The 144,179-nt window shown below is 39.7% G+C and overlaps 4 protein-coding genes across 16 annotated transcripts; 3 read left to right on the forward strand and 1 right to left on the reverse strand.

Annotated features, from left to right (window-relative positions):
• Positions 1 to 6,320: 6,320 nt before the first annotated feature.
• impg1b (interphotoreceptor matrix proteoglycan 1b) lies at positions 6,321 to 34,147 on the forward strand. 6 transcript variants are annotated; one of them, XM_004540874.3, is made up of 19 exons: positions 6,321 to 7,258; positions 12,019 to 12,234; positions 14,462 to 14,628; positions 14,744 to 14,766; positions 15,072 to 15,106; positions 15,329 to 15,375; positions 15,472 to 15,624; positions 17,028 to 17,086; positions 17,935 to 18,125; positions 18,208 to 18,630; positions 20,923 to 21,548; positions 22,064 to 22,153; positions 27,593 to 27,812; positions 28,900 to 29,110; positions 30,617 to 30,802; positions 30,916 to 31,099; positions 31,778 to 31,861; positions 32,012 to 32,031; positions 32,321 to 34,147. In XM_004540874.3, the coding sequence occupies exons 1-19, from the start codon at positions 7,192 to 7,194 to the stop codon at positions 32,361 to 32,363; spliced, it is 3,045 nt and encodes a 1,014-aa protein (XP_004540931.1). In that variant the 5' UTR covers positions 6,321 to 7,191; the 3' UTR covers positions 32,364 to 34,147. The 6 variants fall into 6 exon arrangements, 5 of the variants coding, with proteins under 5 accessions (XP_004540931.1, XP_076733377.1, XP_012776754.1 ...); XM_076877262.1 differs by lacking the exon at positions 32,012 to 32,031 and having other exon boundaries at positions 18,208 to 18,597; XR_001167715.2 differs by lacking the exon at positions 30,916 to 31,099 and having other exon boundaries at positions 6,322 to 7,258; positions 32,321 to 32,388.
• Positions 34,148 to 34,153: 6 nt separating this feature from the next.
• myo6b (myosin VIb) lies at positions 34,154 to 76,231 on the reverse strand. Of its 2 annotated transcripts, XM_004540484.3 has the most exons (33): positions 76,054 to 76,231; positions 72,702 to 72,850; positions 70,446 to 70,515; positions 70,291 to 70,364; positions 69,745 to 69,874; positions 69,389 to 69,494; positions 68,950 to 69,005; positions 68,759 to 68,856; positions 68,490 to 68,654; positions 67,789 to 67,869; positions 65,843 to 66,023; positions 63,599 to 63,743; positions 62,209 to 62,366; positions 61,978 to 62,069; positions 61,386 to 61,458; positions 59,939 to 60,066; positions 59,161 to 59,256; positions 57,546 to 57,716; positions 56,356 to 56,394; positions 56,094 to 56,187; positions 55,145 to 55,275; positions 54,831 to 54,908; positions 54,588 to 54,717; positions 51,873 to 51,963; positions 51,041 to 51,191; positions 49,553 to 49,761; positions 48,909 to 48,987; positions 45,237 to 45,397; positions 45,058 to 45,108; positions 42,644 to 42,747; positions 41,441 to 41,575; positions 40,135 to 40,353; positions 34,154 to 35,563 (listed from the first exon to the last, which is right to left on the reverse strand). In XM_004540484.3, the coding sequence occupies exons 2-33, from the start codon at positions 72,816 to 72,818 to the stop codon at positions 35,364 to 35,366; spliced, it is 3,813 nt and encodes a 1,270-aa protein (XP_004540541.2). In that variant the 5' UTR covers positions 72,819 to 72,850; positions 76,054 to 76,231; the 3' UTR covers positions 34,154 to 35,363. The 2 variants fall into 2 exon arrangements, with proteins under 2 accessions (XP_004540541.2, XP_004540542.2); XM_004540485.3 differs by lacking the exon at positions 45,058 to 45,108.
• A 2,149-nt stretch (positions 76,232 to 78,380) lies between these two features.
• colec11 (collectin sub-family member 11) lies at positions 78,381 to 80,896 on the forward strand. Of its 2 annotated transcripts, none has more exons than XM_004540486.4 (7): positions 78,381 to 78,495; positions 78,771 to 78,936; positions 79,041 to 79,112; positions 79,634 to 79,705; positions 79,813 to 79,866; positions 79,986 to 80,081; positions 80,231 to 80,896. In XM_004540486.4, the coding sequence occupies exons 2-7, from the start codon at positions 78,801 to 78,803 to the stop codon at positions 80,638 to 80,640; spliced, it is 840 nt and encodes a 279-aa protein (XP_004540543.1). In that variant the 5' UTR covers positions 78,381 to 78,495; positions 78,771 to 78,800; the 3' UTR covers positions 80,641 to 80,896. The 2 variants fall into 2 exon arrangements, with proteins under 2 accessions (XP_004540543.1, XP_004540544.1); XM_004540487.4 differs by having other exon boundaries at positions 80,249 to 80,896.
• Positions 80,897 to 83,549: 2,653 nt separating this feature from the next.
• Positions 83,550 to 123,907, forward strand: dcdc2c (doublecortin domain containing 2C). Of its 6 annotated transcripts, none has more exons than XM_076877750.1 (12): positions 83,550 to 84,049; positions 84,409 to 84,457; positions 84,668 to 84,744; positions 84,882 to 85,013; positions 85,316 to 85,471; positions 85,596 to 85,644; positions 89,208 to 89,331; positions 90,878 to 90,978; positions 91,563 to 91,691; positions 94,504 to 94,573; positions 96,617 to 96,674; positions 122,042 to 123,905. In XM_076877750.1, exons 1-11 carry the CDS (start codon positions 83,766 to 83,768, stop codon positions 96,640 to 96,642), a joined length of 1,197 nt encoding a protein of 398 aa, XP_076733865.1. In that variant the 5' UTR covers positions 83,550 to 83,765; the 3' UTR covers positions 96,643 to 96,674; positions 122,042 to 123,905. The 6 variants fall into 6 exon arrangements, with proteins under 6 accessions (XP_076733865.1, XP_004540545.2, XP_076733868.1 ...); XM_004540488.3 differs by lacking the exon at positions 122,042 to 123,905 and adding an exon at positions 97,737 to 97,861; XM_076877753.1 differs by lacking the exon at positions 94,504 to 94,573 and having other exon boundaries at positions 122,042 to 123,907.
• Positions 123,908 to 144,179: the final 20,272 nt, after the last annotated feature.

Below are 144,179 nucleotides of genomic sequence, written 5' to 3' on the forward strand. Positions count from 1 at the left end.
CATCCATCTTCATCCGCTTTATCCGGGGCCGGGTCGCGGGGGCAGCAGCATAAGCAGAGAAGCCCAGACCTCCCTCTCCCCAGCCACCTCCTCCAGCTTATCCGGGGGAATACCAAGGCGTTCCCAGGCCAGCCGAGAGATATAATCTCTCCAGCGTGTCCTGGGTCTGCCCCGGGGCCTCCTCCTGGTGGGACATGCCCGGAACACCTCACCCAGGAGGTGCCCAGGAGGCATCCTTGTCAGATGCCCGAACCACCTCAGCTGGCTCCTTTCGATGTGGAGGAGCAGCAGCTCTACTCTGAGCCCCTCCCGGATGGCCGGATTTCTCACCCTATCTCTAAGGGAGAGGCCAGCCACCCTTCGGAGGAAGCTCATTTCTGCCGCTTGTATCCGCGATCTCGTTCTTTCGGTCACTACCCACAGCTCGTGGCCATAGGTGAGGGTAGGGACGTAGATCGACCGGTAAATTGAGAGCTTCGCTTTTACACTCAGCTCCCTCTTCACCACGACGGACCGGTGCAGCGTCTGCATCACTGCAGCTGCCGCACCAATCCGTCTGTCGATCTCTGGCTCCCTTCTCCCATCACTCGCAAACAAGACCCCGAGATACTTGAACTCCTCCACTTGGGGCAGGAACTCATCCCCGACCCGGAGTGGGCACTTCACCCTTTTCCGGCTGAGAACCATGGCCTCAGATTTGGAGGTGCTGATCCTCATTCCCGCTGCTTCACACTCGGCTGCGAACTGTTCCAGTGTGAGCTGGAGGCCCTCACCTGATGAAGCCAACAGAACCACATCATCCGCGAAAAGCAGAGATGAGATTCTGAGGCCACCAAAGTGAAAGCCCTCCGCCACTTGGCTGTGCCTAGAAATCTTGTCCATAAAAATTATGAACAGAATCAGTGACAAAGGGCAGCCCTGGCGGAGCCCATCACCCACCGGGAACGAGTCCGAACCAAGCTCTTGCAACGGTTGTATAGGAATCGAATGGCCCCCATTTCGATTTTGTTTTTAGTGTTATTGAGCAGTAAGCATACAGCGCAGCACGTCATGATGCTAAGAAGAACATAAACTAAATGTGTGTTTTCCATTTCATGGCATTAGCTGTTTTGATGTTTTAAATGTGAACCATAAATATCATTTAGGATCATGAATTCCTTCTTATTTCAGAGCAGCTGGCATAAGTGATGGATGGAGGGAATTTTACTATACTGCTACTATCTTAAATCTTAAATAAAGCAGGAGGAAGGTTTCCCAGGATCACTCTCCAGTATTCTCCTCATGTATTCTTTGTTTTTCCAGTTATTCACTGTGTATTATTTTTTTCTTGTCCAATTCTTTTTTCTTTTTTTTTTACCTGAATCGTGCTGGATTTCTTTTCCTTTCCCCTTTTGCCTCTCTGTGTGTGACCTGTGTCTGTCTGGATTAAGTATTTGGAGTTTTGACTGCCTAATGGTGCAATGCATTTTGGCCCTCCTAGGAACTGTTGCTAACATGATCAGACTGAATAAGTAAATTCCTTTGAGCCCATGAGGCCGTCAGAACAGAAGCATATTTGGTAGTCCTGGCAACCTTGCAGCTTTAACCCTGTAACACTAAGTGTGCCATATTTGATACATGAGGGTCTTTTTGAGTCTTTGTGACTTCTACATCATCATTGTGATACCTTTCCCTTCAAAAACCCAAATAAATTGCACAATACATTTATTTTAAAAAAAATGTAGTAAATATTATACAAATTAAAAATCCTGTATGCAAATTAATCTCTGATTTTATCTGTATTTTGTCAGGAGGTCAGAAGGTTGCTAGAAATGTTAATGTTTTAGCAATTATTTCATTAATAATTTAGGCTTTACAGGGTTAAGGGACTTTCCATGTCCCAGCCACATGTTTACAACCTCTCGCCTCATATTCTGTTATCTTGCAATTGCATATATTGCATACGTGCATGCATGCAAAGGGGTATCTTGCAAACTGTCTGTATACCTGTATACTGTAGAAAGAAATGCTTAAATGCATTGCTGCAGGTTCCTAATCATTTTAGTATCTTCTTTCAGCATGTTTGTCCAATCTTCAAATAATACTTCTTTCTTTCTTTCTTTCTTTCTTTCTTTCTTTCTTTCTTTCTTTCTTTCTTTCTTTCTTTCTTTCTTTCTTTCTTTCTTTCTTTCTTTCTTTCTTTCTTTCTTTCTTTCTTTCTTTCTTTCTTTGGGAGTATATGTCTGTGATTTTTCCACATTGTTTTCTAAAATATTTCCTACTTTAAGTGCTTATAAAGTGGGTCATGCGTTTTTTGGTAAAAGTAGCTTGGACAATAAGAGGTTTATTTCTGAATGAATTATTTTTGTATCTGCAGAGCCTGAACACTTTTTCTTTTCATTGGCTTTAAATAGTTCAGGTTTTGAATCCTGACTGGATTGCTTAGCATAACGCCCTCTGTTGGCGGTTCAGCAATTTTGGCCACGATGGTGCACAATAACAGGAAGGGAAGAAAACTGTAGGGTACAGATTGCTTCTTTTAGTAGATATTACTGCAGACATGTATCAAAGCCCCTAAACCACAAAATATTTATTATATTAATAGATACAAGTTTATTTATATTCGTCTTTTTCTATTCTCATTTTTATACTTGACATAATTATCTATCTATCTATCTATCTATCTATCTATCTATCTATCTATCTATCTATCTATCTATCTATCTATCTATCTATCTATCTATCTATCTATCTATCTATCTATCTATCTATCTATCTATCTATAATTAAATAAATAAAACATGCACTATATAGTAAATTTGACTGCTAGATCAGTTGTCTGAGTATTAATTTGTCTTACTTATTTAACTAATTAGTGTATAATTTAGTTTGTGTAATTAATAAGTTCCCTCAAGGCTGGCAAAGCCCCCACAATTCTCAGAGAAGGCAGGATTGCCTCCACATGAGGAATTAAGTACACGATTAATGTGTCAAAAAACACTTTCATATTAAAGTGTCCATTAAAGTTTCCTCTGCTTAATCTCGACCTTAGAGAGCAGAGTACAACTTTGTAGACAAACATTACTTTAATTCCCATAATTCTACTGTAAAATGCAATATAGTAAAAAGTGTCTCAAATATGTAACAACCTGTGCTGCTACTGAATACTGTGGTGGTTATCCATGAACACAACCTGACCTTTACCATTCACAGTTCTTAATATGTGTCTACATGTGTTAACAGCCTCGAAAGAAATTCACAAGTTCAGTAGAAACTACACTTACAAACCTATCTTCATAAAAGATTATTAAAGAACGTCCTCGCTTATGAACTCCAGTAGCGATTCACAGAGCTGATGATGGCACTAGCTACGATGGCACGTTCACCGCTGCCGGTCTACTAGAGTGGATCACACTGATAATCAGCCCAGAGTGGATTTTCTCAAAGAGGAATGTTACGACAAACATGACTCTAATATTAGACTGCCAGCCCCGGGGCACTCATCTTCTCTGCTCTCCAAGGGAAGGTTAAAAGCTGGAACCTCAGTTGAAGCAGATCACACAAGTTTTTAGATGATGTGTTGTAATCTTTTGGTTACTCTTGTGCAGAGAATCGTAACTGCAAACAGTTAAATCGGATAAAAATCTCTTAGATGTTTTTTCGTTTTATGTCTGTTTAGGGTCATTACTGGCAGTGAATGCAAGACCTAAATGTATAAAAGTACTGCATTAGGGAATTGTACTTTACTGAGGGGGAAATTTTCATTTTCAAAAATGAAAAAGGACACAAATTAATTACAGTACAGAATAGGTTAGATATTTGTAGCTCCATACTGTTGAGGTTAACATCTTGTGTCAGGAGAGCAGCCGAAGGTACTTTTTATTTCGTTTAGAGATTTAAAAACAGTAAAGTGTCTTTACTTTCATAGCCTTCCCCTGCCATCCAAGATTTTATGTAATACATGGAGCATCTTGGAGTTGCAACAGATTTGTCAGCTGCACATCCATGATGTAAATCTTGGGAATATTATTGGGATCTGTTGACCATGGAGGTCATCTGACTTCAGTAATTTGCTATTATGTTCAAGAAATCACTACCATCACCAGTCTGAACTGTTGTTACAAGCAGAACAGATCCTTGGTTTCATGTTGATTATGTCAAATTCCAACAGGGTTGACTGAATCTAACGAAAAAAATAGCCTTTATTATAGCCAATGAAACATATTTAAATAAATGATAACATAAAGTGAACAAGAACTAACAAAACCAAAACTGGGAAAAACCAAAACATGAAACCTGAAAATCCTGACGCCATGAACCATGGAGACGTGAGGAGGTAAACAGAAAGCTCGACAATGGCTAATAATGGAAGTGAAAACACAGCTGACACGATACCAGAGGGGAAGCAAAACTAAACACACTAAACACGGAACACAAGACTGTCAAAATAAAACAGGAATCATACTGAGACGTAGACTGTGAAAACACACGCTTGACAATAGGACATGGAACACATGACAGATTAGGGAGCTGGAATAGAACACAAGGAGGGGAACACGGGGACAGGTAAGGGGGACGAGGCACGGGCATACACAGAGGTTGTGCAAGAAAATCCCAGCAAATCAGCAGTATCTATGTCTAATTTTATGTTGTAATGGCTAATTTATCATCAAGATTTATTTGTGAAATACCTCTTTGGCTGTTTATCCAATCAGTGTGTGGAGGATATCAACAGCAAAAGCAAAAGTAGTGTCGATGTAGTGCCAGTGTAGCAAAGCATGTGCACAGAGTCTAAGACACATAGTTGATTTAAGGTGTAAGGAGCACTTCTGCCATTTACAATAATCATGGAACAGCTACAAACACATGCAAACAGCCCCTCCATTGCAGATTTTCTGGCATTTTGTTTCTCGACAGAGAACAAACTCTATATCTTAGCCAGTGTTTTAAAGTATAGACTAATCATTTTGTGTCTCCAACACTGTGAGTTTTTCAGTGTGCACCCATAGCCTAAGCACACTTTCAAGCTCGGTACTCCGGCTGCTAGGCAGTCTGGGTATCCACATCAGTGCAGTTGTCTAGTACCCATTAACAAATACTGACCAAGGATGAAGTCAAATTCTCAGCCTGAAATCTTCTTTCAGTCTCCCTCTGGACAAATGATGAATTTAACGGCAGGTGTCTTTCCTGCTGTGCCAGACTGTGGCAGTCAGCAATACCCAGGCTCTGTCCCTAATGAAATAACCCCTTCTGACAGATGGCATGTACCACTTTCCCTCTGCTGCATAATTTAAACTGACCTCTCTAATTGGACAATGATTCAAGTCATCAGCCAGTGGGAGAAGGTCAAGCCTGTCTGAATCAAATCTTAGTTGAGATGGACAAAGCTTTGTTTATCTTGGGAACAATATCAAAGTAACTCATGAAAACAGAGCTGAAATACATTATTAATGTGCAAGTCTCAGCTCCAAGATTAGCTGCTTTTATGCATAAACAATGCTTCAGTTTGACAGTGTTTTGCTTTATTTTCAGTTTATTCTAATCTCATCTCAGATGTTAAAAACAATTCTTCTTAATCGTCACCTTGAACCTTGAATCTCTGACTTTACCTTTTGTGTTATCATGAAGGATTCAGGTCAGCGTCACAAACTGGAGAGACATCCTGGAACAGTCAGATTTAACAACACAATTTCTCTTTTATTTACCTTTTTGAAATAGTCTTACAGAAAAAGAAGATCAAGACATTTGATCTTCTACCTTCTATTGCATGCACATTGATGCCCTGCCTGTTAGTAGCTCTGCAAAGCCCGTGACTGCTCTCTCACCAAGCTGTTGTTGGTGGTTGGTTGGACCGCAATCATTTCACAGATAGCCATGTGTAGTGACAGTAGCTGGGAAAAAATGATGGGGAAGAAGTCGGGCTACAAACTGGATTCTTGTTCGACAGGTTTTTGGAAACATCTCTATCACGTCTGATGGATGTGAAATTGTTTTTGGACACAAGGGTCTAGGTTCTATTTTTGCCTAGAACAAGCAAAAATAAATGATTACTTTTGTTTTGAAAGGTTCAGAAAAAGTCATTGTTCAGATTAGTATGTATAAAAAAGTGCCTGGATGGATTATGAATATAATGAACAGGCTTATTTATTGCAAAAGAAAGAAGGAAAGAAAAAAAATTCAGCCAACAACAGCAGTTAATCCTATTCACTAAAATATGTGGGTGGGGGTGGAGACTAACAACACAGAGCCTTTCCACCCTGGCACACCAAACCAGGAAAGCCTACTCACTTCAGTGCAGTCATCACATGTCAAGGATGCTGCTTATTTCATAGCTGTTAGTGTCGCAGCATCATGGGATTGGACGCAAGAAGAACTAGTCACAGATAGCAACCAAAGAACAAAAGCACACCATAGGAAAGTGCTCTCAAGTAAATTACCGAACTGGTAATGGGAAGGAAGGTCAGTAATGTTCTTCTTCAGGACCTAGAGGAAAGAGTCTTAGAGGCTCAACATGCCTGTGCAGCGAGAACAACAACAAAGCACATTGTTTGTCTGGTAGCTTGGTGTGTAGGACAGAAACAAACTGCTGACCTCTCTTGACATCTATAGGACGAAGAAGAGTTGGGCAGCTTTACAGTTGCACATAGAGGCAGACAAAAACACAAAGAGGCTGGTCGTGAGTGATCAAGCCCTAGCAATTGCGGGCAGTAGTTATCTGGTCTCAGCTGGTTGGCAGATCCCCACTTTTGTTCAGCTGACAGACGAGGGTCCAGAAGGTGACTAACAGGATGAGGCCAGGGAGCCACGTGGCCCCCTCGAGGATTACAAGCAGCAAGAAGAAGGTAAAGAGATTACGCTCAAAGCAGAGCCTGCTTTTTTAACCTTGTAACTGTTGTTACACTGACAGCATGGAAGGAAACTCCTGAGCCAAAATATCATCTATTCCCAGATTCTCTTCCTTTGCCTCTCCTTCCTCCCTTGCTCCCACTGCTCGTCCATTCATGCAATCACCTCTGCAGTGTACTGGGATCCCACAGCATCCAGAAACTAACGATTGCAGAAGCTGAGTTTTGGTGCCTGCCAAGAACTCCTATGCACCGATGAGGAGACTTTTATACATTCTGCTAAAGGACTCGAGATAAGGAGATTCTGGATTTTATTGCTTTTTGCCACAGTCACTTTACAAATGATAACTTTACACTTTAGCCCATCATGCTTTTGAAGTCGGGACTATGCTTAACTTTGTGTCTGTTTACCCTCCAAGCAAGTCAAATCAAAGGTAAGAATCATCTTGAAGAATGAAGAAACTTTCTTTAAGATGCATCTGATTGATAGCTTACTAAAATTTAGAAAATAAAAGTGACTGTTCGCATTCCTTTAAGTTTGGCCAGTGACAAATTATCCTTTAATGCAAAGATCTACCTGCAAGTTTGTTTTTGTTTTTTTTAGCAAATTTAGTGGTGAAATTTAGAGGAACAACAGGGTATTTCTGTTTTATGTGCATGAGACTCTGTTACCTAAATTACTCTCCCGGCAGGCTACAAAATGCCAGTTCACCCTCGGAAAGATCTTTGATTTTTAGATGTCAAGCAAATGTCAAGCAGATAGCGAACCACTCTTAAGGTCATGAATATTCAGTGTGAATTAAACTGGTCGTGACATCTAATAGGTGTTCACTGAGAAAGATAGCGAAATTTCAACAGGGATAACATTTTCATCGGCACTGGTTGTCTTGTTCAGTGTGATGTGCCCGGGTGAGCTCATTATCCTGAAGGAAACAAAAGCCATTCTGTTCCCAGTGTCGCAGGACACTAATCTTTTCTGGCTTGTAATTCTGCTGTGGGGCCTTTTTGCGGATGCACTGGGCATTAAGGCCCGTGCCAACACTCCCTCCTTTTGCCTAGGCCCTCGTGTCTGTGCATGTGCAAATGAGGCTTCAAGCAAAACCAATTCAAATGTTATGCTATGAATCTTAGGAAAAAAATGATTTGGCAGCTTAACTTGCTGAAATGTTTGGAAACTATTTTGTTCAATCAGTCTGCCTGACAGTCTCTAAACTGGAGGCTACGTTCCTCATAAAGCTACAGGTTACAATGCTAAGCATTCATTGCATTTTCTTGGTCTTATGCTACATTTGGATTAAAGAGTACTGCTTATTTCAAAGGGTTTTATTTATGTAGTGGAGTTACACATGCAACATATTGACAAATGCAAAGTAATGAACATCTGTCTAAATAAGGCTTCTTTATAACTTCCAAGTTTTTACATAGAAATAACATCAAGCATAATGAGGTTTCTCATGTGATGTCATGTGCACAGTGCTCAAGCGCTGTTTAGCATATTGCACGTGATACAACCACTTCTTACTGTGGAAATGTGTTCTTGGAGGTTTCTGACACTCACCAGGAGAAATGGGTTCCAAAGAAGATGCAGCATCAAAACACTCATAGTGGTTGCTTTAGTTGCTAGAAGACTGGTACGGTTTTGTGTAGTTGCTCTTTCATGCTCTGTAACGACTAGCCTTCAACGTAAAAATGGCACCCTTTGAAACATGTTGGCTATAGCAGCGGTCCCCAACCCCCGGGCCTCGGACCGGTACCCGTCCGTGAGTCGTTTGGTACCGGGCCGCGAGAGTTGAGGCTCAGGTGTGAAATGTATGGTTTTCAGGGTTTTTATCGGTTTTCAGCATTAGTTTGTTATCATTTTTATCATTAACTCGGTTTTCCTGGGTCTTTTCATGTGTGTTATGAATAAATCTTCTTTTTTTCGGTACCGGTACTAGTTTTATTTTGTTGTATTTATCTGCGACACCTAAAGTGAAAATATTGTCGGGCATAAACCGGTCTGTGGCGCAAAAAAGGTTGGGGACCGATGGGCTATAGCACTAAGCCACAACTTTTACTTTGAAGGCTAGTTGTTAGCAAGAATTTGCAGACGAAGATACAGTCATTTGTGGCAATATACAAGAAACCAAAGCATCACCTTTTCTGGTTTGTGTTGCACTTCTCACTGCAGCCCAAAGACCACCCAGACAGTGTTTGCAATGTCTGTCGCTTACACTCAAACTGCGACCGCAGCAATAAGCTAGTAACCAGTCACAAGGAGGTTTATATCAGCTGGTTTGGGGAATTTTTCCCTAGTGACAGATTGTTGCCAGGCAGTCACCGATTGGTCTCTACATCTGTGTGACTGGAACAGTGACCGTCCAGCAACCAGTCAGTGATTAATCATTTTCCCCTCATGACTGATGGTTGTGGACTGGTCCCTAGGTCACTCGATCCTACAGTGATTGTCACGTGTCCCAAACGGCGGTCAAGTTAATGCCACCTGATTAGCGGTCACATGTGTGCAAAACCTAAATAGGAGACCCTATGGAAACAATCGCCACCAACATACTGTATGACTTCCAAAAAGATTATGAGACTGAAACTAGGACTCAGTCTGGGACTATGTTATAAAAGATGGACACAGCCACAGTGATGTCACCTGGATTTCCACCTTCAACTGAAGCATTGGCCTGTCACTGTCTGAGTTATTTCAAAGAAGACATGATAAGTGAGGAATTGATGAGACAGTAGAAATGTATTTTTATAAGGTGGCAGAACTAAGATGCAGATAGTGACACTGCATCCATCTTTTATGTACAGTCTAAGGTATTAATTAAACGAAGCTAACATAAATTAACACGGTGGACAAAGATCGAGTGTACACAAGCATTGCCAGCTGCTTGATTGCAACACATATTCTATCAATGTAACAGCTTTGCAATAAAAATCATTTATAATATTGCACAATAACAGTAATTCAAGTACACTGTCCACTCACTGCAAATGTTTAAACTCACTTCTTGAAACTGTCACGTATGACAATGTTTGTGATTCACAATGCACTGGTGCAACATGCAAAACAGCTCCGTGTGCTTTTATAGATATGCAAAATTTAAGTACTGAGATAGCCCACTCTCTGTATCTCCCCAGAAATATACCAGCTTCAGCTAAAAGCTCTGAGTCGAATACAATTGCAACAGTAATTACACACTCCCTATTTCTATTTGTCCGTATTCTTCATTCTCTATCCTAATCCTGAAAAGGCACAGTTTTCTGTTTGGGCTCAATGACCTCCAGACTCTGTTTTGGGGCTCATAAATCCCAGCTTATTCTCTTAAGAAGTCCTCAAAGGTTTGCCACCTGGCACGACAATGATTGCTTTCTTCTAAAATAGCTTTATTCAATGGGGTAACTGTGTTGGAGAGACTGACTGGCACACTAGCTTTTGTAATGGCGCACAATTACCTTCCTGTAATTCACCAGTGTCACTGAAGCTCGTAAAGATTATTTAATTAAACTGATCAGAAAATTAGAGCAGCTCTCATCCTCTGTGCAGCATCTCAGCGGTATAATTCATGGAAACAGGGGAATCTGTGTCATTTCTTCAATGCCTTCATTTGCAGAATTGTTCTTTTCTAACCACTGTAGCTAAATTCAATCTCTTTAAGGTTTGCTATAGATGCACACCCTTATTCGACAGTAATCCACACGCACGCATTTCTGCTCATTCATACTTGGACGTGGCCCAGCACGATCTCATCGCTTACTCTTTTAGCCACTCACCAGTCTCAGTGACGTAACGTGGGTTAAGCTGCACAAGGTCAATTCAACTTAGAAAGTCTTTCTCCATATGTCTCTGCATTTTTCCAGTCACAAACAAGCACCTCTAAGATTTAGTCTCTGGATGTCTTCATATTGAAGTAAACTTACAAGCTTGAATCAGTGTCTGCGCCTTTAAAAAATAATTAAATCACACACAGAGGCTGTCTTTGGATTAGACAGTCCTAAAATACATGTACTCTATGTGTGATTTCCTTTTCACTACAAATGCTCTTTAAAAGCAGCGGTAAAGCAAGCAGCAGTTAACATACCGTAGCACAACTAAACAGATGGCACCTTGCTGGATAAAATACCTGTCAAATTAAATTCTCTCTGGTGATAGTAAGTGCTGGCTGCCCATTTTCTGATATGACAAGATTAATAAGGGTTATTTGAAAGGGCATGACAGCATTTTAGGATTGCGTTTCCTTAAATCTGGATGGATTTTTTTGTGAGCCACCTTTTAAAATGTGGAATTCTTCATGTGAAATATATTTTGGCTGTCTCGGTCTTATTTGTAATTTTTTTAAACCCGGATGAGGCGATATTTGGGTGAGATGATATAAAGCTGGAGCATTATCAACATAGACGGTATAAAAAAATCCCATGAAGTCACATCATGAAGCCTCAGCGTTTTTGCCATTGCTGCTGCGACTGTGAAGCTGCATACTCATTGGCTACTGACATGTGATGGACAAGCTGTTAGTCACTAAACATATCCTGAATAATCCACTTATCTGACTCTTGATCACATGATGATGATAATTGAATAAAACTGATAATTGATAAATGATCATAATTTACAAGATGAGCCTAATGTTCAATTCAATATGACCTGAGCACTGAGGTCATGACTTCTATGGAACCAGAAGTCTTTTGAAGGCATTTGTGCTTTGACTTCACTTTTTAGAAGCAGAAAATATTTAAATTTTATCCTGTAACACTAGTGAAGACTGACAAACCTGTTTAGCAAGGTCTGTAATTCATTGTGATATTAAACAGGAAATTGATGGCTAATTCAAAAAACAATAATACGCTTATGCCAGATTAGTTGGATTCCCATCAGCAAGAAATAATGAACCTGTTAAAAATGCAAATAACAAAGAAACACGTTGCTGTTTAATGCAAACCATTCAGCCCAATTTATGCACAATATGTGACTCACTTTGGAGCATTTAGTACATGGAGTGCAATTTTACCTTTGTTTTGTCACCCATCAGTTGTTAATTATCCCAGCCATCCACACAAACACTTGTACTGCTGCGGGAGAAATCTCACACCAACCTGACAGTCAACAGAATTACATCCACTTATCATGAAGTGTTTGATTATTCATGTTGCGAGTAAAAACATTCTGCCTGACTTAATAACTTCTTCTTTGTGACTCTTGCAGACCTTCACGACCACAGTTTTTCTGGACTCAGGGATGTAAAGTACCGACACTTTCTGGAAGCTTCCAGGCCAATCCCACATGCAACCAATGTCAGAGCAGAGCAGGGTGGACATCGGGGAAAGAGGTCAACGATCTTCACTACGGGTGTCAAAGTGTGTCCCCAGGAGAGTGTGAAAGCAGTCATCGGCAGCCACCGGGCCTATTACAAACTCAGAGGTGAGATGAAATGAGCAGTGTTAGACTTTAGTGTAAGCTTATACTGTACATGGAGTCTTTAAACATTTACTTTGTGCCTAATCACAGCAGAGTGTATTAGTATAACAAGCCTGTCCTGAAATATTTAGTCTATTAGAATAAGGGGCAAACAGAGATGTCCTAGCAGTTGAATGAACAGCTACCAAATTGGATGTTTTATCCAATCAAAACATTTTGTAAAGACAAGGTTTAGTCAGCTAGGTCCATAGGATTTTAAACCAGTGGATTTTAGAGCAATCGATATGTGACTGACATGTAATTCAGGAGTTTTAACAAAAGCAAATTACCTCAATTTTTAAACATAGTCCCACACATTCACCTGATACTTCTACAAGGATTCACATCATCAATAAATGTTAGTGACCTGGTTCCACTGGAAGCTGTAGATGCCTGTGCCACCATCTCTGATGGATAGTCGATGAAGTATATTTATATTTAGTCTGTCTAAAGAGTTTTTTTTCCAGGACTATGAAAGGCTAATCTGGCTTTCCTGTTCTTAAGTGTAACCAGTGGTTTGCATGTTGTTATAAATCCTCTGTATTCATGAAGGAGTCTCTTGACTGTTGATTTTGACAGTCTTGTTGAGAGTTTCTTGACTTAGTTAGATGTTGTGAAATAGTTTTTCTTAACCAAGAGAAGACTTTGGGGATCATCTACTTTAGCTATCTTCTGTGTCCAGAGCAGGCCAGCGAATTCAGTCTTTTTAAGAATATAGCAGATTTTTTTAGCCATCAGAATTGTTGTCTGAAGGCCAAGAAAGATGCCAAGCAGATTGACTTTACCAAGTGGATCATCATGGCCTTGCCATATTGGTCCATTTGATTGACCTTTATTATAATTATGTATTTATTTGATTTGATTTTCGGTTGTTACAGACGGGACAGACATGACTGGGGGATAGGACAGGGAGAGAGAATGAAAGAAAGAGAGGAAGAGAAAGAAAAATAGATGGGAGAAGAGATGGTGAGACAGGGGGAAGACAAAAAAAGAAAAACAACAATGTAACAGATTGTTGATTGAACCACTGGTAAAGTTTTTGCAATCTCTCTGAAGAGTTTATTTTGTTTTCTCGTTGTAATGAGGGCCCCTTCACTTGCATCAACACTCTTTGGACCTCATATTTAGAGTTCCAGTGAACATTTAACAAATACAAGTTCAATATTTGAAATAAACTAATGATTTTTCAGTGTCTATTTGTTATAGAACAACAAGAAGACAGGCCGTATCAGGCCAATTTACCTTGGAGCCTCTCCCCTTATTTTAAAGCTGAAAGTCTGCACTTCAATCACATCAAATTGTTTTTTTTATTTGCAAAAGAGTTTGTTCTAAGTTCCGTCATTGCTTTGGTCGCAGACCACATTGCCACAATAGATTTAATGGTGCTATGTCTCTAAATCTTAATGAATCTCACTGAATACTCCCTCATCCATGGTATGATTTTGATATTTAAAAAAAAATCGTTAGAGTCTAGCTACACTGCAAAAATCCCTCGTCTAAGAAAGATGGGTTATCAGTGATTTAATAAGCTAAAATTGCCGCCTTTGTCTTTGCAATCGGTTATTTAAGTGTCCCAAAACAGCTGCAGTGGCGTATGATTTTAAAATGAGGCAGATTAATTTGTTGTATGGGAGATGCTCAAATCATTACAGAAATGATTTTATAAGAGAACAAATTTCCCATGGGCATCAAGTTATTGAACAATATGGTGCTTGTTTCAGCCGCAGATGCGGATAAAAAATAATGTCGCTTCGGGACAGCTTTCTGTTTATAATTTTAATTTTTGCAGAAATGTCACAGGCACAGAATGACTTTTGAATATACACTTTGACATTTATGAAACAACAGCTATAATACTGTTTGTTGCGGTCTCTGTTATTTCACATTAAATCTGTTTTGTGATTGAATACATCTATAAGGTACTGTTGTATGTGTGCTCATATGTAAAGCTCCATTGAAATTCCTCCCCAAAGGTCATAATAAGCCAACTGTAACCTGTAAATCATGACTAGCTCTGTATACTAACCGATGGCAGGATTAATATCAACAACCCTCTTTAGCCTGAGTTATGTAATTGTTTTCTAGCAGGAATTCACCTCCTGTCTATTTATTTTTTCTGTCCTTTTGATTTAAATCAGATCAGATGGTGTCTTTTTTGGTAGTACTTTAAAAAATTGTGATTTATCTTCAGTTTGTCAGGAAGCAATTTGGGAAGCTTTTCAGATCTTCTTGGACAGAGTGCCAAACTCAGAAGAGTACAGGGCCTGGGTTTACACCTGCCAGCATGAAAACCTCTGCATGGACGACTTGGCTCACAATTTCAGCAGCTCTCAGGAGCACCTGGACATGGTCGCCAGAGTGAGTGTGGAAGTCCACTTTCCATAACAGTACATTTGTACTCTGTGCTTGCTTGGTGTAATAGTAATGTAATAGCTGATATCATTTCGTGTGTGTGTTTGTTTTTAATTTCCAGAGAGTAGCTGAGGAAAATGAAGGGTAGGTAAACTTCCCTCTGAAATGTGAAAGTGTTTTCTGTGCGTGGAGTCATTTTTTTAAGAATCAGCTACACTCCAGAAAGGAGAGGCTTTTCTTTTCTTTTCTTTTCTTTACTTTTCTGTAACTGTGTAAAGTGCCTAGTAATTGCCAAAAGACTGACAGTTTTTTAATATATGTTGTTTTTGCAACAGCAAATATTTTTACACTCAATTACAAACAGAAGAATGTTGCAGATTTTTTTTAAAAAAATGGTGAAGGTGAAGATCCCTGAAGTTTTTTAAATAGTATTTTTCTTCCATTTTCAGAATTGAATCTGGGACTGCAGAGCCAGGAAGTGAATGTGAGTTTGACAGATAAACACCATTAAGGTTGAACCAAAACAGACTTGACTTAAGCCACAACCACACGCCGAGAGATTGGTTGGCAATCCATTGGCAACCAACAGTCGCTAGGGAAAATATGCATTTCCCGACTGGTTGGCGAGTAGTTGTGTCGTTTTGGGCGTCATAAAACATTCATAAAGATATCATGATTTAACTTATATGTTGCTTTATTGTGTCAGGCACCTGGACTCCACCTGTGATTCTCCTTCCAACTGAGGCTGATGTGGTAGGTCAACTATAACAGTTAGAACATTAACTCATTGTCAAGTTTCAGATTTTTAATTAGTAGTAAAAAAATGCCATGTGGATTTTGGTTTGCTAGGTAAAAGAGATAAACCCCAGCATGATGAAAGAAAACTATGAAGAGTATATTGTTGAGTTCAGGATCACCATCGTGGATCCGACATACAGCGAACTGCTCAGTAACCCCGAGACTGCACAGTACAATGACATCGCCCGAGACCTCAAACAAAGGGTGAGTTTAAGCATCAAGTCCCCCTCTGTATCTTACTCCTGTGATCGTCTTATTCTGTCATTAAAAACAAAAGCCCTTCTTAATGGCGGTGTTATGTAACAAGGTATTCGTGATTGCCAGCTTGTATTACATTGCAGCGTTAGGTCTAACACACACCCTGATTGATTTAACAGCTTTAAGGGTAACTGCAGGACTTAAGACTTCTAAATGAGCGTGAGCCTGGAATAGTAAGTTCTAATTATCTCTGACTAAGAAGGCCGGGATAGATTCTCACCACAGTTCAAACAGCCACTAACGCAGAATTTCGTTAAAGAAATAGGTGTAACAGTCAGCGAAAAAATAACGTTTTATTTGGGCAGGTCTGTGAAAAACTAAAGACACTCTTACGGCTTCTACAGGAATTACGAGTGCAAGTAGAAGCTAACAGATTGCACATCTGAAACATTCAGGTGTGTGTTAGCACTGTACAATATTTTTTTGCTCGTGGAAATTGCAAAAAACAAAGCAAAAAAACACCAAAAGCTTCATCTCCATGAGATATGTGGAGATATATTTATCGCAATCTGCAGCATCACGTTCGATGAGAAACAAACACAGCATATTCTAATGTTAAATGTGAGCTTATCTCTCCAAAAGCTAAAGCTAGGCTAAAACTGGGTCATGCAACAGGAGAGTGATTCTAAGCACAGCAGTAAAACATCAACAGAATGACTGAAAAAGAAAAGAATCAAGGTGTTGTAATGGCCTCATCGAAGTTCAGATCTCAATACAATTTAAGAGAGCTGAGGATCTACGAATGCCCACAAACTTACTTAAAGTCATTACTGCTAAAGGTGGTTATTGCAGCTATTGAGTCATGAGGTAATTCAGTAGCTTGCATGAGGTACTTAGTTTTTTACAGGACTCCACAGAGTCCTAAGCTATCCTGTCAGTACCATACATGCTCTTTATCAGCTTTTTCCAACAGGTTGAAGCTGTATGAGTGTATGAAAGTCCCATTCCATTAAATAAAAATGCTGCAGATGTGTTTTGCATCATTCTAAATATGCATTTTTCTGCATGGGGCTGCAAAGAGTGTGGACAGATTTTCGAGTAAGTGTAGTGTCAGGGAGCTGTTTACCTAGTTCATGTAGCTTTCAGGGCCTAAGATCTTGGAATAATGTTAAATCTGGTGAATTGAGAAAATTGCATTAATGCTGACTTTAGTTCACTGTGGGCATTACAAAACTTCCATATATGCCTCATGATTGCAATAGTTATGCACTCCATAATGTCCAAGCTGGATTCAAAAACTCCAAGTTAAAAATTGCTCTAATTTTTTTTTAACAGTAACAACAGAAAATTCTAGGATTTCTTTCACATTTGTTTTAATTATTTTAATGCTCTTTTCATTTTTTCTGCAGATGCTTCATGTGTTTGAAAAAGTTCCAGGATTCAAAGAGATACGTGTTCTGGGATTTCGGTGAGTTAAAAGAGGATTAATTAGTGTTGGAGCTATTTGTTCTTTATTTTTTATTTTTGTTCTTATTTTTGAAATTAGTTAAAGTTTGTTCGTTTACTTATATTTTGGGGTTTATTTGTCGGTTAATATTTTGTTTTAAATGATTTGTTTGTTTGTTGTTATTTTGTTAAATTAGTTAGTAAGAGCTGTAGGGCCATTTTTTCTATAAATAAAGAGACTGGTTTAGGACCAGCATGCATTGGGGTGGGCCTATGGTTTTTTACCAGAGCAGGAGAAGCAGCAGGAAGGATCTTGTTATTGCTTGCCAAGATGGATAAATAAACCAAAACTCTCAACAAAAATGTTTGGACAATGGACTTCTTTTGCCTGCGTACGAAATATTACCTCAATGCAGCAGTGGCTTGTGGACTTTAAGTTGTGGGACGTTTGATCTTTCAAAAGTAAAGGAATTGCCACTACAATTAGGTTTATCGTAAAAAAAAGAAAAGAAAAAAAAAGAACATAGAAATGGAAACATTGATTACGGTAAAAACACATCCTTCTTTAGTTTTCCCTTAAAATAGATTTTATTGAAACATTTCATTGCTTATGTCTCGAGAGAAGCTATCCCTTCTCTGTTTCATCTTATCTTTTGGCTTATGCCTGAGTGAACAACTATTACCACTGTCAAAGGAGCTTGCAAAGAAAAGCGTCTGGACTTCTTTAAGTTGCTTGAAGACGTTTCACCTCTCATCCGAGAAGCTTCTTCAGTTCAGTTTCAGAACTGAAGAAGCTTCTCGGATTACCACTATTACCACTGGAGTCTGTGTGTTGTGAGGCTTTCTGACATGATTTATCTTGTTGCCCAGACTGGAGGATGTGTCTGTACGGTATGCTGTGGTCTTTAATGGAGAAACAGAGCTGAATGAGGAACCTGAGGGTTATGTCACAAACACAGGGGAAGACGTAAATGCTCCTAAACTAAAGCACATCATTGTAAAAGCGTTAAAGCAGGAGACATCACTACCACTGGACATACAGACACTAAGCTTTGAGGCTGGTAAGCAAAATATCACACATTTACCTGAATTAGATATTAAGTTTGTGTTCAACATTGAAGTATTTTAACACTTCCTTCTCAGTAACCACAGTTTATCCAGTTGCTGAGCTCAACTTGAATCCTGTTGAGACTGTAATATCCGAGGACGACACCACAGAGGCACCAACAGAGGACAACGCTCTCACCCAAAGTTTCTTCCCCACCTTGGGAGTGATTGAAACCGCATTCGAAGCTTCTACTGTCAAACCAGAAACACACACGTTTGTGCCTTTCATCCCCAACATCCTCCCAGAAGTCACTTCTGCCTTCACAGTGGAGAATCCTTTATCGGCAGCTGTAGAAGAGGAGTCCACAAACGATGCTGCAGAGGAGGCCGTTACACAAGGAGCAAAAGTGGAGACTCTCACAGAGCAGGTGGAGGAAGCGGAGACAGAGGTGGAGGAAATACCATCAGCTGAACATGAAGAAGGAGGTGAGGGTGAATCAGAGGAGGAGGTAACAAAAGGTAAGGCTTCCTCAGGTTAAATGTTTATAAAGCGGGATGTTTCAAGAAGTGAAAGCTCTATTGATTAACCCACCAGTCTGCGTAGTGGGGATTCCATTAAGAGGTATTGACAGATAACAGGAAGAACTCAACAACGTGGCCATCATTATTGGTTTTCTATATCTTGTTTCTCTTAATGGTGGTAAAGCTGTTGAAGGATGACCTGCTGTTAAGGGCTGGGCAGCTCAGATACATAAACAACATTAGTGAGGATCGAAAAACAAAAGACACCCAGGCAAGAAAAGTAGGGAAAAGGAGCTTACAGTAAATTTTCAAAATTAACAGAAAAAGGCAGGGAAACAAGAATACAGATAGTAATATATGACAAAGTTGTTCCCGGTTGTTTGTACAGAACATTCATACTTCAGAGGAAATAGGAATGTCAGTACAATTAGATGTGGTGGTTCAGTTGTGCAGATGGAGATTTTTCATGCTGAGAGGATACATTATATTAGAACCCATTACTAAGTAACAACTTGCCGGTGGTCAAGTCATTACATTCTCATGCTGTGCAGGCCAACTTAAACCAGCAACAACTTGATTTTTGAATTCCAGACGAGTTTCCAAAGAGACTCAATATATCATGTCCTCGGGCATTGAGAGAAATGTGTATATAAAATGATGCACGACACATGTGCTGTATTATTATTTAGAGGAATGAGTAGGAAAACTTACAATGCCACTTAAGTTCACTGATGTTTAAAACCCTGCCACAGCAATACAGTCAGGTTAAGTTGTGGACCTTGAGCCACTGTAAAATTTGTATTCTTTTCATTGAAGACATTGTGTTGTAGATTTGCTGCAGTGCTTCAGAACATTTTCCTGTTGCATGACACAGTTTCAGCCAAACTTTGGATGTCAGACAGATGGCCTCAGATTTGATTCCAGATTATTTTGGTAAATAAAATCCTAGTTGATATTATTTCACAATAATGTGATTTGTTCACATGCATCTTTCCAAAGCTCTTCATAACCCTTCCTAAGGATCCGTATCTGTTCAGTCTTTTTCTAATTGCGCTTTCATGTATTTTAACATTTAACATGCTAATTGAGGGCTGTGGAGTCTGAAAGACAGTTTTTAGGGGTTGTTTTTAATTTCACTGAGCATTGCATGCTCTGACTTTGGGATTAATTTGCCAGCAGCTCTTTTGAATATTTTCTACTCGGGAATAATCTTTTTCGCTTTAGAATAGTGAATTTCAAATTGTTTGAAGATTACCTTACGACACTTCCCTTATTAATGGGCAGCAACTTTTGCTTCTCTAAGATCATTGTTAATGTCTTTCCTCCTTGGCATTATCTGAAAACACACCTGAATGCACCAGACCAGCAAACATCTGGTCTACAGAGGTTGTGAAAGTTGCTGATGAACAACTAACAAAGTGCATTTGATTATCAGCACCTGGCTGCTACTTACAGCCTAATTCCTATGGAAGATGTAAGAGTGTAAGAGTGATGTGCAAACTTTCTTTTTCACATGAGTGGAGAAATTTGGTGAGATTTTGGCATTATAGTTTGTCTTTTTAGTCTCTCTACTTACAGTTAGGCTAAGCAAGGATAACAGTTTCTTTACTCTTGTTCTAAAAGATGAAATAAATATAATAATTATACGAAGAAACAACAATAAAAGAAAAGAGAGAGCTGTAAGTAACTATGGTTTAATGAAATGGAACATGGAGTGAATATTAAAATGACTGAAGTGACTTGGCTAACAGCAACAGCAGCAGATCAGGGTATTAAATAAATGTGACTGGCATGGCCTCAGACATACAGTCAAATGATCAAAGCAGGGAGATAACAAGATCTGGCTCAAACAGCATCCTATGATTCATAAGTCGCCTGCAAGTGGTGCAGCTAGACAGCTAGTTATTTTTGTCTTCTGTGCAACAAATTTATGTGGAAGTACACCACAAAAAATTATACATAATATGCTTTTTGGGGTAAACTTCAGATACTCAAAAAAAAAAAAATATATAAGCACTGTTGCTAAAGTGTTTTTTGCATAAGATATTTAAGATGATAAGATATCCACATGGGAATAACTGCTGTAGATGAATGGGTCCACATAAAAGCTCTCCTAGAAAATTATAGTTACTAATGTAACTCAAATTCTATGATTGCTCATGCTGATCACTCCTTGTATCATCCTGGCTCTGCCTGTATTGCAGTTATGGTCATACATAACAATAAGTGTACAAGTACATTTAAATGCAAAATATCTTCTTCCTTTTCTTGCTGTATTTTACGTTCAAGAACCCAGACAAGCTGATGGGGGGAATGAGCATCCAGATCAAAAGGATGAGGACCTTTCTGTAACAACTCCAAATCTCCAGCCTAAGGAAGTTATGACTGATGCTGAGGTTTTGACTGACCTATCACTGCCTACTTACCCTATCCCAATTTTGGAGATGTCTATCACAGAAACAGCAGCACCAGTTTCCACACCATCACCACTTGAGGGCAAAGTCCAAGGCATTGAACCAGAAACAGATGTGAAGTCTTCGCCATCCCCTGAGGATGCCAATGAGTCAAGTGGAGGGCACAGTGGAGTAGCCCCGGTCTCAGTGGACCTTATTGCTGAGAGTTCAAACAGTCAAAAGAAAGGAGGACAGAGTCAGAATGGTACAGAGTTGGTGTCCAAGCCCCATGAAGTGGAAAGTGGTAGTGGAGTCGCCTCAGAGTCTGAAGAACGCCCATATGAGTCCACTGCTGCCCCAATCATTAGACAAGCCAGCACACCTCTGATGACAGCAGTGGATAAGAGCAAAGAGTTAGTGGTTTTCTTTAGCTTGAGGGTCACTAACATGATGTTTTCTGATGACCTGTTCAACAAGAGCTCTCCTGAGTATAAGACACTGGAGAATACGTTTCTTGAACTGGTAGGTACACAAGCATTTGTGCTTGATATTGTGCTTCTCCATGTTTCATTCTCATACTTGCTTTTGTAGCCCAGAGATGAAAACTCTCAGTTTCAGAAAGTGCAACCATCTTTCCAAAAAAACTGAAAGTCACTTTGTGTTAATAAAAGCACAACTGAATAATTTGCCAATCGATTAAACCCTACACGAAGAGAAATATCCAATGTTTAAATCAGGATTTGTTTTTAAAAAATGTGTTTACTTTTTATATAAAACACCTTAAAAGGGTTATTGTTCCAACTTTTTGGGAATGGGGTTTGGGAATTTCTTATTCTCTGTTTTGTTGTTCTATATTAGTGAGGAAGCACAGTGCAATAAGCCTTATCCTCACACCAGCTTTTAATCCCAAGAAGTTATTGTAATGAATTATAAAAAGTTATATTTTTCATTATTAAATGTTGTTTTCATTATTTTTGTAAAGTGAGGTAAAGCTTTAAACAATCGCCAAGGTGGTAAAATGATTCTGTTTCACTCAGACACAACACTCTGGGTCCAGAAATTCGCCAAACCCTGGAGCTTCCAGTAAATCTGGGCCTAGGAGACAGACGACTTTAGCCTCCATACCGGTATTTTTTTCCATATTGGAACTGCAATATAATTCTAATGCCTCAGAGAAAGTTAACTAACCTTTTCCAAATGCAGTAACTAAAAAATCACGACATCTCTTAACATTTCTAACAGTTCTCAATTATTCAGCTTTAAACTTAAGCTTTACTTTCAACCTTGTAGTAAATTATAGACTCTCCTGCTAGCCTGCTACAATGCATAGTTTTTATCTGTAAGTCTGATTCTGTTTAGGGGGTTTGACTTTGTGTGTTTCGCCTTAATGTTTGACTGCAGTTTTGCGTTTACTGCAAGATGTACTATGACGCAAAGTTGTTTTGCTAGTGCTTTGCTTAATGAATCATCAAATCCCAAATTTTAAATGTAGAATATGTAAAATTCAAAACCAGGCATGAGAAATTTTGTGCCGCCATGCAGACGGCTCAACAGGTTTTCTCTAAGTTGAGAATTGATACCAGTCACGGGGCATATCATGTTAAAAAGAAATAACCTTCTCATGTCTAGGTTATGTGTTCAGCATAGTTGACCATGGTGATGTTGCCAAGCTAAAAGAGAGTCACCATTGTGACACAAAAAACTCCTGTTGCATGGCCTCAGCTTACTTATCTTACCTATTAATCTTGCTTCCTGGTACAACTCTGAAGTCTAGACTCTCTTTGACTCATTGTCAGCATACTCCTGGTTTCTGCAAACAGAGGGGTGGCCATGGGTTTCTCAAAAGTTTCTCTATAAAAAACAGTAATGATTTTCTTTATTGCTCAATCTGTGTCAGGTTAGCTTAGCACAACATATCCCATTTGCCACTTGAGGTCACTGACCCCAACCAAGTAACAGAGCATCACATCACCGCTCATAAAATCAGTCTAGCTAGCTGTTTCCCCACATTTCAGCTCTTAAAGGTTGCCTGCAAACTTTAAGGATCCTACATTTTTGTGCTAAGTTAGCTAAATCAGAGAGAGTCATATAAATCTGTGCACCTATTTCTTTAAAGTACAACACTGAAAGCAAAACATCTATGTAGTTATCCGTGCTTACAAGCTTTGTGGGAAGTACTGCAAATGTGCTACTAGCTGACATTGCTTTGTTATTATTTGTGAGCCTGTGAGTTTAAATTTACGTGTAAAGTGTATACTTCTTCAGGTTTTATCTTTTAAACTGGGAAATGCAGTATGCAGTGAAAGTGTCCTGCAGTTAGCTATTCACCGCAGTCTCTGACATTTATTTTTGCATTGTCATTTATTTATTGGTATGTGTGATTTTTGCTTGTTTGGGGCCTTAAAGATTAACCCAGAGAGTGGCGGAGTAAATAGTAAATAAGTGGGCCAAGAAAATATAGTACAGATGTCACATAGCTTTGTGAATTTTGTATATGTTAAAAAGCAACCTAGCTCAGGGCAGTGTGAGTCATGGGACCTTGGTCTGCCTTAGTCATTGGTTGTGACCCGAGGTAAGAAGCTTTAATTCTAGTCAGTTCCAGCACCACACACATTATGCTATTAGTGGTTTCCATCTGCTTAGTGTGATGGCAGTAAAGTTTATATGGACATCTGCATGCATTTTGCATCATTTATTCTGAATGGGTACCTGTCCAAATATGCACACTGTATATATGTACTACTATTGGCCAAGAGAAAATGAAATAAAGCCAATCACAAGCTGGACAATGTTATGTTATTTTATTTGGATATTTGAGTGTATGACCTGCATATATTTTATTTTCCCCCCAAAAAAGAAGTGTACATTAGCTGCTGGCATGTATGTACATGAGGACGATGTCTCTTTAAACCTGCATTTGCTACAAGCATCAAAGAAAGAGGCATCACTTGACATCTCTGTTTAGTTTTGATGCTTGCCCCTAGGTATTTTTAGGCTCACTCAGAAGAGCCCTGCGTTCTGTGTTATGTAAAGACCTTCAAATCAAGAAGAAGCAGCAATACAAACTGGATTGTATGCATGCAGTCATGCCAGTGGGCATAGGGAACATGTGTATTTAAAAAATATATAAATATATATATTAAAAAAATATGCATAAAAATCCTGAAAGAATAACACAAACAACACTCCATCTCCAATCTTTAATGGTTGCCCAAACCCCAGTTTCTGCAATTCTCCTTGTTAATTAATGTATTTAGCCGTTTTCAGATGAGTGCACTGGTAAGTATTTACTATACTTAATATATTATTTTGTCAGCACCCATTAGGATTTTTCAGTCTTCCTTTAAATGGGCTTTTTAAATAAAGACAGGCCCCAGTGTATCCAGGCGGGGTTATAAATCACTAAAACAATAACGAAGAAATGTCAAATAATGCATATGATGCAGCCCATTTAAATGGATGCAGTGTTTTCTTTGTTTTGTTCAAATATACATGAACAATTAGCCTTCATACCTTTTACCACACTCCCCCATTACTCCTGTACCTACTGGTTTGTGAAGCAACCAATAAAACTGGATATGGAGGTTGGAGGGACTTAGTTTGATACAGCAAATCAAAAAAATTAAAAACTTATGGAAGCAAAATACTTCTTGGGACTTTTGACACAGATGCAGGGATATTTCATTTGGGTTTTCCAAAGCAAGAACCAGTAGATACATGTGTAACCTCAGAGAAGCAAATGTGATTGTGTCAGACTGATGAAATCATAGTTTGTGCCATGCATCCTGCAAAGGTTTAGTGTATATATATATATATATAACATGGCAATTTAAAGTATCTTTAGCGTCTCAGTACAGACTCTAGTGAGAATTCTTGTAAAGAAACAAGCTTTGACTTTGCATGAAAGTCAATATAGCTGGATTGGTCATCTAAAGTGGGCGATTATAACTCAACGATTTTCTGCATTGAGACAAATGGATGACCAAACAACAGTGTGAATGTGTATTTATATTGCAAGCTGTGGCCCATTTGTTCTGGATGGTGGACCCTCCAGTAGCTACACCTTCCTTAGCTAAGACTGTTAGCTATAGGGAGCTAGCTGAGAGTAAACTGCTTGTCAATGATAAGTGAAATAACCAGATCAGAGCAGAGCTCCTTAAGGCCTCTTATCTCCCTCTCAACAGCCAGGCCTGCTAAAACATTGTAATCTCTCTCCCGCACACTGTGGTGGTTTGATGTTTGCCTCATCTGTAGTGAACATGGAGTGGCTTGAAGGAGAGTGGTTCAGATCGATGGACATTGATGTAGGCCCATTACTTGAGCTGGTTGACTTCCTTCCTGCCTAAACAGCTCTGCAATCATTGGTTCGAAGTCCCAAAAGATTGGCTTCTCACTTATCTGGACTGCAAAGTCTGACAATGCGGGGATATTTTAAACATGTCTGCATGGGAAGTTAACTTTAACTTAAAGCTAAGACATGGCTGTGTAAATATAGAGTTCCAGACAGGTGCTGTGTTGTGTACTGCCTTTTAAAAGAAGAAGGCAGCACAGACGCAGTGAAGCCAATGTGTTTGTGCTTGTTGAGTTTTGTTGGCTATTTGGACCAATGAGTTACCTTATTGCATTTATTTGTAAATTAACACTTTTACCATCAACTTAACAAGTTTAACTGATATAAATCCCCCTAGTGTCAGGTGGCAAAGGAATAGCAGTTATCTGTGCTCCCAGAATCCTCTGTTCTCAGGGTGTGTATGTTCAATATTCTGGTGTTTGGGTCAGCATTATCATTTTACATGTGCTATACACTATAAGCAACTATAGATTATGCTTTTATGGTTCTCATGCGTTGTCCAAATACTGACATATAGCAAGATCCTTGGAACACTGGACCCTTTCCCATTACATGCCATACAATATAAGCCCGGGGACCACGGGACCCCGTGGAGCATATGCGGGTGGCTGTAGCTCAAGACTTCTAATTAAAGTGTAAAGCACTTTGAGTTGTTGATAATACCAAAATTGAAGTAAATAAACTCATCACATTTATGTAGAACTCGAGAGATCGTGACCCTTTTTTATATTTCTCATACTTCTTTGTCATGTTTCCATTATGTATCATGTAAATGTGGAGAACAACCTAACAACATAGCGTTGTTCCTGCATCACTATAATGTTTTTCTGAGACAATCAATCCAGCTGTTGACATTTTAGAGCTTTTTAATTAGAGAAAATATTACTCAGTGTAGAAGTTTGTCATCGGGTTTTTCTGCCTGGCTTTTTGTCGCATGGTTGCCATTGTGAAATATTCTATTTGAACCCAAACATTATTTTCCCCCTTAACCTTAAAGTAACCACTGTAATGAAACCATGAAGGAGAAAACCAAACAGAAATAAAATCAACAAATTAACAAAGTAAAATCTAATCAGTGTTGATGACAACTGTAGACCTACATGGACTTTATTTTTTTGATAGGATTTCTAAATGAGTTGGTGCTTGGGTTCCTCACCTCTTCTTCCTTAATTACCTTAATTAATGACAGCTCAACAACATGGTTGGTCAGTTAGGTAATGTAACATCTTAGGAAGAGAACCAGCATAGGAATGACCCTGCAGTTACTGCTAAATATGCTAAGCAGGCCTACTGTATGTAGTTTTTTCTTTCCTTTTTGTGTCATTGTAATTCGTTTCTAATTAGATGCTATGGCATTAAAAAAAAAAGCTAAAAGGAAAAAGTTGTAAAAAACAAGTAGGAACAGCAGCAAGGCCTCTTCCCAGCTAGCATGAAACAGATTATTAAAAAAATGGATATGATACGTCTCAAATCAGTCTTGACTATGCTTCTCCTGTGCTTTATGTTTGTGGGGCAGTGTTACCACAGTAAGGCTGTAGTGATGCACAGATACTGGATCCAATAAACATTTACTGTCTGCCTTTGTGTTACTTTAAGGCACTTTAGATAAAAGCTTTCACTAAACAGTACAGTATATATTATAGATAGACTTGAGTTAGCTTTGTTGTAAGTGTATCATTTTTTGTCCCTGTGTTTTCTGACTGTTTTGCGACTAGAGTTAGCATGATTTGTGTTCTTATACTAATGCCTATGAACATAACCCTAATTTTATTCTGGATCTAATTACACAGCCTGAGCAGTGATGCCAGGATTTCATGCTTGCATCAAAATTTAATTATGAACTATTCATAGCATTAACACTGCAAAAAGTGACCTGAATAGCAAATTAAAAAAGAAGAAGAAGAAAAAGCTGTTGTATCATAGTGGCAGAATTAAATACTTCTCCTCCCCCGGGACTTAATCTCAGGAGGGAACAGCTCTTTTTTGACATAGGGTGGCACGTGTCTGGCATAATTTAATTACACCCAAAAATCAAAGTGAAGAAGTCCCTTTCTCTTCTTGGATCAAGAAATACATTTGTGGGATTTTTTTTTTCCCCACAGATTACTAACTTTACTAATGCCTTTTAAATAAACATTGAAAGAGAACTGCTAAATCAAATACTGAAATAGGAGCTTCTCAGAAATGAATATGCTTTTCCTCTCATTCTCCACAGCTTTTGCCATATTTGCAGTCCAACTTGACGGGATTTAAGCAGCTGGAAATTCTTAACTTCAGGAATGGAAGTGTTGTGGTAAACAGCAGGATGAAACTGGACAAGCCCGTACCTTATAATGTCACAGAAGCAGTGCACTGCGTGCTTGAAGACTTCTGTAATGCAGCTTCCAAAAGGCTTGATATTGAAATTGACAGTCGCTCCTTGGAAATAGAACCAGGTGAGATGTTCTTGCTTGTCCACTGCTCTGATTTGGTTCTTCTTTGTATTTAATAGAAAATAAATAATAAGTATACACTGATTAGTGTGTAATTATGTGTTCTGACAAACTGATGTATTCCCATGACCTTGACCATGACAGAGGTCAAATTATATATGACCATTTAACATCTGTACATGTGTATTTCCATCCTCTTTCTCATTATGTGTTACTCCTCCAACTCTTTTCTCATTTCCACACCGTCCCCTTCCCATCCTCAAGTCTCACCTCCTGAACTTAAGTCAGAACTAAAACACATGAAAAATGCATAAACTTGTTTATTTATCTCTGACATTCTTGCTATTACCTTTTGTAATACAACCTTCCTGTCTCCAGACATCTGACATAAAGCTAGCTAAACAACAAGAGCTGGTTCTAAGCTAACGTTACGCTAGCTAATGTTAGGCTCAACTGTCCTAAAAATCACACTTTCCCAGTTTGATTACCTCTCATATCATATGAGAGGTTATTCACTAAATGTTTGAGTCCAACAATGTGACAACTGAGGTAAACAGCTAACTGACAGTCCAGAGTTGTTTGTCCTAGAGGGCCACCATAGATAGTATTATGCACTTGAATTGGAAGGCGTAAGAAAACAGAATTCAGCTGATTTCAATGTGAAATCTAATGATATCTAGTGGCAAGATTTTACACACTACTTTTAATTTTGTGTGTCTCCAAGCAAAAGCGAGATCACAGTTCATTCCCATGTTGTGTGAATAAAATATGCAGGCAAGGCATAGGGAACAAAAATCCTTAATCTGCACATGCAGTGAATTATGCTTGTCAATATCATAAGGTTCGTGTTTATCTGCTGTCTGTTCACAGACTGTAACAAAGGTGTTGTGTATTGTGAGTTCATGATCGCATGGAGCCATATTAAAAGCACACGAAACAGAAAGCAGACACCTCTTGTCATATCAGTCAGCATGCCTTCTTATTTCCCCTCTGAATCTGCAAACATGGAACGACTGCATTAATGCTAGTGAACACTCAGCCCTCTGTCTATATTTCTTTCACCTCTCTCTCCTGTTTCCGTTGGTTTTAGCTGACCAGGCAGACCCCTGCAAGTTCCTGGCCTGCAATGAGTTTTCACGCTGTGTGATAAACAGTTGGACCAACGAGGCAGAGTGTCTGTGTGATCCGGGCTACAGCACAGTGGACGGGTTGCCTTGTCAGAGCACTTGCACCCTGCAGCCAAACTACTGCCTGAACGGAGGCCTGTGTGAAATAATCCCAGGCCATGGAGCAACCTGCAGGTACACACAAGCTGATAAATGAAAGGAAGCACAAACAAAATGACCTTAAAGTTTATACTAGGTCCTTATTTTTTATTTATTTTTTTTTAGCTGTGTTTGGATTTGATCCCTGATGTCACTTTCAGAGCCTTGAAGTTGGAAATCCACCATGTTTGTTTTTATTTTTCATTTGTTTTTCTTTTCTTTTTATCTTTATCCTGAATTGTAAGGCTGATGTAAACGTGTTGCTTTGTGGTGTACTCAAGGACATCCATCTCCTGAGAGCTGCTTGCTGAAAAATGTTGAATTCTACAACTGTCTTTAACAAAATTTAAAGAGATGCATCTGGAGGCAGTGCAGTAAGGATGAAAATGTGTATTTATTAATAACAATTATTATTATAGTTAGGCATCCAACTCGTAAAGGCTTTTTTAATTGTTCACAAATTTATCTTCAAGGATCATTCAGTCATTTATCAAGAACGCTACATATCTTTTTAATAGAAAGAATTTTTAATGTTTATGCAAATTTATACATGGTTTGAAAAAATATACCGTTTTAAAGTTTTTGCAACTTTATAGACTGTATTGCAGACAATTACTGTCAGAATTCACAGTGCACTCGCACACACGCACGCACGCACGCACGCACGCACACACACACACGCACACACACACACGCACACAGTGTGTTTTAGGTCACTGTAATGTCAAGTTCCATGCAATGAACTATATTGCATTGGCAGAATCAGTAAAAAAACCCAGCTTTTTTTAGGTTCTCCTGTCGCTTCGTCACTAAACACTCAGTGACTAAGTCCCACTGGAACACATGGCCATGCATGTTCCACAGGTGCTGAACCTCATTAACCATTCTGGTCTGCTTCCGTGCTTTTTTCTTAGCATCATTCTGTTACACGTTGATCTGAATTCCATCTGTCTTCTAGGTTTTTTTTCGATGTTTTTGAAAGGCCATTCACTATGCAAAAATAGCCTTTCTATTCTTGAGGCTGATGAATGGTTTTCACTATGTGGCGAAGCTCTCATAAAGTCGTGCCTTTGTGGAAGAATGTTTAATGACATGCCCATCTGCTGGAGAGTGTTTTTGACTTGGGGTGAGGTTGTTAAGGGGTTTTCTTTACCAAGTGATCATCCAACACAGTTATCTTGCATGGCCTTCCAGGCCTTTTTAATTGGCCAAGCTCAACAGTGTGCTCTTTTTGTTCTCAGAACGTACCAAAGCATTGATTTGGACATTTTTATATTCCTGCCCACTCTCTTGTTTCTTGTACTTGTTTTGTTTTTTTGCAACCTATGCAAGGCATGTATCACTTGAATTGAAAGCTCTTTTAATCCCAATTTTGGGTTCGCAGTAACAGCTTCCAAGTGAAACGTCACAGATTTTTTTTTTGCTCAACTGATGATGAAATAAGAAAGGCCATATTTGGCCATAACTGTACCCAGTTATTATATATTAAGATTTTATTAAAATATTGTGCATAACTGCATGCATTTTTCTCATCTCTTTTAGATGCCCCGTGGGTAAATATTGGCACTACCATGGGGAACGCTGCAATGAGCTGGTGTCAGTGCCGGTAGACCCGTCACTAATTGTAACCTGCCTTGTGGGAAGTCTCTGCCTTGTTTGCGCCGTCCTTGGCATTATAATATTCATCAACAAGAAATGCATAAAAACCAGAAAGGCTGTAACTTTGGTGTAAGTATGAGCCCTATTTTGTGTAGTTTGTTTTTGTATACGTGACTATTTAGTCATTTTGTGTGGTATAGCCTACTGTTTCAAAAGCATTCATAATCTCCTTTACATTGTAGGCAGACTCTTGCCCCTTATGCCTTTGAGAATACTTTGAGGGAGAACCCAGTATTTGAGAATGACGATGGTGTCTTAACTCACGTGTCCACATTACCATGCCCGTCAACTTCTGCTTCCTCCCAGTCCCAACACTCTGAGCAAGAACATTTTGCCTCCATTGAAAATATACATCTGAGTATCGAGGTACACTGTGCTGCGTCGCACAGAAGACTAAACCAACTAAACTACTAACCTCAGCTCTTTGGCTACTAATAACTAAAATACTCCAACCAATTCTGTTCTAACAAATACGTTAGTATTATTTAACTTAGAGCAAACTTTGGGTTGATCTCCATCCTTCCATGCATTTAATCTAGGCTGACTTTTCATTTGTATTTAAAATTGCTCTGATGTATCTTCAAAATATCTGCCATAGACTGACAATCTGCTCAGGGTGCAGCCACCATGTCAATCCAAGACAGCTGGGATAGGCTCAGTGACCCTCAATTGGATGAGCAAAAGAAAATGGATTGATTGGTGGACGAATTACATTACAATGTGAAAAATATACTGCAGATTAAATCATTCACTGGGACTGAACATCCTCTGGTATATTCAGTAGACACTCAGAGGCTTTTATCGACAAAATGAAAGAGTTAACCGCATGATCCATAACAAAAACCCAACCGCTGTGTGTAGTTTTAACAGTGAACTGTGTGCTGATTGCTGTAGGTAGAGTCTCCTGGAGTAGACCCTTGAATAGTTAAGTGTTTGCTTTCATTTGCCTTTTATATGTTTATCCTGTTCAAATGCCTTTGTTTTAATAATACATTATTGAAGCGCACTGTAAATATGAAGCTTTTCTACTGCCTGCCTACACAGATCCCCAGACAACTCTACACAACAAGATCAGAAAGATTAGTCTCAGAAATGGTGGATTTTCATCACTGTATACCACACAATGAGGTAAGGAATATAAATGCACAATGTAAAATTGAGCTGTTATAAGATGTAGAATACATTTAAAGTTATATGCACTGATATTACAATTTAGGTGTTCAATAAGATTTAAAAAATAAGAAAATGTAATAACTTTAAACTGTAAATATTTTACAGCTATATGATGTTTGCAAAAGGTAAACCATCCGAACAAGCAACTGTTTGAATGATTTTTCTTTTTACTCACAAACCAAATCACTGTTGACATTTGTGCAATTATCGCATTAACGCCTTCAAAATAAATTCTAGACCTCTAATGAGTAGTTTCAAAATAAAATTGTGCCCATCAGCACTTCAGCAGCGTGCCTTTTATCATGTACCTTATGATTTAAGCAGTGCAAGCAAGTTGTAGATGCAGTTTCATTTTGTCATGTATAATTCCACCTGAAATGAGTCCGTTTTTATTTTTGCTCTTGTCTGTTCCAGACGTGGCGACTGTCAAATGAATACAGAACGTGTCATGTTTTAAGGGCATCGGATAATGAATGTTTCGAAGTTTCAGTTCTCTGATGACTCCTTGTTCGTTTGAAGATCCGTCAACGCACTAACACGGTGCGAAACAGGAGGGAGGAAAAAAGAACTAATGTTGCTGTCTAACTGTATATGGGTGCAGATACCGTAAAGCAGTGATCAAGTTTAATTGTTCATAGTGATGAAAGTCTCTTGTTAGACAGAGAGCTATGGATACTGCTGTGCACTTAGGTTGTGTTCAAGTGGAAGCTAATATTTATTTTATATAATGAATGGTAGGAACATTTCCTGTATACCCTTGACAAAGGTTTTTCTTTCCTCACAATGAGGTATTTATTATTTACATAAATACAAGGTGTTTACCACCACCTTGCTTACAAAAGGTGGTATCTTTTGTTTAGACTTTATGATATTGTTTACGGCAATGCCATCTTTAACATTACTGTGTTCCAAAAAGAGACTGAATGCATAAAGTATTTGGTCATACTGCATTATTCCTAAAAATACTGGCGTCTGTACCATTTACAATTTTTAACCACTAATCATGTGTCCATTAATACCAGGACATTTGTTTTTGCACATTCTATTTAAAACAAAAGAATAAAAAGTTTTTGAATTAACAAAAACATTTTTCTTTGTTTTGGCAGCTCAGAGTGTGTTAGGTCTGTGTAATTTGATCATATGTAAAGAACGAATAAAGAATGAGTTTAAAGCCTGACGTCAACGAACTTGGTTTTTGAAATAAAATCAAGATTATTGTGTTTATGAGTCCTAAAGCACCGTACAGTATACTCCTCTTACAGTCAATTCACATGTACTACTAAGTCTTTACGCAGTCTTGTAATTCTTCTTTTTTAGTAGTTTTCAGCAATTGTTCTCCAGCCTCTTTGTGCGTTGGCTGAACCCCTGTTGTGTCTACACATAACAGAAAACGTTTTTAAACCATTTAAAAAAAAAAAAAAAAAAGACACATTGCTAATAGCAACCTGTTGCAAAAACACAATTTTTTCCAGTTTCTGTAGTTGAAGCTATGAAAACGCCAAAGTAACGGCAGTAAGTGGTAAGAGGAGTTTTGGAGCGATGATTCCTAGTTTGGAATTTGCACTTTTTAAAATTGTAGTCAAAATGTACTGAGGAGGTCAGGAGCGAGGTGCCAAAGTGCGTTTCTACAGCCATCTGTAAAAGACGCTGGAGCCTCTGTCATGGTTAGGGGGAACAAAAGCCTGCTAGCATCCAAAGCAGAGCTTTAAACATCCTTCAAGAAACCTGGAGAACCATTCCTAAAGACTACTTAAAGAAGTTATGAGAAAGCTCCCTAAGAGATTTCTGGCTGTGTTAAAGAATAAAGGTAGTCATACCTAATATTCACTTTCAAGCTCATTAGAATTGTAAAAATGTTGCTTTTGCCTTGTAAACTGTATTTCTATATATGTTTGCACATGCTTTAATAAATCAGTGCACCTATTTCATATTTTTATAGCAAAATACAAAGAAATAAGGGGTGAGCCAAGGCTTCTGCAAAGTCTGTACATTGAAACAGCCTAAGATCCTTGAGTTTTAATCCTGTTGATCACGTAATTGGACTCACGAGCATCAGCTCGGTGACATCTGCAGTGTGTTAGCGTTTGTTGTTTAATTAACCTACATGCTAATCCTATTATCAGGAATTATCATCAGAATGTCAGATCCATTTACTGAGCACTGACCATTAACAGCTTGTTTGTGAATATTTGTGAATTAATTCGTGATTTTTCAGCTGTGTAAAATAACTTCAAAAGAAAAAGCAAATCCAGGAATATATTTATTTTCTACAATCTTCCAGTTTCAAGGCCAACATACAAGAGAAAACCAAAGAAAAAACACATAAGAGTGATTCAATAGTTACATTACTCTTGACTACTACATTTTAAACAAAGATTGACCCTTGAATAAGATGACTGAAACATTCCTGGCATAACCAACTGAGGAGTCAAGTAATCAACTTAAGAAAATACTACATAAACACAGCACACACACACGCACGCACACAAATGACTGGCTGTAAAACAACCCCAAACCCAGAAAACTGCAAACATGAAAACAATTCCCTCTCAGATAACAAATGAGCAACAGTACAAAAGAAGTTTTTTCATGAAATTCCGTTGAGTTGTCAGAGCTCGTTAATGAATAATTAAATCAACTTATTATTATTCTGCCAGAAAAATGTATCCTACTTCATTAGGCTGTGTTGTGAGCAGTTGTGAGTATGACTTATAACATTACAGTCTTCTATATTTCACCTGTGATATTTCACATTATTACATTAGATGCACATAATCTATACAAAGTGAATTTAATTTGACTCTTGGTTGTATGGCCTTGTATTCATGATTGTCACCTTTAAGTACTTTAATCTGACAAATAAATGTGGTGTTTTTCATTACTGTCATCTCATACGAGCAGCTAGTGCATGGGCAATTATTCATAGCCACATCGCAGCTATTTATAGACACTAAATGGCAATTATGGTTGTAATATTCAGAAAACTCATAAAGAATTAGAAGACAGTTATAACCCTTAAAAGTACGTCTGCTGAGGTTTTCATGATTTTGTCTAATATATTGTTGCTTTTGCAAACCATTAAGGTTTCGGGTTTATAGCTAAAAAGGCTATGCACCACTTAAGGCTTCTGTGATGTAATGTTATTGCAATATAAGGTCTCACGGTCGGATATTCTACAAACATCGATTGAGAAAACCCCCCACAAGTCGTTATGCTACATCACTGAGATGTTCTACTGCAAGCTGTAAAGAAATGTTGAAAATCTAAAAATAATAAAAATAAAGTAAATCATAAATTGTCTACAGAAAGAGTGTGTTTAGGGCACCTTTGTCTGTGATTACTGTGGGTGCAGTGTTCTGCAACCTGACTGTGCATCTTTTATATTTGTCTGTGTATAGTGTTGTGTTGTGTCTCAGGACGTAGACCAAGCTTTTGACTTTTCCCTTATCTTGTGTGTTCACTTGAGGAGGTTCTGAAGCATGGCGGTAGCGTATGTTGGGCGGGCCTGCTTGTTCTCAATGGCTTTCTTCAAGTACTGAATTCCATCACAGCGTTCCCAGATTTCTTCAAACTGCCTGGGCAGGATCTCTGCCCCTCTCTTCCGGGTCAAACCGGTCTCCTCCAGGCTCAGCTCACACATCTCCATGTCGTCTTTGCCTGAGCAGCCAAAGGGGAAGGATAAAGATTTACTACCAGTGCATTCACTTGGACACTTGACATCACACAGTTTTAGCCAGAGTCATCTATTTATTAGACTACCACATGCCCATGCTTGGCGTGCTTGCGCTGCTGGCAGTAAACTGAAAATGATACAGTGCTTTTATAAGGTGCTAAAGGTGCATAAAGCAAAAGAATGGGCCGTTTTAGCTCATTGTTAGGTGGTTGCTTGGCAACGTGATGACGTTATATCATATCATGTATAATTTAACTTTTGTGGAGATAAATGAGATGCTACTGTCGTAAAATAAAAGAATAGGATGCTTTCATATGGGGTTATAGGTGCATAAAGGCAAAAACAAGTAAATATAGCCTGATGGTAGATGGTTGCCATGCGAGCTAGCTTACAGTGTTATAATATATTATGTGTAACTGCTGTTCTTTGGCTATAAATTTGATGACACTGTGGTGACATAAAACAGATATGATGCTTTCATAAGGCGCCGTAGGTTCATAAATGCAAAAAACAGCCGGCTGCAAATCATTTCGTAGGCAAGATGACAATGTCTGACAGATAATGTAATAATATGTGATTATCAGGGACCTAACCAAATTTGGTTGCTAAACTCCTAATCATACATTAGTTGGCAGCCAAAGAAACAAACAAATAAAAACACAAACAGAGAGTTCATGACTTCCAGGAAGATCATGTAGAGCTAAAATAGTGATCTATATATCTCTATATCTCTATCTCTATATATATATATATATCTCTATATATATATATATATCTCTCTATATATATATATATATATATATCTCTCTCTATATATATATATATATATATATATATATATCTCTATATATCTCTCTCTATATATATATATATATATATATCTCTCTATATATCTCTCTATATATATATATATATATATATATATATATATATATCTCTCTATATATATCTCTCTATATATATATATATATATATATATATATATATATATCTCTCTATATATATATATATATATATATATATATATATATATATATATATATATATATATCTCTATATATATATATATATATATATATATATATATATATAGTCAGAACTGAGGGGATTGAACTACCAGAAGGCAACATTGCAGACATAGAGGACAATTACAAGTACTTGGGGATCCCGCAGGCGAATGGGAACCATGAAGAGGCCGCTAGAAAAGCTGCAACCACCAAGTACCTGCAGAGGGTCAGGCAAGTCCTGAGGAGTCAGCTGAATGGTAAGAACAAGATCCGGGCCATCAACACGTACGCCCTACCCGTGATCAGGTACCCTGCTGGGGTAATAGGCTGGCCAAAGGAGGAGATAGAAGCCACTGACATAAAGACAAGAAAGCTCCTTACCATGCATGGAGGGTTTCACCCCAAGTCCAGCACCCTGAGGCTGTACGCTAAGCGGAAGGAAGGGGGCCGGGGACTGGTGAGTGTCAGCACCACAGTCCAGGATGAGACAACGAACATCCAAGAATACATTGGGAAGATGGCCCCAACTGACCGAGTGCTCAGTGAATACCTCAGGCAGCAGAAACCCAAGAAAGAGGAGGGAGACGAGGAACCATCATGGAAGGACAGGCCCCTGCACGGTATGTACCACCGGCAGATAGAGGAGGTGGCTGATATCCAGAAATCCTACCAGTGGCTGGACAAAGCTGGACTGAAAGACAGCACAGAGGCACTAATCATGGCAGCACAAGAACAAGCTCTGAGCACAAGATCCATAGAGGCTGGGGTCTATCACACCAGGCAAGACCCCAGGTGCAGGCTGTGTAAAGATGCCCCAGAGACAATCCAGCACATAACAGCAGGGTGCAAGATGCTAGCAGGCAAGGCATACATGGAACGCCATAACCAAGTGGCCGGCATAGTGTACAGGAACATCTGTGCCGAGTATAACCTGGAAGTCCCGAGGTCAAAATGGGAGATGCCCCCAAGGGTGGTGGAGAATGACCGAGCTAAGATCCTGTGGGACTTCCAGATACAGACGGACAAAATGGTGGTGGCTAACCAACCGGACATAGTGGTGGTAGACAAACAGAAGAAGACGGCCGTAGTGATCGATGTAGCGGTTCCCAATGACAGCAATATCAGGAAGAAGGAACACGAGAAGCTGGAGAAATACCAAGGGCTCAGAGAAGAGCTCGAGAGGATGTGGAGGGTGAAGGTAACGGTGGTCCCCGTGGTAATCGGAGCACTAGGTGCGGTGACTCCCAAGCTAGGCGAGTGGCTCCAGCAGATCCCGGGAATAACATCGGAGATCTCTGTCCAGAAGAGCGCAGTCCTGGGAACAGCTAAGATACTGCACAGGACCCTCAAGCTCCCAGGCCTCTGGTAGAGGACCCGAGCTTGAAGGATAAACCGCCCGCAGGGGCGTGCTGGGTGTTTTTTTTTTTTTTTTATATCTCTATATATATCTCTCTCTATATATATATATATATATATATATATATATATATATATATTTATATATTAGGGGTGCAACGATACACAAAATTCACGGTTCGGTTCGATACTTTGGTGTCACGGTTCGATATTTTTTCGATACAAAAAAAAAATGTTCATGCCTTTTTAATTTGTCATTTATTAAAATTATAAATATATATTTTAACACAAAAGTACAGTTTTTAAATTTAACCCTAACCCTTGTGCGTGTTGTTTTTTAGCTCGTCATATTGCAGCCACAGAAATTCTTTTGTCCATGAAACCATAAAGCTGCACTTTCTTTTTGCCTTATAGTCTGATTTGTCATAACTTCTCCGTTTTGTGGTAAGCTTTTCTTTGGCTGTCACTTCTTCACCCTGACCTGTCTTATTTGGCTCAGCAGAACTAAAATATATATCTGTCTGTGAAGGTTCTCAATCATCCAGGTCATCGTAGTGAAATATATATCCTGCCGCACTCACATAAGCTCAGCGATTCTCTGCGCGTTCAACCTCTCACATGTTTAAGCTGCGGGAGATTTCACTTGTCATGTTTGCATAGTAAGCTAACAATTAATAAGACGATGTCAGAGGAATTGGTGCACAAATTATCATCACTCACAGATCAGTGCTGTCGCTCTCTATACACAGTTCGCGCGATTGCAAAGTGAAAGCAAAAAAACAAGCGCAAATTCAAACACGATTTCAATATGTCACATATTGACAGTGGCTCACCGATGCCAATGACATAATTACCCAGCTACATTTCTGAAAGAATGCAAAAGCATTGACATATATTTTTCCTTCCTACAATAGCCCGACAGGCAGGGGAGAGATAGCCCCGGGACGTCGGGCTAGCGATATTGCGAGCCCTGTATCTGATTGAGGAATCACTCATCTTTGGAAAAGAGAGTTTATTACAGAGAAATGTCTCTTTCCAAAATAAAAGCTATACTATCCGCTTCTTCTGGGCTATATTCTCAGCAGCATATTAAACATATCAGGTCTCCATAAGGAGAATCCTGTGCTAACAGCTGTCTAAATGACTCGGCTAAAGTTTGTAGCATGCATGCTTGTTGTTTTTGTCTTTGCACTAGGATGATGTCGGTGTAAATGTGCAGTCATATTCGTTGTGTTCCCACTAGTGCTTTCAGGTTAATCTCGTTGAAATAACCTTAACGCCACAACAAGGCAAATCTCCGTTAACGAGCTACCCTATACAGAGGGGCTAGACGGCCAACACGTTAACGAGCTAACTGCGCTAACACACTAGCTCCCACCCATGTAATTGAGCATTGCATGGCACATCCAACATACTGTTTTACTTTAGTCCATGACTCGCTTACCTTCAGGGTCATACGTCACATGAAAACCAAAATAATTCCAAACGCCAGATCTGAATGAGGGTGGGGAGGTCCACTTCTGTCTCGCTAGCTTGCCCTGCGCTCTTCCTTCCGACCATCCTGTCTGTGTTGAGTGCTCAGTGAATCTGCGTTCGACTACTCCGCCTAGGCTGCACTCTCGAGCCTAGGCGGAGTAGTCAAATGCAGATTCACTGAGCGCTCAACACAGACAGCATCGTCAGAAGGAAAGTTGATAAAATAAATTACAAATTTTGTATTGTTCTTTTTTTTTTCTCCCCTTTGGTTTTCTTTCTTTCTCTCCCCCTCTTTCTTTCATTCTTTCCCCCTGTCCTATCCCACAGTCATGTCTGTCCCGTTTGCAACTGAAAATAAAATAAATTCATAATTATAATAAAGGTCAATCAAATGGACCAATATGATGATCCACTTAAAATAAATCCTCTTGGCATCTTTCTTGGCCTCAAGACAACAATTCTGATGGCTATAGATCCAAACGGGACACAAAAAAAAAAAAAAAAAAAAAAAAAAATTGAAAAAAAAAAGAAAATTGAAAAAAATTGTACTGTTCGATACATATGCGTACCGAACCGAAAGCACTGTATCGAACGGTTCAATATCGATACGAATATCGTTGCACCCCTAATATATATATATATATATATATATATATATATATATATATATATATATATATATATATATATATATAAAAATAAAACTGTTGACTCACCTGCGACCAGCACGATGGGTTGTTTGTCTGGATGAAGCTCCATTTGTCTGGCTATCCAGGGCCCATCAAAGTGGGCATACCACCAGCCCTTCTTTTTATTCTGGGGATCCTTGTACTGGTCAGCGGGTCGGATAAAAGGAATGCGGAAATAACGCTGCTGCCGGTTCATGGCTACCTCTTGATGCTGGGTCGTCATCAGAGGAGCTGGGTTCTGTTCAGCTGTAGTGACACAGTGCAATCATTAGAAAAATTAGTAGTAGTAGAGGAGATGGTTTTGTACTTTCACGGCAACAGCTTTAAGTATTCACAACAAAGAACCTGTTATTTTGGCTTATATTAATGTAGCTTTGTACTAGCTTTGGTAAAAGACGAGAACATGCTGAGTGGGACAGGAAACAAAGAATACAGCTTTTAAAACATACAAGATCAAAAAGGAACAGGGATGCCCCATGTAAACACTACAGGGAAAGGCTGGGAAAGCAGCTTTTAGCCTTTTATGAAGTGGTCTCAAATACGACCCCTGCTACATCAGTACAGGCCAAAATCAGGATCCAAATATAAGGAAACAAAGTAAAGCTTTTAAGAGCCATCATATCAAAAGAGAAAGGCAAGAAAATATAGTAAAATAAGAAACAACATCTAATGTTCCCATTGTCCACAATCGAATATTTGTTTTTGAAATGAACAGGAAGACAAATGTAGTACGAGTGTGAGCTTTCAAGGAGCAGAGTAACACTTGTTTGTGTTTTGTGGCACAGAGTATGCTCGGTTGAATTGAGAAGGAAAGCAAGCTGTCATACTAGCAACATGGCTGGCAATTATTTGCTAATTAGAACACCCATTTTTGACAGAGTCGGACAGAAGGTGGCTGAATGTTTAGGCCTTGGCATTTCATCTGTTAACTGAGTGTTGGAAAACATAGGCAGGTTATCTGTGTGCAGGTCACACAGGCGGGTCTCTGCCAATAAAAGTGAAGGGCTGAGGTGGAGAAAATAACCTGCAGTAAGATTTGCATTAGTGACTGTTTATTACAGTACTCATATACAGCGTATGGGAGGGTGCAAATTTATGCTCATGTTTAAAGCAACTTTCAGCTGCTCCCTTATTGTCGAGGGGTCGCCACAACAGGTAGATCTGCATATTTGATTTGGAAGATTTTTATGCTAGATGTCCTTCTTGATGCACTCCAAACAGATTTGTGTCTCCTCTTGGGAACAAAATGGGAACCTTGTTACTCAAATGTGTAAACCACTACAGCACACTTAGTGGAATTATGAAGCAACAGAACACAATATCCTTTACTAACCATAGTCAGTGACACATTTAGGAGCCCTCAGATCGCTCCCGTCATCATTTTGTTTCTTGTTCTTGGATTTCCATGCATGATAGACCTTCAGACGACGGTGAAACTCCTCTCTGCAGGCTGCCAGCAGGTCAATGTCTGTCCCCACAACATAGCATCAGTAAGCATGCATGAAATCAAAACAATCACAAATTGGCAGAAGAATGAAAGAGAGAAGAATGAGCACCTATTTTTATTTAACACAGGCTGGTTTAATCTACATCTATCTTCTGTTTTTCAACATAAAATCCAAATCTGGAACAGATAAATCGCAAATTACCATTTTATATAGTTTAAGAACCAGTAAAGACATCCAGCAACTAGTTGGCTGCCAACAGTTTCATAATGCCAGGACTGAAAAATTGAACTGCTATTTCCAGAAAACATTGTGTGTGCATGTCTGTGTTTTAGGGTGCAGCATGCCATCTCAGTGAAGAAAACATTCAAAACCGACAGCGCCTTTAGTGAGCATCGGGCTATAATCAGTCAGTTTTAAAGCAGAGTTTTTTGTTGGTAACACCACCGATCCCATCAAAGCAAATGGGTTCCACAAATTAGCCAGATGTCCTTGGAATCCCATCGGGGATATCAGAGTGCCTAACACTGATCAGAGTACTGTATACAGTGACAGTTATAAAGACGTTGGCATAAAGGCATCTGCTTTTCATGCTGACTGAGAAGAAGGTTGGCTGGGAATGACTAGAAAGAGTAAAAGTCAGCCATCCTCCATAATGATGATAATTTCCTCTCTCTCTAACAGTAAAAAACAAGTCGATGAGCCATAGCAGCTGTGGGAACATCCTCACATTGGGTTTTTTTACGTTGCAGGGAAGACATCTTGTGTTCTCACTCTCTACAGCTGCAGTTTTAGCTTTTTAACAGCCACTTTGGCAACTCGAGGAATGACTGAGAGTGCAGATGAAAAGCGTGTGCAGAGAGAGATGGTACCCCATGGTTTTGTGTACCAGAATGGCCAAAACATGAGCTGATGCAGAATTATTTAATGTGGGGGCTGAAAACTGTAAATAATTTTGTGATGAAGCCTCCACTGAAAAAAGCGACCTTCAATCAGGGCTTTAATAACTAAATGTGCATTTGACGGTCGAGTCAATGTACAGACACTGTTTTTTGAGTGAGGTGAAACTGGGTAGGTTGAGGATTTCTCACCACAGGATGTGTTGATGACATCTCGCAACTCAGCATACTTCCACTTGCTAAGGTCGTACTTTTTCACACCAGCAGCAGCTTTGGTTGCCTGCACCTGAGGACCCCTATGGCAAGGAGCAGATGAGCGGGGGCGAGAGGGAGCAAAAAAGAAAAAGAAGGTGAGTGTGAAGACAGGTAAGTGTGACAAGGTGGGACTATCAAGGGATTGGGAGTTGTTACTTTCAAATATGATTCAGGTTTAACATTTTAGGGCTGTGTCAAAACAGAAAAAGCTACTTTTAACAATAAATCAGAAAATAATGAAAAAAAATTACATATGTACTTTAAAAAATATATAAAAATTACTAAGATCTAATGTTTAAATTGCAGAAAGAATGGGTGAACATTTGCAACCAGCAGATTTATTAAGGATACCAACCTTAGTGAAAAAATGAAACAATCACTTCACTTATAAACCTTCCTCATTGTCTCAGCTGTTAAAATTCACATTAGGAGCCAGACAGCAGGGGAGCTAAAGAGCACAGTTTGTCCACATCTCTGTGGCCTGTTTTTAAATTCCACGGAATTCCACTCCGTTGTGGAAGAGCTTTTGTACCAAATATTTCTTGTGGAACTTTGAGTGTATTTAAATTTATGTAAAAAAAAAGAGAGATGAATGAAAAACAAAGTGTAACTGTGCACTGCTTTAATAAACAACTACTAAGTCAACTAATGGCAATTGATGGTGTTTTAGCTACTTAACAGACTATTGCAGAGCTCTTATCTCATGTCTCCAGCTTCCCTGCTGAGTATAGGCAGCTAATTCAATAATACAAAGGATTTGTCTCCTCTATTTACAGTTGGCACAACTGTTACTGTCTCTGGGTAGAGGATTGCTGATCTATGAATCATTTACTAAATTACCATTACCATTTAAGATTCACACAGACTGCAAAGATTAAACTGATTTGGGATGATGACCAGTGCTGGCTGAGGCGCGTGCCAGTGTGTAATGGTGATAAACCAGAGGAAAAAAGGTTTTACTTCTGTTGCGGAGAGAAAAAAAAGCTGTGGAAAGGATGTGATGCCCGGGGTTTTGCTTCTGGCAGAACGTAAATGTGAAATGAATCCCATTCCCCATTCAGGAAAAGGAAGACAGAAGGAGGCTGTGATCTTTCCAATATTCTTTAGCTACTAAGTCGGCCATGCCAGCCAATGTGCTTACCTCTACTGCACAAAATCGGCCTAATCTCTGTGCTAGGCACATGCAAAACATGTGTCTCTCTTCCTCTAGTTGGTTGCCAGAGGTCACCTGACTTACAGGAATACTTAGAGTCTACAACATGGGCTCTGGAGCCAGCGCTGACATAAGAAGCTTTTCGATCCAATGTAATTTGTGCTCACTGAAAACTACAGGTAAAAGCGTGCATAGGCTATTGAATGCTTTCTCCTAACATTAAACACAATGTAGCTGCAGAAATACAGTGATGCATATTGTATCTGAAACACCCGAGCTTTATTTAGGACAAGGTTTAGAGGTATAAGGAGAGCAGAGATAGAACTGTTAAACTTTCAGCAGTTTATGTAAATGGATCTGTTTTTCACTTCCCTTTTTTACATGGGATGTGCAGTTGTTCCCGCAAATAACCTCAAAATGCAGTTTCCTGCATAGCTACACAAAGATACTAAGTGTCCTCATATAGAAAGAGTGAAAAGTGAATGAGAGCGTGATTTTGAATACAGCTTGTTTGAGTACTAAACATTTTATATTAGTATTAAACATTTTGGGAAGGATATATCATATTTTGGTTAAACTTCTCTAACTGAAAACACTCTCAAAACTAGAGAATTAATACAGTCCAATTTTTTTTACCATTGAAAACTTTGTTAAGAGCCGCTGACACCACCAGTTAGAATACAGAGCGACAGTGGAGTAAGTCATACTGCCACAAAATTATAAACTACTGTATGCATGCAAATCCGAACCCATCGCTGAGGACAGTATGTTCAGTCTGTGTGGTACACCAGCACTATGAAGGCTGCAGTCATGGTTTAACCCCTGCAGAAACAAAAAGATCCGATACTGCGCTCATCTGACACTGATGATTTAGTGTGCCATATTAATTTATGGGTAATTATGATTACATATAATGAATTATCTTCTGATTCGTGTTAAAATTTGCTTTTGTAAAAGAAAAAGCAATCATGCAGATCATCAAAAAATTAGACTGGAGCGTTTTTTTCAGAATAAGGATTACAGATTTGTGTGTTGTTTTTGCATCATTGGTATAATCTTGCAGATATTTTAAGCGACTTAGCGATTCAGGACTACGACAGCAATTAAGCGAGTAAGGGAGTTAGTGAGTGAATCACTACTGCTGGTGTTAGGTACACTTGGACACTGGCAGTTACGGAAAGCTGCGCTGATATCTTACATGGCTCTGGCTGAGGATGAAGAGATAGGAAGATCTGAAAAAAACTCATCACTGGGAGAAAACACAGCAACAGGAGAAAAGGCAGTTACACAAGCAAACTGACGTCAATAGTGCTTATTTACTGTGTACAGAATACATCTGTATGCAAATGTGGGCACTGTGCTTTACATATACATTACCTGCGCAGAGCTGCATCCATCTGGCTTTCATCAGTTATGAGCTCGGCCTCATTCTGAGCGATTCTCATGGCTAACTCCCTGTCTCTTCTCTCCTGCTCGAGTACGGCAGCACGTTGGGCCTGCTCCTCACGTTCCTGAGCCAATTGGATTTCAAGCTCGGCCTGTAAACGGACACATAAACACAAAAGTATCGTAACACAGTACTTAATTCATCTGCCTAATGTGTCGATAAACCTAGCTCCAGTCAAAATACTATAATACTAATTATATTATAATACTATTATATACCAGACAGCACAGAGATGTGTTTGCCCAATGTGCCCAAGCCTGATTAGACTTATTTATCCCCCTTTTGGGCTGCTAATAAAGCTTTAGTGGTTATTTGTCTAGACAGAACAAAGCAAACAACTGAGAAACATTCAAAAGTTGGGAGATTTTTATAGACTTGACCCAAATTCAAAGTCCAGGTTTTTATGTGTTCATTTTTTCATTTTAACTAGCTAAGAGAAAGCTGTAACATAAATCAACAAATCAATAAATGTTCATGTATATAGGCTGCATAGTGTGCATTCTTCTCCTGTGTCTTATTATAGAAAGCCTCTAATGAAGTCCTCATTGCATACTTTTCTCTGAGGAGCTTTAAATATGAATACCTCTCCAGGTGAGAATATACTGCATTATTCATATTGTAGGGTGGCAGCTGTGTTACATGACCAGAGTGAAGCACGAGGGCTGAAACTCGACTGGAGAACACCCGAAACAATACATACTCTTTGGCACTGTCCTCGGGATTTTGACAATGTTTCCTGAATATACCAAATTGAATGTATTGTTTGTAAAATGAGGCACTGACTGACACCCTCATTCATTTCACAAGAAACACCAAGTTAAAAAAAAAGAAAGACAGAAAAAGGAAAAGGAAATGGCTGCAGAAATTACCAAAGTTATTTGTGTTGAAAAATATTCATTATACAACAGCGAACTACAGGAACACCACATGGGAAGTTTTTGTCTGAGCGGTGTTCCTTCAAGAAAATAAGCTCTGCAGAATTGAAGTGAAGGATATTGTGCTAGGGTAAGCTTTGTCATGGCTGAAAATAGCAGAGAACATAAAGCCAAATTCTATGAAAGTCACAGCAGACACCCATGGAAAGTTTACTGTTGAAGTCTGAGCTGTGGATCAAACCAGTTTTCCAAACAGTGTTCTTGGACATGTGGCTTATGACAGCCTGGTCTCACTTCTAGGGAAAAAAGTGCATACAGATGTCCAACTGGACTGGGGTGAATAAAAATGGGAGGATGGGTCAGGGCGGCTTTAGACATGAAAAGTAAGGAAAGGTGAGATATAAAAATAGAACTGAAAAAGAAAAAAAATGGTGTAGCATCAAGGTCAGAGGAGAGAACGGATAAACAGTACTGAAACAAAAATCAGCAAACACATAGAGCTGGAAAAGGTGGCAAAGTGGAGATGAGATTAAGGGGCATGATAATAAAACACTGGACAGAACAAGGTGGGATTAACTAGTTTAGTTAACAGAAACCAGGCAGAAGTGGAGTCATCAGTCAAGACCCTGTGGGTAATCCACTGGGAGTCCAACCAATGTCATGACCCAGCTGTTGCTGTAGGACACCAAACAGCAAATAAATGTTACAGCTGTAGGCAGCATTTGCCAGCAAGGGGAAACATTAGAGCCATTTCAATGGCTTTGGAGCTACATTATTTGGAGGTACACCGCTTTAGGTGTGTAATTTGTCAATTTTAACACCTTTGCTCGAAATCAAATATTAAAAATAGGCTTTTAAGGTGAAGCCGATATATTGCTCTGTTTATTACACAGTTGTGTGAAAAAGAAGTTTTCACTCAGTGAAAAACTAAGTAACCATTACAGCTTCTATAGGAATTAAGAGCATAAGTAGCAGCCATGTGATACTAATCAAATGCATCTCATTAACTGATCATTAGGAATTGTGAGCACTTCTATGAAAGCAGCGATTTTAGCATTTTGCTTTGTCTTTGTCTGGAGCATTCAGGTGTGTGTTAACACAACAGCACAAACCTTCCAGGAGTGGACCTCCCACCAAATTTTATTTTGGAATAATTAAGTTTGAGCCAAATAATCTTATGTTTGCACATAATGAACAGCTCCATATTTGGCACAAAAACCCAGACATAGCATATCAGCATAAATACCTCATACCAACTCTCAAGCACATTGGTGGAGAGGAGACAATTAGGCTACGTACACACTGCAGGTCTTAATGCTCAATTTCGATTTTTTGATCAAATCCGACTTTTTTGTCTGCTTGTTCACACTACAAATAAAATGTGACAGCAAACGCGCTCTAGTGTGAACCCTCAAAGCGGCCCGCATGTGCAAAAGAAGACGTCACACACAATGCGCTCTGTTCAGACCCAGACCAAACAGTATTGTTTGACTGATGGCCCTTAAAATGAAGACTTGTTTCGGACTTTACGTTTCCCAATTTTACTTAAAGTTATAAGGTTATTTTGTTATTTACATATGGCCTAATAATGATCCTTATTGCTGTTTTAGAGAGGAGCGGTGCTTCAAAGGATAGCTGCAGATTTCTGTCAGAATCTGCAGATTATACAGTACAAATAAAATGTTCACGTTTCTCCAACGTTGTCTTCCTAACAGTTTCACTGACATCTACACTAAATGGCCAGAAAGCGTTCATGATGTCTTCTCTGGCGCTGATAATCGGCATCTGTCTTGTTTCAGTGACGTAAAAGACGGATTTAATGCGACATGACCATTCAAACAGCAGTCGCTTTCTAAAACATCAGATATGTATCGGATTCAGTACCACATAGGAAAGTGACCCAGATCGGATTTGAAAATATCGGATTTGTGCCGTTCACACTGTCATACAATGATCGGATATGGGTCGCATAGGGTCAAAAAAATCGGATTTGATGCGCTTTCGCCTGCAGTGTGAACGTAGCCTTAGAGCTTCTTTCATATCCACACCTTGCAGTCATTGAGTTGATCATGAAGTCCTTTCTATTTCAAAGTATTCTAGGGTAAAATCTGAAACCATCTACCTTACAGCTAAAGCATGGCCCAAACTAGATCATACACCAGGGATATAATTCTAAGCACAGCTGCAAATTTACAACAAAATGAAAAAGAAAAGAATCAAAGTGTTGCAATGGCCCAGAGCTCAATCTGATTGAAATGCCATGGCGGGACATTAAGTGATTTGTGCAAAAATGAATGCCTGTAAACTTCAATGAACTGAAGCAATGCTGTATAGATGAGTGGGCCAAAATTCCTCTACGGCGATGTGAGAGACAGACAAAAACATACTGAAAAGGGTTACTTCAAATTATTACACAAGCAACTGAATCACAGGCAGGACTTAATTTTTCATAGGACTGTGAAAATTGTCTTTTCACACGATTCTATGAGTGCAACCAGTAAAGCACTATTTTTTATTTTAATCCAAGGACTGAAATTGTCTGCCACTGCAGTGGAGTGCAGGTCATTTATAAGAAGCTTAAATAAAACTGCAAGGTTTTCATTAAATTCATTCAGTGGAGTTAAAGTAGAATTTTGAAGAAGTTAGTAGTTGTTAGTTTTCCAATTTTTACGTTTTTACTTTTCAACAGAAGAGCACAGAAGTATTCAATGGGGAAATTTTCCAAACCTGCATGGCCTTGTCCTCTTCCTCTCTCTTTTTTCTGTCCTCCTCATCTTGCTTTCTTTTCAGCTCCATCTCTGCTTTCCTAAAATGTTGAGACAAAAAGGAAAATCAGAATATTTACTAAAAACAACATTTCTGAAAGTGTCAAAAAATGTTTCCTCCCCAGGCTGATTGCTCTAGAGGCCAGTGTGCCACATCAGTGAAGCACAGACCCCACTTTTGTCTTTTATTGTCTTTTGAGTCACAGTTGTTTTACACTAAAACTGTGTTTAATAATCACATTTTGGTTGCTAAACGATTGAGTGGAGTTGAACATATTTATTTTACATCTAACCTTGCAGCGTTTTATCTGTGCTTCTCAGGAGAGCTATTAGAGCTCTGTGCAGGACTAGCTTCCCTGCAGCTTTTATTGCACTTATGCTTTTTTTGGCCAATTGAAACATTGTCTGCACTTTACCCAACTGTTCTTCTTTGTACTCCACTCTGTATGAAATGAGTGGACGTAAATTAGACTGTTAGTTTTTCTTCTTCTGGTTTCTTGGTGTGGAGTAGGGGATAAAAGTTTGTTTCTCCCAAGGCAATACTAGGAGAATCACTGTACATTATACACAAACACATATACTAGTAATTTTGCACTTAGCACTTACAGTCGTCTCTCTTCTTCCTCCTGTTTGCGTCGCTGCTCTTCCTGCTCCCTGCTCTTTCTCTCTTTCTCCATCTCGTCCTCGATGCATTTCAGCCTCTCGCTCTCTTCTTCCTCCTGCTTCTTCTTTTGCATGGAAGCAAGCAGCTGCTCTGAACGTTTCACCAGTCCTTGATACTCCGTGTCAATCTCCTTCCTGGTCATCAGTGTGGTCTAGTTGTTCAACAAAACAGCAAAGGATGATTGGAAAGGATAAAGTAGAAATACATGTCTTTATTCTGCTGTTCAACCATCAGATTTTGGGCCTCAGGTCTGAGTGGAGTTCAAACATGGCTCTCACAATGTATTTATCAGTATTAAAAACTGATCAAATGCCGATAGGATGTTAGCAGGCTAGCATGAGTGTGCTAGAATGAAAATATGCCCTGTGCTGATTTGAATTTGAATCATAAAGAAGAGTCACAAATGCCCAAACTTGCCACACTTTTCTGATTCCATAGCACAACCATCCCATGTGGCTACAAGTTAGACACTGACTGACATTGTGTGTACGTGTCACTTGAGTGCCACAGCCACAATGCTCACTTCTCCACGCACTTGTCAGACAATCAGCAGGGGGAGAAGAGGTCACCATATTGTGCACATTCATAAGAATGAGCCACTAACAGCATCACAGGGAGGGAAGATGACAAGGTCTTGTCCCTATTGTACAATGGTCTGATTGACAGGCACTGGCATCTCATGCATTATTCACAACGAGATGTCGTGCCATAAACAACTTCTACATACTTAGAACACCGTAAGTGTCAATAGCAGGGGTGTTAATAGGCTAACAAATCAACATTAGGAGGGCGGAGTGGCTTATTTGGATAGAGGGGGGAGAAAGAGCTAGGAGTCAATGGTTCTTTAGTGTGAGTCAGGATACTTCAAGGAACCTATGAGCTCTCTAACTTGTTAATTAGATACAGGCCACTACCAAAGAGAAAATCAAAACTACTGGAGAATACAGTGCCCAGATATCTGGATGATTTGCTGTACCTAGAGGGTCCAATAAGGTGGGTGTTTATTGCACAGGGAGGGCTGGGATTTCAATAGCCAAGTCCAATCATTTAGAAAAACAACCCCGCTAAATTAAATTATTGGAGAGAAGAAGAATCTTGCTCTACAAGCTCTTCTTTTTATCCTCAGGTGAGTGAAAATATTGATTCTGGAGGATAAAATGAGAATGGCCACTGCAAGACAGACTATAGTGTATAACTCCAGGATGAGGTCTTTGTCTAAAAGAAGACTGTCAGTGCCACAGAGCTAAAAGTCTGCATGCAGGTAGCAATATACAATAAATATGAGGCAGTAAGGCTTCAAACAATCTATCTGATCTGAAAAATCTTCCCTTAAAATACATAGTTCAAAAGAACAAAATATCCCACATACAGTACATACAGAGAAAACTCAGAGTGTATTATGCTTTGAACCAAAAATTAAAAGTCCTCACCTTTATCTTCGCTAACAGAGCATCTATGGCGGCAGCCAGCTCCTGAACTTGCTTGGCCATCTCCTGTTTTCCCTCCTTCAGCCCATTCACCACCTCATTGAACCTTTCCATGTGTTTCTTCAGGTTTCGAACCTTCACCATACCATCGATTCTGTGGGCCGTGATAAAAATGCAGACTTACAAATGAGTATATTACTAAGAAATGAAAGCATAAGAGTTTTATTCTAATGACCGCTAATAAAATAACCCTGTTAAAGACCTCATTTAGTCCAACTGAGGAAAATGCATTTTAGTTTTCATTGCATTCTCTCTTTTATTACATCCCTCATTTATGTGAAAAGAAAGTGATGCCTTTGCATTTTAGCACTTGAAAGGAATTAAAAGATCAATGAATGTTTCCTCATCTTTGGATTCATTTTATTTGCATATCAAACATGAACTCAATTCTCAGTTCTTTTGTGGAACTGATGATATAAATGTGTGAATGCCAGCATAAACGTTTCCTGTGCACAAACTGCCACTCACCCACTCTCAATCAAAATCTCATTGCAAGGAACTATCTGAAAACGCATGTACAGTGAGACACTTCCCATATAGTGACACTCCATTTCTCCACAGTCCACTGATGACTTTTTAGATTGATTTAAACTTGTACATGCTTGATACAGGAAAGCCATCAAAACCTACCAAGTGTGAACCAGTTTCAAGAAAAAGCAAACTGAGAGTGCCAAGTGAAAAAAAGACAGCAAATGGCACAGAAAAGCAGAAATGATGCTGCATGTGTTTGTGGGCTTGTATAAGTTCTGGGTCCCAGGAACAGGAGGAGACTCACCGTGGCTTATGCTTCTTCTTAGACAACCACATGCGGACAGTCTTTTGCATCTTGATGCAGGCCACAGCTCTGTAACTCATCTTGTTCTTAACTAAAAAGAAAGAAAATACTTTTTCACAAAGCATAGAATCAAACCTACTTTCAATGACTGCATACCTTAAATCCTATATAATTTTTATACATCTTTGTACTTGGTGGCATAACAATCCTGCTCTAGTAATAGGTTATGCAAGGACAAGGTTTTGAAGAATCAAATAAAATATGAAATGCAGTAGTAAAAACAATACTTTAAAAGATAAACACCAGAAAACCTTGAGAGTGAGCACTTGTAATAACATAAACACTAAATCCTCCTTCTCTTGTGCTGTTTTGTAGCAGTGTATACACCTGAGACTGCCACCTGTCTGTCTGTCCTGCACTCTCTCTCTCTGGTTGTGCAATAAAAGTATGAACATGTATTTATAAGTTACACTTGTGCTTGAATCCTGCACACATTTGATTTCCATGTGTGACAACTGCAATTGTCCAGAGTGAGGACAGACTGAGGGACCCACTGCTGCACATCATCTGTGAGGCTTTGCACCCCTGATGATCCACCAGGACAATCTCAGCAGTGTGTGAGGAAGAGGAGGAGGAAGAGCCAGCAGCAGCTGACAGATGGAGAGAATAGACAGACTGTTCCCTGTTTGTGAAGGACTGCTAGGAAAGTTTAACATAACTAATTGTCTGTCCTGAATCAGTCTTATTAGGTAATGTTCAAATAATGTTATCATCCCAGTGTTTTCAGTGTGGGAGAAAGTACTCAGGGCCTTCAAGTTACACACTACGAAAGGCAGCAACAAGTTTAATGTTCAGAAACCTAAAGTATGTATCAGCAGCAGAATGGAGCTAAAAACAAATGTTTGATTCAGTTCTATGAAGCTTTGAGTATTTTGGATCAGTAGCACTGCTGTGTTTGTTGCATCATATTGCTGTAATTGTTTATATGCTTTATATATTCTGAGGTAAGTTGATCTATAGTGTTACATCATATTCTATAAGGATGTTATGTGTTTGTATACTTTCTGGCCAGTTTGACCCATTTAGCAGAAGTCAGCCTGTTTAAGGCTCTGATATCTATTCTGTATGACTTAAAGCAGTTATGACATGGTCTGATTTTCTCACCCAATAAAGGAATATTTCATATATCAGTCTACTCTTCATTTTATCAGAAACAGTTATCACAGCTCGTACATTTTCTTTTTACACATATATGTAAGCATTGAGCCAAATGTAATAATGCCAACAAATTAAACGAACAATATTTGTCTCTTATATATAATACATCTATAGATACACTGTCAAAGATACTTGTCTTTGAGTGAAGATTTAGGGTGATAGGAAATATAAATAACTGCAACTTGAATCTTTACTGAAGCTCAGTATTTGACACGGAGTTCAAACTCACTGCTGTAATAACTAATAATGATTAATATAATAACTATAATAGTGGCCATATTATATTTACATTACCAAAGTGAGATGACTTTAGTCTCATGAACAACATCAGCTAATTGTTATTTACTAGCTAATCTTAAAATGACTGTTCAGCACAGAAATGAAGCCCAAAAATCATGTTTTACTGTCCTGTGGTCTCAGCCTCAGATACTTATCAAATCACACAAAGCTCATGTAGAAAGAAATGAACAAAGCTGTATGAAACGTTTCCAGCTGTTAGTATCATGGTTGCTAGGCAACCTGGGCAGTTCGACGGAGGCTAGAGCATCCCATTTCACAAGCCTACAAGCCTCGCAGTTCCGGTCTCAGCGGTCTTTGAGTACGCGGCCCTTGAGGACCGTTAAGGCTGCGTACTTTAAGGCTGCAGACCCTGAATTGGGATACAGCCATACATACATGTTTTGGTTTGTGCAACTGGTCCGTCAGGTTATTGTCTCCCCAGAAACATTTCCGTTGTGTTTTGTGTAATTTTGCAGCGTTTTTCTTTTTGCAGCATTTTTCTTTTTGCAAGTGTTTTCTGAAGTTGCAGTCCGTTTGGCCTCTCAGAGCCACCGTAGCACAAACTACTATAATAGCTATTATTAACCAGCAGCAGTACACTATAAAAGGCTTTCTTTCACCTGCTCACCAACACAAACAAAGCAGCGATAATAAGATGAAGCACTGAAATCACAGGAAGGAAATAATGTCCAGGACCAGGGGTATAAATTTACTCAGGCCACTTATCCACAGAGTATGCGGTCAAGCAGAGGCAGCGTTCTGTTATAGCTGCAATGTAATTTCATTTTATGCTTTTGCACATACACACAGAAGCCAGCCTGCACTTTGTTAAATTGTGGAAATCAATAGCTTGGCACTGACTGTAATGGTACAAGGAACTGCTTTTAGAATACTATTCAATCTTGCTGGAGGCTGCTTCATTTGATGTTCTGAAAGAAAAATCAGTGTAAAAGCACAAACCCAGGTGACGAAGTGTACGGCAGCAAAAAGGGACTCTCTATTTAAGCTACAAAGAGGCTGCTAATGTTCGACAGTAATTTCATGTTTGTTCATTCTCCTTAAAAGATGGTAAATGATTTCAAATAAACCACAGCGAAAACAGAGGAATGACATAACACAAAGAAAACTGAAATTATTTGACTACATTACAAATATTATTGCTTGCATATCTAAAGCTGGTTGGCTACTTATTTTAAATTCTTCACGAAATGAACCTACGTTTGATGACAGACAAGCAGCACCACTGGACCTTCTTCCAGAGGCTGCACACCAGCCACTTGTTGACTTTCTTCAGCAGCTCTGCGAGGTGGTCTGGATCAGACTTCATGATCTGGTCGAACTCTGCAAACTGGCGCACACACACAGCCAAATGTCAAGTTATAATTCAGTCAAATTTAGTATTAATGAAGATATTATGGCTAACAGATTCGTATGTAATGATCTACAACATTAATATTTTACCTTTCCGGGGCGGAAGAACACCCTTGTCAGTCCAAACTTGAAGTCCTTATCATTCAATCCTAGAGCTTTGAACAAAGCCTAATAGAAGAACAACATTCAATCACTCAACAATATCGTATAAGTGCAGGGTTTCAGGCTACTAAACTGTTTATATTTGTTAATCATTTCCCAAGTGGGTCAGTGTGGCTTTTTTTTGCAATGCAAATTACACAACTAATTAGGGTTTACTTTAAACAGATTAGCTTGTTGTTTAAACTCGACTGTAGACGCTGGATTTCTTCAGTGAAACAGAAAACTATTCAACTTAAGCCCACCTTGCAGAAAAGCCGAGGATTCAGCCGTGTAAGCTTATCCGGCATATACTGCTTATACATGTTGTAAAGCTCATGGAAAGGAGCCCTGGAGGGGAAGCCCCCCTGCATCAGGTCCAACACCGACACCATTCCTAATCATGAGAAACACACAAAGAGAGAAAGTAATCAGAAAAACACATCATCCATGCATGTATGTGAGAAAACCTCCATGCCTATCCAAGAGGGGCACAATAGCACAATCTACTTTAATGTGTTCTCATTCATAAAGGCTGTTGCAGGATTATATTGACATTAATTATTGAAAACACCAGCACCCTTTACCCAAATATTTTTTCTATCCCTCCTCTGTACATGTCCAAACCATCTTGAGTCTGTAACTTGGGCACTTCCAGCTAGGTCTCCTGCCTTTTCTTTAGTACCATCTCCAAACACCATAGCACATCTCACTACCATCCAGAAAACCTTTCACTCTTGCTGCTGTCCTTCTGTCATCCAATCCGCCCTTCCTGCACTCTCTTCTTCCCCTCTCTTGAGTACTAACATCCCAGATATTTAAACTACAACTACAACACCACCTTTCTTACGTCTATCTTCACCATTCCACCTGTCTCCCTCTCATCTGTCTTTCTTCTAGTGACGTTCATTCTTCTCGTCTCCAAGAAGAATTAAACATTTCACAATATCATCTGCAAATATCACAATACATGTAGACTCCCACTTGACTTCAAGTGTTATTGTGCCCATTACCACCGCAAATAAAAAAAGGCTCAGAGCCAATCACTGACATAATCCCACTTCCACCTTGAAACCATCTGAAGTGCTTCAAAGAGCAAGTCAGACTAACTTGTTGAAACTCTTCCATTAACAGTGGAGCTAAACTGGAAGTATTTTAATTCTCTTAAAGATTATAAATTATAACTATTTAATCAAAACACTGTTTTGGTTTTACCTGAGCATTGCAGCTGGGAGAGAATAAGAGCTCCTTCAAACTGGCGGTTGACCATCTTCAGATTGGGTTTTACACAGCGGATGAAACTTGAACCCTGTTAAAACAAAGACTAATTAGGAAATATTGGTCAAACATACACAAAATGCATTTTATAACATCCATTTTGTGTGCACAGTAAACACAAAGGCTGTAATAATGTTTTTAGACTCTGAGAAAAAGGATAGAAAATAGACGGCGAAACAGAGATGTAAATTTTACTTACAGTGCTACGAAGCTTCTCCAGCAGCAGATTCAGTTGGGTCTGTGTGTTAAAACAGACAAAAGGAAATGCTTATTTTTTATTTTGGGTATTTGTGGTGAAGGTCGCCAAGACACACATGCTGGAGAATACGTACAGGGTGGGGAGCAGTTATATATAGTCAAGCAAGACCCAAAGCACAGTAAATATCGTGCATCTCTTTTATGCAAAGAGACTGATCATTACAACAAAGGATATTTATCTTTCTAATTTTCTCTCCCCATAACACAATCTAGCTGTTTATCTCTTTGTAAAATAGTGTGTAAGATGCACACAGTCCTTGTGCTTGAGTCCACATCTGGTGAATAAGTGATGATGACAAAGAAGCTACGTTAGTAATACAGAAACTCAGAGACTTTGAAAAGATGGTGCGATGATGTAAAGGTTTGAAATGGTGCACAAACACTTTTTATTCATCGAAAAAGACAGCCCAACACATGGAGCTGGGAGATAAGTCATGAGCAGCCTTGTATTACTTTGGTCTCTGTGATACGTAAGAAATGCACTTGAAAGTTGTGTACTTTCGCTTTTGTGTGAAACCCCGAGTGTCTCATCTCTTCTCTCTTTTATTTCTTTCCACTAGCCCTGCTTTCTAACTCCTCTCTAGTATACCTCAAGCTGACTTTATCCAGCTTTATCCACCAAGGAAGAATTTCTCAGAGGAAAGAATTGGAAGACTGGAGGATATCTAAGAGGGGGACCTTGAATAAAGGAAGGGAAACAGGGATGAGAAGGAGAGTGGAAAGGAGAAAAGTCACAGGAAAGGTCTGGATGTTAGAGTTGGTTTACTTTTTTTAAATCACAAATCTGAAACCTAATAAGGATAGTGATAATTGTGTTTTTACTTTTAAAGTCTAAAACAACAAATTTCTTAAATCAAGAAAATAAAATTCAAAATGTAAACCTACATAATGAAACAGTGGAAAAATTCCAGGATGCACAAAAGTTAAAATTAAAGCATTTCATCTTTAATTTGGACGACATGTGATACAATAATATGAAATATTATAGCGTCTTAGTGTTTGGTATGAAAAAGTGCAATATTTAAATTTTTTGGTAAAGTTAAGGGGTTTTGTTCACGTGTAGTTATGATATGTTTATGTTCAAGGACTTTTTCTAACAGTCAAGAAACTACCTTTAACCGTCACTCTGACCTTGAACTTATTCCCAACGCTGATGAAGCTGAGCTTCCCCGCCTTCTGTTTGGAGTCCTTGGAGGTGTTGGAGTTCTCAAACAGCTCTCGAACAAATTTGTCTTTTGATTCACAAACTAAGCTTTCCAAGGACATGTGGAGGGCATCATTATTCTTCTCCACAAACCGAATCTGAGAGTGCACACAGACAAATCCATACATGTACAATCACGAAAGACCTTTATACATATTAATAGAGGTCAAACCCAATGCAGGATGTGTCAGTCAGTAAAACGTATGGAACATGTTGTACCAGGACAACACGTGTGTTTTTAATTCACTGTGATAATAATGTTTTTAACTATCTATCATATGCATTAAAAAATTTATAATTGTGAAAAAACCAATAACTCAATAACAAAAATAAATAAAAAATAACAAGCCGCGTGCTTAATATGTCATCTATTTTGCTTCAATGCCTGTTGATTGGCAACTTTCTAAGAGACATTATAGTCAGGTTTCTAACAATTATGGACAATGACACAGTATTTGTAGTTTTGCCTCTCTACACCACCACAGTGGGCTTTAAATCAAACAGTAAGGGTGTGATGAAAGAGCAGACGTTCAGCTTTATTTAAGGGGTGTAACAAAAGCATTGAATAAACTGTTGAGGTCATTTTTATTCAAAGGCCCAAATAGTATATTAATATAATGAATGTTTTAAATCCTTTAGGTATAGAACCCATGAACATCACCAAATACTGTGTTTCCTCCCTTCAGTTGTTCAGACAGGACGTTGCTCTTTACTGCAGCCTCCTTCAGCTGCTTCTTGTTTGTGCATGTTGGTTTGGGGTCAAGCGACTGACTTGGTTACTGAAGAATATCCAATTTCTTTACCTTGAGAAACTATCAGGTTGCTTTTGCAATGATTTGGATCATTATCCATTTGGATTGTGAAGCTCTGGCTGATCTGTTTTATAGCATTTGGCTGAATCTGAGCAGAGAGATTCTTCTATCAACAGTCACATCATTGATAAACAGTAGTAACCTGGTTCCACTGACAGGGTTTAATGCCCATGCCATAACATTGGCTCCAACAAGTATGAAAAATAATGTGCTATGCTTCATATCATTAACCCCTTCATTGCTTATCCATATGTTTCTTTTACCATTATTACAAGTTCATCTTGGTCTCATCTGTCCAGAGAGTTTTTACAAAACTGTGCAGGCTTTTTAGGTGTTTTCTGGGAAAGTCTAATCTAGCTTTCCTGTTCCTGGTTGTAACTAGTGGTTTGCTCCTTGTTCTAAGCCCCTGTCTTTCCATTCATGACATTCATGAATAGATGTGTCTTGATTCTAGACCTTAGTTCCACCGAGCAGCTAACGGAACAAAAGTTCAATACTTGGAATTGTCTCCAGAACTTTTATCTTCACATTTTGCCGTGGAATAACAAGGGAACAGGGCTCCTCTGGCCATAGAAGTGCTTTCCACTGTGGTGGTGTACTGGGGGCAAAATACCAAAAAAATACTTATGAACTTTGTGTAAAAATAGAGGTGAAACATATTTTCATATTGGATCTTGTCAGTACAACTCAGTCCCAATAGCCATACGTGATAATGAGTGTTAAGGATTACTGTTTCATAGCAGACTGCTCCAGCAAAGTGTCTGATGATGAAGCCTTCATCATCCCGGAGAGTCCTGTGAATGGTCAGCTTTGACTTTCTGGGAACCTAAGACAGAGACGATCAAAGTAAATCATATCATGCTAAAACACATATATTGATTTCATATTAAACCCATCCATCATCGTGTCTACAGCAGACTTTTGTTTGTCCACATGACGACTGAGTGCTCAGGGCTTCTTTATCTTCATCATTAGCTATTTAACAGGTGTAACCTGGATCAGATGATTTCACTTTAAATGTGAAATGTCTTTGCAAGTCAAGTTTTTTACAGGGTTTACAGGGCATTAGCTTAGTAAATGAACATCATTAAGAGCCTATGTACACTGCATAGCAGAGTTTAGCTCTTGGATTAAATTCTTCTCTCTATTAATATCTATATCTATATGTCTGAGTAGCAACTCTCCCTAATGTAGTGTGGCTGCAAGCAGCCTCCTCTTATCTTAAGCCTGAACTAGTGTCAAGGCAACATATTTAAAATGATTTCATGCATGCAGAAATACAGGCGAAGTGACAAACAATAGCAGCAAAGGCAGCGACAGATGGAGGGAGTAAGATTGTGCGTCATTCACATAAGTGTTGTAACAAACAGGAAGAGTAAAAATGATTACAATGACAGTCCTGTCTTTAGTCTAACAAAGAATGAATAATAGGAGAACAAAGGAAAAAAAGCAAAAAAAGAAGGGAAAAGTGAATAACAAAGAGAGAAAGGATAAGGATGAAGTCTGACCGTGAGTCTGAAGTGGTCTTTATGCTTGCTGTGAACAGCCTGTGCAAAGTGTTGGTCACTGGCTTGTGGGAGACGGTTCTCTTCATCCAAAATGTCCAGGATTCCCGTCAGCTTTGCTTCCACTAGATCTGGAAACGTCAAATATTTGTCCATCAGCCACAGCATTGTGACATTAAGTCCAGACAGAATTTTTGTGAATAACAATCCTTTCATTCCTATTGTTCTAAATATTAGCTGACTAAATCTGAAAAATAATTTATGTTAACATCTCAAAGCAAGTGATATCCATTCATCCTTAAAATTTGAAATATTTAAAAACATTTTTAGAAACAACAAAGAGCATTCACGTAGAATAATGTGGAAATCACAAAAGCAATAATGAAACAAGTTGGAAAGAAATCACAAAACATTCTGTTCCTCGATATAGATTTATTGGAAATTTCCACTGCTTATCATATCTGGAATATGAATATTCAGAGCACAAAATGTTCGTCAGGATGCTCATTTAGCCAAATAACTGAATTATTCATCTGACATCCTGCGCTTGGAAAATAATCTAATGGCCAAGGACCTCCGAAAAAAAAAAATTTGCATGAACAAGCACCTGTGCATAAATCCTGAAGATTGATGAGTGAATTAATGGCCAACCCAAACGGTCATTTGCAAGTCATAAATGTTATTCATGGCTGTCAGTTAACCTCACACCTGAATAATCACAGCCTTTGAAATACAAATCAAACTGCTTCACCTTGATACACTGACTACTTCATCCCATTAATTCGAGGATTCATTCGAGGACATAGGCAACGACAACAAGGTGGTGGTGGGGGGGTATCATTTCGCTGTATTCTCATAGCACAATAGGGCCGTGAAACCCACAAATACTCATCGCGCTTGCTCCCTTCAGACACAGGGATGTGCCAGCTCCGAGGATAATGAGAAGTCGGTATTTTTGTCCCCCTGACAGGTGTATTTTCACTGCTGTGACGCGAAGCCTAGAGGAATGGCCTAAATTAATGTCATGTGGGTGAGCTGATGTTACACTTGAACTAACCTCGGTACATTTGTGGTGTGTGAGCTCTACAGAGAGTCACAACAATCTCTGTACATTTGCTATTTTGCAGTGCAAGCTCTCAAAGGCGACACTTCATGGTTATGATGCCCCAGAGTGTCAGTCTATCGACCTGTTTTCACTTACAAGAACCATCCAAGGTATGGACAGATACCAGGTAACAAATTAAAGAAAAAAAGCAAAGCAACATAAAGTCTCTGGAGGGATTAAACACCATTCTTCCAAAAGATATTAGCACATTTTGGGTGGTGCTTTTACAAATGCTTCATCACAGGACAAAGTTCCCGTTTGGTCATTTGGAAAAAGCTGAAATCAGCCATTTTATCAGCTTCAGGAGGAGATGTGGTCAAAGCAAAGAAGCTGGCACAGACTCACCTATGCAGTCCTGGTTGTCAACATAATGCACCTCATTCACACCCAGCCCTTCCTTTTGATAGAGCTCTTGCTCCTGTAAAAACATGATCAAATATCAAAAATCAACACTGAAAACAAGACTTACTCTAAAAGTTTGTAAAAGTTAATTCAGATTATTCTGAGTGGCCTTACAATATCCAATATCCATAACAATATCCATCTCCAAAAAAGAAACAAAAACCAAAAACCAAATAGAAACATCAAACCAACAATATGTGATTCAGATAACGAGAAAGAGGCTAAAGCCAGAATTGTGGCACACTAATTGGAGACCTTGGAAGAGAATAACGTTAAGAGATCACAGGAGAGAAACATGCGTTATCGTGTCCCTTGAGAAATTAGTATTCTAATGAATATGAGAGAGATGGGGGTGAAGATAAAAGTGAGAAAACAGAGAAAGAAACAAAAGAAAAGCTTAGCATGCCAACAACTTCCACCTGCCTCATGAAAGAGTCAGTAAGTTTGGCTTTTCAGTGACATGATGTGGCAGGTTTCCCAGGATAAAGAAGTAAACTGCCCCAAAATCAACTCAATTCACCCAGGGCTCACCCACCTCCTTGAGAATACGTTCGTTGAAGAACTGTTGCAGTTTCTCATTGCAGTAATTGATACAGAACTGCTCAAAGCTGTTATGCTCAAAATACTCTAAGAAGAAATAAACAGAAAACACACATTTCAATTATTTAAGAAAATGAAATGTTTTTATGTTAGTGGATGAAATGTTAAAGCCAGTAGAAAAAAGAAATCATACAGTAAATTTAGATCTTTTTCTGTATATTATTACCAAACCCAGCAATGTCCAACACTCCAATAAAGTTGGAGGAGGTCTCGAAGGGGAAGCACTGGTTCACTCGCTTGACCACGTGATCGAAGAGGCGGCTGTACACAGCCTTGGCCAGGGCATCGCGGGCATTGTTTGCTTGCTCCACCTTTAGAGGCACCCTGGAGAGAGACACAAAGTGGGGCATTGACACAGTCCAAAACTGGGACATGCCTGTGTCTTATTAAACCTCCCTCTTTTACTTTTTATAATTAAACCAAAAGTTTTGTTGCGTCGATGTGACACTTTTTGCTACCCAGTATCTTTCCACCTTTTGTTCCAGGTTATTCTTAAAAATGTGGAATTCTGTGCCAAAGACAAGATATTCAAATTAAAATCTGAACCTTGAACTTAAACTTTATTTTTAAATATTTAAAGAGGGGACTGATGACAAAGTGCAGCTCCACAGTGGCTAAGAGTTCAACTCGGCAGTCCCAGCTGGAAAGCAGATGAATTTCAAATAAAAAGGTTTCGCTCTTGCCATATCTTTACCTCTATTTTCTTTTGATATTCAACACACCCAACCCAATCCAAAAAGCCCTTATCCATTACAAACAGTAACAGCAGTAATAGACTGCAGGGAAAACACATGAGATCTTTACAGTTTATCTCAGTGACAGGTGTTTTTATCTGTTGCAGTGTTTCATGCACACCCCAATGCATTCAACGCCCCCTCTGTTATCCTCAGCCTTACAGGGCCAGGGTGGATTTGTCTGAGGCTTAATGACAAAACCAAACCCCCCCCCTCTTATCTCCACCTGCTCCCTTGACACCCGGGCTTGTACTGTACTGCAGCCATGCTCCCCTCCCTGCCTCCTCAGATACAGGCTGCATTATTTATGTGGAGAAAATACTTCCAGGCCAGGCCAGCATCTGGCCCTCCTGAAATATTAATTTAGCAAACCTGGCCCCATCACTCCAACACCACATCATCACAAAAATGACACAAGAGCACTGCCAATGCCATATTCTAGTCTGAACATGCTCTATTTAACCCAACAAAAAAAAAAATCACAATAACAAAGCTTGACTAGTTAAAATACTACTATACAAAAAGTATTAATATATATTTGTGCGACTGGTGTACTCAAATAGACAAGGCTGCAACTGACTTAGTTATATTAATTCGATTTTGTTCACTGTCAGGATAAGTAGAGCAAAGCCCATCTTACCACTGCCCGGGTCTTATTTGAATTTTTCCCTGACTACAGATATTTTATCTGTAGTATATTTCTTCAGTCAGTTCAGTGACTTCAGACTGTTTGAAACGACTGTGGCTTCCTAATAAAATGAACTTTGTCTCTAAACAAAACCACTCAAAAAAAGACGATCAAAACTGTGCCGTTCCTCTTACTTGATAACTGTTCCTTTGGCGCCCCCTGCTGTAGTGAGCATCACCCTTGTTGTGAGGCTGACGCGTAGGTCATCCTGATCCAGGCCCAACAAATCAGCACAGTACTGAAGAGAGTCGTTGGACTGATTCTTCAGGACACAGCCACCTAAGACAAATAGCAACACACATAAGCATTAAAAAGGACTTTTTATAGCAAATTGTCGTTCTGTATGTGCAAGACTCTTTTTCTCTACGTCGTTATAATCTGCTAACTGGAATAGTAAGACTCATTTTTCTGAGTTTTCTTTTGGCAACCAAACTCAACCAAATCATACTATAAGAAAGGTGTAAGTAAAATCTAATTTTACAAAATTGTGATGCTGTTCAAAGTGTAAGTAAAAACAAAATGCATCTTACAAGCAAATCTCATAAGACCTTATTTTACTGACAACGGAACATAACAAATGTTTGAATTGAGAAAATCTAGCATTTTAAGAAAAATATTTGCTCATTTTTATATCGATGCCAGCAAAACATCTCAAAAAAGTTGGGACAAGATAACAAAAGGGTTTAAAAAGACAGCTTTCTAAAAGGGAAAAAAAGTTAGAGGTTCATCAATACATGAAAAAACTGCCTACAAATTATGGCACATTTTTGGAATACTTTTCCCACACATAAAATTTCAAAGACTTTAAATATCTCATTATCTGTATCATGAAAAGATTCCGAGAATCTGGAGAAAGCTCTGTGTGTAAGAGACAAGGCTGAAAGTCAACATTGGATGCCTATGATCTTTGAGCCTTCTTGCAGCACTGTATTAAAAAAAAAAAAACAGGATTCTGTTGTGGAAATCACAGGCTCAGGAACACCATAATTAACTGTCTGTAAATACAGTTCACTGAAAGTGCAGGTTAAAGCTCTATCATGCAAAGAAGAAGGCATATTTGAACACGATCCAGAGACGCTGCCATTTTCTCTGCGTCAAAACTCATGTACAATGAACTGAGGCAAAGTGGAAAACTGTTCTGTGCTCAGACGAATTGAAATGTGAAATTCTTTTTGGAAAATACAGACTCCGCATCTTCAAGTGGACGAGGATTATCCAGCTTGTTATCAAGTTTTAAAGCCTGCATCTTTGATGGAATTAGCAGTCTGCAAACCTGGCAAGATACCATCAATGCTGAAAGGTATATAAAGTTTTAGAGCAACATATGCTCCCATCAAGACATGTTTTTCAGAGGCCTTGCATATTTCAGCAAGACAATGCGAAACCACATAGCAATTCTATTACATCAGCAAGGCTTCATAGTAGAAGAGTCTGGATGCTGAACTGACCCACCTGTAGTCTAGACCTTTCACCAACTAAAAACATTTGATGCATCATTAAATGGAAGCAATAACAGTGAAAACTCTGTTAAACAGCTAGTACCCAATATCAGACAACCAACATCATTCCTATCTCAGCAATATTGCTCCTCTGTTTTCAGACATTTACAGACTGTTGCTAAAAGAAGAGGGGATGCTACACAGTGGTAAACATGGAGCTATACCAACTTTTCTGATATTTGTTGCTTCTATCAAATTCATGTTTTAATGATACAGTAAATAGCAATAAATTAGCAAATCATTCTGTTCTCATTTATATTTTACAGTGTCCTAACTTTTTGGGGAATTTGATTTATAGCAGCACCAAGCATGAATAAGTGTTCTAACAAGGTGTTTGTGTGAGCAAGAACTGTACTGAAGTGAGAGAGAAACTGGGCACCCAGAGGAGTTTGAAAGTACACTCACAGAGATTTTGATTATAGACACAGAATGAGAAAGAACGAGGAAGAAAAATAAATGGAACAAGAGCTCATGTTTACTCGGGTAACAGATGCTCTTTTTCATCACAACTCCAGATTTATCTGTGGTGACACTTTTCTTAAAACTCCATATTGGATTCCATGTGCTAAGATTCAATAAAAAAGTAAATAGATATTGATTTGTTTTGCTCATTACTATGGGCAGCTTATTGAGTTTAATGGCATATTTTGAAATGTAAAAAAATCCTGTGAAGTAGAGAAAACAGAAAAGCAAGGTAAAAATGGACGATGCTGGTCTCAGAAATGACTAACTGCTTCTGAGAAGATAAGCATTAAAAAAAAAAAAAAAGCTACAGCAAAAGAAAATCCCTACCCCACACAGAAAGTCAAAGTTCTTGAAAATGACTTCATATTATTCTAAATGTTTTGCAAGGTATTGCACAGATAATGTTTATCTAACCCGAAGAGCTGCCTGTTTCCTCAAAATCAATGTTGCCCAGATGCAGGACACCGGCGACAACCCTGAACAGGTCCAGCTTCTCTGTGTCGTTCAGACCAATCTTTTTCATGGCCTCACACATCCTGTTAAAGTCACCGTGGTCATCCAGAAGAGGGTCCTTTAGTGCGCCCGTCTTTACGTGCTGCAAAAGACACGAAAGTTAGAAACCACAAAGTGACAGGAAGTGTTTAAAAAGTCAGCTCAAATCAAGATTTACTCAAGCATCATGATATAATCATTTGTAAATGGTATCTATGTTCTAGAAAATTCATTAACTTGATGTTGTATAATGAGTAAATCTGATTTAGAACTGAACTGGACCCAACAGCTCCCACTAAATAGAAAAGCCACACGTATGAGGTAAAACTGAACAAACGAAAACATTTTACAACAGCAGGTTAAAAGAACCTTCACCAGCAGCACACAGCAAGCAGGAAATCCTTAAAACTAGGGCTGCTCAGCTGTCGTAACAGCTGAATAAAGCAGAAAGGCCAGGAATACAGTGAAATAATCTAATCAGTGAAATAGAACCTATTAGAAATCATCAGGAAACTAAATTGGAGATTAATTATATAGTAATAGTTACTATAACAAGGCGTGTAGAGTTATGCCTAAATATTGAGTCCTGATTATACTTTAATATAAGAAGCACAGGTTGAGTGATGGGAACTGAATCCTTTAATTTTTCATGTTTTATTAAGGTTAATTTTCAAAAAATGAGAACATTCAAAATTAAATCTTAATTGTACTTCTTTGGGTAAAACAAATACTCTAATTATGCTCCATTGCACTGTATAACTGGCAGAAGTTGATTCTTTTTATATTTCTATTTAAACACCATCTGCACCAAAGCAAATCCAAACCAGGCATGCACACGCAAAGAAGAGGAAGCAAGCGCTCATGTTTCCTGTTTGAACTACAAACAGCAGCATGTAAAACCAGAGAGTGTCAGTCTTCAGTTTAGGAAACTCATAGGAAAAGAGCAGGAAGCACAGAAAGTAACACACAGAAAGAAACATCACCTTATTGTCCTATATATAACAAAAATGTGGTGGGAACAAACAAATACACAATTATTTAATTAGCAGCACACATTTACTAGTGATGCACACTTTTCCTTACATCCACAGAGCTCACTTGCCTTTCATCATTAAATAAGTAAAAATTTAGTGAGAAAAAAACATCTGCAAGCATATAAACAAACACACCTATGACATTTAGTGCTAGTTTGACTTATGAATCATTCAAGCATTAAAATCATTCAACATTAGTTCAAACCCAAGGGATGAACTAATGTTGCGACTACATATAAGGTGCAAAGAACCTATTTTAAATCATAAATTTAAATAATTTGTTACTAGTAGGCTGTTGCAAGAACATAGTTTGCTAACATCAAGTAACTATCATTTAAAACCAAAGCATACATGTTCTCATTAAGCTTTTCTTCATGACTCTTTCATTTTGAATGAAATTTTCGTAGAAGATATTTATAAAAAAAACAAGAAGTAAAATGAACATAATAATTAGTCCCTAAGGGACCAACTTCTAATCGTTCCATATTAATTAGACGTCTTCTGAACAATGCATTATTTTTTTTGTGTTATTTATAATTTGCTAAATTCACATATCTTGGCATAAAATATTGGTATCAACCAGTTCCTGCATATCAACTCAGTTTGGCAATATACTTTCTTAGCTACAATCTGGGATTTGTTTTGAACTTTCCTCACTGTTGGGAACGTAAAAATATCTATTTTTCATTCTGCATAAGAAAGAACTCTAAAGTGTTCTTTGTTTCTTCTTACAAAGGTAATTTAAGTGTTAAAACAGAATTCAGATTAATACCCAACGTTTAATTATTATTTCATAATTTGGGCCAGAAGGATTAAGTCAGGACACGACATTACCTCAGGACTCTTACGATTCTGCATGATTTGTTTGTCGGAGTCCTTACTGGCAAAATATCTGGTGCATCCTCGGTTCAGGTACTGCAACAGAGAAAAAAAAACCACTTAGAAACATTTTAATATGTTTAGTATTTTAATAAATTCAATTTATTCATGGTGGCAAATCTACTGAGGATGTTTATATTGATTTTCATCACTGAAAAAATCTACTCTGCTGTCTCCAAATATTGCTCCACAGCTGACTAGTAGTGGATTGCATGAAGTAATTGCCTCTGTTGATGTGGGTGTCGCCTCAGGGACTTGATACGATGATAAACATCTGAGGGAACAGCTTGAAATGCTTGTTGTTCTGTTAACCATTGTTTTGTAGAGTATTTAGAGGAAAGTAAAAGCCATGGTAAACACTTTAATACTCTCTCTCTCCCCTACTGAGCTGATAATTGCATCCTAAAGAGCCAAAATTCAATTGTGAACTATTATGTTACTGAAGGGCTTTTGATCACACTTGGGAGGATGTCTTGGATTTAAGACATTGCTAAAAAAAAACTCATGTGACATCTAGTGGGCCTCCACAGAAATGCTAACCAATAGAAAAATACCAAAAAGATGTTTGTAGTGTCAATATAGCTAATTAATAATAATAAAAAAACTTCTTTCAGTTGGCAGTTGGCAAATTAATAAAAACCTCTGCACCCACTGACCCTGAAACTATCTGGAGAGTCAAGGTGTAATTTCTTCTTTAGGTCTTCAGATGCTCCCGCACAAAGTCTGTAGAAGATGTGGTAGTTCCTCTCTTCATTACTTTGCATGCAAATCCTTGACTTCTCCAACAAGTAATGTGAGACGAATCCACCCACAACTGCATTCTGGTAGCACAAGGGAAAAAATCAAGTCTTCAGTGCAAATTTTACAACTGATGAAACACAAACAAACAGAACAAACTAGAGCTTAATCTGTTTACATTGCTTACCTTGCTGTTGAAGTGGATTTCTACAAACTTCCCAAAGCGACTGCTGTTATTGTTTCGGACTGTTTTTGCATTTCCAAAGGCCTCAAGAAGGGGATTTGCTGACATTTGCAAAAAAAATACACTCAAGATCACCTTCTCTATTAAAACTTTAATACATTACGAATAAGTGTTGAATTCTTTTAATATAGTACCTTCAACAATTCTCTCATCAATGTCTTGACCGCTTCCATATGATGTGGTCAGATATCTGAAAAGTTTAAAATCCATTAAAAATAAAAGTCAGATTAAGATTTAAAGCAGCAGCTCTCCCTTTAAAACTGCTGGTAAAACGTTCTAGAATCCATCAACATTAAATGGGAACTTGATAGTTAATTAAACTTTAGATAGTTCTATGTTAAATAGTGAAATTATAATTTATTAATACAATAGGCTTTTTAACATTATCTGCATGGTTTTTGATTTCGAAGATATTACCAATGGCTCTCTTTGAATTCAATACAGGAGCAATTGGGAGTGTGAACAGGTTTGAACTAAAGTCATTCTTCATATTCGCATGAATTAGAAAGGAAAAGATCAAATGTGAAGGAAAAACAGGGGCTAGAATGTAAAATAATTCATACCGACTCTTACCTGAGAACAAATTTGGTGTTTTCAGTCTTTCCTGCACCAGATTCACCTGAAACTATGATGGACTGGCTCATCTTCAAAACCTTCATGTCCCTGTAGGCTTTGTCCGCTAAAATAAAACATAACACCAAACACACAAAAATAAAATAAGTAGTAATGTAATGGCAAAATCAGGGCATGATGACGGACAATCTTTTAAAGTGCAGCTTTTAAGCTTAAAAGAATCATGTAACAAAAGTTACTTCCAAAAGACGGCAAGTTTGAATACACTTCATGATTATAATACATTATACATGTGCATTTCAGTTACTTATATATTGAACCCCCCTTTTTAACACTGAGCATGTGTGAGCTCTCACCTATAGCATAGACATGAGGTGGCAGGGTGCCCAGTGACTTCCCTTGGTATGACTTGATGGCATCTGAGCTGTACAGTTTTGGAATGTCAAAGTATGGATTAACAGCTATCAAGATATTTGCCACATACGTCTGTGGAAGAAATAAATAAAAGCATGATTAGGGTCTCTGCATTTGAGTGAATTGCTAGATATTACAAATAAATATGTTTTAATAATCAATTAAAGGAAGAAGAAGTGAAAAACACCCCACTGAAGGCTGCTGAGATAATCCATTCTAATTTTCTCATCTACCAGCTGTCCCTTATTATCTAAGTGAGTGACTGAAGTCAGAACTGGGATTGCCAGTCTGACCATGACTACTAGCTTCCCTTCACTCTTTACAAGCTGGTACTTTTCCCCACTGGGAAACAAGAAAATTGATTCTTTGTTTTTTTACACTCAACCCTGTTACTCTATCTCCTCATGATGAAGCATATGCCGCATAAAGGACAGGCGTATTATTACTTGTGCTAAGGCAGCTTAGTGTGGATGGTAATAACAACATACATAGATGTGGTCTTTACTGTACCGCACTCTAACATTGTTGAGGAGAGTGGCTTCATTCAAGTACATTAAGGAACCTGCAAACAGACGGGTTACACATAATTAACATTTTATCGTTAACAATATGTTGAACAAATATTGTTTGTGTGAAGACTCACAGTTGTCATCTACATGCTTGTTGACATCATCCTCAGCAGGGAAGACTTGGTTCATCGGAGCGAGAAAAGTCTAAAACGTGAACAGTTTCACTTTTACATTTACATAATATCATTTCCAGGATAGACAGGTGTGCTACATGTGGCGCTGTCTTTGCTTTTTCCGACCAACATTATACACTAGATTAATTGTTGCTTACTCCTTGCAGTTTACAGAGCTTATGACACAAAACAAATGTTTATTAGCATTCTCAAGCATCATAAACAGTTAAGCAAGAGTGAATAAACATGAAAAGTTTACCATGCTTAAAGATCACAGTAACGATGTTCAGTGTGACATGTTCCCAGGCTAAATTAGTTACTGATATTCTCACTCTATTGTTTATGAGTCTGAGTTCATGGAAATAAACTCAATGGAACAAGTCGGCTGTGAGAGAAACAAGGAGAGACATGGCAGGATAATGAATAATTTGGTGGGAGAGAACAGGATCTGAACACCTGACTGAGTAAGTGGGTGGGTTACAGCTGGTAGGGATGGTGGTAAGGTTATTTGCTGATCTTGCAGTAACCAGACAACTTGGCACCATCATTCAGTGATGCAAGAACGACACTGACATCAACAGTGAGTTGCTATATACAGTATATATTAAAAGTATCTGTTTCTTTTATATATTTAATGTTTGCTACACACTGACTATAAACAACTGCTTATCTGTGTGAGACTGATCCATCTTGTGCTTTGACGCATGGTTTCTTGCCAAAAACTGACTGGAAGCGTAACGAGAATATGCTTTGTGTGCCCGCTAACAGGTCTTGGCACAAACTGGTCGTCCACAATAACAATCATGCGAGAAATGTCCAACTAGTAAACTGACAGAGGAAAGCAGGCAGCCAGACCGAGAGTCTTGCAGAAAGCTGAGGCACTAATGAGTTCAACAGAGCACTGAAAAAAACACTCAACTGCCCTTTCATTTGAATGGGAGTTTAAGCTTTGTAAGAAGGCATAAACTGATTATTATCATACAAAGTTTTGACCATCTAGTCAACAATATTTTTTAGCTAATGTTATTGCCTCCAATGGCAATATAATCAGTGCAGGACATGGACATAATCTGATGCAACTGCAATATCCAGAGCCTCAGGACACTTCTAATGCAATCGGGGCCTTGTAATCGGAAGGTTGCCGGTTCGAGCCCTGGCTTGGACAGTCTCGGTCGTTGTGTCCTTGGGCAAGACACTTCAACCGTTGCCTACTGGTGGTGGTCAGAGGGCCCGGTGGCGCCAGTGTCCGGCAGCCTCGCCTCTGTCAGTGCGCCCCAGGGTGGCTGTGGCTACAATGTAGCTTGCCATCACCAGTGTGTGAATGGGTGGATGCCATTTACCATTTTAAACATTTTTTGTATCTTTAGCATGTGAAATTAACATGTTTTATCTCAAGAAAATAAAAATACAAATAAATTCTCAATGTAGATTCTTATATGCCATAGATGCACACCAATGCATATAATGTTTTCCCTGTACAACCACCATGCATAATAGCTGATATTACATGAACTCTAACATTGATGATCACTACATTTCATAGTAAAGTTATAAAGGAATGATGGTTGAATTTAGCTAATTTTGGGTCTTGGGGTTATGTATGATGACAGTCAGACTGTCACGGCGTGAGCATAGGACACAGAACAGAGCTAACATTATAGTTCATAATAACGCTTTTATTTTTGCAAATATGCAAATTATCTTGAGGGCGCTTGTTGACTAACTTGTTACCTTGCCACGATATCTGCGGTTTGACAGACATTTGCCTGCCACAACAAACTATGTTTTATAGCATGACTTCGCTATCCAGTACCTGAAAACAAAGGCAAAAGCAGCTGCTACTGCACAGGTCTGTTGTAAGCAGTAGAGGCCTGCTTGCTGGGGATACATGATGGCTCAGGTGTAACAGGTGGCCTTTACCTCCTAATGAGCAGCTCTCCCTCCTGGCAACACTATCAGCACACCTGCTGCTGCCCTTTATTTATTCATGTCTCTGTACATGTGGTCTCTCATGTTTCTCACATTGTACACATTGTTGTGCTAACGCCTTTCTACCTGAAATCACGCTTAATAAAATTATTGAACGTTTTATTCAACACACTACTTTCAAATTCCTAATAAAAATAGTCATTTGGAATAATTTTTTATATTAAAAGTAATGTTGTGTGCGCGTGTGTGTGTACACGTGTGTTTTACTTTACTTGTGTGATAACCCACCTTGCCCTTTTGGTTCAGCGGTTCTATGGTGAGTGTGTCGGCTCCTATGTCAGTGATCGTGCCCAGCTGGAACCCATCAGTGGGGTGGGGCGCCCACACTGGCTTCCCATCCTCCATGATTTACCTCCAGTCAGCACAGGCACACAACTCTGCAAAAGGGATAGACAAAAAGAGGAACACAGACGTAAATTAAAATAAATATGTAAAGCACTGTTTTGCATTTTACTTTAAGCAAACAGAGTCTGCTTCTAGGTTTATGGCCACTTACTATGTATTACACCTAGTCTCCACAACTGCAAAACGGAAGTTGATATCACTATCGTAAATTTGACGTCAGAACTTCAATCGCCTGTGAGGGCAGCTTCTCAGAACCACCACCACATTTTTGTTTACCATCTATTCTGTATTTGCATGGTATTTGCCAAAGTCTATAACTATAACATTTTGCTATTACTTCACACTTGAAGACAATATTAAAGTAGCCAGCAACTAGGCCTACCAACTATGGTGAAATCTCACCTAAATAGAAATAAATAAATACAAGAATTCATGATCAAACTGATCTGCTATATCTGATCTCTACCTATTTGCATTGCATGACTGGGATCTGACAATTTGATGGTGCTTGCTGGTCCTTTGAGAGAGGATTTCTAAGGAGTTGTCTGCTGCAATCTTAGTGAAGACAACACTCCCCCGAATGACCCCACAAATCTGACAAGAGAAACAATCCACTTTGCAAGTGTGCTGCTAGGGTTCAGTGGTACGCCAAGTTAAGAAGCTAAATATGGTACGCTACAACCACTGGTTAATGGTTTGTGAGGTATAAAATACAGTATTTAATTTTTCTATTTATTGGTTATTTTAAACACTGTTAGTTTTACCAAATGCACAGCTTTATGAGTGAGGCTGAGTAAGGTAATTTTGTAATTCTTTAAAGATTCATATGATCACTGAGTGGATAACATGTGTCTGAATCTGTCAAGTAAAGTTTCTTTTTAGTTGTAGGATTAACTAACCTGAGTTAATCCTACAACTGAAGAGCTCCTCAAAGCAAAAGTGCTGATGTTATGCTTGAGTATCCAATAAGCTTCAGGGATTGAGGTCAAATGTCAAAGTAGACATCTAATGGAAACTGCTGATAAAGCTTCAACGACAACTAAAAGTTCAGCAGGTGAATGCACTCAGCATTAGGACTGATCCAACTTAGGGATCTCTTTTTCTTTTTCTGTTTAGACTTACAATAAGAAAAATGAGCACACTTCATATATTATTAAATCCTTTTCATGAGATAATGTTAACATTTCAGACACTTTCATTGCTTCTATGTCCCAGATAACAACTACTGAAACAAGTGATTTCTTTATGTCGGTTTAGTTACCACTTCTTACATGACAATAGCAATGAAGGACCAAAGATCACAGTTTTACTCCTTTATTACCAAACGCATTTCCCTTCAGGTCAGTACGTTTATGTCTGGGAAGTGCATGAGGTTGATTTCTAAACACAACTACACTGGTTGAGGAAACACACATGGCTAAACTGCTAAGGCCATTAAAATACACATACATCCACTGTCTGGCTATGTATAATAAAGTGCATATTCTACATTTTTAAACAATCTGCTGCCACAGATAATGAAAGGCATTGAAGAAAAAGACATGCTGTTATCTCAGTTTATTGTTATGTGGCCTATCTATTTATATTTATAGAGGAATACTAAACTTTCAACAGTAGATGTCTTTGTCCAAAGTAGGCGCTCAGACCAGCAAAGGAAAGAGTTCATATATCAAAGGATAAATGTTCCATCAAACTCCTAAATGTAACCATCGGAATTCATAACAGCAAAGACTCTGCACCATTAAAGTCAGGTAGCAGGTCAGGTACTAGGATGGGTAGATAGATCTATCTTAGTGTCCTAGTTGTATCTTAAATATCTATCTCAATAGATAAATTGATAGATAGATAGAAAATCACATTCTAACATAAGCAGAAGAAAAACGCACAATGACATTCCCGGTCTATTATCTCTAACCTTCAAGTGTGAGATCAAGGCTAGAGGGAATCCTAAAGATTGTTTTTGTTAGATAACTGATAACCACATAACTATCCCACAGTTCCTTTCAAGTTAATTTACAGTTTGTTCACACATAAATTCACAGTTTGTTCACAAATGAAATTCAGTCACTTGAATGGTTCATGAACACGGAAAGCTTAAATGGCTACACGCATTTTGCTATAGCGGAAAGACTTTGCATACTGGAAAACCACAATAAAATGAACCGTACTTTGCCAGAACATTCTATAAGCCAAGTTCCATTCATTATAAAGGGCGTTATATTGGGCTCTTTTAGAAGAGCCCTCCAAACTGTCTGCATCCTTGGCTGCATACAACAAAACTGAGACCAGCCCCTCATGAGTAACTTTGACTCTGCAGCCTCAAATCCTCTTAGTATCTGACCCTAATCCAGACAGAGAGGTGAGACGCCTGAAGTGAGATGTAAACCTCACAAATAAAAGTCAGTGAGCAGGTTTGAGACAATGCAAATCAGAAGGGTGTCACATATCCAGTGAAACAGAGAGCCAGAAAGTATGGAGAGGAGGAAATATGAAAACACACACACAAATATATATACACTCCCACACAAATGAACACTGCTTGAGAGTCAAAGCAGTACGCGGTGAAACACCCCTCGTGTTTCCTGCCTCCTGTTTCCGGTTCTCTCTCAGGGAAGGGAGGCATGGAAAAAGCATTGGACGATGGCTACAGAGCAACAGGATGAAAGATGCACACACAACACAGGGTACACTTTCAGAAGTGCATGCCAAGAAAGCATTTAGTTTAAGTGGTGTGCCTACATTTGAATGAAAAGTGACATGTCAGAGAAAGAGATTGTAAAATAAAATAAATACATAAGAATAAAGAATCCTGGTTTACGTTTGTTAATCCCGTGAGGACACTTTAAACGCATCACGGCTAAATTATGTACAGGAGAAATATCTAGGACAGAATTTCCTGATAGCAATCAAGCAGAAACGAGATGTGGGCTAAACTGTCGGCTGTTGTGATTACTGGAGACAACCTTAAAATGAGGTTTTCATAATTACGATTAACCCCAAATAACTTTTTCAAAGAAACTTATGGAACTAAGCACGACTACTGCACCAAGACACCAAACAGTACACCAGTGGAAGTAAGTCAAAAGTACAGGTTTAAACAGAAGCCCACAGAAAACTCAGTTCCCAAATTGCTCTTAAATCAGACAAAGTACTTCAAAATACTTGTAACGTTAGCTATTTGGAATAAAATTTTAAAAAGCTTAACAGGTAGACAAAAAAACAACCACACACTTACAAGTGAAATCCTTCAAGCAGTTGAATTTACGTTCACGGTGACAGTAAGACGTTTTATGCTCCTCATTCGGTTGTATGTGTGCAGCACTGGTCCAGCTTTCCAGCTTTGTCGGTGTTTCTTCCTGCAGCAGGACGGATGAGGTAGCAGCGGGCTGTCTGGGTGACAGGCTACGCTCGAGCTCCGGTGAACACCGGTGACGTCACCCTCACCGCGAAAGGTGCGTTAAAGTGTCCCTCGTAAGATCCTGTGACGTTTTTATTTTTGGTTTATGGTTTATACTGATAACTAAACATTAAAAAGCCACTCATATTGTAAAAATCTAAACAAAAACAGCTCAGGTCGGCGATCGTGAGTGTGAATAATTTCAGTTATATCACTTAATACTTTTTATATTCGAATTGTTTTCCATCAATGTATTAATGCATGTGAATCTCATTAAAAAATTGTTCCGTATAAACAATCACAAGAATCACAAGAATTTTAAATATGCAATGTTTGAGTGTCTGAATGTAGGTATTTTATTTCACTAATTGATGGGCTATTTGTTTGGTCTGTCATCCTTATAAAAATAACAGAGGATTAGCAGAGAGCACGTGGCTGCGAAGAAAAGACTGCAAATGTTGCCTCGAGCTTCATGAATATTTGAGTGGCAGGTAATCTGAAACTTTTGGGGGGATTTTTGAAGGAGACATCCAATCCACAACTGAAACACAGGCTGCCACTCGGTTTGTAAATCTAATTAGGACACCTGATACGCCAGTACTGGATCATATCTGATTACGGACAGTAGTTGACAGCAAGCACTAAAATGTAGCTTTTATTTTTAAAGCCCCCAGATCAACACCAATCTACAAAACTCTTACCTTTTTTTTGTATTCAACCACTTTGGAGTTAAGACAGTTAATGAATTTGATCTTGTGTGATTTAACGCAATGTTATATTGACTGATGAATAGCAGACTAAAAAAGTAAATGGTCTGGTTAGCTTTTATATTAAAGATCAAAGCTTTACTGCTTTGCCTGATGGACAATGTCTCCCCCATGTGCTCATATGGCATATAAGCAACCATATCCCATGTAATTACAGTTCACATGGAAGGGATGCACTAGAAGGTTCATGATGGCGAGAATCCCAGTGCACACTGGAGGAAATGAGAGAAATAGAGACACCAAGGAGCACAGAGTTAAGCAAAACACAAATAAACAATAATTTCAAACCCACATGCTTGTAGGAAATGTGTAGTGAATGGAACTTGGTATACTTATAGAAAGAATGCATGGCATAAAGTGAAATCCTCCACTGAAGCTAAAGGAAGGTTTTTTGTAGAAGGTGAGGACTCAACGTTTTCTGTGTTAAAAAAATAGTGTTTTTATTTTGATACTTTCTCGTTGTTATTTTATGAAATTATTTGTTAAGTTATTTAAACAATTTAATTTAGGGAGGTCAAACTCATTTTGCATCATGGGCCACATACATTAAACAGTTAACGGCTGTCTCAATTTTGCTACAGGATAAAGAGATATTGCTGTAGTAAATGAAAGAAAGCTGTCCACACAAATAAAGACATGTGTAATGTTACAGAAAAAATTATGGTAGTAATTACAATAATAGAAGAGTAATTCACAGAAATTCACAAAATAGTTTTTCCTCTGTGGACTCACTGCAAAACATTTACAGCAGCTAGAGAAAAATCAGGCACTCTTCTGTGTTTTAACTGTTATTTTTTTTAATCAATTATTTAATTACTCTGGTATAGTATGGTTAGCGATGGGAGAGCTCTTTATCAGTAGGAAAAACTGTAAAAGCAATGACAAAACAGTAAAAACGTAGAAATCGATGCCCTCTCTCACATTTTCCAAAGCTCTCTAGCAGGCCAGATTGGAGTCTTTCCTGGGCCAAATGTGCCCCCCGAGCCTTATGTTTTACACCTTTGATTTAAATCCTTAATGTTAAATAAATAACATCATATGATAGACATAACATAAAAAAACAACTCTCCTTGTAACCATTTCATATGGACCACAGCATATGTAATGATAATCACCACTACTGGTTTGTATACAAACCAAAATACTACAGCGACTTGCTAAAATAATAGATGCTACCTTGTTACTAAATCAATGTGCATGCTAGCTCTGTAAAATGCATTATATATTTAACTCTCCCAATTATCTGATAGCATTAAAAAGTTGAGTCAGTATATTTATCAGGCCTCTTTGCTGTCAATCTCTTGATCGCTTTCCCAGCTAATTATCTGTGGGGAGCCCAAATGCTTTGGAGTTTATCTGTGAACTGTTTACAAAAGTCCTATCACACACATTCTGTGGTGCCTGTGTAGAGGAACATGAAATGCTCTTGTAGGACCACCAGCACTCAAAGCTCCTGCAAATCTTTGGACATCGGCATTACTTTTTTACTTCTGTCTGGAAAATACTTCTAAAGGTAGGCGTTTCCGATTTTGAAATACTGTATAGTTTTCAAGTAAAAACGCTTTCTTAGAGTTACTAAAAAGCTGTGTGTGTGTACTTGGTTTATGCAAATGTAGTTCTAAATGCAGCTTTGCAGTCTCTTTTTTATTTATTTTCAGTGGAAGGAAATTCTCACTTCTAATTCCACTATTTTAATTCTGAAATATACAGATACATATAAACCAAGCCTTGCTTTTTATGAATGATTTTTTTATATTAGCATTTCTTTAAATTGTTTTGTTTCTCCAGCATAGCCCCCTAATCATCCCATGTAGAAGAATGACCGGTGAGAAACTGTTACTGCCAATGATACTAATGTCTGTAGTGATGAGTTTATTACCAATGCAGACATCATATGGACAACACTTGCCAGAGGAGTCTTGCACTGTTCAGATCCTTGTCCCTGGACTCAAAGGCATGTAGCTCTTTGTTCTTTCTTACAAAATGCATACCAGACACCTTAAAAACCAAGAATAGACTCTATCTGATATAATAATTGTTTTTCTTCTGCTCTAAAAGGAGAACCCGGAGAAAAAGGACAAAAGGGAGCACCTGGGAGACCAGGAAGAGTTGGTCCGCCAGGGGAGACTGGTATATTTTATTCAGTTGCACCAAAAAAATATATTATAGAATGTGTTTGTTTGTTTTGTGAGTAAAAGTGCATTCCCCTAAAATGCAAATCTTTAAAGAGAGAATATTTTCCACATGCCCACATTTATAGATCTCCTCATTTTCTCATTACTACCACTAATACAAGAAAAACTGGGGTAAAGATCACATTTCTCGGGCTGATAATGTGCCGTTACATCACTACCAGGCCATCCAGAAATGGTCAAGTGTTTATATTAGGGTAAGAGGTCAAATGAGAAATGGTTTGTGGAATCCAGAGCTGTGGACAAGTGTTTATGGAAGACCTTAATGAGGAGTGAAGGGTGTTCTCTGAAGCATATTCATCATTTTAATTAATTAACCTTTAGTGAAAGTAAAGATTTATTGTTTAATATATATAATTTTGCTTTCATTTGTGCTGTTTTAAGTTTGTCTTGACTATAAGATATACAGTATGTCTCTATCTTCATATGAACAATTTACTCATGTTGCATTCTTTTTAGGTCCACCTGGGGTCAAAGGACACAAAGGCATTATGGGACGTTATGGAAAAGTTGGCCCAAGTGGAATGAAAGGTGCTATAAGAAGCAGAGATGTACTGTCTGCACACTTTTTCAGGAATGCATCAATTATTTGTTTAGTGTGTTTTTATGATTGATAAATATTTACATCTCTGACGCAGGATCCAAGGGAGATCCAGGTGACCCTGGTACAAGGGGCCCAGACGGAGAGCCAGGTGGGTTCTAAAACCATCTTATTTTGTTTGTCAAACAGATGGCAGCAGGATTAGACAGACACATCTGTAAATGAATAAAGTCAACTTTGTGATAGTCCCACACATTTTTGTCTTATCAGGGGTTCCCTGTGAGTGTGCGCCAATTAGAAGGATGATTGGAGAAATGGACATTCTTGTGGCTCAGCTTTCCTCAGAACTAAAATTCATTAAAAATGGTAAAAGATTTGCAGTCTTTAAAAATGCTTTTGTATTTTAAAAAAAATATTTATCAGTTTTGGTATTTTGCTGATTTCCTGTCCTATAGAATTGAAAATGCGGGCATGTCAATGTGAAATTTATAGAAATACAAGTGCTCATTTTTCAGCACTGCCCTCCCCTGCAGCTGTTGCTGGCATTAAGGAAACAGACAGTAAAGTCTATCTGTTGGTGAAGGAAGCGAAGCGCTACACCGAGGCTGAGGGCTACTGCCAGACGAGGGGAGGGCACCTGGTCATGCCGAAGGATGAGGGAGCAAACGCAGCCATCGCAGGGTATATAACCGACGCTGGCCTGAGCAGAGTTTACATTGGCATTCATGACCTCGAGCGCGAAGGTGTTTTCACCTACGTAGATCACTCTCCCATGACCACTTTCAGCAAATGGAGAAAAGGAGAACCCAACAATGCCTATGATGATGAGGACTGTGCTGAGATGGTGACCTCTGGGGAGTGGACTGATGTGGCGTGCCACCCGACAATGTATTTTGTTTGTGAATTTGACAAGGACAACATCTGAGGCCAGTATATGTTAAACAGACTGCAGACTGGACAAATGTAATGGAGCAAAAACTGTAATCTTATTATTTTGCTGTATCCTCTATCTGTAAATATGAATACGAAATGATACGCAAGTTGTGCAAAGTAGTATACTTTCAACTTCCTTTTTGCTTATGAGCTAATAAGCTATTTATTTTCTGAACATACAAAATATCCAAATGTTTGTAAATTTTTTTTTTACGTCCTTGATACATACTGAAATAAATTAGTGTTTCCAAAAGCATGCCAGGAACTGAGTTTTTATTTAATTCAGAAAATCCACTGAGCAGTATTTGTAGCAGTACGATAGACAAACAGTGTAAATAAGCAAATATAGAGAGCTGTGGATTGTGTAGAAAAAAAAATACAATTAAAAGACATTCCAGTTGAGTGAATTTAATCAGATGAACAGAATACAGCATGCATTCCACATTCATGTGCTGTGCAATAAACATTTATACATAGTTTAAAAATAATTTTTTTGCACATTAGTTTTTGCTCTTGAACTAGTTGCGCTTATTTACTGCAGCAGTTAAAGCAAACTTATGGAAGAAATATACGATAAATGATGCAACACAAAGCTGCAGGAGTTAACACTACTACCTCACAGAAACAAGGTTCTCGGTTTGAATCCACTGGCTGGCTTCTGTGTGCAGAAGTTGGGCTCTTGGTGTCCAGGCTTCCTCCCACAGTCCAACGACGTGCATGCTAGTTTAACTGCTGGTTCTGAATTGGTCAGATGTGAGTGTGAACAGCTATTTGTCTCTGTGAGTTAGCCCGTCAATAGACTGGCGACCATGAACATGTATACATGCATGTCGCAAAATACTTATATGGCTTACATTATGTTTTAATCATTAAAGTGACCCATTTAATATTATTGTAAAATAACAAAATAATTACTTTTCTGTTGTAATTTCCACATGGACCATCGCCACCCAGTGGGCGAAAGCTCATCTTACAGCAAAAATCCCTTACAGGGGACTGAAGTCAGTGGCTGCTCCACATTTTATCTGTTATGTTAAGGAAAGCACAGGTGTTACAAAAAAACAATAACTGTCATGCTAAAAGTGCAGAAGCCAGGAAATTCATTAATTTTAATGTTTACAGTTGTTCTTCTATTAGGTTGATTTTAGGCTGTTCTGTAGCACTGCATAAATACCAAGCAGTAATTGGTATATGTGCTAAATATGTTAAACATGAATCATATCAAAGTCAAATCATTGCGACAATGTCCTTCTGAAGTATGCAAACATCCTAACGAGTGAACACGGTAAGGTTCTCATGTATTATCCAGCGAGCAATGCAATTACACCGGAGTCACCTTACATCTTTATAACATTCACTCTGCACCTTAGTGTGCTGTAATAAATGGGAGTTTTAAAATGGATGGCACTGACCTTTAAGAGCGCCAAAGGAAACTCACCCACTGCTTCCCCTTGATTCCTGACATGACATATCACACTTTGGCTAAGCACAATTTGAATCACAGTTACCCTACGACATGTATCCTGGCTAAGAACTGATAAGAACTAATTGCTGGAGACTTTTATGACTTTGCATAAAATTCTGAAAACCATTTGATGCAGTGTCTAAAACCTGATCACATACTAAGCACATTGACATATTCTCGATTTGTAGTGTTAAATTAATGCTGTCAGTTTTTTTTTTATATAAAAATAATTTGCCACCTAAAGTTTAAAATAAAAATAACAGATTACACATGACAATAATATGACAGCCTATTGTTTGCTGAATGACAGAAACAAGATATAACATACCTTAGATTAGTTTGACATTTTCATCTTTGAAAATCCTCCAACGGTTTGGTTGTGTGACTAATAGGAGATGTCTTGCGGCCCTGGCAGCTATTGTTTTAGGATGGGTGTCCCAGCTGAGATGATATCCTATTGCATCCCTCTAAGAAGAGGAATTTGAATATGCATGATGCATTTCTCCTAATAAAGCAGAACACCAGTCCCTTAAGAAATGAATAATTAATGCTGAGATGAATTATGTATTTAATTGACCAGGAGTTGTCCGCCATAAACCAATTAAGTGCCATTGTTGCAGCAATCTCTGGTTACCTTTGTAGTAAACAGTTTGGACAGCTCTGTCTAAAAGTGAAGGGGCTGCAGTCACTCTGCTACAGTTGTAATATACAATAGGAGTCTGTCAAAAATTTGAATGGGATACATGTTTTCTTCAAAAAAGAATACACTTCTTTGGCTTTCTATTATATTTATTATGTGTAGATTTCATTATTTTCAACATTTACATATGTTATGAGTGTATATAAATAAACACTGAGAGAAGATTGGAGTCAAACAGTAAATGTGTTTTATATTAGCGGATTAAACCTGGGAAAAAACTGCATCCCAAAAGGATGTACAGTGCTTAAAAAAGTTATTATGCATGCGAAAGTATCCTTGGGCAAGATTCCGAACCCGCAGTTACTCCCATTTATAATATGCCATAAACGTAAGAAAAAAAGGGGGAAAATAGAAATGTGTTGAAAACACGTTTAAAGCTAAAAAGTACTGAATTGAATTCACCATAACATTTCTGTCTGTTCAGGAATGAAAGTAAATAACAGCAATTTGGGATCTAAAAAATGAAGATAATAACAATAATAAAAAATAAACGACATATGCTTTGTTACAGCGTACTTTACATTGGGTAGTGGCCTAATAAATTTATTAAGCAATGAAATTCACCGCTGTGTTCTGTCAATTAGTTTCTCGTTAAATACCATGAGATTGAATCAGCCAGCTGGTAATGAAAATTAAAAATGAGTTTGTTTGTTTTTTAATACAGACCTATGAGCGGTTTAGCTAAATATGTAAAACCCACTGGGGTCACCCCACTGGTTGCCTTGGTAGCACCAGAGGTTTGGTATCGAACACTAAATTAACCTTAGCTACACAATAGAAGACACGACGAAGACGTGGATACGTATCTTAATACTACACCTCTCATGTGGAAGAACTGAGAAGCTGTCTCCAGTTACGTCTCCGGAGGCCAACAGAGCTGACACATTAACTTCTGACACCAAGGGCCACCGCTGTTTGTTGTTTGAAATCGTTCCCATTAGCTAACACAAGTATGCCCAGCACAACAGGGAGAAGTGACTTGCCACCCACAAAAATAATCGTCGTCTACAGGAACGGAGATGCCTATTTTCCCGGCAGGAAAGTAGTTGTGAATCCGCGGTACGTGCCATACTTTGACAACTTTTTGACATCTCTGACCAAAGGGATTGAAGCACCTTTTGGCGCTGTGAGGAGGCTCTACACCGCCACACAAGGCCACCAAGTTCACCATCTGGATGACCTTCAGCACGGGAGTGAGTATGTCGCGGCCGGAAATGAGGCGTTCAAGAAACTGAAGTAAGTGTCATGTTTTAGGGGTGTCCTGTCTGAGTTTACTTGTATATACTGGAATCTACAGGTTTTTTCTTTAGCTTCATTTGTTGGCAAGGGGATTTGACTAGGCTGGTACTTAATATTCATTAAAACGCTCTGAATATGTCAGCTTATCTTAAATAAAGTCTAATCTGTCTTTAAATGTGATCTTTTGGACCCAGTATTTTAGTCTAGTCAGCAGAGCACTGATCTTGAGCATACTTTTACATATATAACTATTTGATTTCAATTAGTTTTATCAGATCTAAAGATGCCTTACTCCCACATCCTTGCATAAGTTTCCTTGTACCTAAAGGTAATTTGATTTTTTTATTGCCTTCAAGTTATTGTGAAATAGCAGCCAAGAAGCCACAGAATAAGAAAAAAGAACAGGTAGGAGCAATGTTTTGTGTGTGTGGTCAGTTATAGTGAAACTTTTTTCATGTGTCCTTGTTTTAAGTTTAACCATTCTGCCTGAATGCTGATGACATCCTTAAAATCTAAGTTGCTCATGAAGGTCCTGTCGAGACACATAAGATTAGATTTTGAGTGACGTGCTGAAAAAAAAACCCCCACTCAGTTCCTCCTTTATGAAATTTTCAGATCCAACCTGTTGTTCACAGCAGGATAGTAGTTTCTGCCCGCTGGAAGAGAACTGCTGATGAGTCTTGCACAATAAAGTGAGTATTGATTTTAAACTGCATACATATTTTTCCACGGTGTTAAAAGAATAATGTTCTCTGCCGTGCTGTGCAATGCAAGAAACAATTCCATTTATTTATTCATGGATCTTTGTGTGTCGTGTTTTGTTTCATAGTGTCTTCACCAACGGAGAAGTGCTGGTTCCTCCGGCTCGAATACGGATCCCAAAGTATACCCTTAGAAGCTGGGAAAACGTTTTAGCTATGGTGACAGAGAAAGTGCGTCTTCGCACGGGTGCTGTTTTCAGGTAATGTCAGGACATTTAGTCATACATCATTTTTAAACTAGTTAACTGGAGTATCAGTGAAGGTTGTTTTCCTCTTGCCTTCTAATTTAGAACGTAATGTGATTAGTGGACACTTTACAGTCAATTTAAATGCAGAAAAATGATACTTGGGAAGGAGAGTAGAGGGACTTTTGCAATTAATTAGAGATCGAGACCATGTGTGGTTGTGATGTATTCAATAGATTTCATTCAGGCAAAGACGTAGCTGAAACTATCACTAAACATTACTGCAGTGAGTTGTTTTTCTTTATTTGAGCTTTCAGGCTTTGCACATTAAATGGACACCCTGTCTCCGGTCCCACTGAACTGGAGAACAACCACTACTATGTTGCAGTCGGTTCAGAAAAGTTTAAGGCTCTCCCATATTACCAGTGTGTCCCCAGGAGGGATTTGCTTAGGGAAAATAACATGACTGAAGGGTACGAGATGTGATCTTTCATGGCTTTTTCTATATGTCCAGAATAAACACTGGATTTGATTTTATTTCGATAAAGAAAGCAAAAATGTGTTTGTCAGTATTGTTTTTCCTTTTCTTCCCTGCAGCCAAGGCATCCTGCCCAGTACCAAAATCAAAAGATGTGCAAAGAATGTGGTGAGTGTTGATGCACTTTGCCATCTGGTCCTTCACGTTCTCCTAACGTGCTAAATTGGTACCCTTTTCCCCCTGAACTCCCTCCGGGTCATTGTTGTAACACTTTGTTAGACTCACAGTTGAAAAGCGTATCTTTGCACACACAGCATTTCAATTAACATTTCCCACGTGTGAGACTTGTTGTGGGGGCGCAATTCGTTATGAAACACCACTATCATCAATCACTGTCTGCAGGAGGCATTGAGTTACCGTTGCTTTCCAGTTTGATGGGTAATTCCCACAGAGACAGGCTGGCCCACTTGATCAAGTGCAGTGAGCCTCATAGACAGATCATATGCACAAGGGGGACTTCGTTTACAGCAAACTAAAAGAAAAAGAAATCTCTTATTCAAACAAGAGCTGGGACTATTTGTATTGTGATTAAGTTGACAGTGAAATGCTGCGAACCCATACGGGGATTGCGCTGCTGTGGGCCCGAGATGAACACCAAATCACGTGATGAAGATGAGAACATGCCCACTCAGCAGGTCTAGGTAGAGATGGGCCCCACTGTGACAAATGTGCCTGACATGTGATTTTTATAACCATGAAAGATGACAGTGCTCTGGCAGATGTCAATTTTTGTTAGATATAGAAAAATGTCCCTTGCTTTATCTCCAGCTTTATCTGCATTGGATTGCCTTTGAATTTAGAAATAATTTGAATATTTATTAGTTATATATAAAAGATCTCTTCATTATATTAACAGCTATGCAGCCATAAAGCAGTAGATGAAAATTACATTGTTACGCAACTTTGCTTATCTGATACATTAGCTAATAAGACACAACAACCACAACTTTTGCCATTTCACTTAGTACCATGAGGTGGAGACAGAGACAGAGCTATGCCTGTGTTTTGCATCCTTCGTTTCAGTGTAGTGTTAGTCATTCACTAGACATGAGGCTGCCACATTTTACTTTCCTCGCCTCTGTGTCTGATCCCTCATGAATTTGTAAACATGATCTGACCAGTTAATAAGGGCCTTTCAGAGGGGGAGATATGCAAGTGACAAAAAATTACCCAATCTGTCTTGATCTGTCAGCTGTTTAGCTTACTGATTACACATACATTTATAGGGTCGTGTCCATCATTAATTTCAGTTTGACCTCACAAAACAACAGCAGTCTGATTTGAAACGCCCGTAAAAAAAGACCCTTTAAACATGCCCACTGAGGTTGTGTAAAATGTAACCTTGCTCTGCACGGGAGCCGTGTCTGTCCTGTCCGCACCGGCGGCGGACCCGTTTCTGCACTGCTGGACGGGACATCTGGTGTGGAGCAACCACCGACTAAACTGACAGCTCTGCAGAGTGTAATAATGAAACTCTCCAGCACATCGTGTTCCCATTGGAAGCAAGCATGCTGTATATGCTGAGTTAAGTGTTTTACAGACATGATGAGGTAGAAACTTTTGAGGTAGACATAGCATAAAGAGAAGATTAATAGGGGAGAGAGGAATACAAAGAGACAAAGCGAAAAAGAGAACAACGGCGTGCATCGTGCAGTACACTTAGTTATTATGGCAATCGTTATTATGGCAGTTAAGCAGTGCTTTATATGTGCTCCACATAAAGAAAAAAAAAAAGCCCAGAAAGGCTGACTAAACCTTTAATATCTGTGCTTTCTGACATCATTGATGATTTGCTGCTTCTCCTCGTTTCCTCTGTTTCCCATGTATGAGCTCATTGGTTAGGGGAAATAGCAATGCCCCGAGGAAGACTTTACCCCCTCGCTGCTGCCAGTGTGTCTACTCACTGAGGACTCGGCCCTGGGAGTGGCTCAGACTGATATCACAGTCAGTATGGCTGGAGGCTGGTCAGTCCAATTGTTTAGGACCCCCTTTTTTCCCCTGGCTATCATATCACCGTGTCCTCTTGTTGACTCCAGTCTTTGGCCACACGAGAGAGCCACAGATTACTTGCTGTCCAGCCCTCCTGAGCCCCCTTCACACTAACTCTAGCACTCTCTTTGTCTTTCTCTCTCTCTGTCTCTGGAGCCTGATGACACACACAGTTGTCTGCTCCCGCAGGACCTGGTACTGTAGATATGTAATGCAGACCGAGAGGCTATACTGTATGACCTCAGCTTTTCCACTGCCATGTCTCTACTTCTGCTGCTGCTTGTTTTTGCAATCTTCCGGCTCCTTCAGCACCCCTCGTCCTCTGCTTTCTCCTCCCCTGTGCCCTGCTTGCCACTCTCCCTGAGCGAGACAGCTTTGGATTGAGCTCGGTTTATTTAAATACCATCTATTTACATCTCACCGCAAGCAAGAAAACAAGCTGCTCAATATTTGATGGGCCAGATAGAGTTTGATTTAAAACTTTATCGCAAAGTTGTTTCACATCACTCGCAGATGAACCGAGGTTACAGGAGCTGAATTAGCAGCTTATCACCGCGACGGTGCCACTGCTCCTTTGTCTTTGATCTCATGCGGCCGCGGACACCGCCGCGCTAGAACATGAACTCTCTTTCAACTCTCCTCCTCTGAATATAGCAGACAAACTTCACACTTCTTTTGTTCTTTTACTTTTTTTTTCCTCCCTCAGCCCACTAACGGCTGTATAAATTCAAAAGAATATCAACAGACTTTGCCTCTGCATTAAAGTAAGCAAACAAGTGCAGAAACAACGCCGCTATTCCCCGGACTCCATGTTAGTGAGCTTGCAAACACCACTGCCAGAAGTGTATTCTGGTGGAAGCCCGAGATCACTACACTATCCCCCGAGCCAGCCCAGGGATCCTGCAGTAAAGAGCACTGTAGCTGAAAAGTCACATTAAGTCAGCTCTCTCTCTCGATCTCTATGTCTGTGTCTCTCATTCTCTGTAAGGGAGACATACCTCACCTTGCTACCTGCGGAGGGGATGAGGAGCCTGCGAGGAGAAAATTGCCTTTTGTGGAAGCATTAATTCAGATGTGTACCCTGCTGTCTGAACATCACTGAACTCTCCCCACTGCTCTCTCTCTCTCTTCTCTTCCTCTCTCACTCCTTTGCTCTCCCACCATGCAACTGAGTCCCAAACCTTTTTTTTCCTCCCCTCCCCATCAATAACCTTCTGCTGTCTGCTGCTGAAGAATAAGTTATTCCCTACGACTCCCTCCCTTTCCCTTTAAGCTTGTTTGGATTTTCATTGTTTGATCTGGGTTGATAAATAAGACAAATGCAGTTAGAAATTCATGGCTGCCCTATTTCATCAATAAATGATTAGTTTGTCACGCTCCCTAGTGATTGATAGGTTGTGCACGGGATGTATTGGAACCAGATGAATTCAATACAGTAGGAGTCAGCGGGGAGTTACAAAACATATCAGCTCATGAAAAATTGAGGTCAATGGAAAATGTAAAAAAGCTGCTGAAAAAAGAGGAGAAACAAGCCTTCCTGTCTTGTTTTCTTGTTTTACTTCTTCCTCTTTACAAAATGAGCGATAAGTCAATGATGAATCACAGACCGAATGTGAGGACATATACCTTAATCCGGGCCTCTCTGCTCTCCTCTCTTTTGTACCTCCATGTGGTTTGCTCAGACAAGCTCTGGAGAAGACCTTGAGCACACAGCCAGGGGCCAGACAAAGAAACTCACAGCCAAGGCAGAGAGAACCAAACAACAAGGGCAGGTGTCCAAGAACCCAGTTCTCTTCCCCCCAGTGGGTAAGCAGAGCACTATAGAAATATTGTCTTTACTGCCTCGCTCTCTAGCCCCTCTGTCCGCAGAGTTTTTGTTTTCTTTCTTTTTTGTTGTTGTTGTTGTTCTTCAACACTTTCTTCTTCGCTATGATGACAGAAAGAAACCTGTTGGATTTTGAAGACCATCTATGCGCTTTGTGTAAAGCATGTTTGTGTTTGCAACTGTACATTTGTAAGTCTTCTGTGTGTGTAAGTAAAGAGATGTAACTCCTAGTCTGTGCTGATAATGCAGAAAATCTGCCATTTGGCAGGTGAAGGAGATTTCTTTGGAATCTCAGCCTGTTCTTTTTAAGTCCAAACAGAACAGAGCTGTGCGCCGTTTCAAAGGAACACTGCTCTTTTCTGTGAATATTAATAAAGAAAAAGACTTCAAACACTATCAAGGGGGCTTAAATCATAGATGAATTCAATCAGGCCATTTTGTTGAATACGTATCCTGAAAGCCTGGTTAACTATCTAGGGGGAAACAAAAATGCTCTTATTTTCTCTTGATGCAGGAATCAAGATGGTAATGAGTTATTAATCTTAAGCAACACTGACAGAAGTAAAGACAAATATTCTTTGTGTGCTTTAAATGTGATACTCAGTATATCAATAATAATAACACTGTCTGTATCTACTCATGCAGTTGTTGTTGTGCCATCTGTGCGCAGTAGTACGATTGCTTCACTTGAAAAACACATACTGGTATGGTAGCATTTGCAGGCTAATTGCTACTGTTTGAATCCTGCCATGATTTCATATGTTGTGACTGAGATACTCAGTTCTCAGGACACATTTCTGCTTACTACTGTATCTGTAACCACATTAGCAAAGTCCCTAAAGTTAAAAAGCAAAGTTTTATGTCTTCTTTATAATTATATCAGCTCTTAAAACCCTTCATACAGACAATAGCTCTGTGCAGTGTTCACAAGATTAATCTGGAATGAGGTCAGAGATTTAAGACTTTTTATAGATTTCTAGACAAAAAAGTAATTCTAAGCTTTTTTGTGGTTGTGTAAATGTCTCTTTTCACTTAACACATGAAGCAGAGGCATTTTTTGTTTACATTGTCTTTTAGTGTTTTCGATGATAAATCTTGCATGTGTGGTTATTTATTATTTAAATTAAATTACTTAGGGCAATTGAAGTAGATTTAAGTTCAAGAGCATGTTTCATTATTCACATTCTACGCCGTATCAGATCTAGCAGACGAAAAGGAATTTGTTTACAAGGGTGACGTTGCTGTATGAGGCACGTCCCCACATGCATCAAGAGCAGCCTGTCACTGTCAGGATGTAACCCTGGACCAAAAGTTCACGCCGGCTGGCCATATTTGTGGCAGGGCAGCTGTGGCTTTCTGTGGCCCTTAAGTCTGGGGGACCACTATAAATAAATAAATGGCTTGACAGCAACATTGATCTCTTGTGAAGTTGAACAGGAGTAGAGAGGAGAGAGAAAGCGAGTGTGTAGAAGAATGAGACGGCGACTGCCAGCAGATGAGGTAATTGTGATTAATCACTTTTCTCAGAGGGCAGCGTGTTCAATGCACAAAACAAAAGGAGTGAGATGGCAGGAGCAGCAGAGGTGCAGGAAGACCGCCAGTTGAAGGTGGATCTGCCAATTGATCAGGTAAAACATAATCCCATACTGTAGCGCTACAGTCTGATGAGGTCCTTAAAGCTCGCAGTTATTTAACAGCTTGGCCTGATATCAGACAGGAAATAAGAAGTGATTTGAGTGTGAAAACACAGCACTGCCAGAGAAAAACATAACCCACGTGAACATGGAGAAACATGTAAAGCTCCTTGGCTCCTTGCGGATTTTATTACGCTTTATATGTCAGTTATTATAATTTTTACAGCTCGTCATTGGAGACACACTAAAGTATACAAGTTGATCATCACAACAAGCTGTTTGCATTTGATGTAAAATGAAAGGGTTAGATGAAAGACGTGCCTGCAGCTTTAGTAACCTCTCTCCCCCCCATCGGTGTTCTTCCTATTAAGCTTTACCTTTCTGTATGTTTCCCAACATCAAACGGAATTGCGAATATACTTCTAGTACAGTATAATACTATTTTCTGCTCAGAATAAGGGCTCATGAATGCTCAGCAGAACAAGCTACATAAATATATAAATATTGTAAAATCAATACAGCACTACAGTACAGTGTAAGCCAAAGGGGATCTTGTGTGTTTTTCCCCCTCCCTGCAGGTTGAGGCCAAGATAGTTGAAGAGGAGTATGAAGATGGGAATCGTTGTGCGAGTTCCTGCAAGGCCTCCCTCCGTGATTCAGATGACTCGAGTACGCAAAGGTCTTCCACCACAGATTCCGGGAAAAATGTAAGTACACTTATTATTAGTTTAATGCAGTTAGTATTTCACATTCAGTTCATTTTTACTTTATTATTATGTCCAATTTTCTCATTTCCTTTTGGATTAGGTCACATAAAAAATGGTCTAACCAGCAATTATGGTAATGATCATTTCCATAATTGTAATAGGGTCACATAGACCTGCTTTCAGCAACTATACTTTCACTTAATGCACGTGTAACATTTTTTTCTGTCTCCATGGTTATTTTGGTGTATTTGCTATTTACTAACACAATCTTTCTAAGGGGCAGAAGGGAACATTAAAAGGTACAGAACACATTACTAGTACTACAAAGGATTTAAATTACCTGTGTCTCAGTTATGTTTTTGTAGGACGCGTTTAGAGCCAAGCTGTCGCCCCAGATACTGCAAATCATGGAGTTTTCATGGTTGAAAAAGAGGCCCATAATAATAATATGCAGTTGTATTTGATGTCTGTCCTTTACTCTGGTTATTGTGCGCATTAACATTGATGAAGTGGCGAGTGAGCTGTGTATACAGATGTTGTTGCACGGATCTGTGGTCCCCCCGAAATTACGCTCATTTAAATAAACTTATTTTGCTCTAATAATCCTCGAGGGACAGCGATATGAAGCCGTGTAACTGTGATAAATGCACACAATAGTTGGGTGATATTACTATTCCATGCAATTTCATTCGGCTTTGAAATGAGAAGATATTGAGTCTTATTTAAGCAATCAATAACCTAGAACATTTCGTTTTAATGAAAACTATAATTTTAAGCAGTGGCAATTACACCGTAGGGGAATGTTTTGGTGTGGTGATGATTTTGCTGCCGTATGCACTTTTGCAATAAAGATATTCTTCGTGGGATAATTATTGACTTCTGGGGGTCGGTTATGACCCTGGCTAAAGACCTCATCAATAGCTTAATTCATTACTTATCACTTTTAGTCATACATGAATATTGCTGATTCAGATTTACTATGGATTGGGGTGGAGTGACCATTAGATAATGGGAAATAATAATAATGATAATCCCTGTATGGACTCAGCTATGTTTGCAATAATCATCTTGCCAAGTAGCTTTTGATCTGTCAGCGAATGGAGAGTGGCATAAGATGGAATTTTAGCTGAAAGAACAAATCCTAAGCAAAAATAACTCTAGTTTGCAGTAAAAGTGTGTCAGCACTTTTAATCAGACCGGCTGCCTTACCAAACTTTGATTTGTTTATGTTCATTAATGTTTTATCAGCACTGTACTTACATTATAGTTAAATGCCTTTGTCAAGCCAGAAATAATAGCTCTGCAGGTAAGACTTACCTTACCTAACGTCTAATCATCCTTCATGCATACTCATACTTGTTTTTTCCCACTGAGGCCAAACAAGCTGTCGCTGTCTCGTTGTCAGCAACCTCATCATTTAGAGGGCTGTGAATAATAATGAGGGATAACTGCACTGCTATGACTCATACTTTCAGCTGAGTCCAGACAGATTTCCTCCCACTCCGGTGCTCGTGAAATGCCCCGTGTACTCTGTATACGTGCATGTATATGGTAGATATTGATGACCAAATTCAATTACATGATTACATTTTCAGTTGAAGCTTTAAATGATTTATTGCAGTGCATTTAAATAGTGAATACATTTGCAGACAGTACAGCGGTGAGGCGGTGCTGTGCATGTGGTATTGACCTGTGTGGTCCAGGCCAAGGAAAGAATAACGAGATTCAGCGTCTCTGCCAAGTGGAGATGTCCGCTGAGAGTGAACACAGGCTATCTTGGTGTTAGGAAGCAAAGGATGGCGGGCTGGAGCTTGATGCACATTTATCAAAGCTGCTCTTACACTCACTCCACTGACTTTTGTTGGGCTCTCTGCAGGTTGGCTTTTCCTTTAGAGTGCACTCTGTTAAGGATCTGATTGATTTCATGACGGCCTACTCTGTTTGTATTGTAGATGTCATACACTTTGAGGAAATGTGGACAAGGGTAGATTTGTACTCACCAGTGTAATATTGTGTTCACAATTATCATTTGTTTTGATTTAACAGTATCGGCTGATTTATCAGCCAGTCGGCTAAGCATTTTTTCTTAATTAATATTGTTGGAAATGCCAATGAAACTAGGTATGCTTGATCAATTGCCTTCCTCTCCTTAAGAATTTTGTGATAAAAAAAATCAAATCAATATTGACCACACCATTGATCCATTCCTCTTCTTTCTCCGTTGCATTTGTCTTTCATCTGTTTTCCTGCTGCTCTTCCATGAAGCTTAGGTTAGCCATTTCATAGACCTTAGTCTCCACATGCAAGGTCAACTATAATCAACTCTAGACAATGTCACCGCCTTGCTTTTCCAGAGAGCTAAGCGGAGGAAGACGACTCCTCTGGGCTTTTAAGGACCTGCAGTATTATACCATTCAATTACTGTTCATTAGACAGTGTACAGCCATTAATCAGACTGAGATGTTCTGCTAGTCCTCAGCGGGGACAATGAACTGGGGAAATTTATTCTGGCTTCCTGTCTAGGCCACTGTTTAGTGGTAGGGAGAGAGATGACACATGGGAGCGCGCTGAAGCTTTCAGTGCTCCACTCTCCCTGGTATCTGTTTTCAAGTGAACTTCTTCACTTCACGCAGCCCCGTCGCTGAATTTCAAAAACACGGGCTTTGTCAGAGATTTACTGCATATGTGGGAGAGTATTACAAATCTGATATATCACCGAAAGGGGAGAAAGCTGACAGATTAACTGATTAGCGCTTCATATGCATTGAATATGACTAGATGATGATATGAAAAGTGGATTTATGTTTTCCAGGAGGCTAAAGAGAGGGAGGCGTCTTCCAAGCTCGGCAGAACACGGTCGCAGATGTCCCTGTTTTTCAAGGGTATGTTCATCAAAGCATAAAGCCTGGTAGGAGATCAGTGGCAGCCCCCATGTTCCTCTCCACAGCACCTAATGCACCCATAAAGAGACCTCTAATACACTCGGCATTACCAGTTCCTCCCTGACATTGCATGTCGCTGGAACCGCAACCACCTCTCAACATCTGGGAGAGCTTTATAGCGTGCTTTATGGAGAGCATGTGGTTGAGTTTTTTTTCTTTTTGACTCCCTAATCTAAGATGACTTATTCTAGTATTAAAGGCACCTGCACATCAAGGTGTGCCATGCTCAGGGCTGGCATTGTTCACCACTCTTTATATTTCCCATGTTGTTTGCAATCTTGAACCATTCAGACAGAATAAGAATTATACATACTTATGTTACCATTAGGAAAAATTTTTTTTAATTGGCTTTACATGAGCTGGCCTTTATATAATTATTTAAAAAAGAACATATCTGAATGAATTATGAAAAAAATGTACCATGAACTTTTTTTCCCCTTTTTATGGAGGTGAGAGTAACCTAGCTGAACCTCAACCAAAACAATGACATTCTCCTTTCTTGGGGAATGTGCCTTGCAGTTGGTTCAAGCAATTTCGTTATAATTGCCTACAGAACATTGGCTTTGATTTTTAGGACCATTCACTGGTTTCACAATATCGTCTTCTGTCCCTGGAGGAAATTCCGAAGGTGACTAAATAAAGCAGGATGCGAATCCCTGCAGGTGGTTATCTCTGTCTGCCCTTCAGTTTGAGGTTCGCTCTGTCGGTGTCCAGGAAATCACTGCATCCAGCGCTAACAGCGGGCCTCCTACCTCCCTCATCTGCCATCCATATACACTCACATATGCACAGAGTTATCTAACAGACAGGAGGTTAGATTAAATGTTTCTCTTATACAGCTGCACATGATTTTTGTGTACATACATGCATTCTCTTTCAATTATCTTCATATTGATAGTAGCAGAGGATGCAAGGCAGCCCCGTACACTCCAGTGAGTGATTTCCCTGCAGAATATCAGTGGGCACTACAGGGGGCATTCGAAATAAATCACAGCACGTTATTGCTTGCCGACTTGAGACCCACATCCACATTTTTCTGTCCCTATCACATTGCGTTGTTGTTGCTGTTTATGAATTGTTCTGCATCATTCATACCTCATATTCTCCAGCTGTCACAGTGGATCTGCAGATGACACAGATGCACAGCATAACTGGAGAGTCAGCGGAGGGAATAGGGATGTGATAGGAAATGCAAGTTATCTCTAACAGAATCATACCTGCCTGCCACCTGCTTTGCATCAAAATGTCAATATGTGAACGAGTTTTTATTCTAGAAGGTTTTTTGGCACAGTTTTCTAAGAGCAAATCAACCATCAAAGCATTTGGCCTGCTTTTTTCCACATTTTTTTTTTAACTCAGGAGAATTGCGTCTTGATGTCCACATATAATAGGAAGAGAAACTGGCTTCAGTTTGGTGGAGATTCTCCTTCAAAAGTTATTGGCACCATGTACAATGGCTTTATAATTTATGAGAACTGTTAGGCCCTCTGACAGAAGTTGTAAAGCATCTTGACTGATTGGGTAGATATAGGATGTGTGCAGTCATGGCATATTGTTGCCTGCATGTGCGTGCGGCATGCACAGTTCCACGGCTTGCTCTGTCACAGATAAATTACTCCACACAGTCAAATTAAGTTGTTGTAAATCACCTCGTGGACCCGAGACTAGTCCTGAGTGACGACCTTTACGCCTATTTGACTTTAACTCTTATTTATGTTAATCACATCTGTATTATGCCCACAGTAAAACTGTGTCATATTTGAAAAGGTCATTGTTTTCTGGAAAAGAATAGAACTGTGACACACACACACACACACACACACACACACACACACACACACACACACACACACACACACACACACACACACACACACACACACACACACACACAAGCTTTGTTTATTAGCACGTGAAGTAAGACTTCAAAATTTTGCATGGTTACCAGTTTTTGTTTTTTTCTTTTTCAAACTCTTTTTACAGGAAGAAAATTGAAACTTCAACATTAGTTGTTTAGATCTGCATGAGATTCACTCCAGAGGTATGCTCTATAAAAACACTATAAATGATTTCATCGATTGAACTTTTAGCTCAAATGCACAAAATATATTGTTGTGTAGTCGAGCTGCATATAAAGCACAGCAGTGTTCATTAATCATACAGCATGTACAAATTATAACAATTTGTGCACGTTACGATTACCTGGTGGGAAATGATTATGAAATCCCCGTACGAAGAGTCTGATTATAGCTTTGGCAGTAAATAATCTCATGTTCAATGGCTGTTAATCCCGTTTACTACAGAATATATAGCATATTCTTCATTTGCTTTTTATTATCTTTCAGTTTTTATTAAATCAAATATCAGACTGTCTCCACTTCCAATGACAAAAAGCAGCCTTTCTTCAAAGTTGGAAGAAAACATATGCTTTTCTTCTTATTCAGCATATACATGTCGTGAGTGGCCTTCAAGAAGCTGCGCGTCTCAATAGCAGTATGTTTTTTTTCTCTATAATTTACCATGGTGAAGAATAAGAAGGACCAAAGGCTGTGTGTTAGAAATCAGCCATTGTGATGTGAAAGAGGCATCTGTGTGTGATCTTCGCAACACTTGAGACGACAGGCTCTGTGAAGTGCACCACTGCCCAGTTACACATGAGCTTTGATTGCTAGTTTGTTCTGTGCGTAGCCCCATAGCTTTGAACTGTGTCTCAAGATGAAAGCCAACCTTGTCCACAGTATGTCCACTGCAGACCGCTGCTGTTGCTTATTTGCTTCAGGCATGATCAAGAGCTTTGGGACTATTCTTTTTTTACAGTTTTTTACCATACTGCATTATGTATAATTTATCATACAGTGGATCCTGAGACAGCACCCTGTCTCCACTCCATTTTAATTTAAAGCCTCTTCTCTCTTTCCGTATCTTGCATTGACTGTGGTCAGTGTATGATACCACTCAGGTATGTCTTTGTTGTGTCCAGTTAACAGACTTTGATATTTGTGGCATTGGAGCATGCCCACAAAAAAAAGAAGAAAAACTCAGTTCCTTTTCTCTCTCTCTCTCTCTCTTGTCCTCTCTTTGCAACCCTCTCTCTGTTTCTCAGAATCATAGAATACAGTGTCACACTGCTAAGGACCAGACGTCCTCATTCTCTTCTGTCTCAAGAAGCCAGCTGCTCATGTATAAGATGAAACAGTGTTATAAACCAAATAAAAATGTCTTTTCTCCTGACAGCCCCGGCGTGAATATATGGCCTTTTATTCCAGTGAATATATTGCATAATTATGTATGGTTATGAATATTACATGGAGCCTCACACTGGGTGCATGGTAAGACGCCTAATTGCAGAGTTTAATTATTAAGAAGCAAAGGTCCTGAGCGGGCTTTGCGAGAAGCACTTTTGATAAATTATTTTTTGCAGTTTTCTGATGAATTATTTTGGGGGCTTGTGTCTAATCAGTGGGCATAGTGGACGGCGTAACTGCTCTTGAGAGGGACTTATCTTCCCATGGAGAGGAATTACTATGCTGATTAAATCCACTGAAATCAACTAATAACTTAATGATATTGGAGTGGCCCAAAAAAAAAAAAAAAAGAATCATTGCCTCTCATAGTGCTGGCCATGAATAACACAAGGGCACAGTGATGGGTAGAATGAGGGCTATTGCTGTTGACCTTGGGGCACAGCTTTAATATTTCTCTGTAACACGAGGGAGGGAAAGTGTGTGATGGTATGTACTAAAGCAAACCTCATTTTAAATAGTGTCATAGTGCTTTACTTTATACTTCATATAAAGCACTTCAAGGAAAAAGTCCAGAGAGGCTGACTAAACAAGGAATAATAAACTAGATCACCCTCAAGTACTGCCAAATCCACAAAGCACAGTTGCTTGTGTAACTACAGCACTTTGCTACAGCCACATCTTCCTCTCCAGCATGTACTATAGCTTAGACACCCACACAGTGTTGCTCAAGTGTCATATATTCACTTCAAATGCTCACTGCATTGAGAAAAGTTTAAGGGTTGACCTCAGTTTTATGTCAAAAGACATTTCAAAAATGGATAAAGCAGACTTCTCCGCATGTTACCTCAAATACAGAACTATTGCACTTGATGTATTCTTCCATAAAAGCTAATGGCTGTAATGCTGACAGTAAGAGTCACTGACCCACTTAATCACAGTTCTATATCACGCTGTGATGTTGCGAAATTTAGTTCACTATAAATGTGGGATAAAATGCGAGGGAATAGCGGTGCTCCTTCCTTTCACCTCCTACAAAATGAATACTGGTCTAGCACATATGAAAGGGAGTGCAGCTGCTTTTCTTCAGATAGCACAAATATGTGAATAATTGATCGATATTGATGTGAAAATCACCTAAGTGTAACCAGGAGCTGTTTGTTTGGAAGCCTCCCATGGAGGGCAGGAGTCTAGCCATCTGCCAATAACACGTCAGTCATCGTGCGCGGCGGGCACTCTGACTGATTCACAGAGCTGAACAATTGTTCTCAGTGTGATGTTTCTGTAAATCACACATTCTGCTTTTAACCAATGCTTGACGCTTGCTTTGAATGTTTCAGGTTGGTTTCAGTCAGGGGTCCGCAATGCTGTCTGGAAGTAATGGGTATATACCGATTCGGTTTTCTAGTTGTTATATAATTGCAGTGATTATAAATTATAGATTTGTGTTTGCATTTAATCTATAGAACTCAGCGAAACAGATGATGCATCTACATACACAATGTAATACTCTGCAAAATTCTTGAGCCATGCCTCACTACACGGAAAGTCAGTATATAAGGAAAGGAAGAGTTTGTACAATCTAATGAGCTTGAAAGTCAGTATTGGGTGTTCTTTATCTCAACTCCCTTAGGCAGCTTTTGTGTAATTTCTTTGAGTAGTCTTCAGGAATAGTTTTCCAGGCCTTTTGTTCTGTTCTCTGTCAAGATAATCCCAAACTGCTTCAATAATGTTGAAGTCTGAGTTCTGGGGAGGCAAGTCCATGACTGATTGAGTTTCATTGTGTGTTTTTCAAACCTAATATACTTACTGTACTGACAGTGTGTTTGAAATCGGTGTCATGCTTAAATCAGACACGTTCCAGATGATGTTGCAGGGTGGATAAAAATCTGATGGTACTTTTCTGTCTTCATAATTCCAATCCAGTCTTGACAACCCTCCCCCCAACACTGGCCTCCTTAATGACCAAAAATTTCTCATTTGGATTCATCACTACATGATACCTTTGCCACTGATTTTTCACTCCAGTTTTTCTGTAATTTGGTTTACCTTAGCCTTTTCTCCCTGTTTTTTTCTACCTTCAGAGGGCTTCTATGTAGGCCTTTGCAAACAGTAGATGCAAAAACTTTCATTTGTCCTCCACTCGTCCAATTTCCTCAAACCTTGTTAAGAACACATTGCACACCATGCTGAGATATGCCACGTTGTTGGCTAATTATTATATGCTTTTGCTTTAGGTTCATCTCTTGAGTTAGATGTCTTTTTATGCTTGACTCATATAGGTCAGTGCTAAAGTATGTGACATAAAAAACACAAAAACATTTCTTTAAAAATGGTCAGGTACAAGGACTGAACTGAAAATGAGTGAAAAAGCAGCCATATCATGTCCACAGAAAGGCTTTTAAAGACTTTGAAAAAGCTTTAATACTCATCATTACTTTTTACAAGAATTACAAGAAAGTCTGGCTCCTTGGATATAAAATATAAAGAAGTGAGGGATGGTTCAAGACGTTTAGACAATACTGCACGTGTTGCTTTTTAATCTTTACCCAGCTAAATTAACGTATTTGGAAACAGTGTAAATGTAGCATATGGTAGTTGTGCTACTTGTACAACAGCCTTGTATGATAAGGTGTGGGGCAGCTTTGTGCAGGTAAAAAGTTACTTTAGTGCCTTTTTCCTAGTTACACGAAAGCTATTAGCATTTGTATCAGAAACGTATTTGAAAATTGCTGAAGGTCATTTTATACAGAGGCACCATGTGCCTTGAAACCTGCACAGATAGTTGGTGTTACAAAAAGGCCTTTTTACAGCTGACATCACCCAGAGCCACCAGGAGGCCACTTTTCCCTCACTCTGTTCTGTAGCTACCCACTGTCTAAAGCTAATGGCTGGTAACACAACTGAAAGCTCTCAGTCTGATAAGATAATATAGAGTCAGAGAGAAAGCAAGCGAGTTTAAGAGCGCTATATAAGTGGGATATATATTCAGACTATACAACGATGAGGAAATGCTCTAAAAATAAAAAATAAAAAAACAAATGGAAAATGCTGCGATGATATCACTGAGCCCGGAATGCTGACGGCAGTGTTTTGAGTCACATCCAGATGGCTATGAAGCAGGGATGACAGTGGGAGCTGGGACTTACTGCTGTCCTCTCACCTGATGTCATGCTTAATAAAATAAATGAGGATGACATTATGCTTTGCAAACAGATTCATGAATTATAGAGCTTCGTTAAAAAAAATTACCTGTATTTTTATGATCATGACGTTCAGTGTTTACAGCTATTGTGAGTCACTGTCAAAGCAAGTTAGGTTGGCAAGATGCATTCATAGACTGTATGGGTGCATCTTACAGACGCAGATACCTGCTAACAAATAAATAAAAGAAAATTCACTGGAGAGTCTCCAACGCAAGTCCTGTTATTTGTTATGTAACTGAATTAAAAATGTTCCAAGAGACAGCAACATAATAGAAAAACAATCCTGTTCAGTGACTTGAATTGCTATTCCTGGCACACTAAAACAGTCCACCTAGCAGCCTGTTCCACTTTACATAAAAGAGGCCACATCCCTGATAAAGATTATTGTTTTTTGTGTGTGCTAGGATATAAATATGTTTATTTCTGGTCTAAAATTGGCTTAATTTTTCTCATCCTTTCACTTACTAACTTGGTCCCTCCATCAGCTCTGGCATGCCCCACTACCAGACATACTTTCATACCATATGCTCTCATCTGTTACTTTGTTGCAGGCATATACATTCAGCACAAGGTTTAGTTTATAGCCAATCATATGCCACTGGCTTTTACCGTCTATAGTGAACGAGGGAAGCGGCTTTCAGCAGCTGTGCAATCAGGCAAGCTGAAAAACGAAAAGATCTAATCTGTGCAGAAAGGCGAAAACAAGTGTATAGTTCCCGGGACTCTTTCACACCAGTAGTCTGCTCATTCACCTTTTTGCAGCTCCCTGCCACCACCAGCAGCGTGCCCATACATATGTTTACAAATTTGTTTTTACATTTCTATTTTTTTCTAGTTTCCCTACTGCTTCTTTTTCATTGCTTCTCTCTCTCCTTTCTCTTCCCCCCTTTGTCTTTTCCTTCACTGGCTGTCTTTAGTAAGATGGATGTGTGCATTCCCAGGGCAGATGGCTTTGTTGTTACTCCGTGTACCCGGCTAGCACTTTAACACCCGGCCTCCTTGTCTGGCCTGACGGGCCATTGCCTGGGGAAAGAACTCTACCAATACACTGTGCAGAAAACGTGTGTCGTGCAGCTAACTGCATGGGTGCTCACACCTTTTTTGTTACTGGTAGACCCTCACAGTCTGTGCACCAGATACACACATAGATTTGTTTTAGCACGGTTGTTGGTATATAAAAACTTCAGTATATAGTACACATGCACTATGCAGTAGCTTGTAAAATAACTTTTAATAGAAATAACTTGAAGTAAACATTTTCTGTATGACTATCAGTTTCCCACGTGCTTGTGGGGGAATTTTAGCTTACTATTCTTTATAACGTAGCCTTAGTTCATTGATGTTTGTGGACATCTGTTTATGCCAAGATCAGTTGAGGTCAGTTTGAGGTCTGAACTTTGACTGGGCCATTGCAACAACTTTATTATTTACTTTTTTGGCCATTCTCCACCACCCTGCTTGATGTGTTAGACTCAGTGACCACCTCTCCACCACCTTGCTTGACAGTTGGTATGAGGTGTTTAAGCCGATTTGATGCATCTGTTTTTCTCCAAATGTGGTGCTATACATTATGGCACAGCATCTCCACGTTGGTGTCATCTGTCCAAAGGACATTTCGTGGGTTTATTCAGATGCAACATTACAAACCTAACATGAGCCATGCTTGTTTTAGAAAGAAAAGGCTTTCTCATGGCGAAGCTTCCAGACAAGTTTCTCTTGTTCAGTCTTTTTCTAATTGTGCTGTCATGAACTTTAACATTTAACATGCCATCTGAGGCCATTAGTGACTGAGAGGCACCTCTTGGCTTTTCTTTTTCTTTGCACACTCTGACCTTGGAGTGAATTTGCTGGGACATTGACTCCTGGGAAGAGTGTGGCTTTGTGTTAACACTTATCTGAATGCTCCAGAGCAGTAAAAATGCCAGAACATCTGCCTTTATGGAGGTGGTCACACTTGCCGATGATCATTTAATCAACTGGATGTGATTAGCAGCACCTGTCTGCTGTTACCCTATTAATTCCCATGGAAGCAGTAAGGGTGTACTTAGTTTTTCACAGGCCCGAATAGAGTCCTGTGAAAAACTAGGTGCACTCTTACCTATACACACACACACACTTGTGTATGGGAATCCATATGATCTGTCTTTAAGCTTATATATAATGTCATACCCACTTGCCTTGTACTGGTCAGTGGTTTGCATATTGACAAACTGTGTCTTGTTGATTTTTTTTTCAATTTCCATGATAAACTTTAAGAACAGCTATCCTTTAAAAGGCAACATGTGTGGATCTCTTTAGGTCACCTGCTTGATTTCCATGCTGTGATCTAAGGATGATAAATTGCTGGGTACACATAAATTATATCAGTGAAATCACATTCAGTGCAGGCCTTTTGTGTGCACATATGTAAATTCAGCTGAGTGAAATTGCAGTCTTTGTCTACCCTCTAACCATACAATTTCTTTCATTTCAATCTAAGCACACATTCGGAATATTGTCCCTTAGCTGCTCCTATCATATGTAATGAATGTGCTGCCCCAAAGGTGAGAGCCATAATTGATTAAAACCATGTTTTTTTCATGGCTCAGTGTAGTCAGCGATAAGAATATCTGTGATGTGAGTGCGTGCATGTAAGTGTCATTTATGCGCGTGTGTCAGCATGTCTACTGGTCTGTGTGAGGAGGACGGGACATCAAAGTCGTCTATGAACTGGCTCTGTTTCATCCCAGCTAATGAAGAAGCTGTGAGTATGCTTCTGGGTCACAGTGGGAACATGCACAGTGAGGTCACTTCAAAGGCGGGATAATGACGGATTAAGTCTAAATCACCGCCGCGCTTTAGTCGCTGTCTCACATCTAGCCTGTCGCTTTGCATTTTATTAACAAATCATGGCAATATGATCTGGTAAAATGTGCCTGCCTTAATTTCCCTTGTCCATCTTACTCTGTGCAAATCCTCTACATCCAGATTATTGGATCGTGGTGGGCAGAGTGGTGGGCCTTTTTATAAACCCCTGATGGTGATGAAATATTCTTTCATCAGTGTCCATATATGTCCCCATGTATTCACGTTTTAATGAACTGCTCTCTCTGCAGTTTCTTATTGCCTTGTGTTGTGTCCATGACAGTGATACAGCTTTTCATTTATATGAGCCCTACAGCTTGCAAGCAAGATATTTCATCCTTGGCTGGTTTGGGTTGGCATTCAAAATTAACCAACACACCCACAGACCTCTCAGTTGATGAGCACAGGTAAAGCTGGGATTTCTGTATCATAAGCCAAAGTGTTATAATGTTCCAGCCTTTCACATCATATGGGAAATGGAATTGGTTTGAAAGGGGGCTATATGCCAAGATTATTGAGCTCTAGGTACTCTTATGTACAGGAGGATGCCACGAAGATTTACTGTTTTACCGCAATTCATCTTGTTCAGTGTGTAGCCCTTACATTCTCTGACCCTAAGCCTGCTGCGCTTGTAGAAATACAGGTATGTTGGAAGCACTCAGGGAAGCGTAAGTGCTGCTGGAGTGATTTATCCTCTCTAGACCCTCCAAGGGCTCTCGAATACTCAGATGCTTTGGTCAACAACGCACCCCAGCAATTATAATTAAGGGGTACTATGGTCTATGTCTCCAAAATGCTTTCATGTGATAAAGAGGTGTAATGTCAGGACATATTTAATAAATTCTAGCATTAATTGGGGGTGAATGAGGTTTGGTGTTGTTCAAAGTTCGAGTAACAGACTGCCTGAAACTCCTTCTGAACTTTGGGGTGCTTTTAGATTTGTGTGGAAACAACTAAATCATTTAAACTTAGCCTAGATCACTTTTTGAGAAGTATTTGGTTTATCTTGAAAACTCTTTTAAACCAAGGTTTCGAATCTTATGTTGTCCTCAGTCAATTATGTATGTGTAACCTTAGCATGAATCTAAGTGTTTAGGTTTTTTATTTTTTATCAGACTGTGTAACATATACTGTACTAACACAGACAGGAATTATCAAAACAGCATGATATATGTATGTGTGTATTAGGGGTGCAACGATATTCGTATCGATATTGAACCGTTCGATACAGTGCTTTCGGTTCGGTACGCATATGTATCGAACAATACAACATTTGTAATTTATTTTATCAACTTTCCTTCTGACGATGCTGTCTGTGTTGAGCGCTCAGTGAATCTGCGTTCGACTACTCCGCCTAGGCTGCACTGTCGAGCGCAGATCCACTGAGCGCTCAACACAGACAGCATAGTCAGGAGGAAGAGCGCAGGGCAAGCTAGCGAGACAGAAGTTAAGCTCTCCTTGCAAGATGGACCTCCCCCACCCTCATTCAGATCTGGCGTTTGGAATTATTTTGGTTTTCATGTGACGTATGACCCTGAAGGTAAGCGAGTCATGGACTAAAGTAAAACAGTATGTTGGATGTGCCATGCAATGCTTAATTACATTGGTGTGAACTAGTGTGTTAGCGCAGTTAGCTCGTTAACGTGTTGGCCGTCTAGCCCCATGCACGGGGCGATCGGCGGTAGCTCGTTAACGGAGATTTGCCGTGTTGTGGCGTTAAGGTCATTTCAACGAGATTAACCTGAAAGCACTAGTGGGAACACAACGAATATGACTGCACATTTACGCAGACATCATCCTAGTGCAAAGACCAAAACAACAAGCATGCTACTAACTTTAGCCGAGTCATTTAGACAGCTGTTAGCACGTGATTCTCCTTATGCTGCTGAGAATATAGCCCAGAAGAAGCGGATAGTATAGCTTTTATTTTGGAAAGAGACATTTCTCTGTAATAAACTCTCTTTTCCAAAGATGAGTGATTCCTCAATCAGATACAGGGCTTGCAAAATCGCTAGCCCGACGTCCCGGAGCTAGTGATCTTTCCAGTCGGGCTACAAAAATCTCTCTGCCCTGCCCGTCGGGCTATTGTATTTAGTATTTTAGTATTTAGTATTTAGTATTTATTTATTTATTGTCATTGTCAAGAACAATGAAATTGCGTTTGGGGCTTCCATACAACCCCCCAAAAAAGAAGAAAATAATAAATACCCCTTAAAACCCAAGTGTACATATTTAACCCAGTGTGACTCCAATGCAATAAGACAATCCTTAGCAATAATGTTCGTAGAAATTCAGACAAAGACCTGAGAAACATGACAAAATACAACAATGCAACCCATTCAATATTATTGTACTGTGAGATATGATATCAGATATGATAGTTATCTATTTAAGAAAGAGGGGGGGCAGGAGGGGGAAGAGAATAAAGATATGATGCACCAATGCAGACCAGTTCATTGCTATTAAGAAGTTGGATATGGTTATTGTCCGTGAGAGGGGGGCAGAGAGTTCAGGAGCCTCACAGCCTGTGGATACAGGCTGTTGGCCAGTCTGGATGTTCTGGCCTGTATAGACCTGTACCTTCTCCCTGAGGGCAGCAGATGGAAAAGGTGGCGCGCAGGGTGATGTTGGTCCCGCAGGATACTGTGCACCCTCCTCAGACAGCGAGTGGGGAAGATATTACTGATCTCTGGCAGACTTGTTCCAATAATTCTGCCAGCTTCTTTCACCACCCGCTGGAGTGCTTGCTGATCGGCCTTGGTGCAGCTGGGGAACCACACTAGAAATCCATACGTCAGAACGCTGCTGATGGCACAGTTGTAGAAGTTCAACATCAGAGATCTGGGAATGTGTGCGCTCCGCAGTCTCCTCAGGTAGTAGAGGCGCTGTTGGGCCTTCCGTACAACTGAGGTGATATGGTTGCCCCAGGACAGGTCCTCGGTCACAGTTACCCCCAAGAATTTAAAACTGCTCACCCTCTCCACCGCCTCACTGCCAATGAAGAGAGGCAGATGGTTGTTATGACCCCTCTTCCGGAAATCTACAATGATCTCCTTGGTCTTTTTGGTGTTTAAGACCAAGTTATTGTCGTGGCACCATGACTCTAGTTGTTGCACCTCTGTCCTATAGTTTGTCTCATCATTGTTGGATATAAGTCCGAGCACTGTAGTGTCATCTGCAAACTTAACAATGAGATTGGACGCGCAGGAGGAAATACAGTCATGGGTGAAGAGAGTGTATAGCAGAGGGCTCAGAACACACCCCTGAGGGGCACCGGTGTTGACCACAAGGGTGGAAGAGGTGTTCTTACCCACTCTGACACTCTGTCTACGGTTAGTGAGGAAGTCCACAATCCAGTTGCACAGAGAGGAGTTAAGTCCCAGTTGGTGGAGTTTGGGACGGAGTTTGTATGGCCGGATGGTATTAAAAGCCGAGCTGTAGTCTACAAAGAGGAGCCGTGCATAGGTGTTCCTGTGTTCCAAGTGCTTCAGTAATGTGTGCAGCACTGTGGCGATCGCATCCTCGGTTGACCGGTTCTCCCTGTATGCAAACTGGTGCGAGTCCAGGGATGGTGGAAAAGCAGCTCTGATGTGTTTAATTACCAGTCTCTCCAGGCATTTGGCGGGAATGGGGGTGAGTGCCACAGGTCTGAAATCGTTCAGACATGTGACATTTGACTGTTTTGGGATGGGAACGATGGTTGCTGCTTTGAAACAGGATGGTACCAGTGAACAGGACAACGAGGTGTTATATATAGAGGTGAAGACGTCCGCCAGGTCCACAGCACAGTCTTTTAGCACCCGGCCCAGCACTCCATCCGGCCCGGCCGCCTTCCTGGTGTTAATGCTCCGTAACACACGCCTCAGCTCATGAGTGCTCAGGACCGGAGCAGGGTCGGTTGAGGGGAGAGGGGACAGGACAGGGTCGGTGTTCTCCCTATCAAAACGGGCATAAAAGAGATTTAGATCCTCAGCCAGAGTAGAACTGTCGGCTGAGGGTGATGGTGTTCTTCTTTTGTAGTCCGTGATAGCCCTGATGCCCTCCCAGACCTGCCTTGGGTTTGTGTTGTTCTCAAACCTGATGCCTCTTCTCAGGTTGGCCCTGGCAGCACTGTATGCCGCCTGGTCCCCGGATTTGAAAGCGTTGTTCCTTGTTCGAATAAGTTGTTGAACTCCGTGTGTCATCCAGGGTGGATTATTAGGGAACACACGGAATCGTTTCCAAGTTGTTACATTGTCCACACAGAAACAGATGTAGTCCAAGACAGTGGAGGTGTAACTGTCCAATGCGACACGATTGTCAGTGTCCTGCACCTTGAATACATCCCAGTCTGTGCAGTGGAAACAGTCCTGAAGCATCGGAATAGCATCCTGCGGCCATGTTCTCACGGTTTTGGTTGTAATCCCAGTGCTCTTGATCTTTTGTGTGTATATTGGGTGTAGCAGAAGGGAGAGATGGTCTGACAGACCCAGGTGGGGATAAGCCTGGGCTCTGTACGCATTCGCCATGTTGGTGTACACCTGGTCTAGGAAAAATATATGTCAATGCTTTTGCATTCTTTCAGAAATGTAGCTGGGTAATTATGTCATTGGCATCGGTGAGCCACTGTCAATATGTGACATATTGAAATCGCGTTTGAATTTGCGCTTGTTTTTTTGCTTTCACTTTGCAATGACAGCACTGATCTGTGAGTGATGATAATTTGTGCACCAATTCCTCTGACATCGTCTTATTAATCGTTAGCTTACTATGCAAACATGACAAGTGAAATCTCCCGCAGCAAGCTTAAACATGTGAGAGGTTGATCGCGCAGAGAATCGCTGAGCTTATGTGAGTCCGTGTGTAAAAGTAGCAGTATATATATTTTAGTTCTGCTGAGCCAAATAAGACAGGTCGGGGTGAAGAAGTGACAGCCAAAGAAAAGCTTACCACAAAACGGAGAAGTTATGACAAATCAGACTATAAGGCAAAAAGAAAGCGCAGCTTTATGGTTTCATGGACAAAAGAATTTCTGTGGCTGCAATATGACGAGCTAAATAACCAGGGCTGCACATAAGTGGTCCGCAGGTGCGCTTTCGCTGTCAAAATAAAAAACGCGCACAAGGGTTAGGGTTAAATTTAAAAACTGTACTTTTGAGTTAAAATGTATATTTATAATTTTAATAAATGACAAATTAAAAAGGCATGAACATTTTTTTGTATCGAAAAAATATCGAACCATGACACCAAAGTATCGAACCGAACCGTGAATTTTGTGTATCATTGCACCCCTAGTGTATATATATATATATATATATATATATATATATATATATATATATACATACATATGTACGGGGGTGCACATAAGTGGTCCGCAGGTGCGCATTCGCTGTCAAAATAAAAGACCCCACCAGATAAGAATGTGCAACGCTCTTTGCGTACATAAGATTTTCTGGAGGAGGACAGACATTTGTTTAGAACTCTTAAAGATGTTGAAGAAGCAAGCTCCTTTAAGCAATTACTTTGGTGTTCCTCCACCTCCAAAGAAATGTCAGAAGGAGTCCGAACCGCATAAGAGGCGCGTATTCTCGGAAAAGTGGTTGCAGGAGGCGAGCTGGCTTCAAACAAATGACAAACGCACAGAGATTTGGTGCAGAATATGCTGTGAAAATCCCACTCTAGCGGACAAAAACATGTACGCAAACGCACACTGCAACTTCTTATCTGGTGCGCATCTTTTATTTTGACAGCGAATGCGCGCCTGCGGACCAATCATATATATATATATATATATATATATATATATGTGTGTGCGTGTGTGTGTGTGTGTGTGTGTGTGTGTGTGTGTGTTTTCTTATAGGCTATTATAAATTTATAGAGTTTTGAATGAAAAGCAATGAAAATATACACCTGTCAAAAGAAAGAGATATCAATATGAACAAAGTAAAGAGATGACAACGTTTTTCTTTTTCCTGGTCTGTAAGATGTATATGCCTGTGCATCAATAGGATAAAGCCTATAAATGTTGCTGAATTTTATAGAAGATTATTGGAGCTGAAAATGGGTTGTCCAGCATCGGTCCAGAGAGGGAATTGGCTGAGCTGCAGAGCCTCATTTAGTGGAGGCTCAGTGGCAGCTCCCATTTCACCTGGGTTCTCCGATGTTTAATTGGCCTCATTATGTGATTAACTTAGCAAATTTACCCCTTACCCTCAAGGCAAAGCTTTGAACACTGGCAGACCGCAAACCCTCTCAAAGTCACTCCATCACTGAAACCACAATGTCAGCATTTAGGCTGGCCATCACATTCCACTGGGAAGTTTTCATTTTCCTGCAGAGATGCCTGTTTGCCTATATTAACCTCCCCACCTTTGACTCAACATGCTGCTTAAGAATGCAGTAATTCATTCTAGGATAACTAGCAATATATCATTGTTTCCTTAGAAATGCTCAGTATGCATATTATGTTGCTTATCACACTTTATATGCTGAGCATGATTTTTTCAAGCTCTGTAAATTATAGGTTATTGTGCAGACATGTGTTGAATCATTTGATGTTTGCATTCAGAGCCTAGCCCTACACTTTCAAAATGTATGGAATTTTATATGCAAAATCTATTTTATTTCAGGGTATACAAGAGTGCATGTTGCCATGTAGGCCGAGCTGTTCATTTCCTGTTTATTAGGTGGATTAGGGTGTTTCTTTTCTCTCTCAAGTCAACACCGACCATGAAGCGAGTGGAAAGAAACAGTTGATTGTCCAATCCAGCAAACAAAATCTAATATTTGGAAAGCTCTGGTTATTTGTTTGTGGTTTCATAGATATTGGTTTCATTTTGCTGATCTCCTCAGAGAATAGTATAGGAAATGAAAGGAAGATGAAAAAACAAAGTCTGTGATGTTAATCTATCCTGTCATCACTGAAATCTCACAGGTCCTTTTTGGGCTCCCTGACAGTCGGATGAAATGGTCGCTAAAGTGCCAATTTTACCCAACCGCTTGCTATTTGCCAGCAAAGTCACAGGTTGGCTTCCTTGTTCAATAACCAGTCTTGGAGAATAGGGTTGACGGTGGAGCGAGGAATCGTATGTGTTGCGGATGTGTCCGTGTTCGAGGGTAGAGGGGGAGAGGATGGGCAGGAGGGAAGAGAAGAGAGAAGTTTACAAATGGGATCCATCATTTTTCATGCACGAGGGTGACATCCCTCCGTCAGCCAATTTCGCTCCGATAGCACAGTCCCTTGGTTCATTGATATCTGCATTAGGGACCTTTGTCAAAGGTCTCATCTAAATGCATTGAAAAACGCTTTGCTCCCTCTGTGTACGTCCCGCTTTTAGAAGTGTGTGCGTGCATGCTGTGCAAAGATTTGCCGACTTGGCTTTGTCTACATTAAGGTTGGTCTTTGTGGCAAAGCAATGCGGTGTCACTGAACCTGGAAAGGGGAAAAACAACTTGTGAGAAACGCATCAACAAAGCCGCCGCCAGCTGCTCAGTGCTGTGAGAGCTGCGGCTACGAGTGTTTTCTCACTCTGTTGTTACTGAGTAACTCTTTTAGTCTGCAGCGTAATGAATTTAATAAATATACTCAAATTAATGGCAACGACTGAAATGACCTATGAACGTGTTTCAAGAAAGGGGCCATGAAACATTGTGAAGGAGCTAATTTCAAATTGATATAAAGATGGCAGGGTCTTCTGTATGAAGTTGGTTGGAGTAGGCTTATTAACCAAAACACTTCAGAGCCACTTCATTTATCCCACTAAACACACCACCCCTCATCTCCACACATGTACAGTCCTACAGTTCAGTCTAACCTGACTGTACATCCTTTGCTACTATTAAGAAGATTTAATTTGCTATTCCTGTCCATCTATTTTACGTGACTATAGCACGCTACGGCAGGGGCGCCGCGGGGCTAATGTCGCTGTCAATCCAGTGTCCCCTTAGCTACAATCTCACGGCTTAATTTCCACACAGATCCAAGCACCCTTGAGCTCTAAGAGGTCTCATTCGCACACTTGAATCAAAATTGCCCCAAACTCTCTTGTCCTGCAATTTTGCAACACTTGGGTTGTAAGCAATGTTACGTTTTGAGCAATTTTACCAGGTCCCTGAACTGTCAAGTAAAAGGCGAGCTAAACACCAGCCAATCTAGCGTTTCGTTAATATGTTTAATATAAATTTATGTCGACCATTTCAGTTAAAGCCTTTAGGTGGTTAGGCTATATCTCCTGGCACTCTCATAAGATATATTAAGAATAGTAATTAATAAATCTGATAATCTGAAATTGACTAATAATTTGGTGCTTGAGGACATCCCTTCCGTGTGTTCCCATAGGGATTCCATTAAAAGTCCTACTGACTATAATCTATAGTTGTGCAATTGTTCTATAGAATTCAGCAATGCTGCCCTTTTAACATTGTTCAAATCCACTTTCAAATGACTTTGAAATGAATAATTTATGTTAAGTTTAATAGACCTTGAGGTGCGTCACAGTAACTGAATGATATATTGTGTCCCAGAATGTTTACAGAGAATTGCAATGGGAGCATCTGTCACTGCCTGTCACTAGTTTAAATAGAAAATCTAAGTGTTTGACACATGCTATTACTGTTTGTTATTGTCCCCGTTTTCAGGTATGGGCAGATGAAGAGAGTTCTGTGTGAATATTCTTCAGTCAGAGCTGTTCAACTGGTGGGGGGGATGGTCACATCTTGCAGGAGCTTTCTTCTCTTCAGGAACTCTCTGCAGGAGGGGGAGATACAGGAGAGGTGGAGGAAGATCTCAGCCTGGGCGTTTACCGTCTTATGTAGTCTGGAAGATGTGTGGATGGTGGGGTGGGTGCAGTTTTCTCTGTGGTGGGGTTGGGTGGACTGTCCAGGGCTCTGTGGAGCCGGGGGGCGCTACTGCACTGGGCCCCGGTCTGATGGGCCTGGGCCCCCCTTCCCTGGCGGGTCGCGGAGGGTGGGAGTGCCTACTGGGGTCAGCGGGGGAGCTGGCCCCAGGGAGGGGTTACCTGCCCCTCCCTTCCTTCCCTCCCCATCTCCAGCTGCCTCCCTCTTCCCGCTCCTCCACAACCACCCACACATGCAGGGCCTTGGAGTGGGGGTATGTCACCAGGGTGCAGAGGAGGCTACCCCCCCCCCCCCCCCTGTCCCCTTCTGGCTGCCTCTGCCTCAATTTTATCCCACAACTTAGACATTCACATTATTCACACTCTCATTACACATACATATAGGATCTTGGGGGTGGGCGCAATCACGGAGTCCAAATCACCATCAGGGTGTATACCTCACCCCTGACGTCGTTGCCCACCTCTCAATTTTAAATACACTTAGTCATTGAGGGCTAGCAGGAGGGACTATGCGCTTACCTGCTGCTCCTTGGCAGGTAGCTCCATGCCCTCCTGGGTTTTAATTGCACCTTAGAACACACATGCATCAACACTACAATGAGCGGGTGGAGGGAGGTTTGGAGTCTTCTCCCACCCCCATTCTCTGCGGCCTGCTGGAGCGGGAGGGCTAGTAGGAGGAGTTGGCCGTCCGACTGCGGTCTGGGGTGTGGGGCCTCCCTGCTGCTGCGGAGTCGGGGTGGTCTGCCTCTCCCCACCGCAGGGAAAAGGGTAACACCACCTGGGTCTGGGTGCAATTCCCCCCTCCAGGGGCAAGGGTACCTAGACCCGGTTTGTAGAGTACGCTTGGGGAGTGTGATTGTGTGTACAGCGTCTCTTTATGTCTGTCTCCACGTTGGTTGAGTGTGGAGTGAGTGCATATGAGAGCATGAGGGTGGGAATGGATGTTTGTGTCTGTGTGTGCCTGTATGTCTGTGTCTATATGTCAGGTTGGGTATCAGACGCCACCTCTCTGGGGACACCTCAGGCCCTCCAAGGTTTGGAGGCCTATCTCCACCCACCACCACTTCCCCTGCCGGTGGCGGACTCCCTCAGGTGTCGGTGTGTTGGTGGTTCTTTGTGTCTGGGGGTGGGCGTCCGGGTACACACCGGCTCACTCCTTGGCGGCCGCTTGTCGGGGCCTGGGGCCTGGGGCTCGCTCGGGCCCCTTTGGAGGTGGGGTGCCCCCGGCCTCTCGGCCTGGGGCTCGGTCACTCAGGCGCAGCTGGGGGCCGGCGGAGCTCACGGGCGCGTCACTGCAACTCCCCCTGACTTCTGCTCCGCGGCTGCTGGGCGAGCCCTCATCTGGGACTCTCCTCAGCTCTTACTGGAACAGTGGCGCGGCTGCCCCTCTGTTGGTCTTCCTTGGTCTCTTGTGTTCTGGGGGCCTCTGGATGTCTGGAGTTTTGATCTCCTCCATACCTGCTTCACACCCTGGAGGACGGGGCTGTGGCCCCCCCACACTCCCTAGCAGATCATTACATGGAGAAACCTTTGGAATGCAAGCATGCTGATCCACACAGGTATGCACACATGGGTATTCACAGACGCGGACTAAAGCTTTCTTGGCTGCTGCCTCAAAGCACACTGTGCGCTGTCTATCTTGCGTGCTGCACAATATCGTTTATTATTTAGTAAATATTGATATCTATGACTAGCTAGTTTATTGTGATGGTGCTTTATTTTCTCTATTATTATGTTACTCTTTGTTGTTTGCTGTCTCCTCTGTTTGTTTTTTTTGTTTGTTTGTTTTTTTTTCTCCATACAGGTGACCCAGGAGTTCTTTTTTTTTTTTTTCTCTCTCTTCCCCCCCCTTCTCACCGTCTCTTCTCCCCTTTGGTTTTCTTTCTTTCTCTCCCCCTCTTTCTCTCATTCATTCCCCCTGTCCTATTTATTTAAAAAAAAAAAAAAAAAAAAAAAAAAAAATGACAAAGGATGAACTGAAGCTCTGCCATCACGTAATGTCGCATACTGCTGTTTCTGATGTCATTTAAGAAAAAAAAAAAAGAAAAAAAAAAAAAGAGCTGTTTAGCTTTCTGAAGACGACTTTAAGTCCGATTAAGAGTACTGAGGCCTTGAATACTTGAATAATGCTCAGTGAATCAGAGGGAGTGGTACACGTAATGCTTCTGTGGCGATGTGCTGTCTTTTAAGGGGAAAGAGTCAACTATTGCTGCCCTGCTTCCCTCTTTTATCTTGTGAGTCGGAAATGTCAGTGCCAGCTCAAACAGGACCAGCCAAACCTCCTGAACATGGCGAGATTGGATGCGAAATCAGTGCAAGGGTCACTCCCCCTTCCTCTTCACCCTCTACACCACAGACTTCAGCCACTGCACAGAGACCTGCCATCTTCAGAAGTTTTCTGATGACTCTGCGGTGGTTGGATGCATCAGCAGGGATGATGAGACAGAGTACCGGGCTGTGGTCGACTCCTTTGTCACGTGGTGTGAGCAGAATCATCTGCAGCTCAACGTGGCAAAGACCAAGGAACTGATCGTGGACTTCAGGAAGACCAGGAAACACTTGACCCCTGTTTCAATCCAGGGGGTCAGTGTTGACATTGTGGAGGACTATAAATACCTTGGAGTACACATTGACAATAAACTGGACTGGGCTAAAAACACCACAGCACTTTACAGGAAGGGCCAGAGTCGTCTCTATTTTTTGAGGCGACTGAGGTCCTTCAACATCTGCCAGAAAATGCTGAGGATTTTCTATGAGTCTGTGGTGGCCAGTGCGATCCTCTATGCTGTTGCATGCTGGGGGAGCAGGCTGAGGGTCGCAGATGCCAACAGACTTAATAAACTGATCCGTAAGGCCAGCAATGTTGTGGGGATGGAGCTGGACTCCCTCAAGGTGGTGTCGGAGAGGCGGATGCTGTCCAAGATAAAGACAATGTTGGATAACACCTCCCACCCACTCCATGACATGTTGGTCAGTCACAGGAGCTCGTTCAGTGAGAGACTGAGATTACCGAAAAGCACCACTGAACGACACAGGAAATCATTCCTGCCTGTGGCCATCTCCCTGTACAACGCATCCACTTAACACACTGTTTGCTGCTACAGCTACACGTGTTTCTTTTCCAAATATTTATTTATAAGTGACTTATGTATGTATGTATGTATGTATATATATGTATATATTGTACTATTCTTAGTTAGCGTATTGTCTGTCTTGTCTTAATGTTGGTTTAAAATGGAGCACTGTAACAAAAAATAATTTCCCCCAGGGATCAATAAAGTATTCTGATTCTGATTCTGATTCTGATTCTGACAAAAGAAATTGGGTTTTATGCAGAGCGTGCCTCAATACACAACACTCCCAAACCAAAAGGTAGAAGCAAAGCCCTTACCAGCTATTTTCAACCCATCATTATTTCTCATAAATCCCAAACTAGCCAAGACCAGTGCCTTTGACAGCATGACTGATGAGTTTGCCATCGTGAATGTCAAAAGAAATGGTCTCCTGCACCTTATCTCCCCTATTTCTCATTGTGAGTGAGACTTGGGGGTTTTTATGGAGAAAAGCCACGGCCGTTGTGATGAGCATTACCCAGTGATAATGAAGGGCACGCTGCTGTACCGTCAGCCACTACAGACAGACAGGCAGGGGAAGCGGGCAGGCTGGGAGGTGCTGTGTGCTGAGAGTTGCCCATTCATGAGTTTATGTGACCTTATGTCTTTATCTAGAGACCAGACAAATGAGCATATTTTTATATTTACACTGTGTAGGTGCCATGATTGCCTTATCTACTGCCGCCTTCATTCACAGAGGGAAATGTCAAGAGGTAATCAAGTCAAATGTGTCATTTGTCAATGGATTTAAAACTGTATATAAGGAAATACTGTATGTAGGTAACATTTCTGTGAATTCTATATGATATACTTAATTTAACTGGAGATGTTGATTTAAGCACACCTCGCATGTCATGCGTAGATTTCCCCCCCCCTCTAAATTATGGAAAAACATCCTTTGATTTGATGAGTTTGTTTTCAAGTCTCATAAGTAAACCACATATTCCGCTGAGGCTTAAGTGAAAGGGGTTTTAGTTATCCTGCCTGTAAGTTGGCATGCAAACCAGCCGGCACAGACGAAGGATAATGAGGTTGGACGCAGGTCTGAGTAGTGACTGTTAAGCAGGAAGCTGCATTTATGATGGCTTTAAGAGGCATTTATTGCCTCGTTTCCATCAGAGCATTGTCTGCAGAGACCCAACAGCTTTCCATAGAGATTAATCTCAGATACCCCCCTCTTAGGTGGTGGCAGTCTTGGTGAAGTTGCTCACCATGGCGGCTCTCTCTCACTTTCTCTATTTTAGTTAGGCTTTAGTGTCTGTTTTTCTTCTTTTGCTTTGCTCTTCCCAGTACTCACTTCCCTGCCTTTCTCCTTCTATTTTCTACTCCCTCTACTCTCAGAGGGTTTCCACACTTGGTGTCACTGCATGTCCTCCGGTTACACTTACACAAATCAGGGTTAAACCATTTGTTTACAGTGAAGAAGGGAAGAGCGAGAGAAACAGCGCTGTGCTAAATGTCAAGGATGATGAGGTGGGTCAGGCTGGCAGTGCTGTTGTGATTACGGCTGTCTTCGCGCTACATCATCAAAAAACTCTGAAAAGGGCTAAGTCCTCCAGTTCGACTGTTTCGCCAAGAAATTAGATTCACATGTAATCTTTGAGAATATCCTTCCTGCTTTCCCTCCAATAACAGTGCCAAAGTAAAGGAATGTGTGGTGTGGAGCTGCACTTTTCAAGCCAAGGAGTAGTGGATTCTGACATAAGGATTTAAAAAATGTTTTTGTGGGCAAAACCACATCCACAACAGTGCCCCAATCTACCTGCTGTGTCTTTGTTGAATAGTTAACGAGATATATAGGTACTAGTAGGATTTCAACTACACGAGAAAAGTTTGATATCAATTTTTAATGACTTTTTAATCAGAGAAAACCAGGCAGGTTCTCTACAATTTAGCCTGAATGTGCACACACCTACATGCCACGCCTGTATGTTTGCCGAGCACCTTGTGTATGATTCTTTCATGAGCTGTGTGGTGGCTGGCCTTTCATAGGCGTGCTCTCATTGAGCACTTAATCAATACCTGTCATCTTGATCTCATCCTCTAAAGTGGGCCCCTGTTCTTTGTCTTCCCCTTAATCCATCTCCATACCGCTATTTGAATTTGTATTAGAGACCTAAGGACCTTCTTCACTATCAGAAGATTTAACAGATTGTTTAAGGACCCTTAGTACTATTTTCATAAGCACAAGACCAGGTTTATAAAAATCTATACAAGGGCCTGGAGACTTGGGGCAGTGTGGCAGGAAGGGTAAGCCGTGAACGTGTGGAGAATTTCAGATTTGGAGGAAGGCAATTTCAGCATCTTGCCTTTTTCTGATTGTTTTGTTAAAGCTGGTTTTATTGCTGTTGCTCGGCTCTTCTATCGTTCTATTTGCTTTGGGTTTTAAGGAGTCGCCAAAGGTAATTTATAGTATTTCCCCCCTTAGGAGAGTATTTGATGGGGCACTCCTAAAGCTGCCTGACTACAGGCTCGAGAAAGGGAAACTCACTTTTGATTCTGCATGAGTACAGTTTCTAAATCACTACCAGCTTCTTGTGATTGTACTTTTGTGAATCTATCTGCAGTAAAAACTGATAGCGGGCGCAATGGTAGAGTGATTGCAGTTTGTGAGTTCAAACATTGATAGCATTGGAAGCACAAAGAGACTATACATTCAAGTGTCTCTTTTTTACCCCCCCCTCCAACTTCTCTGTATTTCAGTCCTGCTGCTCAGTCTTCTCAGAAACAAATGTGCAGTGATCCATGCTCTTAACACAGTTAAGAAAATAGTTTTCGAAAATTGGACCTTGAAGAATTCAGAGTGGGTGAGTAATTGGAGGTCAATAGAAAGCAATGCTCCACGACAGAGCTGAAGCCGCAGAGAGAGCAAGAGAGAGCGCGACTGAGAGACGGCGAGAGAGAGGAACCAGCAGAGTGTCAATCAGCCAGCGTTTTGCCCGCATTGCCCCTTAATTTAATCACTGTTTAATTACTGCTGTCCCCAGAGGGGCGCTCTGCTAGGTTCAGTTACTGAGCTTTTTCCCTTCCTCTGACTCCGTCTCTTGGTGCGTATTTAGCCCACGGACAGCCTCTCTAAAGCAGGCCACTCTCCTCAGAAGCCTCAGCAGTATTTCAACCTTACCTCAGGGCCCTTTGCACAAATCTGCTGATGATAATGTCAAGGGCAGGCACATATGCATATGCGTGATGAAAGGTGCCTGCGGGAAGAGAGACACCACAAATATACAAGTTTATCCAGCAAAGCAAAGGCAGGGAAAATGGTGAATATGTTTAAGTACCCACTACTTGTCCACTCCCCTCCCATTCCCTTTAGGACCACCGCCACCCCGCTGAGAGTCGGTGTATTCAGATTTGGATGTAGTTGATATGGATGTGGATAAAATCCAAGAGCTGTGCAATCATCAATAAAAATCACTGCTGCAAGACATGGCCAGCTTCCCATAAATGTTCCCTGCCATAGTATAATGTGTGCTGCCATATCTGTGGCCAAACATGGTGCACGTGTCATGGTTTCTCTGGATTACCAACAGCCCCTCACCGCAGACTCCACACAGGGACTGCATCAGGGGAATAAGTCACAGTTTAGCTCTCAAGCTACAGCAATCAATATAAATTTGGCATGGTAATGATCAGGTGCAGTGGGTGTAGGTCTCTTGTATCTATCTTCTTCCCTTTTCCCAGCATATGCTGCGGTGCTCTATCTCCCAGAGGCCTGCGGGTAACACAGCTAAGGCTGTGCGCTGCACGTCAGACCTCTGAGGAGTAAGGGGAAACAAACAAGCAGGGCTGTCTCAGAACCTCAGCAGCAGGCACAGGCAGTAGCCCATGCTTGCAATGAAGCCCCTGATGCCACACACATAAGCACAGGCACACACAGACTTTACCGGCCCTTGCCTCTCAACCATTCCCTTATTGGAGAAGCAGAGGTATTTTACACTGTGTTAAGGATATAATGGGACAAATAGAGATGGTGTGATGAGGAGCTGTGTGTTTGTGTGTGTGAGACTGACTGATAGATGAGATGCTGTCTCTCAAGAGGGTCTGTGATCATGATGATTGCCAGCGGAGGAGAGTTGAGATAGTTGTGACTCCTGGGTATTCAAATTGGAGTGTTGACAGGTTTATTATTGAAGTTTGTCCTCCCCCTCTCTCTGTTTTTCCCCTGAACCAGATAAGTGAGGGTGCGATAGTCACCATTTTCTGCAGCTTCATTCTTCACATGCAACAAGGCTACTGTTTCGAAACCAGCGAAGACATCAAGAGGGGACTCGTAACAAGAACGCAGTTTGATTAAAATGGCACTAAATTATTTATTTATTTATTTTTCACACAAACTTAATTTCGCTCGGAGAGATGCAGTGTTAATACCAAACCTAAATTAAAACTGGCTCAAGTGGATGGTGCCAAATGTAATCCCTCTGCCTCATTTATGTCAAGCTGGAGCCAGAGCGCCGCGGCCTGCGCTGCAATTGAAGACCCGCAGCCTGTGACATTAATAAAGACGGAACATGTACAGGAAATTAAACTTTCACATTCCTGTTGTAATGAGATCTTATCCATCATGTTACTGTTTGCCTCACAATCAAATCAAATGCTAAAATGGAAGCTCAATCAGGTCCTCCCGCAACGGCATCGCTGTAACCTCCTGGCATCGTTCTTCTAAATGGATGGCAAAGTGAATGGGATTTGAATAAAAACTCTATATGTTAATGGGCAGGTTTCACCCCTGAGATCCACTTTGTATAGAGATACAAGAGGAGAGGAGGGGGGGAGGGAGGAGAGGGGCATGCTACCAGCACTAAAGAGGAATATCTGTAGGGTGTTGTTGCATTGTATGCATTTCTGATCTGCATGTTGCTTTAAAAAAATGCAAGTAGGAGGAAAATGAGCACCTTGACCTTAGTAAGCGCATCTCTGTGTCCTGGTTGGCCACAAGAGGGTAGCAGCTAGTTGCAGAGATGGGAGCCAGGCCACAGGTTCATATTCACACTGGAGAGATTTGAAATATATTAACTAAAAGATATTATCTTCAGCCTTACATTTATAGATCACACTAGGATTTTTTTTTCCTTTACACGAGCCTATGATCTTTGGAAGAAGAGAGGAAAGCTCTACGGACAAGGAGATGAGGCAGTGCTAAATTTAATGGTATTGGCTTTTATAGGTAATAAGGGGGCACTGATCAAAGGTGCACAATACTCAAAAGCAGCGAGGTTGCACTCAGGAGGGGAACCAAGTGCTCTCCAGCCAGGCTGAGCAAATTGCCAGATCAGCTAATCAGGATTCAACTGGAAGATGTAAGTTAGTGGAGAGTAATTGAACACAGATTTAAGGGGCATCCATCTGGATATTGCAGCACTCCTCTCTTGCTCTCCTTAGTAAATTCTGGTGAATATTAATAATGTTTTTTATATAATAGTGTGCAGGCGAGGAGTAGGGATGGGGGTGGGTTTGGGGTTCTTTTAACAGGGCCTCTGAAAAGCTTCAAACATACAGGGAGAAATTACTCAAAGAAAATGTAAAGCAGAATATCCATTTACTTACCCTCTCCACTCTTCCCTTCCATGTGTGCCCTCTTCTCTCGGGCACACATGGAAGGCAAAGATGGAGGAGCCACCCACTTGTGGAAAATAGTGCATGTGGGATGTTATCAGCACCTGCTCAACATCAGTATATAGGCCAATTAAATGTGTATGGGTGCATGTTGTCCTCTTGGACATGATTAGAATCACAATTCGTGGCTTTGTAGTCCTGCCTGACCTGACTCACATTACGACTGAATATTCTCTGGAAAAAGGTTCGGTTAATGAACAGTCGAATATACAAGGATGGATGCAACTGCAGATTAATGAAGCCTCAGAGGTAGGAGCGGATTGAATTTGCTTAAGACATTCGAAAAGAGTCAATAATATATACAGTATGAAATATTGGCAGTTTAAATAAATCTGAATAAATTACCCAGAACTGTATACAGTCCACAGTCTGCACAGCTACCTCAGTGTGCATTAAATGATTGAGTTAGGATGCACTTATTGTTTTCAGAGCACTCATATATTTTTAAAACCACAAAGCTATTTTTCTTTCACAGGGTTTGTGATCTTTTTTTTTTTTTTTTTTTAAATTCTGTGACCTTCTAACACGATTCTCTCCTTGTGCTTTCCAGCAGATCCTGATCTGACAGTGAAAACACCTGGGCGAAGAACATTGTCAATATGTGGTTCGCAACTGCTGTTATTTCCCCCAGGACCTGAAATCACACATTTGAAGCATTCCTCTGGGGGTATATTTAGAAAATGGGCCGATCAAAACTGCTTGTAACTCAAATCTCACGTCACACAGCTGCTTTTAACAGACTGTAAAATAGGGGAAAAAAGGGAAGGATAATGAGAGGAGAATGGGTAGATAAATGTAGACACCCTAACTGCCACAGTATGTGACTTTTTATGTGCACAGAAAACATGAAAAAGAAAAAGAAGTTTCTCTCTTTTCTCTCTTGAAGAATGTTTCATTTGAGAGTTTGCTTTTCCTGCCACTGAAGAATGCTTACTTCTTTGACTATTTCGCCGAATGATCCCCAGCACCTGATAGAAAATGAAAGTAGTATAACAGTGTTTAGTGAAAATGATAAATCCAAAAAGCTGACACCATTGCAGTGATTTCATTTAAGGTATGATTACTGTTCCAGATGTCAGTGATGATGGAGGCATCGAGGAGGACTGTTACATTAGTCCCTGAAGCCTGACAACCATAATACATTTCCTTTTTTTTTTCTTCTTCTTCTTTTTTTTTTACAATGTAAATTCCTCTTACTCCACAAGGAGACTTTTTCGCTCTTCTTCTTTGATATGCCTGGCTGCTTGGTAGCTGTCGAAGGGGGGAAAAAATGGCAACAAAAACCCACCCTCGTGTCCCACTGTCAGGTGTCTGATACCTATTCCCATGGCAAACACGCACCACAGCTAGATGCAAATTGCCTGTGGAGATTCACCGTTTGTGGAAGAATAATAGGGTGCCTGGAAATGCTGGCCCTGGGACGGTCTGCGGGCCCTCAGATGTGATGTGTGTTTGAGAAAAAATAATACAACAGTGAGAGTGATTGCTGTAATGATAGATCCCTAACCAGACATTTTCCAGAAATGGAAACTGGAATGCGGGCCTGAAAAGAGTTGACAATGGGTATGGCGATGTGTGGAACAATTTAGAGAAGATGTTTTGGACTAAATTGCTGCATCATGGATGCTTTAGGGTAATAAAGCTGAAATAGAATCACACGCTGAAGTTTAGAAAAGACTGTTGACAGACAAGAAAAAGTTTGAGCAAGTTCGTATCAGTCTTGTCTTACTTTGCCTTTTCTTTTATTGATGGCTTTACATTCAGGCACAATGCTCCGCTATGGCACGAAAAAAAATGGAGCACCTTTTCCACATATCAAGGCTCTCCTTCAATGCCATTTTCTTCTAGTATGCAAAATGGAAGTTCTAACCTGAGGGTATGATAATATGATTAGAATGGGAAGTCATTCCCCCTCCACCTTCATGGCCACAGTGATAAAAAATAAGAAAGTGATTAGGGGGGTAGAAAAAGCTTTAGTTCATTTATATTTCATACCATATGAAAAAGTAATCTGACCTATAGACACAGCGGCTCGTGCTGGATGTGGAAGTAGGAGAACCTTCTTCTGCTTAGTTTCAACAGAATTACTACATTATTTACGTCATTAAAAACCAGACTGACTATTGAAAAAAACATATTCAGAGGACAAATGCACCAATACAAGGTTGGAGAGGAAAATAAGGTGACAGTGGAGGCACTTTCCAGAGAGTCATCTTAAATCAATCTGATCATTCTAGCATAATGTGATTACACGAGGCTGTACATATAAATATCTCAGGGAATATGCAATGCAGTTAGTGTGGATTAAATACAGCATTACAGTAAATGCAGCCTGAGAGTTTGACATCAGGGAAACATTGGTTGGACTCTGTGCGTTTGCTAGTGATGAAATGTGTTTTTATGAGTTTGTGCTATAATACTCAATAAATGAAAATTAACCATATTATATTTTTTTATTTTGCCTCTCAACAATAACTCAATGAGCCTTAATCCTGCGTTACTTTTTTCCCATGAAAAAACAATGCCAAAGGTGCACTTGAAACAGCAAACTAAATCTGGTGACTGACAGAGAGCATATTGGGAAAACAGTACAACTTTGTTATGTTGTACTGTACTGGATAAAGGGTGAGTCGATGCTATAAATAGACACTCAAGGTAGTCAGAGATATTGGAAACACCAGGGTAACAAAACTCAGCTTAATCTAATCTAAAAAGATGAGACGAGGGAAACGAAACTGGAAACATAGCACACAAAACAGGAAGTAACAAAACAAGATGTAACACAGAAATGGAGACTTTACAGGGGGGCAGGAAAACTGAAACTCAGGGATTAACTCTAAATAATTAGCTCTAAAAATCAATTACAAAAGGCTAAAACTGAGAATAAACTTGTTACGATAAAAAGCAAAAAACAAACTGGGTAGAAAACATACAATAATAAACAGAAATGAAATATTAAACTCAGCGTAGAAGTCCCAAGACATTGACAATTAAATTAATATTAAAGCTTATTTCAATATGAGAAATTCTTTAGCAAATTGTTTGCACATCTAACAGCTGTAGAGCAATATTAGCATTCATCTGGAGCTCTGTTTCTGACCACCTGGTGAGCGCAAGTCTGACACTGTCTGCGTAGAAGGTGTAGTGTTTGCAGAGCAGCAGCAGCTGCCCTGGTGCTTTGTTTGTGTCCTCACAGGCAGAGGCATTCAGGCACAATATTGAGTTGTTAGTCTTAATATTCTCCTTTTAGTTCTGTTTTTGGCTTCAGCCAACTCCCAATTATTCGATAAATACATTATGTATCAGCGAGACGTAGCCAAAAGTAATGGTGAGGTAATCAGTGAGAGTAACTAAAATGGTTCAGTTATACACTGTTGCTCTGAAAAGCAAAATGGTGCCTATGAAGCCATAAAGTCTTATAACACATCTAAAATAATTCAGTTTGTATTTTTTTTTTTTTGCAAATGAGTCTAAAATGTCTTTCTAATCATGGAAACCTGTTTAAGGTACAGCACGGTGTTTTTTATGCAGCGTGGCTTGTTCACATTCTGTTCTGCATCACCAAACCAAGGTGGAGACATGCATTAACTTTGACCCTGCCCAAACATTTACATACACAGACCAACTCAACTGATGCTCCCCACCATACACATGACACATGCGTGACGTGCCTGTCATACATGAGCCATGTCACTGTGACCGTGTGACACCGTGACAGAGCTTGTATGCCTATGTGCAGTCTTGTGTACGGGTGACATGGGAGTCTGGAGGCGTGGGGGGAAGGGCTGTTTGCCTTTGTGCGATTTAGATGAGTGTGATTGTGCGGGTGCATTTATGCTGCCTCACTTTGACAGCGCTGGTCTCGCCCTATCCCGCAGGTCAGCTGGGGTTTAATTGTCAGCCTTTAATATTCATGGGCACATTGAGTAGATAAATGAAGGTATAAGCACACTGTAAAATTTTCAATAGGTCAGATGTCACTGAATCCACCGGATACAATTTACTGTATGATCTGACATTCACTGTAACGCCGATTAATATGTTAAGAGCATGAAAAGTAACCCAAATGGCATTTTTCCATTTATGCTTTATGAAGTAGTCCACACTAAGATAGATGCTGTTAAGTCGAAAGGTGCACTGCAGTAAAAAGGTGTGCTTTATGAGGGTGTTTTATATAGATATGAATCTATATAATTCTAACATAGTCCCCCACCTTCCTGTCACTTTTTACCTGAATACATGGTCCTCCTTGATCACCTGAGCATAGTGGTCAAAATAGTTCACAGTATGTCACGGCACTGGACAAAGGCATCTGTGCTGTACCTGAAATTGGTTACAACAGGAGGTTCAGTCACAGTTACAAGGTAATTGTTACGAATTAGATACATGCACAAGATTAAAGTAAAACTGCACCGCACTAGTTTTTACAAAAACATTAGTTGTAGTTACAGTTACACCGTAAATTTTACATTTATCTATTTAATGTCACTGTAATTTATTCTAGTAAATGGCCAAACTAATGCTTTCTGGTAGACTATATAGTAGTAAACTTTTTTATGGTATGTTCTAAACAGTGAAGCCCAATTTAGGAACTCACTGGCCTGAAATTGGCTTGTCGCCTCTAAGAACTTGGCACTGCTACAAAAGTAGTCTTTCCAGAAATTAGTTACCTTAGCAACACAATCAAAAGCCAACTTAACCTAACTCCGCAACCCAGCTGTCCCCCTCTTGCCAAGGTTAGCATCCCCTCATACTTTGTGCTTCCATCCTTCTCTTTAATGGCTTATTTGATGATAATTAACCCTGAATCCTACAGAGACAGGCGTGCTAGAGATTGATGGCCTCATCGGCCTGCAACACCTGTTCTGCTACAAGGCTCACAGTTACCAAACCATGGCCAAATATGACTGCCCTGGAGCCGTGCATGTTAATGTCAAAGACAAACACAGGTCCTCCCCAGTGGCCTGGGTGTGCTGTATGGGGCAACACTGTGACCACAACCTCTGATTAGACTCATTATTCCACTCAAGCCTGGCTGCTCTAGGAGCCATCCTGTGGTCCCTTTTGTCCCAATTAGCTACAGTGTCCCTTAAAATGTCCATTCATCTCCAGATACAAGTCTTCTTGCATACAGATGCTCTGGCTTACTGGAAAGCATATTTCATCGGGCCAGCCCTATTATCTGAGTATCCATTTAGGGAAAGAAACGAGTGCACATTTAGGATTTTTTTCAGTGTACGAGTATTTAATTGACAGTTGGAGGGGAACTTTTTGTTTTAACATTGGTTTGCTGTTGTGCAGAACACTCCGTGTATTTGCATGGAGTTAACATTATAATTTCCTGCCATTTTACTCTATTAGTTTCAGTATACTAATATGAATAGCACGTTGTACAGCACATGCAATTTTGGTGTCAGTGTTTATCAAACTGCTATTTTGATATAGCACATTGCTGCTGTGAATGCAGATAATCATACCAGTGATGAGTGGCATTTCCAGACTCCACACGTGCTTACCATTACCATGAACAGCTGTTAATTTTTTCCACTTTACTTGAGATGTTCGTCCCTCCTGTAGGTGGAAGCCCTGGTCGTCTTCTTAACATGTTGGGGTGAAGCATGGGCCTCTGTCATGCAGCAGTGGGGCTCTTGGGAGTGGGGAAATAATCGAATGCAGAAAAAGTGTTTAATTTTTCATAAACAGAGGAACCACCGAATGCACACAACTAACAATGTACCCCAAAGCAGATGTAGGGCGTTTTTAATTTATGGAGAACTGAGCGAAATGGGCAGATGGAGCAAGAGGAGGTGGAGGCATGCTGAGGGACTCCACTTTTCTCTCTTCTCACCTCACAAACAAGAGAAGGCTGTGAGCGTGTGCCACAACACACACACACAAACACACTCCCACACACACACACCGCTCAAAGACGCAAGCACACGCACAAATGCAGACATGTTCAACCCCCACCGTTCGCATGCACGCTTCACACCGCCGCCATCATTTCCACGACAGATGCGTGAAAACACGCACACGCTTATATACCCCCCTGTTTTTTTCAAACACATTCCCACTCTCCCCTGCAACCCACAGCAAAACTCACATGGATCCATCCTCCACCCACACAAGCTCAAATTCAACTAACTAAAAATTATTCCACCACCAACAATCCCTTCACACACTTCTCCACACACACACACACACACACACACACACACACACACACACACACACACACACACACACACACACACACACACACACATACATACAGAAAAGGAAATCATCAGGGTTTAACTGGACCCAATTGAGAACTCCCAGTAATGAAGTTCCTCATGTGCTTTATAGTCTGCAGCAAGTAGACAGACTTCATTCCGATGGGCCATATGTAGGTATGAATATGCATGGGAATCTGTCATACAGGCAACAAGGACCACATATATATGATGCCAAAGGCCACCAGTGTGAGGAGGGAAATTGACTCTCTGTTGGACATTTGGAGATGTAAGACTATGTTTGGAAGGCGTGGGTAGACTGTGAATCATGCTAATGTGCGAGTTTAGTCCTTGGCTCAATTTTAGAGGACAACATTGATTGAGAATTTTGGCTACTTAATATTATCTGTATTCATTGAGAGGTAGAGGATAGTGAAGTCAGCGATACAACAGAGGGATTTCATTTTGGAAAGTCAGGAAAGCCGTGTTTAATTTGAGGTTTATGATTCCTTACAAATAAGAATGATTCCCATCCTCTTCCTCACAGTGGGGAATACAAATAATTCATTTAACTCTGGCAGTGGATCGGTACTGCATCATGTTGGAAATGGAAAAAGATAGATTGTGTGCCTCTTGAAAACCCAAGAAGATACTTAGGTAAACTCAGGTTTGCTTTAAAGACAAGGATATATAAAAGTATGCCCATTTTTGCCCAAGAATTCAATACACAGTGTTTGGTCAGGGATCAAAGTCCTATGTTTGTCATTAACCACATTGTAATAAGACTTTCTATGTCTACTAACATTACAGTATAGCATAGCATGATATTGTTTAGCATAGTAGTGTCAGTGTAATATGTAGTGTAGTGTTGTAATGTTTTTTTGCTGCAAACTCATTCAAATTTCAATGCAATACTAGACATTTAAGGGAATCTATATTATTGTGGTTTACTATAGATTATTTGCCAATCCGGTGAAAGACCCCTGGTTCAGTTCTGGGAGGACACCCAGATCCCTCGGGGACTGCATCAGGAAGGGCATTTGGCAAAAGAATCTGCTAAATCAAACCTGTAAAGCTTCTTTCTGCAGCAACCCCTTGTGAATAAGGAAGCAGCTGAAAGTAGCATTGATTGATGTCCATTGTTAACTACTTGACTATTCTCAGAAGACTCCCTCCATCCCACCCACTCTCAAATGACTGTGTAAAGTTGTGTTAGAAATGTGATATGCTAGCTTTATGTAGCACTAGTAGTTTGCACTGGAGTTCATTGCCATTTATTTATTTTTTTGGCAGACCACACACTATACAACACTATATGGGCAAAAATATTCACTCGTCTAGCTTCACATGCATATGAACTTGAGTGACATCCCATTCTTAATCCTTAGGGTGTAATATGATATCAGCCCACCCCTTGCAGCTAGAACAGATTCAAGTCTTCTGGATGAGAAGACCTGGCTCGCAGCGTCCAGTGTCCAAAGGTGTTGGGATGAATTAGCAACATCTTTATGGACCTTGCTTTGTGCACTGGTGTTCAGTCATGGTGGAAGAGGCCATCCCCAAACTGCTCCCAAAGTCGGGAGCAAATTGTGCAAAATGCCTTGGTGTGCTGAAGCATTAGGAGTTCCTTTCTCTGGAACTGAGCTGAGCCCAACTCCTGAAAAACAACCTCCGCAATATAATCTGCCATCTACCAAATCTTACATTTTGCACTATGCAGTCAGACAAGTACTGTTCTCCTGGCAAAGGCTAAACCCAGACTCGGATTGCAAAGTGGAGAATCACGATTCATCACTCCAGACTTTGCAAGAAGTTGGCAACCTCTGTGCACCATGGACCTCAGCATCTGCTGAACCTGCTCTGTGGATGAGTTGCTGTCCTTCCCACTTGTTAGCTGCCCACTGCGGTAATTATCAAAGTGTTATCATATTGTTTCGGTGTAGATGCTGTTAAGGTAGTAGTGGCATATTACATACTACTAGGTGCTGGTAATAAAGAGAGAAAATATAAAACATATAGTTTGCTTTCACAAACTTTAAAAAAATAATAATTTGAAAATTCTGGCCATGCCTATGAAATGCTTTAAAAATATTCATTTTCTCTTTTGATTTTGATGCTACAGAGAAAAACTGCTAACAATCTTTAAGATATAAAAAATAGCTTTTATTTGTACAAGGCCATCGCATGAAAACAAACACAGAAAACAAATATTGAAACTATTTCACATATTTTTTTGGAACAGCAGGCCTGGTTATAATAAAAGGTGGGCAAGAGCTGTGGAAATTAAATGAAATGTGTTAACACTACATTATGAGACTGAGTTTTCATTAGCCTCCCTGCTTGGTTTAAACTACATGAGTAAATATAGACCACCCACTGTGTGCTTTTCACACCGAGCGAAAATACCAAAAATCCCCTGTTGTTTTTGTCCCGTGACAAAAAGTCAGTAAAGTTTTATTTTTTCACACAAGATAAGGAGGCTAGATGGTGATGCTGCAGATGGTCACGGTCGCTCTTTCTCTGCTCGGCAGGAATCAGGAACTCAGTGTAGTGACACATGAGGCACGAGTGGTGGGACTAGTGAATTGATCACGTTAGATAAAAAATGAATAAAAACTGCAAGAAAATGATAGCCTATTAACTTTATCTGTTATACGTATCTGGTGATACTTATACTTTTAAGTTTTAAAGTTTTATATTCTTTTCAATGTTTTTCCTTCTGAAGCTGTTATATTAAACACTGAATACAAAATCTGCGCAATATTGGGATGTTGGCAGTTGCACTGCAGTAGCCTCAGTACTTTTGCTTTATGTCAGCATCTTTTTAAGCTTGATATTATTGGAATTTGATTGCAAGCAGTCCATCCTATATGCTTTGAACTAGGCACGGCTTTGTAAGAGTAACATTCAGCCCTGCAGTAGATGTTTTTCATTTCTCCCAACTGACTTGTCACTTTATTTCCAAACCCAAATTCTTCTGGTGAAAAATAAGGAAGGAAGATGTGTTTGTGAGCCAGGCTGCAGTTCAAACACACGCAAGTATCTCTGGCTTGTTAACTATTTATTTGCGGTGAAATTAGACCAGCATAATGCTTCACCAAAACACGTGTCCCCAGGCATGGCCCAGACGGCCTCACTGTCCCGCAGCCTTTCGGCTGTAAATTCCCCACTTAAAATTTCATGATCTCCGCTCTGCAGGATACCACTTCCATCATGAAAGAGTTCTCAAACCTAATAACCGTTACTACTCTAGCGGAGCCATCAAAAACCTATTTGTTTCAACAAAAGCCCTCTCCCCCATGCACTGCTGCTGGGTAATAATGCTAGATAGGTTTTAAGGGCAATGAATTGTGGAATTGACATTTTCTCTTTTCTCTCGCTTTCTTTCTGTTTTACTCTCGCGCTTTCTCTCTCTCAAGATCATTATATTAAACACTTAATTATTCATTGGTAATGCCTGTCATAGTGAAATATTGTCCTCTGCCAATCTGAATGCATCATACTGCCTAGGACTGCCTCTTTTCCTGAGGTTAATGGCACAGCCTTCACTTGCATTAGCTTGGCTAAATGCAGTGCACCTCATAAGTCAAAGTTCCTTAAGTGAGTGGAGAAGTCATCACCTCGAGCGCTCTCTTCTTCTTTCTCCTTCAGCTTGTGGGTCAGTGAGATCATCCTCACACACGCACACATATTCACATCATATCTTTGTTGTCACTGAAGAATGGCATGTGCTTGATAGAGGGGCTGCATGTGGATGGTGCTTGCCATCAGAGCTCTTAAAGGTGAGGGGTGAATGGATCACTATTCATGCAGTTTGCTCATGAAGTGAGCATCCAGTGAAGGCCCTTATAGTGTACAGGTTGTTATGACTAAATTATGACCCGAGCATTAGTCATTCCACACCACACCTTCAATTCCAATGGACATAAACAGTATTAAAACAGATTACAGGAGATAGTGGTGACAAGGATCTCTCAGGTTGGACTCAAAGACAAGGCAGCCTCCTTGTGTTAATACACTCTGGCTCAGCAAATATGCAGTGCTAACAAAAATTATAGTTTTGTGCACTTAAGCAGATTGCATGTTGATTATATCTGCCTGGTATTGCTAAAATTAATTTTACCATTGACTAACAGGGTATTATATATAATAAGAAATCCTTCTGGGGTAGGAAAAAAAAGCTAACATTTAGTAGGGAGTCAATAACAGGAAATGCTGACAAACGGGTAAGAAATTCTACTAGCAATGCATCTTTTACCTGCGGCAAATAAAACGAATGGAAAAAAACAATTAATTTTATTTGAAGGGAGGTCAATCTGTTTTAACCCTTGCTTAACAAAGTCACAGAGAAAAAGGGCAAAAGTAGACTGGAGATTAATACTTGTCTCAACAGCAAATATGGATCATTATTTTGCAGCCTTCTGTTACCTGGTTAAAGATGTATGACTTTATGTCAGCACATTATTAAAGGTGCCAGCAAAAAGGCTCGTTTTCTGCTTTGATGCTTACCTCACCACTGAGGCATCTGGTAAAGATCACACAGAGAAAAGTTATTGGACAAGGTTGAGGTCTTTCTCAGCAGATTATGTACCCTCTCAAAGGACTATAATGAATACAATGTGCTTATGTGTGTGATTTGATCTCAATCTGCAGAAAACATAAATTACTGTGCAACTGCGCAAACTGCGTTTTTTTTTTCTTTACACGTATGGTTTCCTATAGAAAATTATTTGGGAAGAAAAATCAAGCTGTCTTTGTTTCCCAGATCGTTTCCATTCACAAAGTGGAGAGAGAAATTCTTGAGGGACCGATGGAAACACCATAGCCAGTTCTTTTAAATCATTTGTTTGTTATTAGTTAATGACTCCTGAAGTCCAACAGCACATTTGAGTGATGACATTTCTGACCTTCACTTCACAGTTGACTCTCCTCACTGTAGAGCTCATTAGTGAGCCATCTAATCTCATTAGACGATGCTGGGCTAAGATGGCACAGCGACAAAGTAACCAGCCCCTCTTTCTTTCCCTCTCCCTCTCTTCGCTTTTGGACCGGGAGCAGAAACAGGTGCGGGAGCAGGCGTGAGTCTGGGACAGGCGGAGTCCTCACTAACCCTTCTCTTCTAATTGCTGCGGATGCCAGTATGCTCGCTATCCTCTGCCTTTCATAACAGTTGGTGTTTGGCAGGAAGCTTTTATGTTGATTTTAGCTGATGCTTTGCTACTTAGTTTGTCTTTGTCAAAGGAATGCTTTAGCATCCTCACTTGAATTGAAATGTGTGCGTCCCTCATGGATGTTGATGCCAGCTGCCCCAACCTGCTTCACAGTGAAACTTCCAGCAACAGTCTGATGTGTTCATATTTTTCTGTAACTGTTTAAAGCAAACTTCTGCACATGGAGACGGAGACTGTGGCACAGCTGTGGAGATCAAGCAGTGTTTGAGGAGCCTTAGTGGTTTCACCAGTGCCTTAGGCCTTAGCCATATAGGACTAGTCATTTCCATGTTGACAACAAAGACAATCAATTTTTTGCTCGCTTTAACACATGAAAGTCTTAAATCATTCATCACTAGTTTCCTGCCACACTGTACTTGAGCTTTGTTTTGGAGTCTAATCCTAGTGTAACAATGAGGTTTTATTTTGTTCTCTGCTTGATATACCTGATTGATATTTTCTACCCTCAGACTCTGATTACCTCAGCTCCACACTTAGATTTCACTTTCCTGTCGGCACATTCTCTCTGTGAGGCTCCATCTCCAGCTCATGTAGAGTCGTATTTATTGTCGCAGCTTATTTAAATAATCACCAGCATGTCAACGCACATTATGGCCCTCTGTCAAGGTAATAACAGATTGTCATTGCTGTTGGGAAGCAAATATTAAACCATAGATCAACATTTAACAATGCATAATGGACTGAATCTGCATGTTCCTGTTTCCATTTCAGTTGGCCTTGGGCTATATTAAAATAATTTAATGCTCCAAATAATATGGAAAAAAAAAACTGCTATTATTGCTTCTTTTGATAAATAGTTAAAGGAATCTGAGTTGCATTATAGGAAATGAGGTTGTTTGCATGTGACAGTTATTTGACTATGATGTTGGTCTTTTCCATCATAGAAAGAGCAGCGTAACAAAATGTGCAAAGCAAAAGCAAAGAGCCACAGTGATTAATATACATATCTCTGTGCAGTGCTGCATATTCATAATGAAACGATAAACTGTTTGCAGTTTTAATTGTGTGTCCTGTATAGAGAGCTACATATTTTTGTATGACGTGCAAACCCTTATGTTTTTAGTCATTTCACTTGGTCAGCATTACCACTAATCAAGTCTGAAAAACCTTTTAGCAAGTTTTCTAGACCTAAAACAACATATCTCATGTTATACGTATAATATTCATGTTATACATAGTATTCATATGAAATCTGGGTATCTTGCAAATATATGTTAAATAATCACTGTCCCTTTGACTTTGTTCTTGCCTCTGTCATCAAAACAAAATAATCTTTAGTGTTTTGGCATCCAATACACCAATAAACCTATATTCTGAATATTTTGTTATTTCTGTCTCATATATATATATATATATATATATATATATATATATATATATATATATATATATATATATATATATATATATATATATATATATATATATATATATATATATATATATATATATGTGTGTGTGTGTGTGTGTGTGTGTGTGTGTGTGTGTGTGTGTGTGTGTGTTCTGCTTTTTAATGCTGAGCAATAAGGTTGGGGCAAAATAGGGATATAACAGTATATTGTATTACATGCTCTTGCAATACACTTTTGATAAGATCAACATTTTTAGGAAAACATGCAGCCACTCTAAACGGATTCCCATCATTTCAGTGGCACTTGTCAAATGAATGAGAGTAGAGTGAAAGTTACTAGCTTGTGGTGAAGCAGAAGAAATTCCCATGAGGAAAATGGCAAGCAGTGGGGTTAAGTCAGAGACAGAGCTAATTAATTGAATTGACATGCCATGAAAACTGAATAACGATCATAAAACATAAATACATAATTCCTGCTTTTTGCGTTTTTTAAGTTTTTAGTGATGTAGGCTATCCTATGAACATCTTGCAATACCTTTCTACATGGCTGTAACATACTTACCCTGTCATTGCCATCCTTATGTGGTAGGTGGAATTTAACACAACACTGGAGCAATTTGAGTAAAGTGAAACAGTAAAGTTCCCAACCAGAAAACCAAAACACTGACACAAAAACAGTGTCTGTTTGGATTTCAAACAATGCCATGTGATCAACTGTTAATTTTAAGATATTAAAAATAGACTCAAAAAACATGGAAATAGTCACTCACTTGGTTAATCAGTTTTTTTCTTAGCATGCTTGTACTTGTTCATTCAATTCAATATTTAGTGATTCAAAAATTTGAAATGTCCATTGATAGTTTTTGTCCTTTCAGACACAAAAATAAACACATTTCCCTGATGTTTGTTATGTGCACACGCAGTTTTATGATAGTCTGGTTTATAACAAGCAGTGGATTACTTGTTTAAGCTCTTACTCACAATCAGCTAAGAGACCAGCTGATTGCTGTGTTAATGGCTCTCCAAACACTTGTTACCAACAGGGAGGTTACAGAGTTCCCTCTGGTGGACAAACTCTGCAACATCAACAGTAATAACAATTGAAGGGTGTTTCTCCCATTACTTGTTTAATGTATTATTATTATTATTGCTGGTAGTAGGAAGACCTCCTGCAGAACCTATTGGAAGAATGAAGACAGACTCAGTTTGAAGCCAGTCATTTCCTTCCAGAAGCTGCTATATGGGAAAAAATAGGTTTTCATTCAAATTATTTTAGTCAGTATATTATTCATACATACAAACTCTTGACATTATGTATTTAGATTAATTTCTGTGTGGCCCAGAGGGATGTAGCAGACTCTATGTCTCTATGTATTCTGTTTGACATCTAGCAGGGTCTCATAATGACAAGTGTAGTGCATTAAAAAAACAAAACGTAGAGACTCTGGGTGCATATGCAAACCCATACAGCATGCACCCGCACTCCCTGCTTTTGATGCAAGTTAGTTTTGAGTCTTCTCAAGGTTTATTGTGTTCAGTCAGTCAGAAAAATCTCCCTAACTGATTTTGAGTCAGTGTGCGTAGGGTGCCAGAGAATCCTTTTAGGATCAGCTGTTGCTAGCTGAGCCAGCAGCTAACAGAACCCTGGGGAGCTCCAGGTGGGTCTGATTAGTTCTCTATGGAAGGGAAGGGTCAAGAAAAGACAGCTCAGGTTACCTTTAAGGAGGAAAGGAAAGGAAAAAGGGGAGGGGAAAGGGGAAAGCAGTGTGTGATTGAGAAGCAAATGAGTGGTTGTGGGACAGTGAATGGGGAATTAGACACATCGCGGCTGACGTCTCAATTTTCCCGCAATCAGCACGACACCTGGCCTCGTCTTAATTGGTCAGGATGCTTCACCTAATCCATGGCCTCTTGTTCTCAGTGTCTGGAGCCCTCTAAGCTCCATTCGACACTGAGGTGAATGCACAAAAGCAGAGGATGAAAAAGGGGCCTCTCTTTGAGGCCTAATCCAATTAGATAACTGTTAGAAAACCTTGAGTAGAGTTTCACGTCCCTTAAAAGTAGACACGAACTCTGGCAACCTCTGCGACCTTGGAGAATGCCATCTTGTTAAGAGTCGCAGAAGGGACCCCTATACCCCTCTTGATCTTTCTGGCCAGTGTGTGTGTGTGTGTGTGTGTGTGTAAGGGAGGGATGTGTGTGCTTGAAAAGTAGTCTTGATAGATAGAGCAGCTAGTCTGCATCTCATCCAACTTCCAAAACATATCAGTATCTGAAGGATCTCTCCTGATAGTTGGGTAATGGTTCCTGTTTGTTTATAGTTTAAACTTAATTAACTCTTTAATATTCTTATGTAAACACCGCCAACCAAAGTAAAACAAAGCAACACCAGAGTCAGCCTAGCATATGAAAGTAAAGAAACAACACTACAGGGGCCTATCTGATTTATTCATATTTACAGAATCATGATTGCCTTAGGTGATATCTTTGCTTGTAAATACATGAATATGTATTATTGCTTTTTCAGACATGCTGTGACTTACATATTTCCACCGCACCTCCTGCTTTTATTCATGCAGAAATGTCTGAGGCACTGCATTAAAATACTGTGTTTTCCATTTTAGAAACGTATCTAAGTATTGTAATCTCATGATGTGCCCTGCTCAAGTCATGCAGCCTTGCACACTGGCCCTAAATGTTTGCTAAAGGGGGCACTGGCTAGTCCTTGTAATACCCCTTAATGTCCTTGCATAGTGATCAAACAATGAAATTTAATCAGTGGCCTCCAGTCTACTTCCCATAAAAATGTGTTCGCTAATATAAAGTTCATTTCTATGAATATTAAAGCAGCATATCATCTGTTGAATGTTTCATTTGATCTGCACCTTTAATAATGCAAGATGCGGAAAAGAACAAGGCCCATTTTCCTATAGATGGTCGCGTGTCCACTAATGTATATATCACTATCGGGGTGTAGTACCTGTGGTGTAGGTGGAGTTAATAATGGCACCTGCTTTAGTGGACATTATGTCACACCTTCGAGCAAACTGGTTGCAGTTGTAATGCAGTAAATCAGAAAGATGAAGGTTTAAGTAGTACAGTGAAGCATTGTTTGACACTTAACTCTGAATTATTTTTATAGTTGACTTTGAATTAGCTCGAATGCTGGGTGCAGGAAGACAAACTCCAAAGCAGCAGTTATTTTGCAGATATTAAACATACTGTTGGAAATAAAAAATATTAAAACAGTTATGTAAGGGCTCCACAAGCTTTTTGAACAGCTCTGGAAGCTTATTAAGCATAATTGTGACATTATAAGGATGCAAATGAAGTGTGTAGACATGGCAACCCTGCTGGAAAAAAGCCTTGAGGCTGTCTCCCCTTTGTTTCTTTCCCCCCTCAGCCATGTTCTAATTGTATTATCTTCGTCATTTTAGTTATTTGCCTCTCGCTCGTCTTCCGTCTCTCCTCTGAATGTCTTTGTATGGCACAGTCATCAAGGTGATAATTGCATTGCCAGTCCCCAGTAAGAGACATTCTTAATTATTTCAGCATTAGGCGGTAGTTATACAGGCAATTAATGCTTGACTTCACAATTATATACTTTGTTTGATTGCCTTTTATCAGCGGGATACAATGGGCTTATTTGCAGCTGACAAGAGGAACGCCACAGTTTTATACAAAAGATAAGTGATGTGACAGATCCTGTATGGCTCCTATTCACATGCAAACATTGCATGTTGCGTTGAAGTGCTTTTAATCTCACAAATGCACCGCACATGGGAATAGTTGCATGGAAATGTGTGGACACTGAGTGAGCTGTCAAGCCATGAAAAGCAGTTTGGGTCAGTTTGAGCTTTTGAAGACTTGACGACTTGACGCCTGCTTCACAAGTCTCCTCCTTTTGAAAGTCATTATCTAGTTGATACTGGTCTGAAGTGTTGACGACTTCCATAGAACACTTGTTTCTTACGCACATGGATCACTCAAGTGCCATGCATTTAATGAGCAGACAATTTGTTTGGTCCTTCGTACTTTATTGTTAGCTGATATGGTTTCTCTCACTCCTTTCTTGAGCATCTGCTAGCTTAGTAACACTAACATATTTCAAATATGTTGCTGATCAGTAACATCATATTTTATATGCTGCTTTATAATTTGACTCAGGTCTAATTATACTGTACACCTGGCACTAGCCCCCACTTCCACATTCCTCTGTCTTTAAAGTCTTGGCCCGGGCATCAAAGCTGCCTGGTTTTGATGATATTTTGGCTCTGGTCTGTGTTGGCTGCAACTTAAACGGGATTAGAATGTTGCATGTTTTTTTTAAAGGCCTCTGGTCTTTATCTCATCATAACCGGATATTATGAGTATTTTTTAGTGTCAAAAGAAAAATGTTAGCATCTTAAAGAAAACTTCACAACACAAAATCTCCACAAGCCAAGTTTACTTTAGATTTACAGTCATGGGCAAAAGTCTTGAGCCACCCCTCATTTTTTCTTCCCAGGATCCATACTTTCTTGGTCATGAGTAATAGTCCCAGGCTTTCTGTAGGACACTGGCTGCTTTTTCACTAATTTCTAATCCATCCTTGCACCTGGCCATTTCCAGAGTAAAACTGCCATTTAAAACTGACCTATGAGTCACTCAAGCATGAAAAAGGCACCTAACTCAATGGACGAATCAGTGTTTGTCTACACATAACAGACAGCTTAGCTGTAAAAACCAAATTTAAATAGCATCTTTAGGCACTTTGTTACTATTAGACTGTCATAAAAGAAAAAACAAAAACCCCAAAACCCGACACACAGTATTTTTACAACAACAAGGTGATACCCAATGACCAGTTTACTTCAAATAGGGCATATCTTAAAGTGGTGTGCAGTGTGCCCTTAAAAAAATCTGAGGAAGCTGGAAAAGTGGAGAACAAAAGAAGAAGTGGCAGTGGCATCTTTAGATGGCAGATGAAGAGTGTCTGAAAATCTTAAGAAATGAGAAAAAAACATAGCAAAGACCAGACAAAGGACCTGAAAGATGCATATGGCCTTTAAGTTGATCCATTTACTGCCTCATTAGAAAGCCTCATTAGAAATGGGTTGCTGTCAGGAAGCCATTCTTAAGGAAGAGAAACAGAGAAAAGGCTGCTCTATGCCAAATTACACAAGAACTAGACTGAAAATCAGTGGTAACAGGTCAGCCAACATCCTAAGAGCTTTGCGATGTTCTCGAAGAAGCTCTGCCTTTGCATTATATACTGCATTTCAATGTATGTTTGCAAATGTTTCAATACATTGCTATACTTCCCATTTTCATAGTAAAATAGAAATAAATGAGGGGTAGCTCAAGACTTTTGCACAATACTAAAGATCATCACTTTATTTTCAGAATTTCTAAACCACCAACTATTATTATAAAGACTTCCTGCAAGGTGGATTTAGCGCACGCTGTGTAACAGGCCAATCCACCAACAGTTTGGCGAAACGCACTTCTTTGGACAAAACCTGAACTGAATGTTGTTTGCTTGCCAACATTATTACAACCTAAATTGGGTTCAGATATTGCTAGTCACCACACCAGATGTCGAATTCGATAAAAAAAAAAACACTTTTGATAACACCTGACGGTATGGCACAACTAAAAAGGAAAGCCAATATTCAAATGAAAGTGAACTCACTACACACTGTTCACAGATGTGCATTTACATTGTTTGGTAACTGCCAATTCATTGCTTATTCAGTTTTTAATTGTTGTCTCCAACTGCCAAGCTGTGCTGGATTTTGACTGTTATATTTATCCTTCACAAGGCTGAAAGAGAACTGAAAGAGAGCTATTCTGAATAGATTGTTGACAAAAAGTCATTTTGAGTGTGATTTTTATTTTAAAAAATGAACCAACTGTGGCCTACCACAGGTCTAATCTGGCCCACTGGACAGCTTTGCAAAGTGTGTAGAAGTTTTACATTTTGCATACATATATGCATACTGGTGTAACACTGGCTCATCAATCTGGCATGGATTCATATTTATGCAATTTCAGATTAAATTATTGCTACTTTTCCAACATGGACAATTCGAGCTACTATACCGACAAACAGATATTTGAAGCTTTTATAGTTTCTGACAATTAGAGTGCAGAGTGAAGAAACACAACATAATAAGGAAATTAAAAATCCAGCATGCCATTAAAGTTGCAACCATTTAGACATTTTGAGCATTCTCTTTCAGTTGTGAATTGGATCCACAGAAAGTAGCTTAAGGTGCTACATACTGTATGATTCTCTTTTACTATATGCCTGCAGTGTTTTTATCAGTCATACCCATAACAGAAACCTTTTCACCTTAGGGCTACACAGGAAAATGACATGTTTTTGGAGCATCAGTAACAAATCATAGAGAAACAAATGCTTACATCAAAATTCACTTTCACACGTTATTAGGAAAAAAAACATTTCCAGTGTGTGTTTCTTATTTAATAAAAAATGCTACATTTTTAATTTTACAATTATAAGCGAGTCAGTCAATAAAATGACTTCTTCCCCTGAGCTGCGGTGAATCTTCATTGATTAAAGTCAGCAATAAGAAATCCTGATTAAAAGACAGACTCGATAAAAGTCTTTCTGGTTTAATTATTATGGAAAGCAAAATGGTTCTGCTGATCTTTAAATGTGTCACTGTGAGCTCATTAATTGCCGTTTGTACTCGACACTTTCTTGTTCTTTTGTACATGTCAGGCATCCGTAAAATGATTTTTTTTCTCCTTCCTACAGATATCGTTTAATTGGGGGACTAATCTGATAATCTAAAACTGAACTTCAAAACAAGACCTTTCTGTAAAGAATCACAGCAGCTTTCAAACGCAGCATCTGTTCATGTTCAGGTAGCAAAGCCCTCAAGTGGTTATAGGAATGATGATGGAAGCAAAGTTGAAAATCAGCATACGGGTTTCACCAGAATACTTGCTTCACTGTCTCCACTTTTCTCAACTGTTCAATTCAAGGGACTTGCTTAATAATATTTTTCCAGATTAAGAATATGAATAATTGCTGGGCTGTTTTACATGCTATCAGACTGTAAATATTCAGTCTTGAGCCACAATAGTCAGTATAATCATAACCTACATACCTGTTGGCATCCACCCACACACATGCAGCTGTAACAGACACATGCACAGCAGTCATGGGCCATGCACTAGGACATACATCATGCCCACCGCGTGGACTTGAAAGATCAAATTACAGCCCCTAGTATGAGATGCATTGATAACCTAAACTTCAGTAGGAATCCAATCAAAATCTAAATTGTGCCCCACTAAAACGCCCCCCCCCCCCCCGATTAGTTCTCCAATAAAATCCATTTCCTGCTCTTGTGCCTATTTTAGACAGTTTATTTCCCCTGTGGTATCAGCCAATAGGCCCTACCAGTACTTCCATGTCAGAGTGCCTGGTGCGATGTCAGTCTCCAGTGTTTTACAGAAGCTTGATGCTTATGTCCACCTTCCCACCATTTCCTATGATTATACAAGCCATACAACTGTTAGCTTTGCCAATACCCACTGCTGGCTTTCAGAAAATTGTGGCACTTTTGTTTTATTTCTGTCTTTATTTTTCTCACAGTTGCAGCACAATTTTGAAGGGAGGTGGAGAGAAATGGGACGGATGTAATACAGATCAATCCAGCTCCTGGATGACAAAAACAATGCCATGAATCACTCACTGACAAAAAAATCCAAGTGGCTTTCTAATTTTTTATGTATAAAATAGTAAACAGAAGTTATTTCCTGTTCTTTATGGTGATTATTGTATTTTTGTTGTGTAATTTCATGTAGATTTTTGATGTAAATTATTTTCAGTGTTTCTTGCTCTTCACCTCTTTGTACGTATGTGCCTACATTATGCTGTGTGCTCCCCGGAGTGTGTGTTTTCTATTGTTGTTTCTCTTTGTTCCCAAGCACAAATGATGACTTTTCAATGACCTTACAGCACATGACTGATGTTTCAATCATTTACTTTCTAAGACTAAGAGGCCTTCCCTGCACTTTCGCAGCACAGCGAAACAAAACACAACAAACTGACTGCAGTTAAGTACAATACTGCCTGCTCTTCACTCTATAGCACATTAACGGGAGTTATAATAACTATTAGACTGTTTTTGTTTGATTTACGTGGCCTTGTGGATTGGAACATAAGCTGCTACAACCATGAAAAGTGTTGTATAACTGCCTCTGAGACCTTAGTGAGAGAAGCACACAGCTTAAGCACAGACTTAAAATATTAAACAAAAACGATGGCCTGGAGATGTTAATTTAAATGGGCACTTTAGGCTAATTCATGCTTGCTGCATTCATGTGTTGGAGATGAAAGTCAAGTTATCCATTCAGGTGTGCAAAGGTCTGTATAAAAACCCTTTCTGCACACTTTGAGACTGTGTGGAATGTCACGCGAAACTGGACTGTGAATGTGCTTGAAAAGTTAACTATACTTTTGATTTTTAAACTCTAAGCTCTGCAAAGTGCCTTCACCTTCACCTACAATAGTATACATTGTGAAGCTGAAAATCCCATTAGAAACAAAGGAACTCACACTCATTTCACTGTAACTTGTTTTGTACTTGATATGTGTGGAATACGCTTGTGACCTTTGAACCCCAGCACAACTTTATTCATGTCTGCAGCTCTTGTTTCTTTTAAACTGCTATGTAGCAAGAATATGGGAGTATACATTATATCCAGCTACCTATTTCAACCCAATTGAAACCCAGTTTGGGTTAATAAAGTAAACCTGCTTCATAATGTTTTGTTGGTATTTTTTTCATCATTTGTGGTTCTTTTTTTATATGTGCAATTAAGAAAGGTTTCAGCTTCATTGCTTCCACAGCAGTTAAGAGCAGTCAAGTGTATTTTATTAGTCAAGTGTATTAATCAAATACACTTGATTAATTGATCACTGGCAAGTGTGAGCAGCTCTATAAAAGCAGAAGTTTTGCTAGTCAGGAGCATTTGGGTGTGTGTTAACACGATGCCACAATCTTTCCAAGTGTGGCCATCCCAGCCACCTAAAGGTCAGATGGAAGGTTTGCCCGGAGAAGGCTCTTCTCTCTAAAAGAACATTGCAGCACATCATATCAAATGTTATGCACAGTGATGGAGGAGTGATGATCAGGGATTGTTTTGCAATCATTTCAATAACAGAGGTTTACTGACTAATTAATCATAACGGAAATGTTAAACGTACAACAAGTTTTAAACATATACACAATTTTTTATTAAACAAATAAATTATTAGAGTTCAGAGCTTTATGACATACTTAAACATACTGGGTTCATTTATTATTGATGTAAATGCCACATGCATATTTAAAATGCAGTCTTTCTCAAATAAAGAACAAAATCATGAATAGTAGAAAATGTGAAAAGTCAGCCACAGGAGGATAAATATAGAATGTCTGGTAGCCTCCAATTGTCACTCTGTTCTTGATTTTTGTGTTTCCTTCACATAAATAAAAGCACTTTTTCAATAAATTAGTCCAGAAATGGCACAAATGGGTGAAGAAAAATGCACCAGAGTGCAGGAAATAAAGTGCCTTATTGTTAAAATTCCCAGGAAGAGGACACTTCAGATGGTGCATCATGTGTTTCTTGGATGTGCAAAAGGAATTTGCACCCATTTCTTCCATTTGTGTTTTGTTTGTATGTTTACAGGCTTCCAATAATCAAGTGTGCCCAGCTAACAGTATAACAACATGACTTTGAACTATTTGAACCGATTTCTGTTGAAGGTCTTTGAGACATCAGCTATAAATTCTGCATAAGTACACTTCATTTGCTTTCAACTCCAGCTGACCCTAGTCTGTCTAAAGGGTTAAATGCCACTAATCCTCTGTTTTCTATAGGGGA

Source organism: Maylandia zebra, linkage group LG19 (assembly GCF_041146795.1).
Source record: "Maylandia zebra isolate NMK-2024a linkage group LG19, Mzebra_GT3a, whole genome shotgun sequence".
NCBI classification, from domain to species: domain Eukaryota; kingdom Metazoa; phylum Chordata; class Actinopteri; order Cichliformes; family Cichlidae; genus Maylandia; species Maylandia zebra.

What these genes read in the sequence shown, in the direction of transcription:
- impg1b (XM_012921300.3), top strand. Translation starts at nt 7,192, where the DNA reads ATGCTTTTGAAGTCGGGACTATGCTTAACTTTGTGTCTGTTTACCCTC. An exon ending in CCAAGCAAGTCAAATCAAAG is followed by an intron (nt 7,259 to 12,018) that starts GTAAGAATCATC and finishes TGACTCTTGCAG; the next exon opens with ACCTTCACGACCACAGTTTT. An exon ending in GTAGCTGAGGAAAATGAAGG is followed by an intron (nt 14,767 to 15,071) that starts GTAGGTAAACTT and finishes TTCCATTTTCAG; the next exon opens with AATTGAATCTGGGACTGCAG.
- myo6b (XM_004540484.3), bottom strand. Translation starts at nt 72,818, where the DNA reads ATGGAGGATGGGAAGCCAGTGTGGGCGCCCCACCCCACTGATGGGTTC. An exon ending in AAATCCACTTCAACAGCAAG is followed by an intron (nt 68,655 to 68,758) that starts GTAAGCAATGTA and finishes TTGTGCTACCAG; the next exon opens with AATGCAGTTGTGGGTGGATT. An exon ending in ACGAACGTATTCTCAAGGAG is followed by an intron (nt 61,459 to 61,977) that starts GTGGGTGAGCCC and finishes ATGTTTTTACAG; the next exon opens with GAGCAAGAGCTCTATCAAAA.
- colec11 (XM_004540486.4), top strand. Translation starts at nt 78,801, where the DNA reads ATGACCGGTGAGAAACTGTTACTGCCAATGATACTAATGTCTGTAGTG. An exon ending in GGGCCCAGACGGAGAGCCAG is followed by an intron (nt 79,867 to 79,985) that starts GTGGGTTCTAAA and finishes TTGTCTTATCAG; the next exon opens with GGGTTCCCTGTGAGTGTGCG. An exon ending in ACTAAAATTCATTAAAAATG is followed by an intron (nt 80,082 to 80,230) that starts GTAAAAGATTTG and finishes CTCATTTTTCAG; the next exon opens with CACTGCCCTCCCCTGCAGCT.
- dcdc2c (XM_076877750.1), top strand. Translation starts at nt 83,766, where the DNA reads ATGCCCAGCACAACAGGGAGAAGTGACTTGCCACCCACAAAAATAATC. An exon ending in AGAATAAGAAAAAAGAACAG is followed by an intron (nt 84,458 to 84,667) that starts GTAGGAGCAATG and finishes TGAAATTTTCAG; the next exon opens with ATCCAACCTGTTGTTCACAG. An exon ending in CGCACGGGTGCTGTTTTCAG is followed by an intron (nt 85,014 to 85,315) that starts GTAATGTCAGGA and finishes TTGAGCTTTCAG; the next exon opens with GCTTTGCACATTAAATGGAC.